General features: G+C 41.3%; 4 protein-coding genes and 1 pseudogene across 6 annotated transcripts; all 5 read right to left on the reverse strand.

The window, feature by feature from the left end:
* Nucleotides 1-37,159: 37,159 nt before the first annotated feature.
* On the reverse strand, nucleotides 37,160-59,521 carry znf219 (zinc finger protein 219). The gene is made up of 5 exons (XM_085265526.1): nucleotides 59,299-59,521; nucleotides 49,403-49,487; nucleotides 46,849-49,171; nucleotides 46,541-46,687; nucleotides 37,160-43,577 (listed from the first exon to the last, which is right to left on the reverse strand). The coding sequence occupies exons 2-5, from the start codon at nucleotides 49,406-49,408 to the stop codon at nucleotides 42,403-42,405; spliced, it is 3,651 nt and encodes a 1,216-aa protein (XP_085121652.1). The 5' UTR covers nucleotides 49,409-49,487; nucleotides 59,299-59,521; the 3' UTR covers nucleotides 37,160-42,402.
* Nucleotides 59,522-68,253: 8,732 nt separating this feature from the next.
* On the reverse strand, nucleotides 68,254-117,527 carry arhgef40 (Rho guanine nucleotide exchange factor (GEF) 40). Of its 2 annotated transcripts, none has more exons than XM_085265543.1 (27): nucleotides 117,256-117,527; nucleotides 105,208-105,297; nucleotides 102,846-102,953; nucleotides 99,705-99,990; nucleotides 98,269-99,409; nucleotides 97,822-98,060; nucleotides 97,556-97,729; nucleotides 96,098-96,212; nucleotides 95,375-95,468; nucleotides 95,172-95,258; nucleotides 94,018-94,134; nucleotides 92,314-92,412; nucleotides 92,034-92,185; nucleotides 90,555-90,693; nucleotides 90,280-90,399; nucleotides 87,894-88,085; nucleotides 87,245-87,766; nucleotides 86,737-87,119; nucleotides 86,099-86,348; nucleotides 85,788-85,877; nucleotides 83,336-83,542; nucleotides 80,164-80,343; nucleotides 79,499-79,679; nucleotides 77,494-77,604; nucleotides 74,582-74,691; nucleotides 72,054-72,097; nucleotides 68,254-71,876 (listed from the first exon to the last, which is right to left on the reverse strand). In XM_085265543.1, exons 1-26 carry the CDS (start codon nucleotides 117,256-117,258, stop codon nucleotides 72,071-72,073), a joined length of 5,217 nt encoding a protein of 1,738 aa, XP_085121669.1. In that variant the 5' UTR covers nucleotides 117,259-117,527; the 3' UTR covers nucleotides 68,254-71,876; nucleotides 72,054-72,070. The 2 variants fall into 2 exon arrangements, with proteins under 2 accessions (XP_085121669.1, XP_085121661.1); XM_085265535.1 differs by lacking the exon at nucleotides 117,256-117,527 and adding an exon at nucleotides 105,422-105,880.
* Nucleotides 117,528-118,987: 1,460 nt separating this feature from the next.
* LOC146579852 (E3 SUMO-protein ligase KIAA1586-like) lies at nucleotides 118,988-120,609 on the reverse strand (annotated as a pseudogene).
* Nucleotides 120,610-127,428: 6,819 nt separating this feature from the next.
* Nucleotides 127,429-135,531, reverse strand: LOC146579853 (uncharacterized). Of its 2 annotated transcripts, XM_085265564.1 has the most exons (11): nucleotides 135,407-135,531; nucleotides 135,219-135,260; nucleotides 132,853-134,582; nucleotides 132,612-132,748; nucleotides 132,124-132,418; nucleotides 129,752-129,903; nucleotides 129,370-129,664; nucleotides 129,106-129,251; nucleotides 128,639-128,894; nucleotides 127,835-128,013; nucleotides 127,429-127,755 (listed from the first exon to the last, which is right to left on the reverse strand). In XM_085265564.1, the coding sequence occupies exons 3-11, from the start codon at nucleotides 133,164-133,166 to the stop codon at nucleotides 127,694-127,696; spliced, it is 1,836 nt and encodes a 611-aa protein (XP_085121690.1). In that variant the 5' UTR covers nucleotides 133,167-134,582; nucleotides 135,219-135,260; nucleotides 135,407-135,531; the 3' UTR covers nucleotides 127,429-127,693. The 2 variants fall into 2 exon arrangements, with proteins under 2 accessions (XP_085121690.1, XP_085121681.1); XM_085265555.1 differs by lacking the exons at nucleotides 135,219-135,260; nucleotides 135,407-135,531 and having other exon boundaries at nucleotides 132,853-134,945.
* Nucleotides 135,532-138,491: 2,960 nt separating this feature from the next.
* LOC146579854 (uncharacterized) lies at nucleotides 138,492-143,592 on the reverse strand. Its single transcript, XM_085268011.1, has 9 exons — nucleotides 143,267-143,592; nucleotides 143,028-143,164; nucleotides 141,836-142,130; nucleotides 141,484-141,635; nucleotides 141,099-141,396; nucleotides 140,802-140,947; nucleotides 140,270-140,525; nucleotides 138,659-138,837; nucleotides 138,492-138,580 (listed from the first exon to the last, which is right to left on the reverse strand). The coding sequence occupies exons 1-9, from the start codon at nucleotides 143,590-143,592 to the stop codon at nucleotides 138,492-138,494; spliced, it is 1,878 nt and encodes a 625-aa protein (XP_085124137.1).
* Between the last annotated feature and the right edge of the window lie 587 nt (nucleotides 143,593-144,179).

Genomic DNA, 144,179 nt, shown 5'->3' on the forward strand with positions numbered 1-144,179 from the left:
ATGCCTCCCTGAAAGGACAGTGGTCACCGATTGGCCACGCTGTGAAGGGTAAGCCAAAGCCTCGGTGCCACGTTGTGAGCGTACAATCATCTGAAAGACGAACTTAAAACCTACTTCTCGTGTTTTCGTCATAGTTGGGGACAAACTGCCTGTTGAAAGCATGCTTTTTGGAGCTTGCTCATTACAGTGAGTTATATTAATCATTTCGGGTGCTTTCACTGTTGCTTTACGCAACTACAGATAACATAAAGAAGGGATCTACACGAAGAGATTATCTAAATATGTGTTTTTTGATCTTGAAAGTATGGCTTTGATGTCGTTTCTAGGCTGTAAAGCTGAGCCCAAATATCTGCACCAATTACTTCCCTCTATTCAGCACATTATAGTCTTGTCAAGCATAAGAAGTGGATATAGATAAACATATGCAAGCAGGGGGGAATATTGAGTTAGCAAGCATGGATTTAGGGAGACACTGTACAGACGATGCGATGTGAATGATATTTACAAAAGCTTTGGCCGCTGTTTGCCAAGCTCTTGTCTGCCGTGACGTCAGAAAGGGTTTTTAAGGAGAACGTGGGGACTTCTCTTAAGCCAAACTATATGCAGCTTTGCTCCATTCGCGATCACAGCAGTGAAACAAGCTTTTTATTCCACGCATCTTCCCTCATTCACAGCGAGCAAGCTGTGCTCGCCGAGCCCCGCATTCGGTTGCCTTCGGGGAAAGTGAAATGAGGTCAGGCTAACAAAGCAAAGCGAAAAACACAGCATTGGCAAAGAAAGAAATAAAGAAAGAGAGAAAAACCAGTGTCTTTACATATGCTATGCGTGCAAGGAGGAGGTAAATATCTAGCCAAACACTGGTTTGGAACACGGGTAATAAAACAAAAATATGACATTTGATATGAGTGACAAATCTGACCTGAAGCATCCTGTTGAGGCATGTAGCCACACTTTGAGCAACGCGCTGAAGTCAACATAGCAGCATCAGTCATGTGATAACTGTAGTAAGCAAAGTCCATCCACACGAATGGCTTAATAACAGTTTAATAATAGTTTAATAAAGAGCAGGTTAGTGAATTAGTAAAGGTTCTGGCGTTTGTGATATCGCAAAGAAGGAAAAAAGAAAGGTGTGATCCCTGCCTGATTGTAGGAGAAAGTCATACATAGAAAGAATGGAATTGCATTGAAGATTTGACAACATGCAAACTCATGACCGACCACAGAGAACTGCAACTTCGATGGCTTTATCACCTTTACCTGTTAAGCTGAATTTGTATCAAACTGCTTTTTCTCCCCCATGAAACTTTTACGAGTCGAGGCATTTGGGCTCCTGCGCGTAAAAGAACAGATGTTGCTCGAGGCCAAAAGACGCGTGACCGTTAACTCCAAGGAGGATCAAACCTGCAACCGGTCACGTGTCACCTCTGTCTCACAGCCTCAAATCCACAGGGATTTTCTCAAGTCACATTTCACATTGAAATGACCACTTTACTCTTACTTTCTTGAATCGTGTCTGTTGCCAAGCAACATTAATGCTCTTTAGTTTCTGACAGGTAGCTATTTACAGCCTCCAGACTCTGTTTCCAGTTACATCTGGCCCCTGAACAGCTCCTACAGTGACAATTCAGACAGCTTACCTTTTTATCTTATATGTACACATAAGCATGCGTCACAAGGTTATTCTGACTTATTCTTATGTTAGTCTTCTGCATATGTGACTGTAAGGAAAGTTACATGTGTGTTACCATTATGCGTATAGAATTCATATGTATTGCCTTCCTCAGAATTAAAGGAAAAGCTTACTGAGAGCAGCTGGAGCTGAATGTTTTAACTTTGCTTTTAACAGCGAGCCGTGAGAAAGAAAAAGAGAACAACTATCTGATTTCATGTTAAGTTGTCAAAATCGGCTACTTTAACAAGATGGCTCTTAATTGGCATCGGTAGTATTTGCGTTTTAAAAATGTTCATCATAAACACTTCATGCACAAAGTCACAGTCTGATTTCATTTTTATTTCATTTTCTCCTTAGCTTTAAGACTAGGCTATGACGGTGTAAACGGCCTCCAACTATAGATATCCACTCTTTATTATTGCAGCACAATTTCATGACTGATTCTGCAGACACTTGTGTTTCATAGTATCCACGGCTTTCACCTCATTGGGAGAATTTTGGATCCGCACTGCAGTGAATCTGGATTTTACAGTGTAGTCTATAAATTTCCAATGCAGTCATTTCAGTGGAAACTGGTTATTTTAAACAGCCTCTTTTTCCATTGAGTTGTTGGGACATTTTTAGAGGGTAAAATGCATGAAATTATTTAACAGGAACAGCAGAGTATAAGCACTAATTGCATGTAACAGCAATTCAGCAGACTGATTAGGCGGATGCTTTTCTGTACTTTCTCCTTCCCATTGGAAAGATTACAAATTTTCCAAGGATGGTGTTCTCAAAGTAAGCGGAGCTATCAAATGAATGGTTTCCATCCATCATGTGATGGTAACAGATCATTTAGTGGGCAGTTAAGAGTCTTGTAAAAAAAAGTTTTAAATTCCCTCAATTATTCACTATTTGTCTGAAGCCATCACTCACATAGTAACAAGATTACACAGAAAATAGAGAGCTTTTACAGCGCTCAGAGGATATACTGGACAGCAATATTTTCGGACAACATCTGCCACTCAAATTCTTTCCTAAAGCTGGGTAATATCTCACAGGTACACATAAAGGAGGATGAATCCCAGTGCTGTCCACTAAGCTCGGCTGTGCTGTATTTTTAACTGGGTAATCCCATCAGGTGAAGCGCAAATGCATTTACACTGGATATGCCCAAACAGATTTAAAAGAACAGTATTATGTGAAAGCAATGTTGATGCTTCATGTGTCTATTCAGCATGCCTGCCAAATCAAATCCACCTAAATCCGCATTACTACATGTATGTCAGGTAATTATTTGAAAACCGTGTCCAATCCAGTTAGGGGAGAAAAGGGGGTTTGATATCAAAGTCAGGTGATGACATCAACATATTTCCTTTACGCTGCTGGGGGTGGTGGGCAGAAAAGGAAAACGGCGAGGCCGTGATAGAGAAGAGTGTTCGCGCAGCAGCTTGTGCCGGTTGCACTGCTCAATGTGCTCGAAATAGAAAAGAGGTTACATTCCAATAATAATTCTAGTAATTAGTGGAGATTATTATTATAGCGATGGAGAGAAAGTCTGGCTTTAGAAGCAGTTCAGTGTGCTACATACATTGAAGAGGAAAGGGGAGGGTACATGGATGTGTGTGTGTGTGTGTGTGCATTGACCCATTATATATATAAATATGTGTGTCACATCATAAACTGTACATGTATGCTGAAGGAATGATACAATTGCACAGTGTGCTTATATAATCGCCATAACTGTGTTTTTTTCTGTTTTTTTCTCTCTCTTGTTTGGCGTCTTTCTTTCCATCTCTGCACAGTAGCTGCAGTGCGTCTGATCTAAAGGTGAGAGGGCTCAGGTTCACGGCTGGCATCCGTTTCGAATCATTATCAAGAGTTTATTTAAGGATGCAAAGGTTTAGGTTACTAAGGGACACTCAGTAACCCAACACTTAGCATGGTTGAAAGGCGGAGACAAACTCCTTAAATGCTGTGAATGTGACAGCAACACGATGCTTGTTATATAGATGAGCGAACGTCTTTCAAGACAAGTGACACGAGACCTGGTTTCTGACCTGCTGGCGTTCAGAAAATTCTTGGCTGTTCAAAGACACTAAATCTGTGGTGATGACAACAACAATTTATACTTTTTACTACTTTAAATATTAAATATTAAATTACTTTTTAATACTTTAAATCAATATAGTCACTTGTTACAACATTTGCAGAGATTTGAACTGTATCTAGTCTTTCTCGGTGGATGGAGTGTGATCATTTTAAAGCGCTAGCATATAATGTGGTGGTCAGTACTTAAGTTTTACATTTAACTTAATCAAAATGTCCTCAAAAACGTTATTTTTAGCCTTTACGTATTTTCTTTATGCCTCAGCTTTAAATCTTTACATGTAAAACTGCCTAGCAAAAAGAACAACAATTATTTAAACATTTAGGAGTTTATCTAGGCCTATGTAGTGCATAGATTAAATATTTAGCAAGCTTTTAAAGAAGTGAACTACTTTAAAAGTGAGCCTTTAAGGGTGAACTCTATGTGACACTAACGTTCCTTTGTCTAAAACTTTTTAAAAATCTACAAATTTCAAAATACTGTTGGTTTTAGCTAGCTAGCTAGGGTCACAAGTTTTAGCTAACACATCAAAAGAAAACATCTTACAACTAAAATGTGAGAAAAAGTCTGACCATAGACCTTTATTTAAATTAAAGCAGTGACAATTAGCCTTTTTTCTCTTTGCTTTTAGTCCTTGGATTCAATAAACGAGGAACAAATAGTGACATTAGCCACAAGCTTAATTTCAAGCGATATGATTTCTTTTTTTAATGAGCATGTATGAATATTTGAAATCATTTCCACCGGTGGTGCAGTGCTCGATGACATTTCACCGCATCATATTTCACTTGGAGACTGCCAAAAGCTGAAATTGTAGTCACCTAAACATTCATGAGCATGAATGTCACTCATTAGCGGTGATGCGTGTGAGGGGTATTAGCGACTCGTATTATCAAGCGGTGTGCCAGCTCTCCATCACATATTGATCTCGCCTGCAGCAGACTGCCTCCAACTGAGCGAGTTAGTGGCCTTGTTTCCATGACCACCACCTCAGTCACCTTTGAGATCAGACTTGCTATTCAATATCTGGGCTACACAAGAGGCGATCCAGAGGTGATTTTACACCTGAGCCAGTTACTCGGTGTTATTTTCATCCTCTCTGAGAGAGACGCAGCGAAAGGAATAAAAGCCTTGTGACGGCAAAGGAGGTGGAAAGAAAAGAACCTGGAAACTAGAGAGTGTGCTTCCCTTCTGTTTGTGCATTCCTGTCTCGCCAGTGTTGAAGGATGTGTGCTTATTCTGTCAGTCAGCAGTCAGTTTGCCTGTTTGTGTCTCTGTGTGCTGGGCTGCAGGAGGAGCAGGGTAAAGAGCCTGGGGGGGAGTTTGCATGTTTGGGAGCATCGAGGGACAAACAGGTGGCATGTAGGGACATCTGCAAAGGTTAATGTGGTGACGGGAGGTTACAGTATTTCGTCATGCTAGATTATAAATTCCAAACCCCACCCCGCTTTTTCCCCCTTTCCCTTTCTTTCCCCTCTCAAAGCCGGCCAATCTATCATGCAAAAAGGTATTTAATGACACTTTGCATAATAAGACAATAAATCCAGAACGATTTCAACCCCTGCTCGAACCCCCCATCCAACCGCCCACCCGCTCTCAATCATTGACTGTAATTTTGTATATCTGTGGAAAGATTTTTTTTGTTGTTTGTTTTTTTTTCTTCTTTCTTTCGTTCTTTTCTATTATAATCATTCAGTCACTCTACTTCTTTTTCTTCTGGAAGCGCCTGAACTGGTTCTGGATGGCAAGCGCTGCCTTCTCTGTCTCCGGTGCCTCCAGGTCAATGTCGATCTCCTCCTCCTGCTCCTGAGGCTTCGCTGCTGATGCCTTCTCTGGAGAGGGTTAGAAATCAGAGGGGAGGAGTTAATAATAAGCAGAAAGACTGGTGAGCAACTACCTGTTTATTACAAAGATTTTCTTAGCCGCGCTTGGATTGTACAGTAAGTGGAGAAATTAAAGGCTATAGAGGAGATAAAGGGAGTGATTTCAGAGAAGTAAAGTGCCTATTATCACACAATGCTCCAAAACCTTCTATCACAGAAGAGAAAAGCGACAACAAAGACTGAAAATGTGCTCTATAAACTGCACTGCACGTTGGCCTGATCTGCAGCGAGTGGATGAACAAACAGCACATCCAGCAGCGAGGCCTAGTGGAGTAGAAAATCTCCTAAAATACAGTGTTTATTAAAAACCTAGGAACATGATGTGAAACCAATGATGTTGCTGTTATTTTTCTGACACAAAGAACAGCTCATTCCCCATTTAAAAAGACCGTAGCATACAAAATGTCCAGTCAACTATTAAATGACTTTGTCGACAGAGGCTGATTGGTACACTATGAGACTGAGCTGTCCTCATCTTTGCAGCGCTTTAGGACTGAATGGTTTTCAGTGAAATTAAATAGTTGTTATTCATGTGAGGGAAAAATTCTCTCGCAGTCAACAAATCCAGGAAATGCCACCTGGAAGTTAATTGCTTGTCAATGAAATGACAGTAATCTGGGGAAATTTAAAACCAGAAGCTGCAGCCAGATAAAAAAAAAGTTTCAAATGTTGAACACCTTTCTCTGTGTTAGTTGTTTGTCTTTTTGGTTTTAATTTAAAGATGAACTTTTTCATCTATCTTATTTTACTGTCCATCCTTTGGGAATGTCTGTTCAGCATGCCCAGGTTGCTTTTCCCTTACATGGATTCATATCCTGTAATACTGGCAAACAGGGGTCACACAAAGCTGGTTAGCAACTTGATAAGTTAACCCAGGGTTTCCTCAGCGCATTAACATGACAGGGATGGCAGCAGTTGACTAATCACAATATGGATACACGCACTGGCAAGAGAGCAACTGATTTTATAGATGAAGCTAAAACTATACTGTGGATAAAATTTTGAAGAGGTTAAATATACAAAACAGGCTAAAAGCAACACAGCTGCTGTATACATGGCAACAGGTTGTATGAGGGAAAAGCTGTGTACAGTTGTTCAGTGTGTGCACTTTAATCATTTTGTTTAGTCAAACTGTGTGGCCAAAATACCAACTGTAGGTTAACAGACTTATTAATATCACAGCTGTATCATTAAGGCAAAGGAGAATGAATGTTTTATATCAAGTAGTTTATTAAATTAATGTTTAAAGACAGTAGGATTTGATGGTTTGGAAAAAAAAAGAAAAAAAAAAGCAGAAATACAAAAATCAAATTCAAATGTGGGCTAATTCGATATAAAGTCCAGATAGGTGTCCTGTTTTAGGATCTTGTAATAAAACATATATAACCATATTACTATTGATGCTGCCAGGATCACTATTAAAAACCTCGTTCTGTTCAACTCTCCTACAATCTGTCAACAGAGGTTAGAGAGGTCTTCTAGGAATGGACCTGATTGGTCAGTAGGCGATGATTTCATATGCATCGATCTCTAATTTGGACTGAACAAGTTATCATAGATGATCTACACCAGTAAGAAGAAAACCACCGTTGTTGTAGAGAGAACACAGGGTTACCCTGAAGCTACCTGGATAAGTCCTGCTTTGCAGCACAGACTCTGAAGCGGTGCATCTTTGATGTTACAAGTAAAACTAAAGGCTGAAGGAATACGAAACAGGAATTGAGCTAATCCAGGTAACATCATAGTTAGCTTAGGACTCTTAGTATTACGAAGGCAGCCCACCTCTTACTGTACTTGAGCTTGCGGGTCTTATGTCAGATTTGTATGTAGACAAACACTAATTCGGTTTTTATTTTTATTCTCTGCTTGCTGCCGCAGTGTTAAAACACTAATGTGGCTGCAGCTGAAGGAATTCAAAACTAAAACGATGTTACGCACATCTAAAAATGTATTTGAATAAATAGTAATCCATCAGATTGTGCCATATCTTAATAACAGACTACTGGGAACTCCAGGCCTCAAGGGATAGTGACCTGCAGGTTTTAGATATCCTCCTGGGTCAACACACCTGAATCAAATGATTAGTTCATTAGCACAACTTCAAGACAGGTTGAGGAGGTAATTAAGCCATTTAAATCAGTTGTATTGGATCAAGGACACATCTAAAACCTGCAGGACACCAGACCTTGAGGCCTGGAGTTCCTCCACCCATGACTTACACTGTCAGCATTTTTGCCAGCTTGCCGTTTTGGCTTCAAATGTGCAAAAGTGTATAGCATGGGGTCCCCAATCCCAGTCCACGAGGGCCGGTGTCCCTGCAGGTTTTAGATCTCACCCTGCGTCAATCACATGATTAGTTCATTACCAGGCCTCTGGAGAACTTCAAGACATGTTGAGAAGCTAATTTATCCATTTAAATCAGCTGTGTTGGATCAAGGACACATCTAAAACCTGCAGGGACACCGGCCCTCGTGGACTGGGATTGGGGACCCCTGGCGTATAGCTAGCTAGACTGATAAACCCTGGACTAACTTACTCAAATAGATAACCACATTTGTGTGACCGGTTAGCCCAGTTGTTAATGTTCGGGTGAATAAAGCCAGATAACAGAAAGATATGGGGTATATTGAGCTTGTTTCCTGGTACACAGCCCTGGGAAAGGACTGTCTGACACAAACCTAAGCAGTAGAAGCACTTCAAACACAGTCTACACTTAAACTGATTATAGTAAAGAAAAACAGAATTGTTTATTAAAAGCTGTGAGAGATGAAGTCACGTCACTCTAAACTGCCCCGATCTTAACCAGCCACTCGTGAATTTTACTACTTGCTATGTTCAATTTCAATTCAATCCAGCTTTATTTATATAGCACCAAATTACAACAACAGTTGCCTCAAGGCGTTTTATACTGTGACGTAACCACCCTACAATAAAGAAAAGCCCAACAATCCCCTATGACCCCCTGTGAGCAACAATTTGGTGACAGTGGGAAGGAAAAACTCCCTTTTAACAGGAAGAAGCCTGCAGCAGACCAGGTTCAAGGAGGAACAGCCATCTGCTGTGAGTGAGGAGTGAGGAGAGGGAGATGGGATGAAAGACACACTCTGGAACAGAGCCAGAGATGTTGCCAATAGGAAAAGGGCTAAAATGTGCCCATGCTGTCCTTGTGCTGCTAACTTCACACTGAAACTGTCGACACAATCAGCTGCAAAATGTAAATCAGCCAAATCCAGTTTGAATGTAGGCCATGTTTGAAGTGCTTCCACTGCTTCGTGTTCTGTCAGGAAGCCCTTCCTGACCTTTCTCTGAAGCCTTTCTGTTGGTCTCATCGAAGCCACCAGACTCCTGACAACAGCTGTCATTTTACGTCACAGAGCGCGCCACCCACTGGTTTACCGTCGCCCGCTTCGGTTAGTTTTTACGGTGCGACTTTGGGGTGTGAACACATTAGTCGATGCAAGCTAATACACCAACATCGCACAGCTTCAGGACAGCAACCACACTGTTCTGCGAGGTAAAATTAGCGTTTCTCTCAGTGGTGTCTGGTGGCTTCAAGCAGCTCCAGCAACATTTCAGAACGGGCTGTCTGACATCAAGAGAAGCAGTTAAAAGAAAAAGTATTACAACATATCCATCATTTGACCAAAAATAGAGATCATGCCACTTTCATTGTGTACAGAGACATAATGATGCAACAAAAGGAAGAAAAAAAACTGAACTGGGTTAGACTCCACTGTGCAGCGTGACTACAGACTTTATATAAGCTTATACCTTCTCCCGCTGCACCTCTGTGTGTGTCTGATTAAGTATGAATCAGAGCGCTATGAGTAGCCCTGGGGCATCTACATCATCTGTACATTCCCGCCATACTGTATATCTGTGTTAGCTACAAGATACTACAGTCATTACAGCTGGGCAACCTTGCCTCAGGGCTAGAATGGAAAACCCTTATGTGAGATTAAATTTAGGTGCATTCAAAAAGAGAGAATGCAGAGAGATTAGAATGGCAGGGAAATATGAGAGAGTAGCACAGTGAAAAATGAAAAATGGAGACAAGACAGGAGACATGGAAAAATGGAAACTCTAAGTCGCTGGTTTTGATATTATGGAATATTTTATAGGATAGAAGAGAAAGACTCGGGGACATGATGGAAGGAACAGAAGCTGATCACAGGTTTTGTTGGTGCAAACGTGATCGATTGTGCATTTCCCAGTGCTGGAATTAGTTATTGATGAGCAACATTGGACAAAAGTTAAGCTGCAGCCAACTTTTTTTTTCTTGCTTGACGCACTGCTGATCGGGTGGCTGTAGCTCAGGTGGCAGAGCAGGTCAGCCACTAATCAGAAGGTCGGTGGTTCGATCCCAGGCTGCACCCTGGCTGCATGCCAAATATCCTTGAACAGCAAAAATCTGCTGATGCATATGAATCTGAAGTCACTGCGTTTGACTCTAAGGTCCCGAGAAACCTTGTGTCCAACCAAATCCATATAGCATTATTTTAAGGAACCTCTGTTTTGACCAGAGTATGTCCTTTATCTCACACACTCCAATATATATCATTACTCATATGATGAACAAGCATTAAGCGTCCTTAATGATTCTTAATGATCAGGTCTCATCAGCACCATATTATCCCAGTTCCTTAGGCTTACTTGGGGGTTCTTTAAGAAATGAGAAACAATGGAAGGTGGAGGCCTGCAGATCAGGCTCTTCTCCTGTGGCACCAGCTCCCAGTGTGGATTCAGGAGACCCTCTTTACTTTTAAGATCAGGCTTAAAGTTTTCTTTCATTTATAAGGCTTACAGTTAGAGTTAAACCAAGTGACCTTGAAGTATCTCTTAGTTATGCCACTGGAGGTCAGCGCTGCTGGAAAATATCTCCAGTCTCATCCTTTTTCTTTTCACTCCCCACTGATTATTGACATGCTTGCTTTGCGTCTTCTTTATGGTTTGTGCTTATTTCTGTTCTTCTTCTTTCTCTTATCTTTCTTCTCACACATCCGACTGGTGGCAGCAGATGGCCGCCCCTCCCTGAGTCTGAAATGAGGGTTTCTTCCTGTTAAAGTCACAAGTTCTCGAACTGCCGCAGTGTTTTTTTCTTTCTGTTTTAAACTCTTTACCACATAAAGTGCCCTTGGTTACCTTTTGTTTGGATTTTGCACAGATAAAAGTGAACTGAATATGATGAATGCAATGCATACAATAACATGCAAATGCTGGAGAGCAGGGGCGTAATTTCCAGGGGGGTTAGGGGGGTTATGACCCTCCCCAATAATCAGACCCAATCAATATGACCCCTCCAATAAAATTATGACTTATCTGCATAAATAGGCTGTTGATTTTCTTTACTTGTTTCAGGTATTACCAGCAATATAGCTGCATGTTTAATCATCTGGGAGTTTACCCAGATTTATTTAGACAGAGATCTTGACCCCCCCCCCCCCCCCCTCCCAATGTTCAGCACAAAGTTACGCTGATGCTGAAGAGCAAAAAAATACATCCTGAATTTTATATAAAGGAAAACATTTTAAACCAAACAAAACTAAGACCTACCTTTGTTGTCAGCTGCAGTTGTCTGACTGCTGTTAGCAGAGTTGGTGGATGCCAGCTGTAGAGGAAAGAGAGCACTTTAAGCATTTTGTACTATAACTGCATGCATTACATGTGTATTTTAAAGAAGTAAAACACAAGCTAAACCACGGGACAGTCGAGCAACTGATTTTAGGTTCGATTTTAAGTGTTTTGAGTAATAAAGGAATCTTCGGTCGGTATTTTATTCAAATAAAAATAAAATTTTGCCAAACTGCACAGTGTGATAATCGTATATTTGTTGCTCAGGAGCAGTTCCTGGCAGACTGAGATGAGAAGCAGAAGATGGCACGAAGTCTTCTCTGCGCTCTTTATATGACTAAAGGCTTCAAAATGACACATTCACTGTGCAGAGAGAGCAGAAAAGACGAAGCTGAATGAGCGCGTGCATGTGCGGGGCTCTTCAGCAGCTTGTCACATGGCACGTTGGCCTCGTTTGGGCGCTCAGCAAAAGCAGCGCGAGGCAGATGCATCTCATTCTGTTTTGTTTCGCTAAAATCCAGTTTGTTTTGCAGCCGTCTGCCTCGCTTCCCTCTCCTTCTTGTTTCCACTATTTGGGTATTTTTGCTTCTTTGCTGAGCTGTGGTGCTGTATGGTTTTTGTTTTTCTTATCAAGCACATGACCCCAGTTATTTAACTGTCACACTTTTTTCTTTCTTCTACACTTCCCTTTTTCCCCTTGTTAAGACATTAGTCGTCACACGTCTCTGACATACTTCTCTTTCTGGTCTTTCTTCTTGCATCTCGCCTTTTTTTTCAGTCACTTGCATGTCCTTAAAGCCATCAGGAAATAGCGAGTCGGGGAAAGTGACAGAGGAGGAGATGGCCAGAGAGAAAGGGGGGAGAGATTTAGACAGATTTTGAGATTATGCAATGCTGTTTCTGACAGAGAACAAAAAAAAAAATTAAGTCCATGCCTGTGCCTGAGTTTGAGTGCGTATGTGTCTGTTGCTGCTTAACTCTGTCCTTATTGCACTTTATGATCCATGTAACAAATGGCCCGTGCATAACCCAATATTCAGCAGAGCGTGAATGAGTTGGTGAAGCGGGGCATGTCACTCCGGCCCCGCCAATAACTCAGTCTCCTGCCTTGTCTTCAAGCACGCATGAGTGTATGCGTGTGCTGTGTGTTGATTTGTGTGGGAGTTCTTCTGTGACCGTACAGTGTGCAGGCATGACGCGTAAAAAGCCGTCAACAGCCAACCCAGGGTCAACGCCAGACTCTGAGGAAAGCTGTGCAAAATGTCCAGACACTGCGGGTGTATACAGTATGTGCCTGGTGACTTTGGGGAGAGAGAAGCAAAGGAATGAGAGATATAGAGGAGTTAAGAAAAGGAAAAAAGAGCGAGAGGGTAAGGCAAAAGAAGAGCGACAAAGCATTGGAGGGAAGAAATTCAAATGACAGGCAAGGAGGCAGCAGTAGAGACGGGGATGTTACAGACCAAAAAAACAAATGCATGAAAAGAGTGAATGTGTCTGGGAATATAATCACTTTTATACCAAAGGTTTTTCAATTTTCAAGGTATAAAAGCTGAAATCCCATAGCAAATGGAGTAGTATGTCTTAATTACAGCACTTGGCAAATTTATTAGACCGCCACCCAATGTAAGATTTATGCCAAAATTGCCCTAAGTTCACATTATTGGTAAATTATCAAAATAATTTTTATGTTTCTGTAATGGTTAATCCAGCAGTATACAATAGCTCTCAATAAAAATTATATTTTTATTGCTAAAAGATATTTATTGTTGTTATCAATGCATTTCAAAATTCACTGCTTTACAAAAAAGCCTGAAAAAATAGTAAAGCACTTTTTTTTATTACAGTTATTTATGTCCATTTCTGAACAGAAAAAAAAAATGTTTTCATGCTTGAATGTTACACTTGATTAATTTCTCACTTCTCAAAGAAGTTCAGTGTGCCGACTTAAATCTGAGCGTTAAACGTCAATTCAATTCAATTTATTAAAAAGAAATCTGGATACATTTTTAATATATTAGCATTCTTTATATTTGTATTACATGTGTCTAATACATGTATTAAACACTGTATAACCACAGTGACTTTACTGTAACAGTATTACTTCCTCCAGCAGGAAGTAGGCAAGGTAGTGCAAGCAACTGTTATAACACAGTTATTAAATTCGAGTGAACCCAGTTCACAACAGTGTGTAATAGATAGAACTGAAGTGTTCTGTGCAGAGTAGTACTCAAGTAAAGAACAACGTCATCAGAATATCTCAACACGGCCATTTTATTTTTCAGCTGTTAATCATTAATCAGCTCTCTCTTTCTTTACAGACATTTATGAAACAATAGGTAGTTCTAAAGAGGTCACTGAAATTGAGTGTGTTACTATAATTGTGGCTGTCGCAACTATGTCACTAGAATTGATACTTAGAGTACCATTCTATATCAAAATGTTGAAAACACAACAGTAGCTTTATTTGGGTTTTGTAGGTACTTTAGGAAGTGTATGTACCAAGGCATCAATTTCTCCAAACCTGAAGGGGGCAGCATACAGCTACAAGCATTCTAATCTAGAAGAAGAAGGAATCCAATAAGCACAGGAAAAACTACAAATCGCACATGAAAAATTACACATGCAACTAGTACAGCTATTGCGATAGCTCTGCTCCAACTCATTGATCAGAAAAGGAGTCGACTAGAGAATATAATACAGTGGTTCTTTGTTTATCGTGGGTGATATGTTCCAAAAATGACCCGCGATAGGTGAAATCCGCGAAGAAGCCAACTTTATTTTTTACAATTATTATAGATAAAACCCCTCAGTGCACAGTTTATACACTTTTCTCAGACAGGTGTGAACATTTTCACACTCTTCTCTCTTGTTTAAACACTGTCAAAGTTCAAACCTTCGTAGAAAAATACGTCCAGTATAATGGAATGAAACCGAAGGCACCCGTGGTTGCCTTAGACGGTGCAAAACGTTTCATCGACATTGTTGTGTTTGTTGAGGAGAAAACATACAGTGCAGCACTTCAGAGTCACACTGCTAGCGATCGAAGATTTATGTAAATTTGACAACCTGAACGCATTCTGTACTGGACAGGAGACACGGCACGAGATTGATTGACAATGGTCTACAGCCAATCAGGATGCAGAACACAATGTGCTGTAAAAAAAACAAAACAAACAAAGAAACAAAAAAAGCATGTAGAATTGCACACAAAAAAATCAGCAAAACAATAGTGAGGGACCACTGTATAGAAATAGGGAATAGAAATGTCCAAAGAGAGGAAATACCTCTAATTTACCAAAGCAGCTAAAAGCTATATGCTAATGTGATGTAAGCGTAACAATAGTAACCATCCTAACATTTCACTCTGCGTCTTATCAACAAAATATAATGGTAATTTTCAATACATGATTTGCCACCATAGCTGTGCTTTAAATGTAGGATGATCAGTTTGTTTCGGTATCGAATTTGGTATCAAGAATCATGTAAGTCTATTGGTACTAACTACTAAATTTCTGGTATGTTGATATCCCTAATTGTTGCAGATGACTTTCTAAAATTGCCTCCCTCCTAAATATTCCACAATGCAAATGGTAATATTCTGAAGCGGATGCATTTAGGATGCATCACAGTAACTCAGCCACAAAGTGTCAGACAACGTAAAGTTACAGAGCGGGGCTTCAGAGTGCATAAAAGTCACCAATGCTCTACGAGTGTACACTGATTATTTCCAGCAGTGCAGCCTTTTTCATTTTGTAAGACAACTACGGAAAATAAGATAACCCGATTCTGTCTGGAGTTTACATGTGAAATCCTTTATTTCTGCTGTGCTTACTGTCAGTTACAAGCCACTGATGTTTCATATCATTGAGATCAGAACTGAGTGTCCACAGGGGCAGCTCTGACTCAGGAGGTAGAGTGGTTTGTCCAGTCTGTGTGCCAAAGTGTATACGCAGGCGAGGCATTGAACGACAAATTGCCCCCACTGCATTCATCCCTGTTTGTGTGTGTGCATGATTGAAAATAAGCACTTAAAAGCATAAAGCAGTGTACATGTGAAAAGAAGACACTTCTAGTTAAAAAGGTGCTCAGTGTAATAGAACACTATAAATAAAACACTGTTGCATTTCTTTATAATCCAGCAAAACAAACATTATTATTGTCAGTGAGTTTCAAAATAAAATGAAAATTGTCTGAGTTTTATAATAAAAGACTATCTCTGTTCATTCCTACATTCATATTATAGCTGCTAATATATACTGTTTGTGGGGGTAAAGTGGCTTTTTTTCAATGAAGATGAGTATGAGTATTTTTGTGCTACCTTTGCAATGTCTAAAAGCAAAGAGGTATTCTGTAGAGTACAACCAAAACAGTTTGAGAGAGCACTCTAGCCAGTCAGAAGCTGTGATGTTGGAGCCACTAATGAAAACAACTTATTTATAACTATATAAACCACATATAAAGCTATTCAATTTCAATAACATAAATCCACCGATCAGACATACCATTGTGACCACCTGCCTAATATTGTATTGAGCCCCCTTTTGCTGCCAAAACAGCCATCACCCATAGAAACATGGACTCTACTAGATCTTTAAGATGTGCCTCTGCTGTGGTACCTGCCACCAAGATGTTACCAACAGATCCTTACGAGGTGGGACCTCCATGTATTGGTTTGTCCAGTATGTCCCACAGGTGCTTGTTTGGATCGAGATCTGAAGAATTTGGACACCTCAAGCTCGTTACATTCCTCAAACCATTCTTGAACCACTGTTGCGGCTTGCTTTCTTCCTGTAGTGTTCTTCAGGTAACCAATGCATATGCACCCAGCAATGATGCAAAAGAAAGCATGATTCATCCATCTTTCATGGCTCCGTGGTCCAGTTCTGATGCTCATATTTTTGGGGCTTCCAGCAACGGGTCAGTACGGGCACCCTGACTGGTCTGCAACTATGCAGCTCCATATGCAACAAACTATGATGCACTGTATTCTGACAGCTTTCTATCAGAACCAACATTGACGATTTTCAGCAATCTGAGTTACAGTAGATCGGACAACATGGGCCAGCCTTCGGTCCCACTTGCATCAGTGAGCCTTGCCTGCCCATTACCCTGTTGCTGGTTCACCACTGTTCCTTCCTTAGATCCCTTTGGATCAGTACTGACGACTGCAGACTGGGAACAGTCCACAAGACCTGCACTTTTGGCTCTGACCGAGTCGTCCAGCAATTTGACCCTTGTTAAACTCACTCAAATCCTTCTGCTTGCCCATTTTTCCTGCTTCTAACGCTTCAACTGTGAGGACAAAATGTTCGCTTGCTCCCTAATATATCCCACCCTCTAACAGGTGCAATGATGAAGAGATAATCAGTGTAATTTACGTCACCTGTCAGTGATCATAATGGCAAGTCTGATTGGTCTAAACTGTGGTCCAAAACACTGGCATAAGATGTCTTCTTCAACTTATTTTGCTCCATTTTACAGGGAGAAAAAAGCCCATTTAAAGCCGTACACTGTACAGCATTGCTGCAATAGTGGTGAAACATCAGCAATAAACTACAAAACCTGAAAAACAAAAGTGAAACAAAAAGAAAAGAACAAGGCGGTGAAACAAAAAAAAAAGGCGATGGGGAAACATAAAAAGGCGAAATGAGGGAGAGACTGCAGAGATATGAGTGTTTCTGCAGCAAGAGGGTGAAACACTGCAGAGAGAGGGGAAGGCTGTATGTTCAGCATTAACACACATTGCACAGTGAAGTGCAGGAGCTTTTAGCGAGGGCGGCACTGAAACAGGCTTTTACTCAGAAAGAATCCCCTCCTAACGGTGTGTTTGATAAGCTGAGCGAGAGAAAGCGAGAAAGACTGAATCTGGCCTTGAAAATATGACTATGAAAACCAAAAGTCAAAGGTTTGAAAGAGGAAGCAGGGAAAAAAGCAAAAGATAAAATGACAAAGTGTGGGTGACAAATGAAAAGAATAGCGTGAATAAATGTGTGGAGGAAGGGTCACTAAATGGCTTGAACATTTTTCAACCGATTGAGCCAGTGCAGTCATGGCTTTTTTTTCCTGTGAATGTCTGGCAGGATGTGGCAAGCTATTTGAATGAAGAAATTAAAATGGTTGAAACTTGATTAGAGTGAGAGCATGATGGACCTGTTACGATAACAAGAGTACATCTTTATTATCTCATTTGGATCGCCTCAAATTTCCATCCTTTTCTTTCAGACACGTGATTGTCCGAGGTATTCAGGCTTCTAACTGCAGCTAAATGGGATGGAGGAACTCATAAGTGACAGAGTCAGAGAAATTCAAGTACAAGAAGAGAGAGAAAATTACACGAGGGAACACTGTGGTAACACTTAAACTGAGAACGTGAGACATAAAGATATAATTTGACAGATCTTAACTGTGAGTTGAATTTAATCTGACCTAAGGGACTTCTTTATGAACTTGTTAGCTGGTAAAAAAGATACATTTTGGCACAACAAATCACTTATTCTATTAATAACAAGAGTAGCTGAGTGATAAGTAGTTACCAAATTGTATCAGAGTAGGTTTTTAGTGATCCAGGCCACAGTAATATAAAATGCTTGAGTCAACGGCACGTGGGCCTCTTTTAAGTTCTTGAAGGTTCAGGTTCTGTTTCATCTTCAGAACTGAAGAAGCTGTCTACGTGAGTGGTAAAACATCTTCGAGAACCTAAAAGAGCTCAAGCTGTCTTTGACTGAAGCACTTTAGACGTGTTACCAAAAAACTGAAAAGTGCTTAGACAGCAAAAGAGCATGAAAATGTTTGCCAACTAAAAATGGCCCTAAAACAGACCGCAGTGAGTTGCAGTCATAAGCCACAAACCAGAGGTTGTTGCAGTTAAGTTGGCACTTGTTACCATGTGTTTTTCTTTCTTTTCAAAGCCTCAGCTTGTACTCATTAATACGCAGTCTCAAGTGTACGCAATGAAAGGATGCGTACCTTCTGTGGCCTTGAGAATCGAGGAATTTCCAGGACCATGATGTAAATCAAAAGCTTACAAATCTCGTGGATGATGAAAGATATAATTAACTACAAATACTTGGCCCCTTCTCTTGGCCTCTGGTTCTTGAATTAAGCTTTGAATAGACAGTGAAAGATTTTCTTTGGAAGCACACTGAAACGTACAGTCACTTGCTACTTTATTAGTTACTGGGTTTGACTGTATTTTTGTTTCAGAACTGCTTTAATTTTTCATAGCGTAGATTCAACAAGGTGCCGGAAACATCGATTTTGATCTGCACTGATGTGACAGCATCACATAGATGCTGCAGATTTATCAGCTGCACATTGACGATTTAAATTTTGTGACATCATGTTTTGTCCTCTTGGTAGCAGTCAATAGAAGATGTGATCATAAAGAGAGAGGTTGTGGTGTTTAAGGGATGATAATTTGGTGCTAAGGAGCTCAAAGTGTGGCAACAAGATATCCGCCACACCACCACAACAAGAGTAGCAAAGTGAAAGATTGATACAATTCAGGATGGCTCTATGCTTTCATGTTCTTTTTACGCCAAATTCTGACCCTCCATCTAAATATTGCAGCAGAAATTGAGACTTTTCAGACCAGGCAACATTTTTCCAGTCCTCTATTCTAAACCCATGCAAATTCTAGCCATAGGTTCCTGTTCATAGCTGACAGCAGTGGCAGCTGGTGTGGTCTTCTGCTTCAAGGTTGTCTCTTAACAACTCTTCTGCATACCTGGATTGTAATTAGTGTTTACTTAAATGACTGTTGCCTTCCTATTTGCTTGAAGCAGTGTAATCACTCACCTCCAACTTCCGGAATCAACCAGACATTCTCACCCATAGATCTGCTGCTTATTAGATATTTTCTTTGTTGCACCAAAAACCATGCCACTTAAATAGTGTTTTTTCCCAATTTTGATGCTTGGCTTGAACTTTGGAAGCTTTTTTTGACTATGTCTGAGCTTCTGAGCTTCATTTGGCTGCTCCCTTTTTTGCAAGGGCTTGCCACAGCAGATAAACTGACATATTTGGCACAGATTTTGATGCTGGATGACCTTCCTGATGCAGCCAGGGCTCTTTGGCCACTCCACTGTAGAGCCCCCTCATCTTTAACATGCCTTCGTGTCACTGCACTGTTGCTTCAGTGTGACTGACTGATTAGATATTTGGATTAATGAGCAGTCAGACAAGTGTACCTTATAAAATAGGCATGAGTGCTAGTATGTTTTCCATTAAGAGCTTCCCTTGCAAAGATGCTGGATCATTTCTTGGAAATAAAAGTTGAAAAGCGTTGAATAAGAAGCTTGCTGAAAATTTTGGTGGAGTTCTAGTAGTTAATGTGAGGGAAAAGGTAGAGAAAGGGTAACTAAAGGGAAAGTTGTTAATTCGTGTCACATACTTGCTGGGAAATCCCTGCTGAAAATGGCATGTGAGAAACACTTTCCCCCTGCACTTCCTCTATTAGTTTTGAAGGGCACTTAACCCCCTTTTGCTCCAGTGAAGCTTCTCTGTGACAACAGATTAGTGTTACTGAGCAGAGCAGCTTCCTGTAGGAAAGTAAGTGAATTAATATGAAGAAAAGCAACTTTTTTTTTCATTTTTTGGCTTCTGTTTCAGCACTTTCCTCTACACCATCAAGCTTCTGTTCCTAAGAGTGTCACAAATGAACTTTCTGAATGGGCTGAAACCAAATTAAAAGCAACCTTCCGACCTCGATACCCTCAGATAGTAACTCTCATGTCATCTGCTCGTCCCTTTATCCCACCCTTCTCCTCCTTCTTCTTCTCTTGTCCTTGTCTCCTACTCTCTCTAGATCACAAAAGAGTCGCTGGCTTTAATTCCCCCTTGAGATATGTCCTTATCACCCCCTCCACTTTCTGCTTTTAGTCAGGGATTTCCCTCTTTTACATGTAGTAGTTAGCGTTGTGATTCATGAGCGCCGAGCCTCGGAGAACAGCCTGAGAGACAGAGAGGAAGGGAAAAGAGGGAGGGAGGGTAAGGATGGAAGACAGAGACAGATTGCAGCATTTAACAGGCTGCCCTGGGGAGCCACTGAAGGTGATAGAGAGAGAGAAAGACACATATGGAAGGAGAGGGACGCAAGAGAAAGGGAGAAAGAGACACGCACTGTAGCAGGAGGGAGGCTAGAAAAAAACTTGAAAATAACGGGCTCCATGACAACAATTGGAACATACAGTGTCTATTCAGAAAGGATTCGGCCGGCCTAAACAGTGCAGATGGATGCACAGACTCATACTGTACACACATATACAGAAGCAAGACACACACACACATTCACATTCACATACCCTCCTCTCCCAGATCTCTTCCTCTCACACAGTGCGATGCACTTCATTTACGGCACAGTTTTCCTTTGGGGAATACACCTCTCCAAGCTGTTTTCCTCACACTCCTGTCACATTTCTTTATCCGTTCCCAGCTGGTCCTTCTCTACCCTCTCCTGTTCTCAAAGACTAGTCTTCGTGGAATAAACACGATAAATATTAAATTACTTATATAAGGTCCTCGAGAGCTGCCTGCAATTGTCAGAGATGATAATAATCAAAAGCAGCCCACTGTTCCCATCTTCGTTCCAAGTGTTGTTTAATTTTGGGGGGGAGATTTGGGGCTTTGTGATTGCCTGTGTGTGTACATAGGATTTAGGGTTGTATCTAACAGTTACTTTTGATTGTTCACCCAATTAGCTGATTAATCATTTGTTCCATACAGGACTAGGTATCCAAGTCGGCAATGGTTAAGCTTGTTTTGGTCAGTGAACAGTCCTGTATTCAAAGCTGTTCTGCTGCTTTCATTAGAAGAAAAAAAAATAAGAGAAGCTGGAGCCAATTAATTCTGGACATTCTGAGAAATTTATTATCAAATGATGTGTTGGTTCATTTTGTGTTGATAGATTAATAAACTAAAACCTTTGTAGACCAAATGTTTTTTTGTTGGCAGCACTGAACAAAAAAAAAAATCCACGATGAGATTTCATTGCCGCCTTCAAAGTGATCCGAGGAGGAAGTCGGCTCCTGCAATGAGACCTTACTCCCAGGGAAAAATCCTGGGAGAGTTGGGTCTGAGTCATGAGTGAAGTCAGGATTATTTATTCTTAGCCCATATAAACAACAACTATATGCCTGTGCTTGTACGGTCAGAGGGATGCTTATTTCAAGTTCTGGCAATTTTGTTCTTTTCCCCCTTTGTTCTCATAGACTGTATGGCAAAGATGGACAGAGCTTTCGGGTCTAAAAAGTCAAGGCCATTAGACCTGTGTTCTTTCTAATGGGCAGCAGGGGGAGACTTCTGTGGTTACAGATTTAAGGGGAAACAGGCCTAGTTTTATATTTTGTACATGGCCGAGGGTTTGCTTGGGTTCCAGTGAAATACATTTTATCATCGGACAGTGACTGCGAGGATCTGTGTGTACATCCACGTGCCTGACTGTGTTTTGTGACTGCGCTGACTCATCCGCAGAGAATTTACATTACAATGCACCAACTATCCATGTGCCCAGGGAGCGGACTTTGAAGAAGCATAACAGGAATAACCACTCGGCCGTCTAGTCTCCAGCTGGATCCGCAGTATAATCCAGGCTTTTTTCTCGGACCTCATTAAACACATTCCTGTCGAGAATATGATCTCAAGTATTAGTTTTAAGTAATGCTTAATATAACACAATATTTTGCAAATTATTTTTCATGTAAATAAAAAAAGTGTCATTTCCTAGCAAACAATAATGAAACAAGCCCAGGCATGTTTGGATGTTTGAGAGTAGCTGTCTGCTGTTCTTGCTGTGATGAGCTCCTTCAATTGCCTCCAACAAAGCACAGTACTTTGTAAAATATGCAGGAAACTGAAGGTGGAAACAAACTTGTTTCACCACTTGACATATAGTAGAACCAGGCTACGATGAAAGAGATGCTAGTAAAAACGAATAAAGGACTCAACCGAGTATTTCCGGAACATTCGATAGCTGCACTAGCTGACAGAAGAGCAAAATGATGGATGGAAATTACTGATGTTAACATGGTGGTTAAGAAGCTCGACCTAAGATACGAAGTATTATTATTTCAAATTTCCTTTAAATATCATGATAGAATTTTGGGGGTATATCAGTCACCACTGCTTCCCAGTTGATCAGCTCTTTAACAAATCACAACTGTGTTCACTGCCTTCATACTCGGGCTTCCTCCCACAGCCCAAAGACTTGCTTGTTATGCTATCTGGCGATTCCAGATCATCCATATACAGTGGGGCAAAAAAGTATTTAGTCAGCCACCGATTGTGCAAGTTCCCCCACTTAAAATGATGACAGAGGTCAGTAATTTGCACCAGAGGTACACTTCAACTGTGAGAGACAGAATGTGAAAAAAAAATCCATGAATCCACATGGTAGGATTTGTAAAGAATTTATTCGTAAATTAGGGTGTTGGTTCATACTTCAGTTTTTGACTGTTTTATTTTGTTTCTATGGATAAGATTAGTTTTGCGTTTTATAGTATTTTAGTTCACAACTTGTCTACTATGTATAGTAGTGTCTGTAGTAATTGCCTTGCCTGTGTTTCTGCCTGTGCTTGACTTTGGCATTCAGGCCATATTATTTCAGAAATTAAGCAGTATATCAGCTTCTTAGGCTCTTCTGTTCAATTGAGTCAGAAATTTGGGTGTCAGTTTAATTTTGCTTGAGCATCACTCCAAACAACTACTTGAACTGTTTTTATCATCTAAGGCAGGAGTGGGGAACTCCAGGTCTCATGGGCCGGTGTCCTGCAGGTTTTAAATGTGTCCTTGATCCAACACAGCTGACTTAAATGGCTACATTACCTTCTCAACATGTCTTGAAGTTCTCCAGAGGCCTGGTAATGAACTAGTCATTTGATTTAGGTGTGTTGACACGAGGTGACATCTAACACGTATAGGACACTACCCCTTGAGGCCTGCAGTTCCACACCCCTGATCTAAGGAATATTTCTAAACTCAGATTATTATCATCTCAAGTTTAGACGAAGGCTAAACTTGAGATGATCATTCATGGTTTCATCTCTTCCTGTTTGGATTACTGTAACAGTCTATTTACTTGTTTCAACAAATCAGCTTTGGATCGCCTTCAGACTATACAGAATTCTTGAGCAACACTTTTACCTGGCACTAACAGGGGATCGCACATTACTCGAGTTTTGGCTTTTCTTCATTGTTGCCAGTAAATGTTTGGTTTCACATTCAAAATTTACTTTTTACTTTTAGGGGCCTACATGGTCAAGCTCCCCAGTTTATCTCTGACCTGTTGAAACTACATGATTCCTTTGGTCTTCAGGTCAGGGGTCACTGCTGGCCCCATGTACTGTTTAGGACGTGGTACCAAGGCCGCTGTCTTTAAGTCATACGTTGACTTTTAAAAAGCAGCTGAGGGCAATTTTATACAGACAAGCATTTAATTAATTTGTTGTTTTATATATGTTATTTTATTGTTTTACATTGTTATGGTATGTTATATTTTTATTTTTTATTTTATTGTGTTTTATTTACTTAAATTGAGAGCTAGATTTCTGTTGTGTCTATTTTTGGTTTGAATTCCTGTGTTTTTCCATCCTTTGTTTGCTCCTCCATGGTTGTTTTTACCCTGTTCCCTGTTAATTAGTCCTCTGAGTACATCTACCCCAAGGCTGTTTAGCTAAAACTCTATATATCGTTGAGCTTGACATTAGCACTCGGCAAAGAATCACAACTACCAATCTAGGCTTACCAACATCCAACCAATGTTATTGAATCCAATAAATCCAAAAGATTAATCCAGTAAACAAACACGGCTCCCACCAATACCAATCAACAGCACTGAGCAATTATCATCACACATAAAATGATGAGAAAATCAGATTCAACTCTGACTTTAAGTCGACTCAAGACGGCCATTTGATTAAACGATCCAATATTTCTTTAGACAGTAGCGAGGATTTTAATTGCTGGGAGGAATACCTTCATGATGAACAAAAGGCTCCGCTCTTGCTCTAACGAAACACCAGCAGGACAATAAAGAGGTTATGAAGTGGCTCAGCCTCGTGCTGGAGAACATATTGGTTCTATGTCGACATAATCATAAAATTAAAACATTGTTGGAAAACCAGCTGAAAGGATAAATGAGCCCCATAAAAGTGGTAACTAGTCCAGGAGGGATGCAATAATTATGCGTCAAAATACTGGATTCATTACTACTCGGTCCAGAGGGAGGGTGCATCATCGGTAAGAGGCGACATTGTTAGTGACTTTTATTTCTTAATTGTGCCAAGAAAAAAAAGAAATAAAAGCGAAGCTGCATTTAAGCTGGGGCTTTCTTTGTCCAACTATCCATCTTTCGTTTTCCTGCCTCTTTTTTTTTTCTTTCCCTCTCCTCTTACATAACACATGCCATTTGGTGGGCTGTTTTTATCCATCTTATAGTTCTCCCATATGCTTACTTTAGCCTGGGTGAACTCATGCTCTCGCCTCCCTCTTTTTATCTCCTCTTCTGTCCTCTCCTGCACTCTACCCTTCAATTTTTACGCCCACCCGTTTGTTGTCTCCATCTCCTCTACCCTGTTGCCCCCTCAGTGTACTCCTCCTCCTCGTCCTCTCTCCATCCCTTCGCTGAGAACACTCGTCTAATGACCCGTGTTTTGGCCGGCTGGCCAGATGTGCGTTGGTGCTGAGTGTGTGATACTGTGCGAGCTCAACATCTGCTCAAAGCTGCTCTTACTGTACATTAAGTGGACGAAGCTGCTCATATCCCCAGATGCTTCAGCCTGTTCAAACCACTGCTTATAATTGCTGATCTTAATGGACTCTGATGGGCTTCAGGTTCTAATGAACTTTAGGCTCTAATACAATTACAGCTGGAGCTGAGCTTGGAGCTGTAACTGACTCTGACTTACAAATAGAACAGAGGTTTAATGGGTGCAACGATCACAAGATTAGGTTCTTATTGTGGATGTACTGTTTATTAAATGTACAGGCCAGACATCATCAAGCTTAAGAGCTTAACCTGTCTGGAGTACATGTGCTTATAGTATGTATATGTAATCCGTCTGACCTGAGAGTAAACACTGTGCATCCAAGTAAACATAAACACGATTGTCAGGCTAATAAATAGTAATGCAACGTAAGCAATAAGAACATTTTAGACTTTTGGTGCATAAAACCACTTAAATGTATTCAACCCTTTCTGTTGACTTTGTGACCACTTTTATTTTTAAAACCAGAGCCCAATCCTCCATCCATTAAATACTGCAGCTCAGCCACCCTCGGCCTCTGTTCTCGAGTCATAACAATCTCATGCTGTAACACATTGTACCTGCCCACTAAAAATAGCACAATGCCAGTTAATGGCTTTATATAAGTCAGTGGGTGGGGGTCTGTGCGGTGAGCGAGAGATTCAGAAATAGTTGGGATTCCTGGAGGCAGATGGGGATAGCAAGTGTGTGAGAGGACATACTTGTATCCTCTCACATCCTGGTAACAATGAACCAGAGAAAAACAACACTGTGAAGATTAAGGTATGTATCTTTTACTGATACATAGTTTTATCTGGCTTTTTAAAATGAGTTGAAATATTGAATAATAAACATTTTTGTGCTTATAACTAAAGCTAATAATATTAATGAAAAAAGCAAATATCTTTAACAATCTGACAAAAGGTATGGAGACTATCTGTAGAGTGACTTCTACAAGAGAATAACCAATAATCCTGGACTGTTGGACAATATAAAATCTTGTATAGTAAAAGATTTATAGCATTAGCTGTCGGTATATTTCTAGAGGGAAAGTTGTTAGGGCTTATCCCCTGAGAACCATGAGTGTATGTATAAAACTGCACAGCAATCAATCCTCAAGTTGTCGACATATTTCAGTCTGCACTAAGGAGGTGAACTTATAAACCTTTAACCATTAAGTTTGTTTCAAATCCTTTAAATAACAAACAGAGCAGCGAAATCAGAACCATTACCATTATGGGCCTATCATGGCGACACCACAGGGAAACAGTGATGTCACCACAGTGCAGTAACCATTTACACCAGCACTGAGGGCGCAGGTACCCACTGCAGTATTCTCATAAATAATAGGTGTCGTCACTCAGGCAAAACCTCTGCATCCGCAGTGCTGGTACATACAAGAGGAGGAGAAGTTGAACCTCCTCCAGACAGCTCATCTTTCGAAATGGTTGCAGTTCTCCCTTTGTATTATTTGAGAATCTCTGAACATCTGCACTGCTGCAAAACTGAAGTGGCAGTATAAACTGACACTATTGTGCAGATGTGTCTTCAACCCAACCCATGGCCCCCCGTGAGAGGTTACAGAAAGTGACAGGTGTGGTGTGCACCCGGCCAAAATGACAGCAAAGCAAAACTCGAGCCAGCAGCTGTGACATCAGTGTTGGTGCAAGCTGCTGTTTGCAGGACAACCACTTAAATGTCCACCCTTACAGGTGGACATTTAAGTGCTCCATAACATTACAGTACAGTAAAATGCCATCAAAAAACACCGGATCATCCAGATTTGTTTAACAGATCATCACTGTGCTAGCAACTGATTTAGATGTTACTAGTTGAGTACATATCACCAACAGGAGATCTCTAAGCATGTGGTTCTGGCTCGGTTTGAGCAAATAATAAAAGCAGTTAGAAGGAAAACTACGGAAATTGTTTATCTCTACATATAAATAAGTGCATACACTCTAAAAGAGTGCATTGTAGCCCCACTGAGTACTGTTAGTTTCTACACCTAACACTACACAAACACTCAAACTCATGTCACAGCTGAGAAGCAGAATAGGTTAAGCTTTAATTTGAATTTGATTTCTCCAGCCTCCAAATATGGATTTTTATTGTTTATTGTTGCTTTTCATTTGAAAACATATGGCTTGTTGCTTCTATTTTACAATAAGGGCTTTCCACGAGGCTGGTAGCACTCTAAATGGGTGGTAGTGGAACCTTTCTAGGATCTCTGTGCACAGTAACTCTGCACTGTACCTCCGCCCTGATGGTGACAGTTTATATTCCCGAAGAGAGGCCGTGATATATCACTGAAGAAGGTCGACCCTTTCACCGCCACTCAAGTTTCAAATACAGCAGTGGCATATCATAATCGTAGTAAACTCCAAATCAAATGATGGTATCCCCGGGCGTGTTCTCAGAGCGTGTTCTGGGGAGCTTGCAGGAGTGCTGACAGACATATTCAACCTGTCCTTGGCCCACGCCGTGGTACCGGCCTGCTTCAAATCCACCTCCATCGTCCCGATACCCAAAAACTCCAACCCATCTTGCCTCAATGACTACCGCCCAGTAGCACTCACCCCCATCATCACTAAGTGCTTAGAGCAGCTGGTCCTAGCACACTTCAAATCCTGTCTCCCCCCCACCCTGGACCCCCACCAATTCGCATACCGCCGGAACAGGAGCACAGAGGATGCAGTCTCCATCGCACTGCACTCTGTCCTCTCACACCTGGACAACAACAACACCTACGCCAGAATGCTGTTTATAGACTTCAGTTCAGGGTTCAATACAATCCACCCCTCACAACTCATCAGGGAACTGACAGACCTGGGCATCAGTTCCCTCATCTGCAAATGGTTACTGGACTTCCTGACCAACCGCCCCCAACATGTCCGGCTGGATAACCGCTGTTCATCTACAATCACAATGAACACCGGTGTACCACAAGGCTGTGTGATGAGCCCTTTCCTCTACTCCCTCTTCACCCACGACTGCAGACCTGCTGATGGTTCCAACACCATCATTAAGTTTGCAGATGACTGGCCTCATCAGTGACAACGATGAGGCCGCCTAGAGGGAGGAGGTGGATCGTCTGGCTGAGTGGTGCGACACAAACAACCTGCTGCTTAACACCGAGAAGACCAAGGAGCTCATCGTGGACTACAGGAGGAATGCTGACCCACATCCACCCATCCACATTAAGGGGACGGCTGTGGAGCGTGTGAGCGGCTTCAAGTTCCTGGGAGTCCACATCTCTGAGGATCTCACCTGAACGACCAACTGCTCCAAGCTGGTCAAGAAGGCTCACCAGTGCCTCTTCTTCTTGAGGACTCTGAGGAAGAACCACCTGTCCTCAGACATCCTGGTGAACTTCTATCGTTGCACCATCGAGAGCATCCTGACCAACTGTATAACAGTCTGGTACGGGAACTGCTCTGCCTCGGACCGGAAGGCGTTGCAGAGGGTCGTGAAAACTGCCCAGCGCATCGCCGGAGCACCACTTCCTGCCATAAAAGACATCTACAGGAAGTGGTGTCTGAAAAGGGCTGGGAAAATCATCAGAGACCCCAGTCACCCATCACATGGACTCTTCACCCTCCTGCCCTCTGGGAGGCACTACAGGAGCCTCCAGACTAAGACCACCAGGTACCGGAACAGCTTCTTCCCCACAGCTGTCAGACTCCTGAACTCTGCCTCCTGACAACTAACCCACGTTAACACACGGACTGAACATACACACACCCACAATGGACAACTGTACCCTCAAACACACAATAATAACATGGACTGAACCACCACTCACAACCACTAGCACTTTATATAGCCTCTGTAGAAATTATCCACATATCTCACTTATCATAACTGCACTACTGTATAGCTCTGTAATAATCATTCTGTACATACGATAATTTTTAACCCTACAACTGTTTACAACTTGCATAGTTCCTATTTCTGTATAACTGTATATCTCAGATTTCTGTAAAGTTATTTATTTCATATTCTGTATAGTTTTTCATATTTGTATCCTGTTCATAGCCTGTACATAGCTTGTACTCACTACAGCCTGTACATACTTATAGTTATAGAATATTCACAACATACTTCATACCGTGTACATTATAACATACCATAATAGACCCATTTCTGTAATATACTCACATATCTATATTATTGCTAATATATATTGTAATATATCTATATCACTAAAGCACTTCTGGATGGATGCAAACTGCATTGCGTTGCCCTGTACCTGTGCATGTGCAATGACAATAAAGTTGAATTCTATTCTATTCTATTCTATCACGCCAGACATACTGACAGTCTTACTGCTTTTTTATTTTTTTTTCAAACTACAAACATTAGAACAATACCTTAAACACATCTGCGTGGCTAAAAACACCTTTGGCTTCCCAGTTTTTTAAAAAGTGTGAGAGTTTACGGCTTTTCTCTTGCAAGACACATCCTTCACCTCTGTAGACAAGGGCTCAAGACAGTTCACGAAAGGTAGATATTCCACACTATTCAACTATCCACGCATTCAAAGTAATTTGCCATTGAGCGTACGTATTTGCATTTCATCATTTGAGCCCGAGTCCCAGGAGAAATGGAGAAAGATGATTGGACAAGAAGAAGAAGAAAAAAAGATGGCTAAAAAGAAGGTACAACAGCCCAGAGACAGATGGCACATTTTTAGGTTTCCTTTAATAGAAGGACACATCTCTTACTGGTCCCTTCTCTCAGCCTGCGCTTGTCTCTGCTCAACTCTCAACAGTGTCTCCTTTGAAAAAAAAACAGAGTACATTTCTTAAGCCATACACACTGATGGGGCTTAGTGCTGCACTCCCTGTCAGAGAGGAGGGAAGGAGGCAGTGGAAAGCCTCTAAAAGCTCAGCAGAAATGTATTTATAGACAAAAATAAAAGGATTATACCTCCATGAAGGAGTAGGGGAAAGCCAGTGATTTCCAAACATGCCAGATGCAGCACAATCTGAGTTGAGGCGGGAGGGGGTGGTGGTGGTGGGGGGGGGGGGGGGGGGGGCAGGAAGAAGTGGAAGTGAGGAAAAGGGACTGACAGATGGAGAGAGACACACTGACAAAGAGAAACAAAGATTGGCGCTTTCTCAGATTTACTTGACTAGCTTGAGATTGGCCTTGGAGCCGCATCAGACCCCGATAATTATCCCCTGCCAGCTTGCTAGGAAGAGGGTGGCTTTTAGGGAGGGGAGGCGAGGGAGGGTGAGTGGGTGTGCTGCGTGCTCAAGTGTTAATTATCAGCATAATGAGAAAGCTATACCTTCCTCTTGCGAGCGTGCGCGCATGCTCTGCTGAGCCCCTTTGGATTACGGGATTTTGTTTTCAAAGTATTAAAAAATAAAAATCTTGTTTTCTCCTCTTAATGCCGACCTGGTTTCAAGAGGGAGCGAGGATAAAAGGGAAAAGCCAGCAAACAGCTGTCAAAACTGGAAACGGAGCCAAACACGAATTGCGTAATGTCCCCGAACTCGTTCCAATGGCCGCGTTTCCCATTCATATTCCCGCAAAATTTAAAACTGTCTGCCCCTCTTCACCCCCCCCACCCCCATTTCCCGCCTCTCTCCCCCGCCGCTTCTTCTCATTCTGACTCCTTCAGCGCCTCCTGCTGTGCAGATGTTGGCTCCCGGATGTGTGCGCGCAAGTGTTAATACCCTGCCTGAGTCCTCTTGCTGTTGCTAAGGAGAATACGGCGAAGCCTTTAACGAGGGGAGGAAAAGGCGAAGAGAGAGGGGGAGATGAATAGAAGCTCATAAAAAAAGAGACAGAGAGAAAGGGAAAGAGGAGGAAATGAGGCAGCGGGCGACAGGATTTCAGCTGCAGGAGACAGTTTGTCAAAGCAGTGAGAAGGTGCGCTACGATAGCTCATCAGCATTACTTCAGTGAGGCTGAGCGTAGCTCACACACATCAGGCTGAACTCGCTGTAGAGTTAGCACACACGCCCTCATCTTCTTCCGCTACATTTAAAAAAAGGGGAAGTGCACATTAAGATAACGTATGTTCTTGTAGTCATTAACCAGTTGTTAAATGTGTGTTATGCATGTGTTCCTTACTCACACTTTTTTGTTATCAAGCTCAGTGTTTTGACGCTCAAACGTCAGAGAGGAAGTTTAAAGCTGAAATTTTAAAAATTCAATTTAAAAACAGAAAAGAGAGAGAGCAAGAGAGAGAGAAATGCCTTTTTACACCCCACTTAGCGCCTCATCCTCTGGGATTGCGCCATGACTGCAGCCTAATGCACAGGATCACGGGTTCAACTTGTATCAGTCCAAATGGGGTTAGAGGTGGGACGGCCGCCAGAGGTTATAGGCCGGTTACAAATCTGTGTCGGCTCATTTCAGGCAGCTGCATTCATGTAGTGTGAGAAATGTAACATTTAAGGCCAAACGTGCTTCTGAGATGTCAGTTTTAACTTGAAGGACTAGAATATAAGCAGGAAAGTGAGCGGGTATCGGCTATAGTCGAGCATCAGCCTCTTAAATTAAAAACAAAAAGAGGAAGTGCTAAAAACTCAATTGCCACAGAGCCCTGTGTTCAAGAGAATCAAGGATCAAGGAAATCACGAAAATCAAGGAAAGCAGAGGCTTTGTCCATTGTGGAGTTCACCAGGAATGGGAGAAGCAAGACAAGTGATCAAAGCTCAAAAGTATGCACAGTACAAACAGTGGTTACAGTGGACACTTGCCACTGTTTCAGTTCAGCTCTTTGTATGTTAGAACTTTGCTCGTCACTGCGGCTTGGCTAGCTGACGGACTGCCTCCATCTGATGCTCTCTGCAGGTAGACGGACAGTCCGTACCTCCCTACAGTCTGCCAACGAAAAACATGGAGCACCTTAAGCTGAGTCCACACTGGAAGCGATTCGCTTATCGCACATCGCTTTGATTAGTCTCTGGGTGGCTAAATAACTCCAGTGTATTTACTATCAGCAGTGTCCTGCACTCTTATTGGTAATCACTTCAGTGACTCACCTGGAAGTTAAGTTCTCGCCCACTGCAGTTACTTCACCTTTAGTCACTGAAGCTCGCTGACTTTCTCTCTGGTTTCCACATCACTGTGAACTGCTTCCAGTGTGGACACTTTACACTCGCTAATTCCAGTTACTAAAACTGGAACCTTCACCTGCTTCTGTAGCAATGTTGGCTTTGGGACTATTTTAATACGTTTTATGGAAAACAATGCGGTTTGTGGTGCTATGAATATATTAGTACCATCTTTTGGGATGGTATTAGCGGACCATCCAACAAATAGCAACAGGTATGTGGGTCTGTTATGAATGCATCTTGTTAATTAGCTAGTCAGCGTTAGCTGATAGCTTAGCATTCAACCTTTTTGTCAAAACATGTTCACTTGTTGTTAAAGACAACAACAGATATAATAATTTCAACTCTTTAAAATAGGAAGTCTTTATACCCAGTCTGACGTCAAGCACCATTTTTATGCCCATCTTTTATATACAGTCTATTGTTGTAATGCAACTCTGTACATCTGTAATAAGACTATTAACTATATCAATAAAAGTTATTGTTTTTTGTTTTTCTTACATTTTCTCTTGATTGGGATCATGACTGAAGCCCAGGTTCATTATCAGCTCAGGCCTTTTAGGCACTGTCTGTCTGTGCAGACAGATGGAAAAAAAGTGCATTTTTTCCATCAGCAGATGCACTTTTTAAAATCTAAATGGCTTCACAAAGGCAAACCTCCAGTTCTTCTTTCCTTTTTTCCCCATTTATGACGCCACTAGCTTCAGCCCACAACTTTGCACACATGCAGGAGACAGGCTTCGGAAATCTAGTGATTTGCAGAGGTAACCGGCAGATGCTCTGTCCTTCACTGTGTGTGTTTACATTTCAAATCCCCCCATGTGCAGCAGTGGCATCATCTGCTACGTATCAAAAGACAGTGACACGTCCCATCTGCCCCGGGCTGAAGAGTGAAATACATTACACATACAGAAGGAACAGTCCCACTGGACCATTGCTCCACTTCTGTGACAGAAGAGAGGAAATAATCGCTCCACAGGGAGGCTATTTTTATCTACGCTTGAAGTGATCGATTCAGCGACAAATCTCAGCACCTCCTGACATGACACTCCACTGTACAAGCTGGTAAGTTACGTAACATGGCTATCTTTTAATCTGCCTGATTATCATTTCCATTCCACCGCCTATGGAAAGGGAAGTCACGATGACTCCACCTCAGATGAATATCTTAGATCATTTAAAAAAAAAAAAAAAAAAAAAAAAAAGATGAATATCTTAGAGATTATGCACAAGTAATTAATATGAGGTCTAAGGAGGGTGACTGTTCAAGACCCCTACAAGAGTAATACATCATTCCTTTCTACTTCTAAGTCAACTTGCAGCTTAAAGCTTTAAGGATTATTTCCCAGAAATAATGAAGAACTGACACGCGAGCTGCAAGTAGAACCCGCTCCGACCATGAAAAACCACTGGGAGAGTGATGCATTTCAGTAATAAAGCTGGTGAGCTTATACCTACAGACAAAGTATGCATACTTTTAATGCTTCCATGGATTCTCCCCCAACACCACCACACACATTTCCACACCAGAAAACCACTTCATTACACAAAGGAGAAAAAGCAGCTTGAGAATGAATCACTGAGTGGTTCTGCAGTAAATATGGAACTTTATGTACTGCATGAATCCTTAAGATAAAGCCTGAAAGCCCTAGCTTTGGAAAGAACTGTACTGCAGAGCGGTTCATTTCACTCGCTAAATGAGAAATGATTCACATGCTGGAATTTCATCATTTGGATGTTATGAAATCCCTCCCTCCCTGCCTTCCACAAGCCCCGACATCCCGGTTTTGGGAAAACCCTTCTGCTCCATCACCATGTCCATAGTGCCCACTGGCGATGTGAGCTGGTGCCACTGCTGCTGCTCTCATTGCAGCACTTCTGTCAGTCTCGGGATCAAAGCCAAGCAGGAGCAAAAAGCGCTGCGCTAAGACACGTTGTTCCGATTCTTAACCGCACCTCGCCGTAGCGGGATTTGGTGAGGGGTGGGGGGGTCTGGACAAACGACAAAAATACCAGCAGTTTGATCTGATCGGATGTGATGCACCCGTGCGTGCTCGCGGGGACGAGAGATAACACGGTTAATTCCACACAGGTGCAGATGCGGACACGCGTGGAGGAAATTACGGCTCAGCACGGAGGTAGAATGCGCGGACTGCAGCGCGTAATAAAACCAAGTCCAGGAACTGCACTTGTAGACCGTGCGCCGCTAAAAACAGAAGAAAGTGATCGAGTCCCAAACACCGAGCACGAGCTGTAGTTTGTAACATACTCACCTCACTCATGTTGGGAAGATGCGCGGAGGGAGTTCTGCAACTGAAGAAGAAGAAGTGGACTTGGGTCTTTCTTGCTCTCCGTGCTCAGTCCTTCAGCCAGAAGCGCGCGAGAGAGTGCTGCAGTGTGTGCTTCACAGACTCTGGGAAAAAATAAAAAATTAAAAGATGAAAGAGTGATGGAGGGGAGGGGGTGGTGGGCTGAGTGGACTGTGGAGGCTCCGAGACCGAGTGAAGCAGGTAGGCTGACAGAGTGAGGAGATGCTCAGCTCTCCGGTGCAGATGATGGGAGGAAGCTTTAGTGACAGCAACGCTGCGGTTTATGGGCAACAGGAGCGCTCTCTCTCTCTCCCTCCCTCTCTCTCTTTCTGTCTCGCCCACTCAGTCTCAACCAGTCACCAGGGAGCACACTATTGCCCTGGTACAGACATGTAGGCTAATAGGCAGGTAATAAGAAGTATAACCCTGGAGCATTTAGATACGCCTTTTACATAAGCGTGGTAATTGATGTGTTATAGTTATGATTTTTTTTTCAGCTTTGAAATGACCATGAGCTGAAAACACGTGTAGCCTGCAAACACACGAATATACTGCAGTGACATCCTGTTCTAAACTTTTTATGTGGGGTGGGGGAGGCTTCACAATACAAGGATGCTATTTTCCACATCCCACTCAGAATAAATATCCGATTTCCTGTCCAGAGTTTCAAAATAAACCACGTTTGCAAAAGCAGAAAGTGTAAATTGTGTTTTTGCAGCATACTGCAAATATTGGTATCGATCTGAGACCAAGTTAAATGCAGGAGCATTATTGCTGATACCAATGCCAATACTATTCACTTATAAAGGCCGTGTATACATGATAGAGCAGTCTGTCATTCATTTATAGATGAATCATCATGCATTTGCAATTCTGAACACATTTTAATGACCAGTGAATCACTGTGATGTTTAATTTCCCACAATAATTAATTCTGACAACAACACACACCTTTAAGCTCTTGGTGTGTTTTGAAACTGTGGGTTTTTTCCCTGTCTCTTAACCACTTTGGGTCAACTTCTGTTGTTTAAATGTGCTATCTATAGCCTATAGGCTAACACAATTCAGTGGGCTACACACTGAGAGAACAGAAACAAAGTATCAATCCAATACCAGTACCTTTTGTGTCAATACCATTGGTATTTCTGTCGATCTGCCTGGGGGTGGGTGGCGGGGGTTCTATTTAAACAATCTTAAACTTACAGTTGTATGTGTTTAAATGTTAATTTGATGTAATGTCATGTCTGATCATGGTCACTTAACTTTAAAAAGGGTGTTTAGAATTTCTGAATCTATTTTAAGAGCTACCTATTTTTTTTCTAAGGCTTGGAAGTAAGCAGACATAACTGGTTAGTGTCAGGGATAAGGGAAGAGGAAACACAGAAGGACAGAAAACAGATTCCCTTCTGCTCAACCCTGCCAAGTGTCTCCACTTGATGGTGCTGTTGTCATTATGTATCTCATTTGATCCTAGCCTGCACCTGGCCTGGGGATTTCATAGCTGCTGTAAATAATAGAACCCTTTCCATGTTCAAATAATACTATTAGGACACATTAGGTACTCAAAGACATTGACATAACTGCAGTGGTCGTTGTTGTCCACATCCTCCTTCTGGAGGAAAATGTCAGCACCAGTTATGACCCACATGTGCAGTTCAAATGTGGGCCACACACTCATCCTTGACTGACAGCACTGACTCACGGTGACTGCGGCTGTGTACACTCAGCCACAGGTCAACCCTTTTTGGCCCAGATGTCAGGGGTGCCTTGACATTTGGGTCGCATGCAACCCACGCAACATTTAGAGTGCTGTAAGTAGGCCTTAAATGCCAAATGGAGCCCAAATTAGAGGCTAACATGAAATCAAGGAAATCACGCAGCACAAGCACAGATGACAGAATATGCATGATGCAAAAAAATCTACCATAAATGCCAAAAACATCACAGTTTTGTAAAAGCTTCTTTCTGCCACTGGAAAAAATGTAAGAAAACAAAACAAAACAAAAAACCCCAACATAAATCAAAATGTCGACTTGGTAAGTCAAACTTATGAGAAAATAACCTGAAATTTCGAGTTAAGAAGTAAATATTTTGAGATCATAATCCAGATTTTTTTTATTTATAGATGGCAAAAAATGTTTTGTTTTTTTCAATAAGGGAAAAAACTTCCATAAAGATAAGCTTAATGAATAAAAAAAAAAAAACCAAAAACGAACAGATCCTATATGTTCAGATTACTTTGTATTGCTGTCCTTTTGTGAATATACAGTAACATTTCTCATTTCCCAGCAGGACATGCCAGTACAGCGCTAACTGTGCAGCTTACAGGTTAAATAAATTTAAATCTTCTTAGTCGGGAAATAGGGAAAATTCAGTCTTAGCTGCCCTTGCTACTCAGTTTAAACAGGCAGAATTTGATTAGGAACCACTGCTGTAAAACACAAATGAAATCATAATTAATGGATATACATTTACAGATCTCTAATATTAGATTTGCTAAGTTATCAGTCTTTAAAGCAAACATCTCTGTGACCTGTAAGCAGAAATGAATATCAAGACTGAGGGAAGCCTGTTTAAATCCCCTCAATATCGGCCAGGAGGCCACAGGAGGGCTCCCTTTGCAACAAGCTCAAGCTTTCTGTATTTCACCCACTTCAACCAGATGCAGCATCTCAACATCTCAAATTCTGAAGTCACAAACACGTTCTTATAGAATGCAGATAAACATGCAAAATAAAGCTGTCTCACTGAGCGTTTTCACACTTTAAAGAACAACTGCATCCTAAATGAACAGGTATAAAAAAGAGAGAGACAGGATTTGTTTTGTGTTTATTTATTTCTAATGTGTTTTATTTTTATTTATTTTTTTTATCTGTCCACAAAGTTATATTAGTCACTACTATGTTAGGTCAGTTTTCCCTCACTGCAATGGCAGTAAACTACACAAGAGCCCAAACCCAGCGTGGTCCCCTCACCTCACAAAAGATTTGTCATATTACAAAAAAAAAGAACAATACCCTTTGAAATGACAAATGTATCCTTTCTGGAGAATTTTCTGATTTACAATCAGGATATAAGGTGCCGTTTTCACATCTATTTGTAAATTACAAGCGAGCAAATTGAAAATTGTGCAAAAAATTCGCTGATTTTTTAACAATTGTTTGGCAAAAAAATTAACTGAAGTCAGACAAACACAAGCAATCTTCTTGGAAACATTTGAATACTTTGTTAAATTGTCAGCTGATTTTGTCTCTATTTCTAATTGTGAATTATTCTAAAAATTGGGAATGCACCTTAAAAATCTGACAATACTCTTAATAGCTATTACAAAATTACAGTTTACAACTATTTAATTAAAAACAGAATTTGTAGTTGCTGCTGATACACAAAACATGATGTAATCTTATTTCTTCAGGGCAATAATCAACTTTGAGAACATTTTTTAAGCAACTAATGAATAAATACCAGACAAGGGTAAATACCACAAGAAAAGAGGGCAGACTCTACTCGGTAACAAGCAGTTTGAACTTAACAGTAAAGTTTAACCGTAACAATATAGACGAGCTAGCTAACACAGGATGTCATACACTCTTTTTGCTTCAATAATCTTTTGGCAAATAAACTGTTACATATTAAACATGTCAATCTGCTCTGATGTCTTAGTATCTCAAGACAAAGGTAGGCCTGTTTGTAGTCTCCTATTTGGCTAAATGTACTTTTAAATTTAGACTAAACAAGTTTAATAGAAGGAAAACCTGTAGCTACCATTAGCATTGCTAGCATGAGTAGTTTTCTTTCCTTGTGTTTACTATGTGTGGTTGTTCAGCACTCTGACAGTGATTATATAAATGACAGAGGACATATACAACCATATTTTTTATTTTCTAGATCAAAACACTGCCCAACAAGATGCCATTGTTGGTTTAAAATATCAAGGCATTACCCAGGGTCAGTTAGTGGATAACGTCTTCCTCAATGCATTAATTATAACTGATTTCACTGAACAGCAGTACTATTTTTTACACAAACTAGGCACATATCTAATGACACAATAGCAGCTTAGCTTTTAGAAGTCTTTTTTTCTCTTTTACACCATATATAGCTTATTTATGTTTTGCAGTCATGTCATTGCTAATAACATGATGGCTAACATGATGTTAACTTGTGTGCTATTTCGGATGTGTGACACTGCAGGGTGACTAAGGCCCCAGACACACAGGTCTAGAGATGAGGCTGTGATCATCTGCCAACCACCAGTTGCTAGCAAAAAATGTTTATTCACTGACTAGTTGGTGAAAGCCTTTATTCCTAGAAAACTGCTAGTCGCCCACGGTTTACAAGGAACATGTTGACTTATCTGCACACACTTGCCAGCTACTCTCAGAGCAGTAGTAAAACTTTTGCCTTCAAAGCAAAAGCCACATCGTTTAAAATTACTTGGCTTTTACTTTGAAGGTGAACATTCTCTGTTTGTGTTGCAATTTTTTTCAAGGTTTAATGCCACTGAGGAAGCAGTTTGCGAGTGTTTGCAAATAATTCACCAACTTGTGTAGAAACTACAGGCAACCACAACAGTTTGTTAGTGGCCAAAGCAAGAACAACAAAATCTTCCTTATACCACTCTCTTTGAGACCACTTTCAACTCGCAACCTCCAGCAACCACTTGCCAAACAGTCTGGGAACAGTAGCTACCAGTGGTTGTATCACGTCCTATATGCAGACAACTTTCATGCAATGTGTGTATGACGCCATGTAAAAAACTGCTACACCTCAATGAAACAGTAGGAAGGTGTTCAAAGTATGAAAAAATAGAAATTGCTAAACATGTTAGGTACACCAATTGTGCATCCTTGGAATGTAATTGTGCATTCATCAGTTTTCAGGTAAGCACATCCTGGTTTCCCTGTTTTCAAGTCACTACAAAGCCGTGCGTGTGTTTGTCTTACTCCTACTAAACTACACCTTCAAAAGAGTAAAATGATTAGCTTAGGTACAAAGATGATTTTTGTTTCTTTGCAATCAATTTGGAAATAATGAGGCCTTGGCTTCATTTTTACATTCAAATCTTTTGTTTCTTTTGAAAACATGCCACAGCTCTGGGACTTTTTGTCATTAGACTTTTATGATGATTGGCAGTCCATTTTATTCCCATCTGCCAGCGGGAGGAGTTGGAGGGACCATTGCTCGGGTTTGTGCTCTCCTTAAAAAAACACAACATCTCTAATGCTATCTGTACAACATTCAACAACACATTTCTCTTGATTTTTTTTTAACCATAATGCTAAAACAATAATACTTATCATTATAAGAGCATTTTTCCATCTCAACGGCATTGAACAAACACCACACAAACTGAAATAAAAATCTAATAAAGGCCTCAATACCAGATAGTACACGTCACCTTCAAGTGGTGCTAGAGATAGACTGTTTACAGATGAGAGCAGGACATGGAGGGAGAGCAAGCATGACGAGGGGAAAAAGAGAGAGTAAAAGGAAAACGGTGAATTATTTTGTTTCCTCTAGTGTATTTGATTTAGTGTCACATCAGACATGTTTTGGCACCTCATGAGATTAAACACAACGTATATGTGTCTTAGACTTGGGCTTTGGTTTACCAAGGGTTAGTATTATGACCCGAAGTTCTCTAACCCTACTTCTACAACAATTTTTACTTGTCTAAGGGTAGGTAGTTCATTCTTTTAAGAGTCTAGCCATGCTAGAACATAAGGCCTAGTGACCTTGTTTAAGGCCCAATGGGCCTGAAAAAATGGCAAATAATAAAAACAAAAACACAAGAATAGAGGGATCAGGAGGTGAACACAGGAGAAGGTGATCAAGAGAATGGGCTGATGTGTTGAAGGGGAATAGGAAAGAGGAAAGAGAGTGTGTCGATATAGGCTAAGTGCTTTTGGTGAGTTTTACAAAATATACCAGGAAGTGCTTGAAACAGAAGGCACGGTGGCATTGACAGTAGTTGTTAAAGGAGACACCACTAAGGGACTTTCACTACAAAACTCATAAGGTGCTCTAAAAAGGGAACTTAATCACATTAATGCACATTAAAGAGTGGTCACAATCATAAATTACCCCATCAATTTGAGTCTTAGCAGATAAATAGAGGCTGTTAACCAGTGTAAGAGAATATTAATGCCTCACATTCATAAATATACCTTCAAACTAGGATAAAGAAATGATTACTGGATGTTTCCACATAAAAAACAAAATGCACTTCATTTTTTTCCTAACCACCAGTTCAGTGGTCGAATATCTGATACACTGACAACCTAGCTGACTGATTTTGCTAATCGATGGGGTAAATCTACTGAAACCACACATTTACACACTTAAAAATGACAACCGAAAGTGACAACTGCCATTGAAAAAACGTTTGGTCTATTGATAAAGTCAAAATGAAAACAACTACTTTGGGAACTCAAAAAAAAACTTGCACAGTGCTCTGTATAGACATTCCAACTAGTCTTAGCTCACAAACATTATAATCAATATCACCTATATTGATAACCTTTTTCTGTAAGCATCTTGAAAGGAAAATAAACAAAAGTCTGCTTTTTTTTTTTTTCATCTTTACAAAAGCTACACATATTCTACTGGGATGCCTATGCGTTTGTTAGTGTTTTAATAATTACTCCTACCATTGTCTTTTCTTTTCTTATTAAAACAAAAAAAAGAAGAAGAAGAGAGGGAAACTACTCATCTAAAACACACCGTAACCCAAGAGTACAGTTTGTTTCTTAGATTTAGTCTTGTCTGGCAGCTAGACTGCTTTCTTTGTCGTTCTCTACCTTGTAAAAAGTTAAAATTTTCCTTTTTTTTGACACAGTCGTAGTCTCTTCAAAACAATGTGTCAGTTGATTGTATTCAGGAGCTCAAGCGTCGCCCCTTCAGCCCTCACACAGACTCTCGCTCTGTGTTCAGTTGGTGCCTTTGCATCCCCAACCAACAACCGCTACCATTGTAAACACTGAATGTTGAACTCTGACCTCCTTTTTAAGCGCTCAGCTTTTGACCTTTCCTCACATTATATGACATACTTTTTTTTGTTCTTTTCAAGCTGAGCCACAAACAGCTACAGTCTGTGTCAAGGACATTACACTATGATGTAGCATTTCTTTTACAACTGAACTATTCACAACACCCTAGAACCACTTTTAACAAATATATTGTACTTAAATCGTTTAAACTGTATATTCAGATAAAATGAACGATCTATCAGAGCCTCGATGGGCAAGGATACCAGAGACTCTCTCGACGACATACATGAACAGGCACTAACTGAAAACAAATGAACAAAAATATTACAAACTTTCTGTTTTTCTTTAGCACAGTCATCAAGAAACACTTTTCTGACAAACAAGGCAGTGATACATACTTGAAGGAAAGCACATGGCCTGTAACGGTTGCCTCATGCCTTAAATTAATAAAGAATAGCTTAGCCGAGGTTTGCAGCTTGAAACTTTTAGACTAAACTTTCCTCCATGTCTGTTTGTTGTAGTTTGAGGAGGAACCTGAAGCTGTTCAGTGGTCAGTCCGTCAGGAGAGCATCTAGTCGCAGCTGGCTCCAGCATGGTCAGTGTTGTAGTCTGGGATTTACCAGTCCATTATAAGTGTGGGATAAACGCACGACTCTAGAATGATGCAGGACTTTGCCCTAGATCTTTCGATTATCAAATTGGAGATCATCGTAAAAATCACCCATCTTTCGGTGAAGTCTGAAAAACAAATAGAAAATGTGGCCGACAAAATCCTGAAAAGATGCGTCCATGCGCTTTCTTTTTACAGGAATTTTACCGTATTTTGTGGTGGACCACAAAGCCAAGGAGACAAATAATGACAGAGGAAATACCATAGCTTTGGCTCTCCTCTTTGTCAAGACTCCTCAGGACTGCCCAGAAATGAAGGTATGACAGGGCAAAACCATAAACAACTTCTCTCTATGTAATACTTTCTGCCCTTTCTTCAATTCTTTGTCAAAATTTGTTGGAAAACAATAAACCCAACATTCCAATTTAAGCGGTGTCATTGAAAACATTTTAATCTCCTCAGACTCTATCCTCCTCCCCTCCAACGTGGTTAGAGCTCAGGGCTGGTGAAAGAGCGAGGGACATCCTCAGGTCTTGGTCTTGTGAATCCTCCAGACTGCTATTCTCCAAATTCTCTTCAAATTCTTCATCTTGTTCATCTCTCTCTTCATCAATTTTGCCCTTGAGTTCAGGAACATCTGTTACATTCTTTGACACTGAGGACATGGAGTTTGGGTGTTCAAGAGCATTACCCAGATGTTCTGCTGTGTGCTCAGAGAGACCATTAAGAGTTTGGGACTGAGTTAAGGACCATTCTCCCATGGAGGCCTGGGACTCGGCCTCACTTACGTGCCTCCATATTGTCAGAGGGTCGAGGTCAGAGGGATCCATCCTTGGCCTTGTGGTCTTTGAGGTTCCATCATCATCCAAGATCACTGAAGAGCTTCTTTTGCGCCTGGACTTACTGGTGTGGTTGACCTGGAGATGCATGGCCATCAGCTCTGCTGATGATGTTCGAAAAGGACAAAACAAACACTCGCTCAGTTTGACCCCTGTTGAACTATCCTCTACGGCATCCTCACCACCTTCCCTTACACTCATACCTCCATCCTCCTCCATCCCTCCAAGACCAGGAGAAGTGCGACGGGACAGATCCAGTGGTTCAAAACCACCCTCCTGAGTTGATGGCACGGGTACTTCCTTGTCACTTGATGCTTGAACCATTCGGCTTGTAGTAAGGGGCTTACGTCGTGACACCTTAGGTGCCTTTGGTGGAGGAGACTCCCTGATCCAGCTTCCTTCCATTCCACCTTGGTAAAGAGCGCCCATTACTCCAGACAGGTACCTGTACTGGGTCTCTAGGTCAACATCCCTTAGAGCTGCTAAGGCCTTTCGATGCTCCCGCTGGTCTGGAAGTCCCAGGAGCCAGGACTGCTGGCTGGGTCGAGAGGCGGGGTTGTCTGTTGGAGCCCGGTTGACCGGGCAGTGGTTGGGTTGAGATCGGCGCTGCTTGACCAATCCAGAGGTTCCAGAGGTCAGACTGTTGATAGTGGAGGTGAGACCAGAGGAGGAGGAATTTGAGGCAGCTGATAAGGCATTGCGTTGCTCCCTGTGGTGCCGCTGGAGATGGTACTTCAGAGAGCCAGATTGAGTACCCGCATAGTCACAGTGGGGGCATTTGTAGGGTCTCTCACCTAGAGAAAACACAATGAAGAAAGTTTATTTCTAGAACAGTAAAAATAAAGCTAGAAAAATATTTTAAAAAACAGTGGGACTCATTAGATGCTCCAAAATGAATGCCCCAAAATGGGTGTTCACTGGGTAAGAAGGAAAAAAAATATTCTGGTGATTTTAAGTATTTTTATATTACAGTTAGTGAAATACCTTTGTGTTAGTATTAATGATATCATATACCAGCTATTTTATGGCATACACAATGTTGATTTCACATACAGGATGTTTTTTTTTTTTCTTCAGTAGAAACCTGATGGTACTCACCTTTGACCCTGAAAAACAGTTGCCTCTTATACACACATATACAGTCATGCAAAAAAGAAAGCTTTCACAGGTCCTTGAAGCCACATGATAAACTATAAATACTCTTGAGACTTCCATTGGAATTAAATACTTAAGTAGTACCCAGGTGCTGCTAATCAAATATGCTTGATTAAATGATCATCAGCAAGTCTGAGCATTTCTATGAAAGCAGAATTTTTAGAAGTTTTCTGGTCTGGCAGGTTCAGGAGTGTGTTAATAAAAGGACACAATCTTCCCAGGAGTGGACGTCTCTGCAAAGTCCCCCCAATTCGACACTGTCCAACAAACCGCAAAGGACCTAAGAGCTGCATCTCTGACTCTACAGGCCTTAGTTAGCATGTTAAATATTAAAGTTCATGACAGTACAATTACAAAAAGATTGAACAAATATGGCTTATTTGGAAGAGTTACCAGGAGCAAGCCTCTTATTGCTAAGAAACACAAGCATACAAACTGTTGAGCACAGTTGTGAAACAGTGATCATTTGGGCTTGTTTTGCAATCACAGAACCTGGGCGCCTTACAGTCATTGTGTCGACCATTAACTCCTCTGTATACCAAAGTAATCTAGAGTCAAATGTGAGACCATCTGTTTAATAGTCAAAGCTTGTTTCAAACTGGGCCATGCAACATGAGAAAGATCCCAAGCACAGCAGCAAATCTACAACAGAATTGCTGAAAATAAAAATTCAAGGTGCTGCAGTGGCCTAATCAAAGTAAAGATCTCAACCTGACTGAAATGTTGTGGTGGGACCTTAAAAGAGCGGTTCATAAGCCAATAAACGAATCATGTTTTTTCACAGGAAAGCCAGTTTTGCAAATAAAACAAGGTCAGATTGATTTTTTCCAATATCAATATATACTTGTACTTTTTTTTATGGCAGCTAAAATTAAATTTCCCTGCAAATAATTCTTATTTTTTTAATCAGTTTTACTCCCATTTACTGAGGACTATCTCATGGGTACACTCTGTGTGAAATGCAGACCTGAGGACAAATTTCAGCAGTCTAAATCGTTTCATGTGTAAAAGATACACAAAAAATGCAATCATTTTTAAAATAGGTTAAAAGTACTTTCACTATGCCACAGCACTTATTGCAAAATCGTAACATTGCAAATAAGTATGGCAAGCAAGTATTTTGCAAAATTGCAGCAAGTATAAGCTGCTCAAAGGTCATTTGAGCAGTTCTGAGTAGGAGGTGCAGTTACATGTTTTAAAGAAAGATGGCAGTATTCCATTACTCATTAAAAATTACACAGCTGGGAAAGATAAAGGGGATGATGTTGAACATTAACATCAGGAAACGTTAAACATATGAAAAACGTAAATGATCTTATTCCCAAGAGTCAAAAAAGAAAAAACTGGTCACATAGGAGGAACGCAGGCGCACGTACAGATGCAGGGACAACTTGATTGTGTTGGTGAAACAAACACTAAAGACGGGATAAAACTCTCGATGGGAAACGAGATTCTGAAGAGAGCATTATCATAATTTGATGCATTTGCTTTAATTACTGACCATGTGATAATCACTTGATGGAACAGAGGCAGTAGTGTATGAGAAAATGAGCAGTGCATGATTGGGAAAAATATAAACGCATTGAGATAAGTCCTTTCAGCTATAAAATGAGTAATGATAATGGCAACTCTTAAAAAGACTTCACACTGTGCATTTTTTGGCTGCTGTCTTTATGGGAGGTTCTCCAGTTAGTAGTGATAGGTGGCATCGCAAAAAATGAGAGATGGGTTTTAATTTTGATCAAATACATCACCTGAAGGCAAATAATGAAAAGTGACGATGACTCATGCTGATAAAGGCTTATGAATATGGAACATTAATTAATAGTATGAGTGTGAGTGGTGTTTGAGATTCTAACTTTCATTAAAGTCCAACTAGTTGGTTGTCAGAAATCCTGTACTCAGTTTTTCCTCTTTTTTTTCTTTTTGTCCTAAAAAAGTTTATTAAAATGTTTTTTCTCTTTACAGTATTTAAGATGGATGTTAAAGATTTTTGTTACAGATTCTTGTTTCAAAGACAGCGAATTCTCTGCAATTTTTCATGCATTTAATATGTGCATTATTTAAGATAAGATAAGAAGATTTAGTATTTTTACGTAATTGACAAGAAATAAATGTGTCTATAAAAATAAATAGGTTATTAAAAAAAAAACATCAAACCACACCAGTTTCATTTAGCTAAATTTTGCATTATACAAATCGAAATAGAGACATGAGGATTACTGTTTAATTAGTGGAGAAGACATGAAAAGGTTTTCTTTTGTACCGTTTACTGGTAGCGATGTTAGAGGCCAGTAAGAGAAGTGAGCAATTTCCCTTTTTAATCCCTGGAGTGGCTTGATTTTTTCCCCCCAGAAACTACTGTTAATATACGCTCAACCAAGGCACTTAAGCTGGAGTTGCTCCGGTGGAGCAGCTCAGTTGCCTGCAGTAGAGGGCTATGATTAGTGCTGGCCAGGCCTCTGGGGTAAAATCTTTTAAAAAAAGAAAAAGAAAAAAACTGTAGTTCTAGAAAAGCAACGATGCTCAATGCAACCTTTCCAGGGATTTATAAAGGTTAAAAAAGTAAACATGGTTTGTTAAACTCACAGCAGTATCTCACCTGTGTGAACTCTGAGGTGCACTTTGAGATGGTGTGAAGAGCGAAAGGCTTTGCCACAGTAGGGGCAGTCTTTTATCCCTCTGCCACGCACTCGCTCCCTGGTGGGAACTGAAGGTATGGAGGAGACTGTCGTCAGCCCATTTTCTCCTGCAAGTAGGGAAGAAGGGAAAAAAGTGGAAAATGTAAAGATAGCAGCTAAGATTCTAATGACAATAGAAAGTTGAAAGTTGAAGTTGAAAAACAATGTATTCTTATATGATAGCAAACAAACACAAACCAAAGAACTAGAAAAAACACTCATGTCACACCTTTGAAGCTTGAGATGACAGAGTGAAACCCTGCAGCCCCTCCAGCTTGTTGTGATCCACCACCCATCAATTTTGATTCCTGTCTCAGTTCTGCCATTTGTTGGGATCCACCGCTGTGTAGCTGGGATTCTTGTCTCACTTCACTGCTGCCTCCTCTTCCCAGCCCCACTCCTCTATGATGACTGCTCCCTTCCTCTTCGCTGCCACCTCCTTTCTGGGGCCTCTGAGTGTGAACTCGAGCATGAACTACCACCTGCTGTAGACTGCGGAACAGCTTTCCACAATCTGGGCATTCCCATGGCCCTCCTGGTCCTCCGGTCTCTTCTCTAGGATCCAGGCCTCCAAGGTAGGCTCTGACTTGGTCGACCTCTGTAATCACTGAACTCCGCCCCGGGCCTCGTTGCCCTTGCTGCTGGCCTCGCTGATGAGGCCTTTGTTGCTGAGCTACCGCCAAGCTGCGAGCCACCAGCTGCCACCAAGTTGCCTGATCTCCTCCTTCTGAAACTGTTGCTGGAGTTTCCCCGGTTCCCCCTGCTCTAGTCGTTCCCCCTCCTCTTCCCGAGTCTGCTCCCCCTGCAGTACCACTGCCACCACCGTTTCCCATCTCTGCTACTTGAGCCACTGCTTGAAGTCTCTCCATGCAGCTAGCCCCACTGCCATCACTAGGCAAACCGAGATAGCCCAGGATGGCTGACTTACTCAAACCCATCCCAATTCTGCCTCCAGTTTCTCTCTCTGGTCTTCCCTGACCTCCTCTGGCACCACCTCCTCGCTGAGTCAGAAGGAGACTGGAGTAGAGGGCGTTGAGGGAGCTTTTAGACTGCTGCTCAGCACTTCCTGGTCCCCCAGGGTTTCCCAGTCCAGCCTTGAGGCCAAGTTTGTTGAGATGAACTTTCATGTGATTTTTTAGGAACCAAGGCTCCTTGAAGCCACGGCCACATACCTGACACTTATGGTCCAATGAGTCCTTGTGCTTTCGCATGTGTCCCTTCAGAAACCATGACTGCGTAAATCGCTGTCCACAAGTGTCACAGCGAAATGCTGGCAGTGGAGAGGACCCGCCCACTGCAGCAACTGATGTCAGCTGTGGGTTGCTCGGGGTTGGGGCTGGCGTGTGGGTTGGCGTGGGTACTGGGGTGTCGGGGGTTGCGATGATGGGCCTCGAACTGTAAGCTGGTGGAAGAGCAGGTACATCGGGAGAAGGGTGGCACTCCTGTAAGTGGGACGCCAGGCTTTCTTCTTGGCTGGCAGAATAGGGACAAAGAGTGCATTTGTATGGATTGTGGAGAATGCGTACATGCCGCGCCAACTCTGAAGCTGTTCGGAATTTTCCTTTGCAGGCATGGCAGCGAAATGTAGGCGTGATGGAAGCAGATACGCCCTCCCCGGTGGCTGAAGAATAGGGAGAGGTCACGGACACAGGGTCCTCTGTCAGCGGAGGGGTCAAGGGTGTGCTGTCATCCAGTAAAAAACTGGGGTTCTGGTCTGTCTGTAGTCCATCATCAAGACCTTTGACCTCACCATTGACTTCATCGTCTTCTGTGAGATGCTGGATGAGAGCCCCAGGCAGTAAACGCTGGTTTGGGTGACTTCTGTGATTCGGAATTAGGTCTTTGTGGTTCTGCTGGATTTTGAGGTGCTGCTTTAGTGGAGCTGAAGGGAGCCCAGTCCTATACAGAGCTGAAGCTCGCCGGTCTCTGTCCAGACTGTGAGCTCGTGCATGAAGAGACAAAATACTTTGGAATCTGAATCTCTTTCCACATACATGACAGGGATACCTGAGTGCAGGCCCCGAGGAGGCCCCTCCAACTCCAGGTGTGGCCCTGGTAACAGTATCCTTCTGGAACAGCTGGAGGTCTAGTTCATCACTACAGTTCCCACTCTGTCCTGAAGACAGGGCCAGCTCCAGGGCACCACACCCGAGTAATGGTGCTGATGGTGTATCTGGCGGAGAGGAGTCCAAACAGGGGCTGCATCCAGCTTCTTGTCCCCCTCCTCCTGGGAACAAAGCCACTGCCGGCGTTGGGGATGGAGGTACTCCATCCAGCCCTTCCTCATCATCTTCTTCATCAACATCATGGTGATTGCTGTTATTACCCTCGTGGAGGGGGAACGGAGAGAGGGGGAAATAAGGCGCAGTGTCCGGGCTCTGGGGGGAAGGTTCGGAGCTGTGAATGGGCAAGACAACAGGGCTATCGGGGAGAGAGAGCTGAGTGTGAGGAGAGGAGGTCTGGGGGCTGTGGTCTAGAGACGGCAGCGTTGGGGGCGACTGGGTCTGCTCACAAGAAAGAGACAACACACACTCCGGTGGAGAATCCATCCTCTATCAGAAAAAACACAAAGAGAGGGAGAGAGACAGATAATGAGCGGCAACCAGCGACTTAAGAAGGAGTTAAAAGTTAAAAACCTCAAGAAAAGGTTAAATTTGCATGTTGTGCATAATTAGCTTTTATAGCACAACCTTGGCCAGATTTTAAAAACTGCACAAACTTCGAGGGTATGAGTCTTTATATGTTGATGCATGCGCATATAAGAAAATAGAAAAAAGTCCTACCAGCATTGTGTGTGATGTTATGCCATTCTTTAGTGTCTCTGCTGAGGGGGGACACAGTCCTGTGGCAGTCTCCTCTTGTAATTGTCTGAGGACAAAAACAAGCATAGAAAGCTCAGAAAATTATTTGCAACCAAAAATCTAACAATTACTGCACTTGAAGTTGTTCCCACCCTTTTTTTTAAAAGCATGTTAAGACAATTATCTAACTAAAGACTTTAGGTAAATTAGGAATAATAGTATCAGTGTAATGCTTTTGAAATATCCAGCGATGAACTGCAGGTAGCAGAGTTTAGCCGAACAGGATTAAAAGCTATTTACACTAAGACCCTTTGAACAGATTTCACCCTAAATTCTGATTGCAAAGCACCAAATGCACACTCAACAATACATTTTAATGCACGTGCATGTTTACTACGAAGAAAATCTGTATTTGATCGTCACTTGCTCCTCAGCCTGCGTTGGTGTGCGCATTGAATGTGTAACAGGTGTGCACCTGTTCTGCCTCCTGCATGTGTTCAGCGTACATGCTGGCATACTGTTAGCACATATGGGATGATTATCTGAAGTGTGAACGTGCATTGGTGTGTGTGTGTGTTTAGGAGTTAAGGGCACCACCACAGGACACGGACTGTCCCAAACAGGATGGGCGCGCAATGTTTTGACTTCCCCACACACCCTTCCTGAACAGTCATACAGTAGCAGCTTTTTTTGCTTAAATCAGGCCCGGACGCACTCACACTCACAAACAAACACACACACTCACATATGGTATGCATGCACCTAGCCAGAACAATAAATCTGCTGTTTGGGTGTGGTGGCATTCACCCATACATTGCTTAGTCATGCTTAATTGTTGAAGTCATTTATATATGTGAGCTTATTCTGCTGCTGCCGCCGCTGCTGCTGTTGTCTCGACTGTACTGCGACTGTCACCCCAGATAACAGAGTCAGCTGAAACGTGAAGTGTGATACTGCGCATTGAACACGCACAAGCATTTTGGCAGGGCACGCTCACACGCCCAAATATTTTGAGAGCGCAGCACTTCGCCTCACTTCCACCGAATTTGTGTGCGCCGTGGCTGGTTTTTGTCCATCATTTTTGCAGGAGTTGAGCACCCACAACACAACAAAAAGGTCATAAATCACTGTGGCAAAAACAATGGAACATCTGTGCTCGCAGGTGTGTCACCCACATTTTTGTTCACATGGCGGTATGGTCACATATGTGTTTATATGGATTTGAGTATTTGTGTGTGTGTGTGTGTGTGAGTGTGTGTGAGAGTTACTGAGGCTTGATGACAAAGAGATTCTCATGTAGCCAGTTGACATTTTAGCTCAGCTATGACTCACAGGGATATCACACCATATCAATCACATAAACACACACACTTACACACACACACTCTCTTACACAGACACAGACAGTCCTTTCTTAATCCACCATTATTGTTCTTTCTCTCACCATATTCCTCTCCCTTCTGTCTTTCTTTCTCTCCCTGATTCATACTTCTTCCCATCCCCCTCTCATTCTCTCGTTCCCTCCCTCCCTCCCTCCCTCCGTCTATTATTCACTAATTTTCTTTCATTCTCTCCCTCTCCCCTCTCTCTCTCTCCTCTCTTTTTTCTCTCCTGCAGTGTTGCCAGTTGGCAGAGTGCCAAGGAATGCTGATATCAGCTGGTAGATTGGGCCCTGCCAACATGGCGAAGAGCAAAGAAAAAAAAATGAGAAAGGAGGCAGACAGAGAGAAAGAAAGAGGGAGACACAGACAAATAGACAGAGCAGTTACAAACTGGGCAGCATTAAAAAAAAAGAAACAGTCTCAGAAGCCATGTGAACGAAAATGATTTAATTTGATTGGCAACATGGTGTTGAGGGTAAAAGCAAAGAAACCAAAAAAAGAGAAAGCGACATGCTAGAACAGAGAATAGCAGAGAAATCAGAGTAGTGATAGTGGCAGGCTGGGGCATAACATGAAGAGAGAGCAACATTTAAAAACCATTTTGAAAGTCAACACAGAAATACACATGCAGACAGAGACCGGGGGGGGGGGGGGGGGGGGGTGCAGAAAGGGAGAAGGAATAAAAAGCAGGAAAAAGAGGGAGAGAGAGCGGCTATCTAAATGTATCTGCTGCAGTATTAAGTCTGATGGCATTATCATATGAATATCACCATCACAATGCATTGTTCCACCGTGACGGTGGCTGTCGCCAACCACCGGCCCTGTCATGCCAATAAAGAAAATTTGGATAGATTGAGAGAGGGAGATAAGGTGCAGCAGAGGATGCATGGGAAAAGGGGGCTGGGGGTGACTCGGGGAGAGGGTGGAGTGGGGAAGAAATCATGCTGGAATCAGGTGGGGGAGAAACACATAAAAAGCAGGTGTAAATTAAGCAAGAAGCGCACCGAAGACGACATTCTCACATCATCCACAAATGCTGCTCATTCCCAGTGTGTCCAAACACACACACACACGGCGAGCTATAAAATGGATTGGGGTAGGTACTCAAAGCAAGGGTGAGAGCAGCGTACAAAAATGTAACACCTACGTGTGTGTGTGGTGGGTGTTTTTAGTTTTGTGAGGGGAGGGGTAATAATCTGATTTTAAATGTGCGTCATGGCAATGAATATTTAATATTAGGTAATGTGATCCACGTAGGAGATTCACAATGATATTACAGACCAGCAAGTGGCCCACTTGCAAACCAGAAAATGGGGTCTCACCCAATCTTAAATCTTCACTCTTATCAAAATACAAGAGAAAGTGATGGATTTTCTTGAAACTTTCATTCAAACCACATGAACAACACGGGTTGTTGGCTATACACAATAATACATACTCATTTTAAACTGAGCTTAATACTGCAGCCCACCTGCAGTACCTTTGCAGCCCAACAGGGGGCCCTGGCCCATACTTTGGGAATCAGTGCTATAGACTTTACAAAACAACTTTCTGGTTTGCTTTAGATAAACACAAAAACTGTATATAAACAATGGTCTGGAGCCATGAGTGTAGCATAATTTTTGCCTTTTACACTAGCACCTCAACTAGACTACTCAACGAGGTTTTGGTCGTTTTCTATTACCACCTCAATGTGGGCGGGGTCGTTATAGCAAGGCAGCCCAAAAGTCCAGTGACGCTGTTTGCCTGCAATCCAAAGACAACACAACAATGGAGGTCGAGGCGATGGTACACCTGCTTCACGCACTTTGGCTTTTTGTCAGACTCAGGGTAAAAGAAAGAGCCAAGTAGGTGTGAGGCCATTGCCCAGCAGCCGTTGCCGGGTTTGAGTCTTGCGAAAGAGTTGCTCTCATGACTCCCTCAGTGACCTCATTTGTGGGCCAATCAGTGGCATGCGATCTTCTGACATCACTTTTTCAACTTGACTCAGGTCACTTGGAAAACAGTCAGAGTAAACGCTAATAAACTGCAGAGTACCCATAGCTACCACCTAATGAAAAAACCCTAAAAACCAAGTTGAGTTTAGCTGAGCAGGTACTAGTGGAAAAGAGGCTTAATAGCCACTGTAGACATACATGCTAGCAGCTTGTCAATCACAGGATAGCCACACATTTAATCAGGCCCTGATTTATCGCCTAAATGTGATCACAATTTACAAAATAGACATCATGACATCATCATTAAAAAGCGAACCGCTGAGACCCTAAATTGCTCAGGAAAGCGTTTGCTGAGATCACAAATGGAGTGAAACACAGGGTTTCTGAGCAACCTGGTTTCCTGTCGCAGCCACGGCCTGCGGGCCGTTACAAAGACTCCACGTAAAACGCACTTAAGCATTTGTTCCACTTCTCAGGCCCGGAGCTATAGTTGACTGCTGATATGCAACACATAATGGATTTTCCCATCCCTTCGATACAAACTGGATTTTCCTGCACTTTCACTGGCTTTTCCTGTTTTTTCCCTTTCTTTTTTCCCCTGATCCTGAAATTTGCAGTGCATGAGCAGGAGTGTAATGACATAGTAATTCGCAAGATGACACCAGCTTTAAAGCGTCCCAAAGTTGACATTCCAGCAATTGAAATGCAGCTTTGTGGGTCCTGAATTGCCTTGACTGGAAATGAGGTTTTTTTTAATCATCAGGGTCACTATGTTTTGTTTTTTTTAAACTGCACTGTTTAAATACTGATAACTACTCCTTGACTCAGATCACAAGGAGTGCATAACGATATGGCTGAATCATACGTTACATACCTGGTAAATACTAGCTGAGGGAAATTTGCACAATATGTTCAGACAAGTTTTTTGTTTTTTTTCTTTTAGCTGGGGGTGGGGATCGGGGGTGTCACTGTGTAAATATCCACCGAAGTGGCAGAGTTTTATTGTGAAGGCAGTCAGTGCAGGTTTGCACATGCACATGAGAGATACATGTTGTAATTGTAAATATATATCAGGGTGTGAACACCTTTCACCTAGTGTTCATAATGGTAACCGTGTGTGTGGGATAGAAGTGTTATACAGCTTCATAATAAATAGTGTTAATGTATCATAGGTTGTATATAAGAAGGGTTTGTGTATTGTGATTTGTAGCCTCATGAAGCTAAACAGTACTTTGAATGCCTCGTCACAGTTTGTGTAATTAAGCCTGACTTACAATGATCCCTTCATTCATTTCCTATCAGTCTGTGGAGGTAAATGTCAAAAGATTTAGAATAAATCTGAGTGTATGCTCTGCTCTCCTTGACCCCTTGTGACCCCTTGGGGATCTCGCTCTCAGTTTGGGAACCAGTGATCTATAGCAACAGCGACCTTTGTGTTGTTTGAAAATTAAGTCCTCCTCCACGTACCTAAAAATAGACATCTTCAAGGTCTCAGGCACCGGCCTTAAGGCATAAAGTAAGGACTGTGCTCGTAGTCTGTGTGTATTTCTGTGAATCCCTACAAGTGCATCTTTCTTCCCGCTGCATTACTTGCACTCTCGTGTGATGAAGCCAGCGCGAGGTGAGGTGTCCTTTGGGGATAAGTGGGTGTATGAGAGACTGACCACAAGGAAGGGGGGAAAAAAACAAAGTGTGTGAAAAAGAGAAGATGAGAGCGAGAGGAAGTGAGGGGAGCCCGCTCCCTGTGCGGTACAGTATAATTTGGCCCTGTGGTTTTTATCGCGTGGTCACGTGGCGAACTTCCCCACAGCCGGTATTCATTTCCTTTACTTCACCTTTCCCTGAACCACCACTACCACCTCCTCCCTCCCCACCGCCGGCTTCGCTTCAACTTTGCCTGCCTCGCACTCTCGCTCTTCCCTCATCTTCAGCTTCAACAATGATAAGGGTGAACATCTCCCGCGCAGTCTCCGCCACCGACCGTTAAAGATGAGTGTTGCAGATTGCTTATACGGGGAAAAATGCTACTTCATGTGTATCGTTTTGATCGCAGAACGCAAGTGAAACGGCGATCTAATGGCTCGCATCTGTTACGCCGTTGACCTTATTCGAAAGGTACTTTAGCGGAGTTGAAGAAAAAGTTACATTAAAAGGAAGCGTCCCAACTTTTACCGTCTTTCATCTGCGCAAAGTCCAGCTTGAGCCAGCATTTCCTGCCTCACTGATGTGTTTTATGTTCCACTTCTCACAACCTTACTCCTTTTTGCTTCTTCCTGTCTAACCTCTCCTCCTCTAATGCACCATCCCCTCTCGAGCTCCTGCTTCTCCTCTTTTTGAATGAATTACTCCTCTAGCGAGAGAACACGAGCTGATGCTCGAACTTGGAGGCAACGTTGCAGTGCCAGACCTGAGCGGGCGAATCCCGAACACCGGAAAGCATCTCGGCAGAGAAAAAAAAAGAGTCTCACTCCAACTCATACAGGCCGCGCCGTTCCTAAAACCAGTGAGTGGAGGGGGAAGGGGGGTGCTGAATGACTCGTCTGACTCGGGATTACGAGACTGATGCTTTAAAAGAAGAATTGGTTGGAGCATGTGTGTGGTTGTACGCATTCTTCCTAAAAGGCTTATGTGTGCACACCGAGGATCAGTTGCTAGGTTGGAGACAATCCTGCAGGTGAAACAAACATCCACCTGATCAATTTTCTCCCTACTGTCTGGGAAAAGGTTCAGAAACCTTTCTTCCATGAATGACGCCCCTTCCACTTTAGTGTCCTTAAGCAACACACTACTTTCGACCCCCTCAGGGATGCTCACCACTCACTGTGACCTCCCTGGGGTATTTATGTATATATATCAGATACCTAAAACAGCTTTAGTGTGGGGGGGAAAAGGGTAAGTGTATAATAGTAATGGCTTCATTCTTTCTTCACCCTGGGGAAATTTGCAGAGCATGTGTTCTCTTTCTTAGGAACATCTTGTTTGAAACACACTCTGTTGCACTATATTTTATAAAGACACATATAAATGGGAGGTGCCAGTACTTAAATCAACACATCCTGGTGTAATTCTGGGTGACTGATTGCACTCAAGGGCTCCCTGACTCTATGTATAGGCTGGAATGTAACATTTTATTTCTATTTTTTTTGCAGGGGATTTGAGCTGAAGAGTGAGGATGCACTCCAACAATGACTTTATGTCTTCTTCCCCACAGTCGCCGAGTACTTGCTCACTGGGGACTGTGGGGTTCTCTCTCTATTGCACAGTCTTCAGGTTACAGTATAAAGTGCTTTGATGCGGTGTCCAGAATGTTTTCAGACTAAATTGAGGCCAAAATAGTTCACACTTTCAGTTTTTCATCTGGGAAGGCATCTGTTGTGCTGATCTCAGCAGGTCAAATGAAATGCAACCAAAAAACACAAAAAGAGTTGTATTGTAACTTTAAAAAAGATTTGAGGGAGAAATTCAAATACTGCTTGCTTTCATAACATCGCACACCTTGCTGAAAAGCGCAGTCACGGGACTGCCACTAATGGAAAGTTGGAAAAATGTTTTGCTTATCAAATTGTCGTGTTTGATTTTTTTGTTTTTTATTCAGACCGTCTACCTGTACGTCTCTGCTGCAAACGCTGATTTCAGAGCTGGTCTTCCAAACTAAATGCGAGCGACAAAAAGTGGCAGACTATTTAAGTAAGACCCTAATGCTCTAAATACACTCTAATCCCGAGCAGCCTAGCAGAACTCTCAACAGTCTCAAAATGTCACAATGCAGTAGATTCTCCCTAACTGAGGGCAAGCAGGTGCCTCTCCCGCAGCGCACTAATGACCCAATTATATCAATCAGAAGCCTTGATTGGTGCTACACTCCTTTCCCTTTTACTCTCTCTCCCTCTGTCTCATTCTCCCCTCACATACAATCTCTTTCCCAAGAGCCACCTGGATGGGGTGGATGTGCCCCTTCAAGTACAGTACAGTATGTACAAAGATGGGAAGTAGGCGGCATTGAGGGTGACAGAGGAGGTGGAGGAGGAGGTGGATACTATTTGAACACAACAAGCAGACAGAGGTTTGAATGAAGCAAAAACCATTAGAGCCTTTTTAACATGGGGCCAGTGTTTTATATTCATTAGTACAGCTGGTTGCAGATGAGTATCTGCCAAGGGTTTGACATGAAATCAACGCCTTATATCTAATGGCAAACAACCTGTAGAGAGGCAGGGGAGGCTTTTTTTTACTAACAGAATAATAATAAAAAAAAAACAATGCTTGCGTTATTAGTTTTTGATCAAGCCCGGATAAGGAAAAGTAGCGTCTTGTTGCCAAAAGTCACTCTTGCAGGCGATGATCCAAAGAAAAACAGGGATTTGGAGTGAAGTCATTTCTTTTCTAATTGTCTCAGCTTTCTTTTCTTTTTTTCTTTTTCGCAGAGGGATTATGAAAGTTAATGTGCATAAACCCGTCTTGAAAAATGCCAAACCCTCCAAAAACATGCCTCATTTTAGGACACGCAAGCAATGTCAACCTACTTCCACTGTGCACAGGCTCTCAAGAGTGTGACATTTTGGGTAGATATGAAAAAAAAAAATAGGGCATTTCAGGATCCCTAAACATATTCCATTGGATATAGAAGAAGGCGACGGGAGTGTCTTTGGTCAACCCAGATGACACGTCTGCGCCTTATCTCAAGAGGAATTTCCTCCTCGCCCCTGTGATGTGCGTCAATAACGTGCAACCATTTTCAGTACGCTCCTTTCCCCCCTCTCTCTTCTCTCTCGCGGCCATCTCAATTAGAGGCACATTAATGAAATAAATAACCATCAACAAACAATGCACTAATAAACACCCCCTCACACACACTAAAAATCAAATTAACCCTGCCCGCAGATGGTGTCCGCGCACAATCCCGCTTCCAAATAGAAACAAGAACAACAACCAAAAGAAAAAATGCGATTAAAAATCATGAACACGGGGGATGCAGGGTAGTCGGAGAAGTCGGAGGGTGGCGTGTGTGTGTCATGTCAGCCTATCTATCGCTCTCTCTCCCCTGCTCCATTTTGTTCCTAAATTTTCTATACAAAAGATTAAGGGAGGGGAAAAAGACGAGTGAGCGAGCAAGGAGAGGACGGGAGGGGGGAAAAGTGCCATCATGGATTTCATCTTGAATCCCTCTCTGCCAATCTACCACCGACATCAGTGCCCCCCTCACCCCCCTCAAAAAAAAAGAGCCATCGTGTCCAAAAACGCACATTTTTGGACGAAAACCGGTAACTTATCTTTACTGAACACAATCTGGCAACACGCGTTTTGCACGCACACGGCCCCAACATTGCATGTATTGCCACACTTGCTATGCTACTTTCTGAGCGCTGAGGTAACGTTAGGACAACTAAACGGGTTGTAGTAAACATTGTAGTAAAAGGTGGCCGAAAGTATAAGGTTTATAAAGCACCGTTAAACAGTCTTTTCTCTTTTTTTGCGCGTATCCCACACGAAAAGTGGCGGTGCTTATCTCGGAAACAACGCACAACACAATGCCTAATGTGTGTCCAACAAAAGAATTAGTCAAGCTAATCGCATCTACCTACAAATTACGCTTTGTAAATCAACTTGCTAACATGCAAAAATCCACTTTTACGCTTGGACAATATGTCCGCGGCTTATCGAAATTCTCCGTTACGCACAGAGAACTTGGCTCTTCTTTAAAAAAAAAATACACATATATAATAAATAATAAAAATATAACCTACTTAAAAAAGAAGAAGAAGAAGACGCCGTTCTTTTTCAGAGAGGTTAAAGAAGAGCTGCCAAATTACCAAACTGCTCGCGCGGATAAAAACAAAAATTAAGAGCTAGCTTGCACAACTACTTAGCTGAAGTTGTGTCCAATTTTTAAACAAAAATAAACCTCCGAGTGACTTTTCGTGCACTTGCGAGCATTTTTAAGTCGCATTTCATCTCGTGCTGACTGTTCGAGTCGACTTGGTTTAACTGTTACACCGAGTATTTCCTCAGTTATGAGGGAAAACAGTGCATTTCTCAGCTTTTTTTCTTTTCTTTTTTTTTTTGTCATGTCACGGCTTAGAAGCGGAGCTCCGACTGCTACATGCTTGTCGACCACGCGCGCACATACACCGGCTTACATACATGACACACACGTAAAGTGGTCCGGAGCGCGCGGTTACATGTATACATACATACATACATACATGCATGCCTCGTGCCAATCACTCACATGCGAGCACGCGCACACACACACACAGCCAAAGCTGCCAATGAAATAAATAAATAAATAAATGTGAAAAAGCGGAGTGAAATAAAACACATCAACAACTATGTTGGCCATTATCCCGCGTGTTGCCCGTGACAGAAGAAGAAGAAGAAGAGAGAAAAAAGAGGCAACAACAGTCGCAGTAAATTAAACAATTTTGGAAATGTTTCGTCGCCGGTGTTTCGTGCCAGCACGCATAAAAGTGCATATATGTAAACATAGTGGTAAATAAAATGTAAGAAGATAAATGAAGATATAGGATATATGTTGAAAGTAAAGACTCAGTGTACTTACGGGAGAGGCGGCGAGGAGATTAATGACACGACACGTCATGATTACGTTTCACTTGAATTAAATACATTACGAGTTGGGAAAAAAATGGAAATCAGGGTTGTATACAAGCATACGCCGTTTCCCCCTCCCTCCGTTTGGTCACCCTCTTCTCTCTCTCTCTCTCTCTCACACACACACACACACACACTATCTCTCTCCTCCTCCTTCTCCTCCTCCTCCATCTCCCTTTTCTTTTCCTTCTCCCCTTCTCTCCTTTCTTCTTGCATTTTTGCCCATTTATTACACAGGAGTGAGTGAATGGGGGGGAGTGGTGGGGGGAGCATAGGAGAAGTGGGAGGGAGAGTGATGTAGGTTGGAAATGTTAATTATAATCTCAGCACGGGCACCATTTTACAACGCTGTCATCTCTTCACATTTGTATCCTAAATATGGCATCTGGGGTGGCGGGTAGCTGACAGTTAAGAGACATTTTTTTGGGGTGGCAGGAGAAGAAGGAGAAGAAGAAGAAAGTTTCACACCAACAGAAGTGAGATAAAAGTGATGACAGAGGCAAGAGGCAGCTAAAATGTTGTGGTGAGCCACCCCGGAAGCACATGGCCGCTATGAGGATGGGAAGAAACAAAGTGCACAAATTTCGATGTGTTGAGGAAGAGGAGGGGTTCCCAACATGAGGCTGGGTGACCAATAGGAGTCGCCCAGGGGTTTTCCAAAAGGTCCCAAACGAAAGTGTAGAGGTAAAGAGAAAGTGATGATAAAAGTACAGAATGAGTTTTAAAAAACTAAAAATGTTTCTGTCGAAACTGAACTTGAGGTCAGGCAGAGTTTAATTTCTAGAAAATGTAACAACAACATCAAAGGAAAAATAACAAGTCTGAGTCATTCTTTCTCTGTCTTTGAATGTTCTCCACATCTCCTAGCCAATGCACACTACTGTGTATTGCTGTACCCACTCTAATAGCTAAGCCGCAGCAGGTGCACCATGTCCACACCATGTACCAGCATCAATAGAGTTTGCATGAATAAGTCTCTGGAACACCCCATTTGTTTTGTCATAGACAGAAAGGAGTTTAGGAGTTTCTAATCATAGATCGCCTCTCCACCAAGTCACGCCAACTCCAGGCACGGTTTACATACACACATCAAAAGCACTGATGGCATGATAATTTGGGACCTTTAATGATTTATTTGAATTCTTTCCACTGTGAAATACGTGAACACATTTGAGTTCATTTCAGATTTTTTGGGATCTAATCAAGATAGGCTCAAATAAATGTCTGTTAGCAATATACACCTTTTGGCATGAGTCTAGCTCAGCGGTCCCCAACCTCCGTGAGTCGTTTGGTACCGGGCCGCGAGAGTTGAGGCTCAGGTGTGAAATGTATGGTTTTCAGGGTTTTTATCGGTTTTCAGCGTTATTTTGTTATCGTTTTTATTGTTAACTCGGTTTTCCTTGGTCTTTTCACGTGTGTTATGAATAAATCTTCTTTTTTTCGGTACAGGTACTAGTTTTATTTTGTTGTATTTATCCGCGACACCTTAAAGGCCGGTCCGTGAAAATATTGTTGGGCATAAACCGGTCCGTGGTGCAAAAAAGGTTGGGGACCGCTGGTCTAGCTGACTTCTTTCATGGCAGAAATGGTAGATTTTAAAATGGTTTGTTTCCTGGGACGGACCCAGTCTTTAGGTTTTAGTCCACACATTTTCAGCAGGGTTGACATCTAAGCTTTGGGAAGGCCATTCCAGAAGCTTTAATGTGTATTTGCACACGATATCCAAGTTTCAGACATCTAGCTGTTGATTCGAGGTGAATTTGAATAATTTGAAGGTAGTCCTCCTTCTTCATCATTCCATGCAATGTACCAGAACAACTGGCAGCAAAACATCCCCCAAGCATGATGCCGCCACCACCATGCTTGGCAGCTGGTACAGCGTTTATAAGTTTTACAGTCTCACCTCTACTCCTCCATCCTTTCGTCATTGTAGCCAGTTAATGCAGTCTTTGTCTCGTTTGATCATAAAATGTTTCTCCAGAAGGCCAATTTAAGTTGAGTTTGAAGCTGTTGATTTTGGAGCAGGTGCTTCTTTCTTGGTCAGCACCCCGCTCCTTGGGTCTTCTTCTACACCTTGGCAACATGGTCACACATCAGAATAACTTGTACTTACAAACAGTCATTTGAACTGATAATCTTGGAATCTGCAGTTGTTAAGAAATGGCTCAAAGAGAGCTTCCAGACTCATGTAAATCTACAGTTCTTCTACCTAGATCTTCACTGGATTCCTTCGACTTTCCCATTATTCTAAGTATTGGTCAGTGCAAAGAATGCTATCAAACAAATCTGTTTTATCCTGCAAGGAGAAACTACCAGTTGAAGTAAATCATGATCACTAACAAGAAGTTAACATCCCTTGGCCTAGTCAGGTTAAAAGAGATTCTAGAGCATTCAGAACCCCTTAGTAAAAGATTTCAGTGAGTTTTGAGACTTTTGACCCTGTGTATATTACAGAAAATCCCAAATTAATACAAACTTGTGTACTCAGTTCTTTAGATTAAAGATATGTCCTGTATAATAATTCCCGGTGTTGTTGTCTGTGAGGTCTTAAGGGAACAGTGACATTGACACTGAGCTTATGGTAGCTACATTAGCAACAAGAGCATTTTGTGTGATTTTGACCTTGACTTTCATATCCGCCATCACACAAAATTTAAACACGATATCCTGAAAACAGTGGATTCCAGACTACTGACAAGCAAAAGCCTTTTTCATTAGTACCTAGTCAAATCAACTTGCCACAGTTTTGAGGGTTTTCCATTAGGCCATAGTACTCCGTACCAGGTACTAAAATAGTACCTGCTCGACCGTGGTTCCAAGTGATCCAAGCAGGTAGTAAAAAATGACGTCGTCAGACTCCATGCCACCGATTGCCTGGTCAGTGGCGTCACTCGATGAGCCATGCGAGCGCCCCATTCACGAAAATCAAAACTGTCATTTTTGAAACTAGACAACAAGGGAAATGGCTATAAAAATCAACCCCCTGGTCCCAGAGTCAACGAAAAGCCACAGACCAAGCAGCAGACATGCCTTCACTTTGACATTCACCTTTGTCACACGCTTGGCCGTGTTGCTATGACGATGACCAAGCACATTAGGTGGTACTCTATTGTAATGGAAAACCAGTCGATCCGAGTCGAGTTGTGGTGAATCGATCTTAGTAGGTACTAATGGAAAAGGGGCTAAACAGAACCGATTACATACTAGAATAAATAACTCAAGACAAAGAAGTGGTTAAACACAACAAAAGAAACTCACACAGATTTATTTAATTAGGTTTTTTATTTACTTCAGCCTACAACACTGACCTTTATGACTTTGTAGGAGTGTAGGGTCACCACTGGAGACACAGAAAGCTGTTTTGTGAGCTCTTTAAAGCTCAATTTCTATCATTTAATCATTAGTTATTATTAATCTCTGGCTCTCTTCCACAGCGTGTCTTTGTCCTGTTTTTGACCCCTCATCCCCAACCGGTTGCAGCAGATGGCTGCTCCACCCAGAGGCTGCTTCTGCCTGAGGTTTCTTCCTGTTAAAAGGAAGTTTTTCCTTCACACTGTCGCCAAAACGCTTGCTCAGTCATGTGGTTGCTGTAGTTTTCTCTGTATAATAGAATCTGGAGGCAACCGTTGCTGTGATTTGGTGCTATATAAATAAAATAGACTTGAATATCAAAAAGGTAATTGTTTGGATCCCTTTGAAACATTTAAAGAACGAGCACAACTATGCACAGCTTTTCATTTTGTCCAACAGAATCAAGGCTGATGATCTCTTGATGTACGCTGATACAGAGCAAGCGGGTTTTATTCAAGCTTCATTTAAACCCACAGTCCTCAAAGTGCAGCAGGCCAGCGGTGGCCTCTGTTAACAATTCATGCAGCCCCCTAACAACTCCAAAAGAATGCCCTTCTGTACATTTCATTCATCCGGTGCTGCTACATTATGTCACACTGCAAAGTAGTTGCACTGACTGTGACCAAAGGAGCTTTCTCTTTAGGTTTTAACTTTTCTCTGTCTTAAACCTACTTAACATTATCAAATAAAGCTGGGTTACTAAGCAGAAAAAATACAAACACTGAATATTTGCACACGTTTAAAAACCCCTGATTTAAAGCATGGTGCTGCCATTCCACTGAGACTGAAATAGTAAGTGCTGCTAGCTGGCACACAACCTCCAAAATAAGCCAGAAAGACAGGCATTTTTGGCATTCTGTTCCCTTATAAAGTTAGGTTGTACACATACAGCAGCTACACCTTCACAACCTACAACCAACCACCACGAACAACCACATGAATTTAAACCCTTGAGACTGTTTATTCATAACTTTGAAACCCTTGTGTTTCAGTCTTTGAATATAAAGAAACAGCAGTTAAAGATGATTTACAGCTCATCATCTGCTGAACAAAGCACGTCTCCTACTTCACAGGACGACATATGCAGTGTATCTTTACTGGAGGTTTCCGGTCTAAACATCACAGCACTGTAAGCTGCATTCGGTTTCCATTCTTGTGATGTCACCAAATCCTGTTTGTGTTGAACTGAACTGAAGCAAAGAGAAACTTTTTCCCCTTCAGCAGATAAATGTGTCATACTGTGCACAAAGCTCGACATCATTCCACACAGTCAAACATCAAAGGGAAGCAACAAAAAAGCAAGACATCATTTGGAATCGAGGGGACTTTAAAAGTAAGACCGCTTCTTTGTTTCTTGGTGGGTTTATCACAAATGGCCGGTTTTAAATTAGTTGCAGTCTCTGGAATCTATGCTTATATATATATATATATATATATATATATATATATATATATATATATATATATATATATATATATATATATATATATATTCATTACACTTTCAGCCACTGTATGCCATCAGTTTTAGAGCTATATCAACTTGCACTGAAAGTAAGATCCTATTATTGCTTGGCTGGAAATAAGAAGTTATTTGACAGGTCTTGATTTAGCTCAAATATTTTCAGGAGATCTTTGCCCTCAGCTTTATCTGCTCCGGCTGGGTCTGCATTTTAAGCTCCCAAATGCTGAGTTAAACACAGACTTTGTTTTTTTGTTTTCTTTCTGCAGTGTGCTCTCATGTTCACTTGCAAGCTGCACCGTGGCTTAGAGAGTGAACAGTTAAAGGGCAAATGACAACAACAACAACAAATAAGCCAGTCAAATCTACAGTATGTGGGCCAGGGTGCATGCGGAGTGACAAAGCCCACGCGCCTCATCCGCGAGCTCTCAAAGAGAGTTCCAGAGTGAAATTCAAAATATATGACATTAACAAAAAAGCCACTTTGGGAAGTATTTCTCTTTACATTTCAGGTGCGTTCATATTCTTTCTTTTCAGCAAACAAGAGCTGTAGTATAAAAAGCGTTTAGGCGTAACCTCTGTTCCTACTTTTCCGCATGACGTGCAGAAGAAATCACAAGTGTGAATGTTTCTCAGCTCCAGTCCTTGGTTTTAACATTTTAAACGTGTTGTGCTCTGAAGGTAAATGTTGGCTGGGAAATTCAAATGTCTTTGCTGACGCAGAACATATCTCCTGGATCAGCCATTGTAAGCCCGCTATTGTGTATCTGAGAGTGACTGACTAAAGTCTGTGGCATATGTGCCGTGCATGCCTGCCTCAGTGTGTGCACATAGTAAATCACTTTGTGTATACGAGCGTGTGCATGAGCATGTTTTGCACGTCAGCAGGTTATATATGTGTATACAAGTGCATATAAGCTCCGTCTGCTGATGTCCCCACAACTGTACTCCGTGCATTTTGGCCTTGCGCGTGCATGTATGCGTGTGTGTGTATGAGTGTGTGCTCGTCTCCCCCTTTTTTCTCTGTTTGTGTTTGTGTGTGTGTATGCACACTACATATGTGTATGTGTTTGCGGCTGCCACAATGGCATCATCACCCGCCCCTGACGCTTTGATTGTTTTCTCCGCCGCAGCAGAAATACACCAATTAATATGCAGAGAGTGAGTGAGACAGAGATGCACACACACACACACACACACACACATACAAAAACAAAACAAAACCAAAAAAAAGAGAAACAGCCGTAGGGAGGGAGATGAGGAGGGAGGTGCAATGGAAAGAAGAGTGAGGAGGGGAGGTGGGGGGTGGGCAGAAGAGATGGCACAGAGAAGGAGAGAGAGGTAAAGAATAGGGGAGATGAAATGAAAGATGAGGAAAGTATATGTGTGTGTGTGAGCGAGAGAGGGAAAGGGAGAGAAACAGAGAGCAAAAGGGGGAGAGAGATGGAGCGAGATAAGGTGGCGAGGGTGGAGGGGATGATGGGGAGGGGGCGCATAGATGGTGGGGATGAAATCTGATAGATGTTTGAGTAAAAACAAGAGAAGGAGAGAAAGAGAAAAGAGTGAGGGATGGGGCTGAGGTGATGGAGGAGGAGGGGATCAATATGTACATATTCAGTGAGATATGTTGGCAAATCAATTGAAAGGAGGGGAGGAGGAATTGATCTGGGGGCTGGTGGAGGAGGAGGAGGTAGAGGTGGGAGAAGGGTGGCGGGGGGGGGGGGGGGGGGTCACAAGGAGGAAGGGAGGGAGGGAGAGAAGGAGGTGATGGAGGAGGAGTGCAGAGGTGGAGTGATATGTGGCTACGGCTGCTGTCCTTTTTGTCGCAGTGTCAGGGTATTGATACTGTAATACACCCCCCCACTTCACCCCAACACACACACACACCATCTCACCCCCCATCACAATGCTGCCGTGACAACGTCTGTCGCGGCGACGCCTACTGGCACAATGCAGCCACAATACTGAGGGCACTGAAGCATCTCTCACACACACACACACTCAGAGAGAGAGCAGAGCAGGCCACAGAGAAAGAGAAAAAAAGGAGGGAGGGAATAAAAAGAAAAAAAGGGGGGAGGGAGGGGTGAGATATAAGGAGGGAGAGGAGGAGATTAAGAGGGAGGAAGATGGATGGATAAAAAAGGAGAGAGAAAAGGATGGAGATGGAGAGGAAAAGGGGGTGGGGGTGTGGATTGATGGAGAGACAGGAGCGAAGGGAGGGACGGAAGGAATGAAGGAGGGAGGTGGAGGAGAGATATGGTGGGATAATATTACATGTGTAAAATGCCGGAGGGTGTGTGCCCATAGAAACATGTTTAATGGCTTTTATGATTGCGGGGAAGGTTGTGTGAGGTGTGTGTTTTTTTGGCAGAGTGATGTATGCGGCGTACGGGTGCGAACAACAAAGTGTTTTGTGACAAATGTGTGACGATGCCCACGTGTTTGCATGGACAGTGCACTGCGTACCTGTGTCTAGACGGCGTGGGTAAACACAACGCACAAAAGCCCGCACACGCATATGCGGTTGTTGTTTTAGGATTTTAGGGCAATTTGTATCAATTTTAGACCTCTTGCATCCTAAGTGCCTAAATGTTTCAGCAACAGTTGAAAAAAGAAAAGAAAAAAGAAGCGTAATCTGTGAGACCAACTGGAAACATTTTCCAAAAAAACGGCACATTTGTCCTCTTTAGTTGGCACGAATGCAACATGTTGTTGACTGTCGTGACATGTTTTGCCCATTTTGGACATGGTTTTCTGAAGAAGTGAGGGTGAGAAAGGTTGAATTTCATGAGAAAATCCTAACAATAACAAAACCAAAACTGGCCGTTACACCTGAAATCATTTGTCAGGTTTTAAAGTTTCCTCCTCTGTGCTTGAAATCACTGGTGTCGAACTTCTACTCAGAGCAGAAAAATCAAAAGAAATAATTTATTTTTTAAAGAAAGAAAAAAAACTGACTGCTTTGACCTCCCTTTGCCAAAATGTCTGCGCTGGCATATTACTGTATCTGCCCCCCCCCCTCAACATGCACTCTCATTTACAAAAGAAACGCTTGGCTGGCTGCCTATAAGTCAGTTTATCCGCGTGAGATGACCAACGTCCTTTTTTTCCCCTTTTCCCCCCCTAACACTATCTCATACAGTGTGTGTGTGTGTATGATCTATAGTCCCCCCACCCTTCTCCTACTTCCATCACCCTCTCCCCTCCTCCCTCCCTCACCCTAACCCTTCTTAATATGATGTAAAAAGCTAATCGCATGCAAATGTCTGTTGTCCCGGTAACCGGGCCTGAAAAATCCCTTTGATGTTTCCCCCGACTCATTCTCTTCACGTTCTCTTTGTTCGCCACAGTCTCGCTGCTTTGTCAACATCCCCCCTTTTACCCCGCTCACTCTCTCTCCTTCATCCTTCCTGCAGCTCTCTCGGCCCTCGCTCTTGGTTCTCTACATTAGGAAAGAAAGAAGAAGAAGAAGGAGGAGGAGGAAAAAAGTTCTAACTCTACTTTGTGTCTCCCTCTTTCTATAAGCCCCCCTTTTCTATTCTTCCACTTCTTTTTTTCCCTCCCCCTGCCTGGTTACCCCCCCCACCCACCCGCTCTCGTGCTCCTGCTCTCCCCTTGACTGTGCCTCTCTGTCTGTCTGCCCCTTCGCCCTCGCTCATTTCCCATCATTCCCACCTACTGTCTCCTGTCCTTCTCTTCTGTCGATCCCTTTCTCTCGCTCTCTCAGTTCTGCCCCTTCCTGTCCCCCCCTCCTGCTCCTCCTTCTTCTTTACCCAGCCTTTATCTCTCATTCCTCTCTCTGTGTCCCTCACATGCACAGATGGACACACACTCATGCTCTCAAAGTGCACTCCCCTCCTTTCGAGAATTTGATCCCTGGAACTATTTGATATGGCGCTGCACTGTAGTTATCTAATCATTCGGGGTTTGTGAGGCAGCAGCACAGCTGGCTTCCACAGGAGACCCCGGCACTCATTACTGCAAGATTTTTTGGTTTTTTTTGGAGGGGGGTTACAAGGTTACAGGCCTCATTTTGAGGTTTACACCCTGCTGCAAAAGGTTCAAGCGCAACAAACCACCCACCCACCCAGCTCTTCAGATCCCCCTCTGTTGAGGCTGGGAACTTTAATTCAGTTTTATTTAAAAAAAAAAAAAAATCAAGTACGTACAACATGCATGTCAAACAATCCACATTGCTTCCAAAAAATGTAAACATCAGGCAAAGTGTTTCATACAAAAAAATAAAAAATAAAGAGAGAAGTTTCTATACATTAATACTGCCTTACAAAGTGCCATACAAAAGTGAGAGATTCTGCATATGACAATTTATGCTGCAGTAGGAATGAAAGATGGTGTTCATTACATTGCTTCCAATATAATGCAATGTACCAAACAGCTAAAGGCTATGAAGTTTACAGACTTCTCCGAGCCAACAAATTACATATTGATTCAGAAACGGCTCAATAGCCATTTGCAATTTGTGAATTTGGATGCAGATATGAAACGTGCTGCTGCTGCTGTCTGCAGACATGAGCTTGACCTCCTGTTGCTGCCGGCATTCGCTACCTGCCGGTCTCATATTGTACCTTAAGCATGGTATTGTCTGATACACATGCTACTCAATCAAAGCGGCGAGTGCATGTTTATTGGTTTTACTGCCTGAATGCTTGCCGTCATGAAATATGAATAACACAGTGAAATGCTGAAACCTTTCGGGGCCGTGTCATGAGATAAAATGGTATGTTTTGTGTATCTTGTGCATCTTTTTGCACATTTCCTTATAATTCATTTCAACTTCAGAGAATGAGGACATAACTTTTTGTGTATGGGCCCACCAACAACAAGTCTCCACAGAGTAGTACAGGAAGTGCAAGCTTGTCTAATCTTTGTCTTCTGTTAGTGTTGAGGTTTGATATCTCAAAGAAAAATGTGACATTCTAGAGAAAAAACAACAACTGTTTTGTTCATGGTATAAGTTAGATAAGAAAATTGACTTGAATCTCAATATTAAATATTAGGGATTTATGCAACTAGTCGACTAGACATAGCTGCCCTTTGACACTAACCTGATAGCTGAATCCTTCTGTGTCCAACTTTTAGGAAGCAAATGATCAATGTAAAATCACATTAAGATTTGATCCACTCTCGGTGACATCACAGAGGCCCGAGTAGTCAAAACTGTCTCAAACAGTGTTTATTGGCAGTCTGAAGCCTAAACCTTTGTGCCATGCATGTACTGTGACCCCATTATTTGGCCACTGGTATTTGAACGCCTGCCTGGAAAAAACAAGGCTACTGTTGCTAGCACCGCTTGGATTAGCTAAACTCTGCAAACTTATCTGACGTTGTGTGCGTTTGCAATATTATATACAGCGCACATTTCAGCAACATTTAAGACATGGTTTGATTAACGAGGAACATGATTAAGTATTTATTGTATCTCCTAAGATGTAAATGAAATATTTGTTTGGCTAATGTTTAGCATGAAACTTTAAAGTAAAGAGTTTTAAATTATTTCTGAGGTTTTCTGTCTTTTATGCTAGTCGACTAGTTTCTATTTTCTTTCATTTAAAGAACTTGTAAAGTAGTTGCCTGGAAGATTCCTACTGAATACAAACTAGCAGTAGGTTAGCGGACATTAGCCTAAGCCTGCTGACAAAACTATGCTAGCTACTTTGTTTCCAATCTTTATGCTAAAGTAATCACCTGACAGTCATTATCAGTAAGTGTTATAAGACAAAATCAAATAAAGCAATATTTTTTTTTATCATATTTTAACAGCATTAGCAAGAAAAAACACCATGTCTTCTTTAAAACTTCCACATTCCCCCTCAGAAGTATATGAAAACCATGATTTTGGAACTATGACTTCCAGATTTAAGAATTCTTTAGAAAAATGCATGAACGTATATTTAAAAAAAAAAAAAAAAAAAAAAAAGCTTTAGCTGCACTGTCAGCATTTTAGGTATCTGTATTGAGTCTAGCTTTCCTTCCATTTCTCATTTCTGTATACAGACAACATACCTTTAAAATTCAGGATAACGAAATCAGGGTCATACCATGTTCCCAGAGTCCTTTGTTCCCCAGCTTATAATAGGATCCCAAATTCGCTTAATATGATGTGGGTCTAACCCAAACACAACAGGAGGATTGATGTGCGTTAAAAGAGTATAGAATTGCCAAACATAGGACCCTGGGAACATAAATACAGTTCTGAGGAATCCCATGTCAACCAATCTGAACTAGACTTTCCAAACTGTAATTTTCTACCGGGGGGGGGGAGAAACATGAAAATAATAGTTTTGGGATATTTTAGGAAAATGTCTTCCTTTAAGCAAGAAGCTAAGAGATTAGATTTAATTAATTCTCTGAAAAGAATTAGATGTAGTTCATGTCTTCTAGCCACAAGAATAAAAGCAGTAAAACCACAAATTAGCACAACAAACAGACCCACCTTTCTCCATTTTATGGAGACAGCATTCCAATGAGGAATGCCCGTACTAAATGTACAGAAATCATCATTGCACAGTCACCCATTTTATACCTTTGGCATATAGAATATGGCATTTTACACAGCAATGTTCTTCAGTACTCCGAAGAACATTTTTAAGGCACCAATATGTTGCTGATGTAAGTTACACTTTAAAGAAGACTAAATACCATTTTGCCTTTAAATTGTGGCCACTGTTAATAAAGAAAAACAACACGTTAGCTTAAATGAAACACTCTAACACAATGTATAACAGTCTGATATGATGCTGTAAATCCTTCCTGGTCTTCATCAAGGCAAAGCTCACAGCATGCGTTTCAAATGTAACCTTGCCTGTCGTTGATGTGGTCACTGTACCAGGCTCGAAACTGGTCACAGTGAGTGTGCGGGCATGAGAATGTGAACAGTGCTCCACTGTCTTGTAACAATAAGAGTGACTGCATGTGTTGAGGGACATTGTGTGTTGTGTGTGTGAATGTGAGCGTGTGTATATGCTCACACCACCCTTGCTTAATTTACATAGATGCAATCGCACCTAGGCTATGCCACGCATTTTTACACAGGTAGGGAAAACGAAAAAAAGCGTACAGTACTCCATTCTGCGTTATGAAAATGATAAAGAACATAACACATTCTAAATCTGCAATCCAACGGTGGATTTACGCCCTGCATATTACTTCCCGTTTATTATCAGATGCTGGAGCATGTGATGCGTACAGTCAGCCAGCCGAGGCAGTCAGTGGTTCAGACCAAGTGGTTTGGCCTAGTGGGGAGTCGTGGGGCAGACAATGGCCGCACTGTGTGGCTGAAGTGCCTTTGGTGTCAATGACTCTGCCAGCAACTGAGACTGGCAGATCCAAAATGGCGGAGCGCAGAGAGTCCCGCTGGTGCTTGTCATGATTTAAACAGGACAGTTTTGATCCTTTTTGGATGCAGATTTTCTTTGGTGGGGGGTCATATCAGAGCTGGGAGGTTTTAAAAGTGGAGAAAAGCAGTGCTGTGCTGCGCCGCTTAATCTGCTGGCACTTTATTTATTTTAAAGAGACGGACGGGGAAAGGGGAAGGAGAGAAAGCATGTGGGAGAAGTTCAAAAGGGTGATGGGGGGGGGAGCTCTCTCTCTCTCATTTTGTCTTCTTCCTCTTCAAAGTCCAGTTTGGCTCGCCCAGAGGTGGAACTGAGATGTTTAAAAACTTCAAAAAAAAAAAAAAATCTGAGGTCCAGTTTCTGGTTGAAGCGACAGAAAGAGAAGAAAATATTAATAGTGACACATGCAGAAATCCCCAGAATAAAGAATGACTAAAATAAATGCGATCAGCGTGGGAATGCAGCGACATGAGCAGCGCATGTAAAGTGGCAGAGTGCAGAAAAAAAAGAAACGTGTGATAAACAGAGTAAACTTACGCTTATTGAGATGACAGTCACACAGCTGTAGAGGGAGACTGGCTCTGAGGAGGAAGAAACAGTCGCATTTTTACATTCGGCGCTTAAGTGTGCGTACACACCAAAAATGTGCGTGCACCCGTGCGCAAGCGGCAAATCCTCCCTCTGTTGTCGAATATGTGCATATCGCTGTCTGCGTGTTTGCCCTATCTGTTTGGGCTGCGTGTGTCCGTCTGTCTGTCAATCTGTTCCCAGCGCTGTCTGTTTGCTAATCTGTCATATTCTGTTTGCTAGATAAGGAGATTGTGAGAATGTGTGTGTGTTTGTGTGTGTGCACACTGAGCAAATTCATTTAAACTCTACCATGGCGATGGCAGGCAGGTATTGCTGTTTGCTTACAGCCAGATTCATGCAGTGTTTTCACTTTACAAACATACAGAAATGCTTTGACTGGTTTAAAGGATGCCTTTTTAACACAGATCAGCTCAGTGTGAATGAATGACTTTCTTCACCATATCACCACTATGCTACATACAAATGATTCAAAGTACATAGTGCTGTGCAAAAGTCTTGAACCATGAAATAAGTGCGATGATTTACTGAAACGTGTAATCGTGCATGGAAATGCAGCATGTAAGGGTTTATGGAATCTAATGAGCTTGAAAGCCAAAATTTGGTACGACCACCTTTAGTCTTTAGCACAGTCTGAGCACTCTTAGGCAGCTTTCTTGTCGTTTCTTTAGGAATAGTTTCAGGAATAGTTCTGCAGACATTCAAAGGTTTTATTCAGATGTTGGCTGTGTTTCGTTTCATTCTCGGTCAGTCTTTAATCCCACACTGCTTCTGTAATGTTGAGGTCTGGGCTCTGTCATGGCTGGTAGAAAAATACACAGTGATGCACTATCGAGGTATTGGAAGTGTGTTTGGGATCACTGTCATGCTGAAAAGTGAAGCTGTTGCCAGTCAGATGTTGTTCAGATGACATTGCATGGCAGATCAAAATCTGATGGAATTATAAACACAGGAAAGTACCATCTATTTTGTCACCACTCGCTGGAATGTGGCCTCAAGCCACGATCGAGCGTCCCCCTCATACATTTACACAAGAACTGGACTGGAAATCAGTCCAGTTCTTGTGTAATTTGACATTTCTGTGAGGCTTCATTGAGCCCATCTCTCAGGTGCTGTGTCAGGTCTTTAGTGCACATGACTCTCAAATAACTTTACTATTCATCTATTATAGATAGTTTATAGGTCTTTTTGTCTTTCATCCTCGACTTGTCCAGTTACTTCAAATTTCTAAGCACATGCTGCACAAAAACAAGCTGAGATATGTCAGGGTTTCAGCTAATAGCTCTGTGGGAATCACCTTGTTGGTGCAAAGATTCTATATCCCTGGCATTTTTCATAGATTCGACTAAAGAAATTGGAATTTTTGTTTGTAACAGGCCACCAGTAAAAGGTCCCAAAAGATTTAAAATTGGCTCATTGCTTATTTATCGGTTATGTGTAGACACAAAACTGATTAGGTGCCTTTTTTTTTTTTTTAAACGCTCGAATAAGTTATAGGTCAGTGTCCGGCTTCAAGATCACTTCAAAAGTTACAAGATAAGCGAGAAAATGGGAAGTAAAGTAAAGAGATGAAAGGTGGCTTAAGATTGTTGCAAAATCAATGTTTGTAGACTAATGTTTTAAAGCACTTAGAAAACATAAAAAAAAAACAAAAGCAGGTGTCACAAGCAAAGAGTAGTTTAGTGACCTGTCAATCACAAGAAGCCATACTCTGGTTTATCATCTTATAATCTAGAACTAATTTAGATAGTGAACATCATGGTTTATTAAATAAGACGGGAAACTAGCCATTCAGGCCACAAACCCATCAGAATAATGTTGACATAAGGTCATAAAACAAATGACAAGATGGGTCATTTTCTCATGTTCTTCCACAGTCAGAGTTATTTCAGCTACCAGGAGTCGTCCATGCTTACCATTAGAAAGAAGGCAAATCTGCTGGCTATGTTCATCTTTTAAATACAGTCTCTTCTTCTATAGTGTCCTTTAAACACACCTCTTTGCTCTTCGCTAAATAATTTTAAAAAATGCTTAGAAATAAAAATGTTTGCTCTGGAGTAATTTGTATGTCTTCAGCCGGCAGTAGCCCACAGATTAAAGGAAATAAGGCAAAGAGAAACAGAACTCTGTGGGCGTTCATGGCTAACATCTTGATACTAATGACGAAGTCATGTTTGTAGGAGTTTAGAAGGGTTGCCTACAACCATATTTAGCTCTGCAAACTAAAGCCTGGGCTTTTAAAAAGGGACTTTTTCAGCAAAGCTCCCCTTCCTAAAAGGCTCTAGAAAACCTAAGAAGATCAAAAAAGACACTTTCGTTTCCAGCGAGCAGAAAAGCACATTTCTCACTTCAAGTCTATATTAAAACACTGGTGTAGTGTTGAGTAATTACAGGATATAAAAATAGCTTTTATTCACCTCGGCGATCACATGTTATCTTTTGGGCTTGTTACACGTGTATACTTTTTTTTAGCCCACCTGTGAGCAGCTTGTTGATCCAGAGCTTCTCCTGGGGTCCCTCCCAGACGCTGGAGATCCCCCCTCCTTCTGACTCCCGACAGAAGAAGTGTCTGAACAGCTACTGTGGACTGAAGGGGACAGGCAGAGAGAGTGGGGCTGTGTGACAGAGGTCTGTGCCAGACACAGTTAAAACAATCACATTTAATAATAACGCCTTCCTGCGTTTTGAGTAAAATGCACATGCATGGAACAGCTGCGTTTTTAACCTTGTGCACGTTCGCGGTTTAACGGCGCTCGTGTTATAACACTTTCCTGAAAGGAAAAAAGAGATGGAGCGCACGAACGCCAGAAACAAAGAGAGAGGAGTCAGAGTGAGATGGCATTTTTCCCATCCTGTTCAATGAATTTCTAACGCTGTGTTCTGTCCCACAGGACAATTCATGCATTGAAATTCTGAACTGCTGCACTCAATGAGACACCTGGTGAGCAGTATGTGCATTACACTGGGCCATGAATGAGAAATCACTTTGGCTCTGAGACAACAACGGCTGATGGAGGCTGAATGATGGCCCTGGAATCTAAAGGACTGTACTTTAGATTAGGTACTGTGATTTTATTTATTTTTTATTGTTTTATGGAACTATGTGCCTACACCCTTTTTGAAAAATGCAGTTTGACATGTGATACAATTACTAGTATCAGATTGCGTTGTTCATTCAGCAGCATGCTGTGAACCTGTTACTAACCACCCCATATGTATCCATTGTCTCTAAGGCTTTGTCCTCCATGCACTCGGGAGTCTCTAAATTTCTCTTACTGCTTAAACACTGAACAGCTTTTTTACAGACCGATTAAAATCCACTGGAGTTCTTCCTCTGCTTGTGTTCTACCTCTCCGGCAAGTTTTCTGAAATTAAACCAGGTAACTTTTACACAGTCTTGCAGACCAATAAACACTCAATGTGGAGAGAGTTCATATTGGCCCTACAAGCAGGAAGATGGCACGCTGTCATAAAGGGATGGACATGGACAGCGACAATACTCAGGTGGGCTGTGGAGTATTAATGATGCTCAGTTGGTACCAAGAGGCTCAAAGTGTGGCGACAAATCATGCTCCACAGCGTTGAACCGTTGACATGCTTTCATGTTGTTTAAGCCAAACTCTGACCCTACCATCTGAATACAGAAATGGAGACTCGGACAGCAGGCAACATTTTTATAGTCTTCTGTTGTACAGACAGGAGTGGCACCTGGTGTGGTCTTCTACTGTTGTAGCCCATCTGCTTCAAGGTTTGATGTGTTTTGCATTCACAGATGCTCTTCTGCCTCTATTGTAATGAGTGTTTGTTTGTTTTTTGAGTTACTGCTGCCTTCCTATCAGCTCAAAGGAGTCTGGCCATTCTTCTCTGACCTTTGACATCAACAAAGAACTTTCACCCAGAGAACTGCTGCTCAATGTATATTCTCTCTTTTTTGGACCATTTTCTGTGAACCCTAGAGATGACTGTGTGGGAAAATCAGCAGTTTCTAAAACACTCAGAGCAGCCTGTGCGGCACCAACAACCATGCTATGTTCACAGTCACCTTTCTTTCTCATTCTCATGCTCATTTTGACCTTCAGCAGGTTGTCTTGACCACGTCTACTCGCCTAAATTGAGCTGCTACCATCTGATCAGCCGATTCGATATTTATGTGTAACTAAACAGTGTAGTACTTAATGAAATGTTCAGTGAGTATATATGATAATATCACAGTATTGCTGAAAACTGGATGTATTATTGTAGTGCTGATTAATTCGCAGGTAGTTTTAACTTGTTCTCAAAGTGGGATAGGATTACAAGGGGGCTCCTTTGGAAATAGTTCTTCCCTGTAAAGGATCCCTTCAATTAACAAAACAATATGCAGTTGTAGAAAAAGTACAATGACAAAATGTTTTTTATTAAATTCTTTACTTTTTAACACTCTAAGTGGAACTTTTACCTGAAGGAAAAACTGAATCTGGGACTTATATTATTATTTATAACTTGTTGTTTTGTTACTAGGCCTCAGCCGCACAATGACTTGAAATCCAGATCATTAAAGGATAATGTTGGAATTTTGCCCAGCTCAGTTAGTGATCAGGACAAATTGGCTACATGAACCTAGCCTAGCAGTTTCAATAACGCACCCATGCGAGCGCCAGGCTGCACATTTTGTTTATGGAAGTGAGACAGTTTGTGTCACTGCTTTGAAAACAGTTTAAGGCAGACACACAGTAGCGAGGGCTGTGATGGGATTTGATCATGGCACAAGTAAAACGTGTTTCCACAGTTGAGCTTTTTGACTGCGCCGTATATTCTCCGCAGGCATGTCACAGCTCTTCAAAATTTCTCAGTGTGAGACAAATATCAAAAATTCATAGAGAAGCCCAGGGGTGCACGATTGAAAAGAAAAAAGAAAAAAAGAAAAAGAAAGAAAGAAAATAAGAACAAAATAAAACGTGTACCATATTATTACCTTGTCACATGGGGAGATACACCCAGGACCCGTTTTCTTTCCTATCTGTAATCTCAGGGCCACATCACTTGCAGCTCGGAGAGCAAATTCGAACAATCCAGTAATCCAATCTGGTCACATAAAACTGGGCGAATTCCCGAGGACACAGGTTGTACTGAAAAATGGTTTCAGCTTCCTTTATCTGCGAGCCGAGATGTGGAACAGCGCGCCTCAAACTAAGGAGTGCACCTAACTCAAACATAACGTCCTCCGCCAGATCACATGCTCACTTTTTAACGCTCGAGATAAGCTTAGTTTCCACAACAACGATTTAACACAGCCGGGAAATCAAAACATGAGATCATATTACATTATCATTCCCAATTCTACATGCACCTTTTTTTGTTAAGTCCAAGGCGCCTCAACATCTACAGGTTTGTTCCTTTTTAAACTTACTTCTGTCGCTGAGACTGTAGATGGAGTCCAACTCTGAGCCTGGAGTTCCTGTTGCATCCAACAGAAGCCTACTGGAAACTCCCATGCACAGTGACTCCTTCAAACACAACTCTGTGAGAGCAAAGGCACAAAAATAACTTCATGTTTACCTCATATATTGCAAGCTCGTAGAATATTACCAGTTTTATTTTATTATTAGCTCAGAATATTGTGTTTGTTAGAACAATGCCATCTGAACAGAAGGTAACCACGCCTAAAAACGTGCCGAGCAACTTATTCAGCGTGATACTGCAATCTAAGCCGATGGCAGGAAGCAATGCTGAGGCGCAAGGCTTCATGGATAAAGGAAGGTAGAACGCCTTCATTCACGGCCAACACTTCCTTGTTTTTTGGAAAAATCAAAACAACAAACTGGGCCAGAGGGGATATTTTTACATGATTTCTACTTAAACATCCGCCACCAGATAGCTTATACACATAACAAAGGTGATGACTCAGTCTGAAGGACTTTAACCAAGTGTCCAGAAAATGAAAGGAGATTGGAACAGTGTTATAGTCTGCTTATGATCTGACAACTTGGCACAATGTCCTGTTTAAGGATCCAAATCAATACAGGAGACCTAGAGATCAACAGTGCCGTTTGTCTTCAGAGCAGCAAACTATGTTTGAAGTTGGACAAAGATAACCAGAGTAAATGAAAAATGCAAGTTTTAATAATGATTTCGTTGATTAAGGAGAAAAAAGTTATCCAAACCTGTACGGCTATAAGTAAGTGCCCTCTAAACCTAATAACTGGTTGCTCCACCCTTGGTATCAAGAACTGCATTCAAGTCTTGGTGAACTGGCAGCGAGACTTTCACATCACTGTGGAGGAGCTTTGGCACCTCTTCTTTGCAGGATTGTTGTAATACAGATACATTGGAGGACTTTTGAGCATTAACGGGCAGTTTGAGATGCTTTGACATGACCTTAATCACTCCAAAAAAATTACTTGAGCTTAGATGGTCACACGTTCTTGTTCAGGATTTTCTGGTAGAGAGCAGAATTCATGGTTCCATCAGTTACAACAAGTCGTCCTGAAGCAGCAAAGCAGCCCCGACCATCACACTACCACCACCATGTCTGAGTGCTGGTATGATGGGATTTTTAGGAATTGCTGTGTTAGTTTTTTGCAAATGTAACGGGACTCAAGCCTTGAAAAAGTTCAAATTCTGTCTCATCAGAATATTTTCCCAACAGTTTTGGGAATCATCAAAATGTTTTCTGTGTTCTTCTTGGTCTGCTGTGGTTTTCTCCTTGAACTCTCCCATGGACGCCATTTTCATCCAGTCTCTTTCTTATTGTCGAATCAAGAACTCTGACCTTATCTGAGGCAAGTGAAGCCTGTAGTTCTTTAATGTTCTTCTGGGGTTGTTTGTGACCTCCTGGATGAGTTTTTGATGTGATGTTGGAGTTACTTTGCTATACCATTTGTGAATAATGGCTCATATCGTGGTTCATAGAGTTCCAAAACCTTAAAAATGCTTTGTACCAGTTTCCAGACGGACATAATCAATGACTTTGTTTATCAGCCGTATCTTTTCGATCAGGACATGACGTGTTGCTTTTTGAGACCTTTTAGCCTGCTTCACTTCTATTGAAGTCATTTCTCGATTCATCAGGCCTGGCTGTGGTTTTTGAAACTGAACTCAGCTTTCTAAGACTTAACAAAGGAGGGCAATTATTTTTGCACAACAGGGCCAAGATGGATTTTGACAGCTTTTGCCTCCCTTAAGAAATAAAATCATCATTCAAAAAATACATATTACATCTACTCAGCTTATCTTTGTTGATTATTAAAAACTGTTTGATGATCTGAAACGGTGCAAAACAGCAAACAAAAAAAATGAAAATTAGGAAAAAGGAAAATGTTTTCAGTTTTTGTAACAGCACTGTTAAAATATACATTGCTCCTAAGCTGCTGAAGGAATACTAAGCTGTTGCTTATCGAGTTAAAGGTCTTTACCTGTATTGTTGATGGCATGTGTCCACAGCAGATGGGCTATGTCGTGAGTCCAGGCCTCTCGGTCTTCCCTGTCGCGCGCTTGCAGGGTGATGCAGTCTCTGGTCCTCGGGGCCTGTCGGACCCACACCTCGAACTTCACTCCCTCCTCGCCGACGCTCTGAGTCAGGCCCATCTCATTCGTCTGCATGGAGAAGTGTTAAAATCACACACAAACTCTATGACAGGAAGTCTGCTTCTGACACAATCCCACTGCTGGAAATGCTTCATGTGGTTTAGGTGAGGGGAAAGGCAGGACACATGACTGGGAATTCACCAGAGATTTGCCTGCTCTATTTTCACACGAGCACATCTGGACGTCACATTGCCTTTGTGCAAGGAATACGAGAGGTAAAAGGTTTCATGCCCCATCGGTATGCACTGGTCATCTGTGCTTGCACATCTCTATCAGGTGATGTTGTGATTCAAAAGAAAAATACAGAGTTAAAAAGAGTTTATAGAGGAAAGAGGGGGGGAGATAAAGCAGCGCCCAAAAAAACTTTAGAAACCTCAAATTTAGTTTGCTTTCAACAGAATCTAGACAGAAAGCAGATTTTACAGATAAGACAAAGTGCTGGAGATGGTGTGAAGGAGAAGTGTGTGTGTGTGTGTGTGAGAGAGCTGTTCACCTTGATGCTGTGTTTGTAACTGTAGGCGGTGCGTCCCGGGCTGGGATTCTTGTGTTTAGTGAAGATTACGACGTGTTGATAAAGGAAAACGTTCCTCACGCCCGCCCGCTTCCTCCGAGTTCCCCCGCTCACCGTCAGCTCACCCTGCCGCACCAGCTCGCCGCGCTCCGTCACAGGGATCTGAAAACACACACACGTTAGGACACACTTATATTGGCCTTAGGCCCAGGACCAACCCTCAGCAAAAGATACCATCTTCATTTCAATCTTAAGAGGAAATTCAGGCCTGAGCTTTAAAATCCTGTCTCTTTGCCAGGTTCCAATCTTGATTGAATTGGTTCATTAATTATCTTGAAAACAGAAATAAAAATAAATAAGCATCATTATATCTGAGAATCCATAAAACGCTAACAAAGCGAAATATTCTCACTTTTACAGATTCAATTTTTTCCCCCACTCGCTCAGAGGAGAAAAACTCTGTTGATTCTGCTCATCTGTAGAACAAAAACTAGGAGTTAAAAATTAAATGGTCGTCGTATTATAAAGTCTCAAATCCTCCCTCCTGCACCTACTCTAATTTTCTGTTTGGAGTTGCGAGACACTTTGACTACAAAGACTGAAAAGCTTTATTCTCTATTCAACTGCGAAGGACAAAGGAGCATTATTATTACAGTGCCTTGCATGGTGACATATTCTTCACATGGATGCTTCGTTCTGCTGGATCTTTGCTCTAATTGGCCAGCTGAATCACATCTTTTGTAATAATAAAAAAAAAAGAAAAAAAAAGTGACTTTTTTGTTCATGTCAATTACAGGGTTGCGACTTTGAGATGCTGTTGGAAGTCAAAGGCACACAGACACTCATAATAGGCGAAAAAGAAATTACATAATTGTCAATGCTAGATATGCAAAAGCACAAAAGAGCAACAAACAAGGCAAATGCAAACGAAACAAAAGCGTGCGGACAATGAATTTAAAAAGGTCTGGAATTTTACAAGCGGCCACTGACATACAGTAGATTCTTATTTTTAAACCTCTAGAAATGAGTGGGTCATGATATAAGTGATGCTTCACACACTTTATGAACACCCACATCTACACCCACCCAAACACACACACAGCTGTACTTAAAATCATTTTTACTTGGAGAGGTGTTGCAGCGCAATTTTGAAGTAGCTCAGCGCAAGTGTTTGTGCTGCTGTAATCTTTCCCCTCGTTCAGAATGCAGAGAGATGAGAGGTGTGTGTGTCAAACATTTGTCACGACTACCACTGAATATTACAGCTGTGTCAGAGTACAGTGGTGTAGGGCGCAGGGATGTTAGTGTTTTTGGACTTTTGATAAGTCTTTCGGTTTTTGTTTATTCCCAGTGGGAGAACACAGTCTTTCCTCCCACTTGCCACGTCCTTGTTGCAGCTCTCAGGACTAGGAAATAAGAAAGATTCAGCTTCATAATTCAGGTTAAACTCAGTCTGGATTGAGATCAGATGATGACAACTGATCTCAGTGGAAAACCACATCAGCTGATAAGCTTCTAGGTTTACTAGACCCCGACTCACAAAGGATTTTTAAGACAGATAATGTTGCCAATATCCGATGACTCAAAAATCTGATATTCTGATACATCGGCTAATATTTTTTTCTTTCATATTTCTAAACTTAAACAGATTTCCCTGACATGTGTTATTTGTAGCTCAATATTTAATATTAAAACTCTGTTTTTAGTTCTCCAAACTTGTTGCCAACAGGAAACATGCAGAGTGCCCCCTGGTGGACACACTATGAAACATCAGCCCTCAGAAAAAGATTGAGTGTTTTTCCCGTCTCTTTCTTACTTTTTTAAAAATTTGAAATCTTATTTGTCTTTATAATGCCGATACTGATACATTTAAAAATAGCTACCATCGCACTGAAGAAAAACGTCCGACTCTGCTCACATCAGCAGCTTGTTGTGTTTTTGGTGTTTCAAACATGTGCTCCTAACGGGAAAGTTGCACAGTGCCATCTAGTGGACAAACTATGCAAAATCAATACTCCTAAAAGCATGTACCCTCTATATTGGTAAATGGCTAATATAAAAAAAAAATGATCAGGCAAAAAAAAACAAAACACAAAAAACAATGAGGCGGTTCTGCTCGAATCAGCTACTTGTTTCTTTTTTGGTATTCCCAAAAGCTCCAGATCGGCTTCTGGGTGGAGCAGATGGCTGCCCCTCTCTGATCCTGCTTCTGCCAGAGGTTTCTTCCTGAGAAAAAGGAGTTTTTCCTTCTTACTGTTGCCAAGTGCTTGTTCTTTACCTTAGAACATCTTCTGGCAACTGTTATATAAATAAAATTGAATTGAACAGATGGAAAAACTGCAACACAAACACTCATAACACATTTGTAGGCTCTTTCTCCGATTTCTTCTTCACTTTTTAAAATGTCATTTATCAACCATTGCAGACCAATATCAATGTATTAGCAAATAAATATCATCGGCTTGAAGGAAAAAGTGGTCAGGCCCCTAACACTGACAAATCTCATACATAATGCAATGTTTGATTTGCTTTAGCCTGCCTGGAGTTGCAGCTGCCTCTGCAAGCTGCAGCCCACCTCTACCCCAATTCCTCCTCCTCATGCTGTGTTTGACTTCATCAGTGTCATGTCTGTTGTTACTGATGCCCGCTCCGCTCTGTACCAGATATGCTGCTGCTGCTCCCACACCTTATGATCTCTGCATATCCAGATGGAAGATCTCCATTTAGCCAAAGTAATGCTGACGGATTCAGTCATAGTATGCGAGTTTAGATGCTCACACATTCACGCACATTGTCCTGATTCTTTCTATAAATAGACGCCGCAGACTGTAGTTCACAATAAATGGGCTTTTCCTTTTATGAGCAACACCTCTTAACATCTTGTAGTAGTAAGAAAATGCAAATGAGCTTCTATTTATGTGCCTCCATGAATTCTTTAATGTGTTCTTCTTGAAACATGGCTAATGTAAGCCGTGTTTCTAGTGTTTGTGTGGAAAATAAACACCAATACATTTATTTGATTTATTTGGGGGTAAAAGAGAAATAAGTCACTTCCACTGGCCTGACCTCAACAAGATTTTAGTTTCTTTCTCTCTAAGAAAAGAAAGTGGGACTTGACAGTTGCAGAGACATAAACTGGGACAAGCATTCTCACCGGGCATCCGACGATGAGGTCACTGGCCCTGAGGTCCTCGCCGTGCCGCTGGGCGTGTCTCAGGATGGAGAGGGCGGAGTCTGAGGCGGGGTTTATGCCTCCCAGCTCCTCCAGCGCCTCGCAGTACTGCTCCAGCCTCTGAATGGGAGCCTGCAGACAGTGAGGGAAGGCCAGAGGGGAGACGGGGGAGGCTTGGGGAAGTTTTGACTGAAACAGGGGAGGGAAGGACAAATAAAAAGGTAACGTTAGCAAGTCTGCTGGTGTTCCCCCATCATGTTCAGCTGGGCTGTGTTCACTGTATTTTATTACACACTTCACTATAAGTTGTGTTCACCTTAAAACACAGTCAGAAGCTTCGCCCATGGATGTCACATGTCCTACCTTGTGCCCTCTGCCGGGACCCCCACCTCCTCCAACCAGAGCATTTTCGGAACTCATCTAAAGCAACCGATTCCTGTTATGTCCTATATCTTAGAAAGGGCAGCTTCAGACAATGTCCTGACCTAAATGGCCCGAAAGGTGTCTGCGTTTTTTTACTTTGACTTTACTTAGTGGAAAATCAGTGACATTTTTTTGTTTTCTGACACTGAACAAGTTTTCTTTTTTAGAACATGTGAATTTTCCCACCCAAAAATAAGGACAACAACAGTGATTTTTGGTCTTTGTCAAAACAGATGATATAAAGAGACAGTAAAAGAGGCCAGCTCGTGTCTTACACCTCTAATTCTAACAGATACGCCTATAAACCGGAACGTCAATGACACAGCAGCTCATCCGGCTTGTGGCCCATCACACTTCACAAGATTCACCTGAGAAAAAAAATCGTCAAAGGTGACATTGAGCTCAAGCACATTTTCGGCGAAGACCCATTAGGTGATCGTTGTGTCCACTGTGTGATTAAATTGTGAGCGATGCTGCAGGATGAGCGGTGATTCTTGTGAACCGTGGATGTAAGCACACTTTTAGCTCATCGCCCTTCAGCCCAATAAGCTTAATAATATATAAATCACATGCAACTAGTGAAGATTTGCCAGTTCGCTGGTCTAGAGATGGCAATTGATATGATTTTAGTGATCTCTCTATGATTATTAAACATCCAGTTCTTTATTGATTTCCTCATTGATTCCTAATTCTGATTTTTGGTTGAAAAAAAATAAAAGCTTACACAAGTTTTCAGCACCACTGCAACTATTTTATCATCTCCAAGTCTAAACAGCGCATAGAAAAGTATTTGATAACCTTTTCTCTAACAGGCAGCTGACAGAAAAACATAATAAATCTGAGCTGCTGAGCTTGGAGGCATGAGGCTCTGATGGATTGGACAAGTTGTAACCAGTTCTCAGCAGGAATCACTTTTTGATTTGGATCCCTTATAAAGACACGCGCCCTCGCATCTCGCTGCTTTAAAGAAAACGCTCAGGGTCTAAATAAAAAAGTGTATGGGCTCTCCTTTGGTCCACGCTCAGCCTGCCCACCACATGCCATGAAGTCTTTGCTACCATCAGCTCTCAAACATGCTACATCAGGCTGAGCCGCTCCTCTGAGATAGTTACAGTCGCAGTTAACACAACTCTCTGTGGATGATTGTGACATCATTTGGCATGTTTTGGCAAACGGTTCTTTTTTTTTTTAGACACGTGTAATCAAGGTAACTATGGCTTTGCTCAGCAAGTATGAAAGTTCCAACTCGTAGCTGCTGCTTTAATGTTTCTTCCATTTTCTTTTCATCCGCTGATCCCAGTAACCCTGAAGAAGCAGCTACGCAGCAGTAACAATCATCAGCACCATCATCATTCAAAATGAACACCAGTTTAATGTCCCCTGCCATCATGATAGCCATATCCCTGTTATCAAGCTGCTTTACAGCTGCTGCTGCTGCTCAGTGTGGCCTGAGCACGTGCTGCCTCCTGGTGGCGACTCGTTAGAAATGCTGGGTTTGAGCGTCGCCTCAGAGGTTTTGAGCTCTTTGATCTGTCTGTATATAGCCCTCATAATAATCTCACGATGCTGTCGATGTATTAGTTTTTGTTAATTGTAGCTCGGGAGCTCCAATGACTTTCTCTGTAATCCGCCTTTAATTGGCTTTTCTAGTGTGCATTAAACTTGTAATTAACTTTACTGTATACAGCTCGTTCATAATTGCCGCCACCAACAAATAAAGCAGCTTTAATTGGCTTGAGCCTGTGATGTGTTCAAAAAAAAAAAAAAAAAAAAGACTCATAGCAACGCTCTTACATTGTGTAACCAGTTTTCTAAAAAAAGAAAATAACCAAATAAAAAAAAAAGAAAAAAAAAAGGGTTTATTGTTAAGAGACACTTTTATCGCTTTGAAATCATGTTTACTGAGATGAACTGGTTGAATAAGAGTTAAGACCGCAACTCTCTCAGTAAAATCTCTGCAGGAACAAGACTGGATTTTACTTCTTTTTTTAAGAGGCACGATGAATCCTACCTTGAAAAAGTCGGCTGCTTGTGTGACCAGTGGAGAATCCAGGTCTGGTTTGGTCCTGATGTACTGGGAATACTGCAGAAACTGGTCCCGCTGTGTGGTGACAGGCGAGAAAGTTGTTTTTAATTGATTTTAATCAGATTAATTACACAGAGAGGGATTTAATGGATATTTTGAAGCAAATTATGCTGACTTCTAACTAATCTGTGACATTTTCTATATGCAAACATATAAAACAACCCCTCAGAGGTTTATGTAAAACTGAAGAGCAGTGCATGCAGTCATACAGCTTCACTTGGCATTTTGCAGCTTACAAATTTACTGAAGCAGTCCTGTTGCAACAGGCTTTGCACAAGAGCGCCCTCCATGGCTGGGAGTAGGTCCTGCGAGTGAAAGGTGGTGAGGCTGGCCCAGTTGGGAAACAGCGAGTCTGCCTTCCCCCTGATGGAAGCTGGGGTGTCTGAGAGCTCCAGTAAGGGCAGGTACGTCTCTTCTACCCCCTTTAGCACAGTCACGTACTGCCTCTCTGAACTTAGCATCCTACACCAGAGCAGGTACAGCTTACTGTGGTGGAGATGGCAAAGGGTGGGGAGGGGAGGAAAGAAACAGTGCATGAATACACTTAAAGGAGAAACAAACATGGAAGCAAGTGGACAAGTGGGAGGTAAGGGGAAGCGAGAGCGAAGATAGCAACGGATTGAGATCAAAGACTCAGTAATGAAAAAATTATCTAAGATTGCATCCTGACTGATAAAATCAATGCGAAAGAGCCTTCAGTTGTACTTAAATTATCCCTAAAACTATGCATCGCTTTTTCTTTCATCTCAGCCTGTTCCATTCTTGCTGCGACTTATTATGTCTATCTCTGACTGATTTTCTTACGAGGAAAGTGGAGTACATGGAAAAAGGACAAAAAAAAAAAAAAAAAAAAGCAAAGAAAGCCAACACACACCTCTGTGCGGTTGAACCGGCCCTATCCGTCCCCGTCTCCCTGTCTGTCCTCCCCAGCAGTACATGCTGGCGCGGTGACCCCGTGTGATCCACCACCTCCTTGCTGCTGACCTCCACTCCTCGGATCAACACTCCTCCGCCACTACTACCACCACCACCACCGCTCCATCCTGGAATAGCTGCAGCCATGCTAGTAGTAATGACTGGGTCGGCCAAAGCCCGTCGTCCCAGCCAGGACATGGGGGAGTTACGGCTCGCCCCAGCCACCGGCGACTCAGCGGGTTTGGGGGTGGCTGTACCTCGACGGGGGGCCAGGAGAGCCTGGAGGTCAAAGCTTGGGTGACGCTTCCGAGGTGGCTTGAAGGGAAGTGGAGCCTCTGTGGGCTGTAAGGGAATTGAACTGGTCATTGGTGTGACTGTGACACACTTCAGTTACAACAGTACAGTCCTGTAACACACCTCAGATCATAGAACAGAAAACATTACCATAAAATAGAAATCAAACTCACGCTCTTCTTTGTAGGATTCAGAAGGTTCGATAGAAACTTCCCTCCCCCGGCCCCACCTCCTCCCGCACCACTTCCTCCTGCCGTTCCCTCTTTCTTATTCCCTTTCTCCTCTCCTATCTTCAGTGTGGAGCAGGTCTGCGGTCTGAACAGTGATGCCAGGGATCCCCAGGACTGCAATCCGCCTTCCCCTCCGCCAGCTCCCAGCCCCCAGGAGTCACCCTCTCCCTCGGGGCCCATCAGGTCCCAGAGGCTGCTGGCAGAGGGAGTTTTGGTTTTCCCCTGTCCCTGATTTTGCGTCCGGTCAGACTGGAGGAATCGGGGCTTGACCTGTGCTACTGTTCGCTGGTATCGCTCAACTGTCTGAGTCCAGAGATCCAGCAGTGCCCCGCCACCCAGCTCTATTGCTAAAGAGCGTGCGTCCTGGAAACGGGACGGGGGTATTGGAGGGAGGGAGGCGAGAGGGCAGGTGGAAGAAGAGGAAGAGGAGGAGGTGGAGGAGACTGCATCGCACCACTGGGTGGCCTGCACAAGAGACAGGAAAGTCAGGGAAGTCATTAGGACTTCCGCTCGGCATTAAAACACTTTGGAACCATGACTGTATGTTTATAACTTCCTGTGTGTGTGCTGCAGAGGTCTTCCTGTGCCGTACCTCGGTCAGAGTGGACAACAACCTCTGTGTGTTGTCCAGAGTGGTCCAGCAGTCAGACAGACAGTGGGACATGTCCCTGAGCTTCTCCCTGACCGGAGGGAGTCGGATCTGGACGTCGCTCAGGCCTGCCCAGTCCAGTTCACACCAGCCCTCCAAATCACTGAGCAGTGACAGAGTCTCACTGTGTAGCTCCTGAAAAATGCAGGAAAATGGGCTGTCAAGAAGTATTTACTGTAGAAGACTGACAGGACACACTTGGGAAATCGTGGATGGAAAAATATTGACTGCATCTCTTGGGAATATGCTGGGAAAACTTTTCATTAGCTCGTCTCCATGAGAATGACACAAATATGCCACTGAAAGGCACAGTGGGCTTAAAGCACATCTATTCACAGTTTATCGTTTCAGTTATTGACTTCTCAAACCCTACAGTGGGTGATTCACAGTAACACATGTGTCTTAAGTACGACTAATAAGATTTCTTATCCCAGAGTTGACGTGACAGAAGGGATTTTTTTTGTGGGCGATGTTAAGATGCTTACATGTACTGTAGAAACAAAGTGAAAGCAAAAGCTCTGAGGGCGGACGCTTTAACTGTATGTGAATATTCTCCATGTTGTTATCATGATGTGTGCTTACTTACCAAAAGTCATTTACATGCAGATAAAACTGGACACTCCCTTTGTACTTGAAGAAGGTCAGTCGGACCAAAACACTGTGATGTAATAAGTGTATTAGCGGTACATGAGACGGTGTGTGGCAGTCATATTTCACCGTTTTGTGAATATCATGAATGAAATCTAAATGACCTTTAGAAGACCAATTAAATCAAAGTCTATATGAGTCACAGCTGCCAACACATAAGTACTGTCAAGAGATCAGGGCTAGACATCGCTGTAAGCATTAGAGAAAAGAGACAGCCTGTTACCAAAACCATTTTAAAGCCACAATGTTTGCAGGAACTCTGTGTTTACAACTCCTTTGATTTTACACCTGATCTCCATCCATTCTCTACTGTTTATCTTTTTCAGGGTCGCGGGTGGGCTAGAGCCTATCCCAGCTGTCTTAAGCTCTGTCCACACTAGCAAGGATAAATTTGAAAACGCTCCACGTCCACACTAGCGTTTTCAGTCGTTTTCACAGAGTTGCGTGTCAAAAACGGACGAAAACGCTTACGTTCCAGTACTGCGCATGCGTGAAGCGCAAGACAATTCCACCTGCCTCATTTCTGTCTGCCGTTTCTTTACTTTCCGGCTCTCTGAAATGTCGCAGCAAAATGTTGAGGAAAAGCACCGAGTTTTTAAATGGACTAACAATGAGGTGGAGTTGTTGCTGTGAGTAACACAAAAGTACAAAGTTGCAAAAGCGAGTGAGAATTAAAGAATTTGAAGAAAAGCTATCTGAAGCGTGTACAGACTGATATTCATCTTTAATAGGGCTGTCAAAATTGAGCGCAAACAAAACAACTGCTGTATAATGCCCTCCGCTATCTTAGTTTAATTGGTCACATGACTGCATCACATGACTAAAATGTGTCATCGTTTTAGAAAGTCTCCGTTTTTGTTGTCTACACTGCGACACGAAAGAGCATTTCCAAAACGCTGCGTTTTCCTTGAGCAAAAACGGCGTCTCAGTGTGGACTGGAGGCCAACATGGAGAGAACACGGTGCTTTTTCAAATGAAAACCTATGGGCGATTTAGAGTTTCCAATTAACCTATCCACACTAACTTACTAACACTAATATAAACTTGTATTTATATGTAATTTCAAAGAATTTCATTCAGATCACACACACAGAGTCAATCCTTCTGAGTCTCAGTCATCGCCATCAGTGACTGACGCTGTTATGCAAATGAATGAATTACTCAGCCACAGCAACAGTGTTGCTACTGTAAGATGATGTGAAAGAGGGAAATTTTCTAATCTACGTTGCATAGTTGTTTTTTATTTAGCGTCAACCCTTTAACGCCTAGTGTTTTACATTTGATACACACAGTTTTGGTGAGTTTTAGAGACTTCTACAGCATCCATGTGATCTCCCCCCCCCCACCGAAAAATGTTATTAGTAAATTACAAAGCGGATTTTTAATCAATAAATCGCCAAAAATGCCAGATGTGGTAAATACGATGCAATTAAGACTCATATATGCAATTTCATATTTTTGTTTTTTAGCTGTCAGAAGATTCAAAAAACACTTCATCCTTTATCCCCCCCCCCCCCCCCCCCCCCCGCCCCAAAAAAAAAAAAAATTGGCAATTATTTAATCAGGAATTTAAAGGGTTAAGACTGGCTCCATAACACTGAGCCCAGTGAACCTGCATATTTTAACATGACATGTGAAAATGTTTTCACACAAAAAGCACATTCATCTTTGCATTACTCACATTGGCCGTTTCTTTGAACGTCTTGAACCTCTGCTGTTTGAGCGAGAGTCTGCTGAGGGAGAGAGGAGGATCCTTGTAGTCCTCCAGCTGCGACTGAACCTGCTCAATCTCTTTATCGCACTGTGGATTAAAGGCGGAGGTTTGGGTGAGTGGAGGACATGAGGCGCTCTGTTACGCATAAGATGTGGAAAAACTGAAGATGATGAAGCAAAAAAGAAATACGCAGATTACAGAGTGTAGGTTATTTTAAAGTAAAGCAAATCTTCCTCAGATACCTTTTCCAGTTTGTCCACCAACCCCGCCAGACGCCCCAACGCCTCCAGGTCACGACCTCTTTGGTTGGACACTCGGACAAGCCGATGGAGTGCATCGTCCACGCTGTCATAAAGTTTAGAAGTTACGGCAAGAGCAGCTCTGAGAGGAGAAGAAAGAAATTTTGGTTTTCATTTAAATTCTTCAAAATCATGCTGACAGAAATGATCTAATTATAAAAAAACGTCTCATGTACAGCACAGAAAAAACCCATCTTGTATTATTGCACAGCTTAAGCCAAAACTCATTACACAGTAAGAACAGAAGAGCTACAACAGTCTTCAGATCATCTCTAAGCTGCAGTCATGCACAAACAAGCTGCATCGCTCTGTCCTTTATTTGATGTGTTTTCTTCTCCAGCTGGTTTTCATTTTATGGCCAAAAACAAACAACTCTGTTTTTGTCAGGAAGATTATTTTTAACCTAAAGCTCATCCTGACAAAAATAACCCTTCAATCAAAATTGTAAAAAGCATGGGAAAGGAAAAGAGAAGAAGATTTAAAATATAGTCTTCAAGTCCTGTGCTTAATGTATATTAAAGCATCTTTTCAGAATCATAACATTGTGGGTTGTTAGGTTGTATTAAAAAATAACTCAGGAATGCATAAAATGCCCACAGTACAGCTACTGGATGTTAGAAGGAAATAGCTTTCAGTTCATTGTTGGTAAAGTGTGGCAATAGGCTCCAAGCACAACTTTGGGGTGGCACGACACTCGGGTGGAAGGTCACCAGCTACTTTGTTACATATGTGTGCTCAGCTACCCATTAAAACGATAATTTAATCAGCCAATCACATGGCAGGAACCCAACGAAGTTCAAACTTAGGAAAAAGGCTGATTTTAGTGAACATGGCATGGTTGTTAATGCCAGACGGACTGGTCTGAGAGTGTCAGAAACTAATGATATACTGGGATTTCCCCCACACAAACAGCTCTAAGATTTTATAGAGAATTAAACTCTGCAAGAAAACGTCTTGTTGATGTCAGAGGTCAGTGGAAAGTAGCCAGACTACTAATGAGCTGATAGGAAGGCGGAAGGCTTGGGTGTTTGTCCTGTCAGCAAAGAATAGGAAAATGAGGCTTCAGTTTATATGCAAATCCAATAGTTTCTGTAAGATGACAAGGCATTGAACTAACACTGCTGGCAGAGCTCAGAGAAGGTGTGGCCAATCAATGGTGGAGCCAAATCATGTTCAGCATGATGGTGCTAACACTGACAGATGGCTAAAAATCACTATAAAATCGTGGTTTAGCGTGTTAGCATATGCTGATTAGCACTAAATAACCGGGAGTGTTCGTTTTCCAGGGTTTTTGGCCCCAATATTTTCATTGGATTTTGTTACTTGATTTAAAAAAAAAAAAAAAAAGAAAGAAAAAAGTATAATCCATAAAATAAAAATTCAGTAGTCCTACAAATACTGGATGAATTAGGTGTCTGGTACCTGCAGTCTGGTGACTTTTGTGCCAGTCCAGATGCTCTATTTGTCAATCCAGCAAGCCAGGCCCCGCCCTTCTGCTGCAGCTCAGTTAACCGTTGGTCGGCCAGGACGCTGGCCATGAGCTGCCTGTGTTTGTCAATGCTCAGAGGAACAGCCTGAAAAAGATAAGCATGTGTATTGTACCTTTTGTGTGTGTTTTTATAGAGACTGGTAAGTTACTAAAACACAAATATATCTGAGCGCACACAACGAGTAGAATGAGCATCATGTTAAAGTTATGGACCTTTATGTTGTCTGGCATTGGCTCAGCGTCCATAGACTGCAGTGCTTCTCCAAGCAGTGAGAGGGCGCTCTCACAGCGCTCTGTCAGACTCTCCAGACTCTAAACAGGACAAAAAGAAGTAGAAATCCACACAAACACATGAAATCTCTCTTTCATTCCACCTTTTTTGTAATCCACAGGAGAGGTCAGAAAAAGTCCAGAGGATAGGAAAATGTTTTCAACTGTTTAGATAAAGCAACATAAACTGTGGGGGGAAAGCCATTAAGGGTCCTTGAGATTCTTACGGGCTGTGTTTTTTCTTCACCTAGTTCATCATGCCTGTCTGGAATAATCGACCACCAGCAGACGACCACTCTTTCCCAGCCAACATCCTTTTATTTCGCCTCCCTCCCTCCTAGATGTTCTTTCTCCCACAATACTCCCTCAACTGTCAGAGGTCATATTTTACACTGGAGGTACCCAAAACTCGAAACAAGTTACGAGCTACAAGAACTCCGGACTTTGAGTGGGTTACTTGAGCTTGTTCATTCCAAGCTGTCTGTAAGAAGTTTAAAAATAATAACAATAAAAATACACTAAGGACTTTTTGCTTTAGAAAATTCCTCAGCTACATACAAAAATGGCATTTCCTGTGAATTAACAGAAACTTTCCGTTTTATAATTACAGAACAAAACCTCAAACAGTCGTGCCGACACATTTTTTTCATTTACTAAGGCAGCATGTTTTAATAATGTGAAAAAAAAACGAGACATGCTATCGAAATTTCATTATTTCCTGACAGAAAGGGTTAGGGTTAGGTCAGTGGTCCGACAGCTTAAGATCAAAGTGAGCTGTATGTGAAAAATGACTTTGACATCCCTGATGTACACACGCTGATGCACACGGGAGTAAAAATAGGACAGCAACCCTCTTGTGACTAGAGAAAATCTGTGGCTGCCCAGTGATAGCTTAAATGTTTTGGATTATAAGTCATTGTGGCAACTAACTAGTCTCCAGGAGGCTGAGCATACAACACCCACAATCTCTGGGCGACAGCTTTTGATTACAAGGAGATGGCATGGGTCACATATAGGAGGAAACATGTCTCCAAACAACCACTATCAGATGGATCGGTGAAGGTTTTGCAATCAAGGTGCAAGTTTTCTGTGACGTGTCTCTTTGCAAAATGGATTTGGTTAGCTGTATTCTGGTTATATTCCTGTTTAAAAGAAAGGTTTTCCAGCTCTTATGTCAAGTAGCTGTTAAATTGCCACTCTGCAGCAACTACATCATGATTTGTGGAGGAATTTATGAATTTCTGTTTCAGATCTCTGAGTTTCTGGATAGACTCTGAATACAAGCCGTTAGTGTGAATTTCTGTTCATCGAGATGGCGACAGGTTTGAAATTTTCACTGATTCATGAGTTAATGACCGTATTATCACAAACAAATTGCATTCAATTGCCATTTTGACCTGATTCAATCACAAACTAATAGCAGACTCTAATTGTTTTTATTGCTGCCCTGATACACCAAAGTCACTTTGAAGACTGCAGCTGACTGATTAATGTTCCTGTTTACACTGAAGTCTGAACTTCGTCATACCTCCACTCTGTGGATGAACCACTGAAAACACAAATGCTATAGTGGAGAATCAAATGTGAAAAGTTCAAGGATGCTTTTTCATGTTTGCATAATCGAACAGACAAAACAGAGCTCCTCACCAGTCTGAAGGCCAGCCAGTCCGCGTGGCAGTGGATAAAGTCCCCGTCTACTTCTTTGGGCAGCTGTTGTTTGTCTACATACTGCTGAAGGACACTCGTTCCTCGCACTGTGTGGACCTGCACAGGAGAGGAGAAACAGTAAGGGGCAGAGGAAGTGACTTTCTTATTGTATGTTTGAGAAGAATAAAAGCTTTTAAGGAAATTAGACCAAAAAAGAAATAAATTAAATCACACTGAAGCCTGGAACATATAAACTCTTATCTGAATGTGTTAGTGTTGGCAATGTTTACTGAGTACACACCAAGTGAAAAGCTCCAAGAGTTTAAAAACATCAACAAACCTGCTGTGCCAATCATAAGTTTTCAAAAATCACCTGTTTAAACCATATTATCAGGGCATGTGGCCACTTTGAGTGAGAGAATAATGCTGACCTCTTTGTTATTTGCGATTCTATTAAATGGCAATTATGGCTAGAGGTTCTGAGAATGGGAGAGAATAAAAAAAAACTAACTTGTATTATGATTTATTTTTTACTTTCTGAGCAGGTACACAACTGGTTACTGAAATTCAACATGGTGCTGACGTTGTAATTTAACTACAGCGTTCACATCTTCTTGGAAGTGTTTGTCGTCGACATCCAAAGTTTGAACACTGCCTGCTTGAAACACAAACCACGTGGCATGACCGATCCTCCCGTGCCTGTGCGCAAGAAAGATTTCTGCTGATCGGTGCAAAGCAATATGCTGAATTAGCGGTAAAACCGAGTTATCTGAAAGCAGTAGATGTTCCAAACGTATGGAAATTGGGTTTAATAGATTCAAGCTCAATGTGAATGTGCACTCCAGCTTAAGCACTTCTGACACTGATCGCATTGCAACAAGGAACAGGGACAATTTATGGAACGTTATTTCCTCTCGCGCAATTTGCATTTCCTATATGAACACTTTTTCCTGTTGACATTATAATAGGCAATAGAATTACAGGAACTTGCTTTCTGCTAATGTTTTCTCGTGCTATTTATCACTGAGCTTTTGACATGCTTTCATAACTTCACATTTATTCATTTTACAGATCTGCAAGTAAAAGAAGTATAACCGACTTAACCATGAGGAGCTTAGTAATACAGTCTAAACATGTGATGTGCATGAGGTCACCTCTGCTCCTTCCAGGGAATGAGAAGGGGACTCCTGCTGCTCTTCCACCAACACCAGAAGGGATCCAAGACCACCGGGGACCGACCCCTGGCACGAACACAAAAACACATGTGCTCGAGCTACTATCACATCTGCAGCCTAATTAAAGCGTGCATGCAAACATTTAGCACTTCCAGTTAACCAGCGTCCTTGTGCTGTCTCACCTGGAACAATTTAAGAGCAGAGAACAAGAGAGCGGAGGGTGGGGCGCGCCTGCTGTCCATTAACACTGTTAAACCCTTTTCTTTGGCTGCAGGCCTGTTGAGGGTGGATGAAGAGAGAGATGTTAAAAATAAGTGTTTAGCTTTAAACCAGTGTAATAGCCATTTTTATTTAGGTATTTTCACCAAACGATGAAGTTGAAACAAACATTTGTTCTTAAACAAGAGTTTTTTGGTCATTTGCATAGAATCACATCATTTCTACCCAAAGCCGTTGAGAAGCTTTGGTTCTGACTTGCCACAAGTAGTAGCAGTTATTGTGCCAGGTAAACTGGCAAGCTCAGATGTGTTTGTGAAGCTGACATTGAGTCAGTTTGTTATGTTTGTCCTCCGTTTTCTGGCACACTCTGTGTTTCCCTCACACCACCTTATGTTGTAATTGGAAAAGTCAAGAAGCGAGTCGAGTCGAACATAATTATGAGGCGCTTTTCGTTAAACAGGCTCGGTCTCGGTGGTATAACAGGAAACAAACCACACAAGCCTAAATATAAAAATGTGAACAAAAAAAGCCAGTTAAAGATTTTTAAACATACATTCAGAGAATCGGGGGAATCAGAGAGCCGAAGGCTACATTTATTGGCAATATCCCCCTGTATTTAAAAGCCATAAATCTCTGGTGACAACGGACGACTAAAATAAACAATCAAAGGAGGAACACGCACTTACCGCGTGATTGTGTGGTAACAGGCCAAGACGCGGGCCATCTCCTCCCCAGAGAAACCCACTTCTGATGCGTCGGCCTCTGTGAAAACCAGAACACGCCCCAGCCTGTCCACTGTACCTGTGGTCAATATGCATCAGGTTAAGCATCGAGTGGGGAAGCCAAGAGGACAAACTAATTCACCGAGGCTACAAGCATACAAATCCATTTGGTTTTTCTCTGTGCTGTAAGCTTGTTGGTGTTATTGATATCTACTAAAGACACTATCTCTACTTTTAAGATTAGACCTCAAACTTTCCTTTTTGCTAAAGCATATAGTTAGGGCTGGATCAGGTGACCCTGAATCCTCCCTTAGTTATGCTGCAATAGGTATAGTAGGTATATGTTGGGGGATTCCCATGATCCATTGAGTATTTCTTTTTCACCTTTCTCACTCACTATGTGTTAAAAGACCTCTCTGCACTGAATCATACTTGTTATTAATCTCTGTCTCTCTTCCACAGCATGTCTTTATCCTGTCTTCCTTCTCTCACCCCAACCGGTCGCAGCAGATGGCCCCGCCCCTCCCTGAGCCTGGTTCTGCCGGAGGTTTCTTCCTGTTAAAAGGGAGTTTTTACCTCCCACTGTCACCAAAGTGCTTGCTCAATCACATGATTGTTGGCTTTTTCTCTGTATCTATTATTGTACGATCTACTGTACAATATAAAGCGCCTTGATGCAACTGTTGTCGTGATTTGGCGCTGTATAAATAAAACTGAATTGAATTGAATTACTTAGGATCACCATGATGTGAACTTTGGAAATAAAGCAGGTTTTGTTTCAGTACCATAAAAAAATAAAATATTTCTTTTGATACTTGGTAAAGATACAAGCCAGCTATGCAGACTAGAAAGGCAACAAAAAAGAAAAAAGTTACTACTTTACAAAAGTAATTAGAAAGGCTTCACTGAAGCAATTTCACAAATAACACCCAGATAATGTGGGAAAACCCAGGAAGGACATGGTCCAAAGCTGACTTTTCTGATAAGTGTAAAAGTAGATTTTTAGCTCAGGAATCATCTGATTACTGGAAATACTTCTGGTTTTGGGGGCTGCCTGGGTGGAGTGTACAGACAGCTAACAGCAGACCATTTACTGGGAATACACCAGCCTGCAGTGTTCTCACATTGGCACTAATCAGTGCCATTGGACATAAATATTCTAACAGACATGCATCAAAACTGTCAAATAGTCCTTTTTGTTTTTCCCCAAAACTTAGAGTTGATGTTGTGGTAATCACCAATGATGACTTAGACATCTGTGTGTTAAAGGCTGTTGGTTATATGTTCTTGCTTAAATTGCCATTTGCATTTATATATGCAGCTCTGTCAAATAAGCCCTAGAAATGTCCAGTGCACATATCTAAACAGGACCTTGTTAAAATGTTCTAAGCTGATTATGCAGAAGGCCCTAAAGAAGCTTGCCTGTCAACTTGAGCTTCCCTGACTGGAGAAGGTCTGCGTCCAGTTCCCTCAGCAGGGCGGGCTCTTTTGAAGCATCACCATTCTGTTTGTCAGGTGACGCAGCCTCCTCATTAGAGTGGTTAAAAAAAGATGTGCCCGACTGTCCGTTACACACAGGCAGAGATGATTCAGCTTCTGTGAAGGGACAGAAAAATATACAAAACAGTCTGAGGACAGTTAAGCACACATGACCAAATGTTCGTGCACAAACACGGTTTTCTTCAGACCTGCGCTGCTTTTTACTGTGTTGTCTGTCGCCTCGCTATCTGCAGCAGAAGCACCTTCAGTTTGGTCAGCCTGCTCTGCTTCCTCTGTTTGGCTCTCCTTGGCAGTCGGCAGTTTTGTTGAAGCAGTGCAGGTGGCTGGGCTTGGTTGAGGAGTTTTAACCTGCATTTTCAAGGCCTTCTCCTTTACACGACCCCCAGATTTAGCTTTCCCTTTGGCCCCCTTTCCCTTCCTTTTCCTCCTAAACACAAAGCAGAGGAAAATCTTAATGAGGCACACCATAAAATTAATAGCTGCACTTACAGGCATGTGTCACGGTCATGCCACATTGCGTTTTTGAGGCCTTTCTGTGTCCATAAGGTTGCAGCTAAGTGTTATCAAGTTGTGTTTTAATAAAGAAGTGTCAAAAAAGAACACAAATAAGATGAAAGAGTACGATATTTCAGTACCTTGGTGCTCTGAATCCTGCCGTTTTAACCTCTTTTCCTCTGGGGCATACTCTGTCCTCCACTTTTCCTTCATCCTTTTCATCCATGGATTTTTGGTTTGACAAACTCTTCTTTTTAGACCCAGTGTTTGTAATTTCACCACTTTTTGAAACAGCAGCGAATGGTCTCTGTGGTGCATCTGATGTTGGGGTATTAGCCTCACTGTCTCCGCTCAGTGGTTTATCAGCATCCTCAAAAACAGAGTCCGAATGTGATCCGTGATCAGAGTGGCCCTCTACAACGTGTCCATCTTTGTGGTTTGTTGACTCATGGATTTCACCTGTGTCCAAGCTGTTGTTGCTCTTGGATTCTTTACTTTTGTGGTCATCTTTACATAGCTGTGTGTGACCATTGCTATCTCTCTCCTTGCCCACTCCAGGTCTCCTTTCCTTGAATGGGCCATCAAAACAAAGGCGGCGGCTTTCCAGGCCTTCAGAGTCTCTGTTTGTTTTATCTCCTTCATCAGAGTCATGGACTGAGGAGGAGTAAGACCGCCTCCCTCGGCCAGGCTCGGCAACTCCTGGCACAGGCAGTGGCGGTAATGCTTCACCCTTGGCAGCCACAGCGTCTCCTTTGATGCCAAGAATAGCCCGAAAGCTTCCTGACCTTTCCGTTCGCCCATATCCCCATGCTTTTCCTCTGCGAACCTTGATAGCCTTTCCTCTCCTGCAAAGAGGTAGAGTCTTGGTCTTACAGATTCCATGCATCTCTTGGTACCGCTGCCTTGGATCGACTCCTCCATCAGGACCCCCCCTGGGTTCCAAAAGCTCGACATAATCCCCATCGAGCTGAGGTTGTCTCGATGTCCGCCCAAGGCCGTCTTCACTGCGCCTTCGTCGAGGAAGCACACAGTCAGAGTCCAAGCCATCCGGTTGCAAATCCTCATCTTCTTCTTCATCCCAGGACCAGGAGTCTAATTCCCCAGAGGATGAGCCACCCCAGCCTCCGAGGCTGCTACCCCCCTCGCTAGGCAGACGGTTGGACATTAGGCCCAACTCTTCAGAGGGGTCGTGGATAAATTTTGGGTAGACTACCTCCTTCCATGGAAGTCTAACCACACCATCGCATGTACTGACCAGACAGGTGTCAAGTCCTCCTCCAACTTTGTAAAGAAGAGAAAGGAATGCATTTATGAAGAAAAAGTACAGGGTAATTTAAAAAATAAGAAAACACCAACATCAGCTTGACTTGACTAAAATGAGCTTTGTTACATTTCTTTAGCTCTGCTGTTACGTTCTCCCCATCTGCCATCATCACCCTTATATACATAGCCCCCGTCTTTCTGTCCTTCCACCTGGTAAAAAATATGATTCTTCAAGCAACCCACCTGTATTACCCAATCTTCAGTTCCCCAATGATCTTTTCTAACGGTCAGATAAGAGGAATCTGTTCCTTACCTTCTCTCTTGTGACCTCGCTCTTTGTTGATGATGTGAAGCCACTCAGTGGTGAACACAAGGGGATGCTGTGACTCGGGCACCAAGATTTCCTGAACAGTCCGTCCCCCAGGAGCCAGGCATTTTAGTGCCAGCCTTGGGCAACGTGTAGAGAAGGGAACCACCTGTAGGTAGAAGTCATTACTGCGCAGAAGCCTCCAGTCCAAAGTGGAAAGTTGGACAACCACTTTTTCGCCCAGGCAGAGAGGCCAGCCAGAGTGAAGGAACAAGCAACCCAGGTACTGAGACTGACACAAGAAAACAAAGAGAGAGTGTTAAATGTACGAACAGAAAATTAAACCTTCATTCAGATAATGTTAGATTTTGCTGAACAAGTCATCTTTCTGAACCCCTTCCGACTGTGTGATGCACTGACCTCCTTTTAGAACCATTAGAGTCCCCTCAGTGTGCACAATTGTGCTTTCCCATTCACCCACACCCACACTGGTGTCCGCCTGCATGGTTGTATCTGGCTTAGTTATTTAAATGAGCAGAAATTCTAGAACTGATACCACACGAGTCAACGGTTTTCACAAGCTGAACTGGCCAAAAGCCAGTGCCACATACAAATGTCAGACATGACGTGTGTCCTAAGTGTAAAACTGCTTAGTTAGCAGAGAGTCAATGAGTCAGACAGAAACTTGCAGATGACCAGCTCCTCGCAACAGGCAGCCACTACTAAAACAGTTGGAAAACACATCAGGTGGCTCTGTAAGAACGACAGAATCAATTTCAATCAGTCCTAAATACAGAAAACCCTCCAGTGAATAGTAAAAGAATTTAACTGCAAATTCTGTGATTTCGGGCACAGCAGTGTGGGCCTCTTGTGGGACCCTCTGCACGATTAATCAACTGATCTATTTAGGTAATACACCTTAATTCAAGCACTATTCCCACCTTAATCAGTGGTGTGTCCAATCTATATCCCCTTTCTTAAAGCCTTGAAGCCTAAAACTCATCCAGAGCCTCTCTCTGCTGTTCCCAGTCACGTCTAATCGACTGACACAGGGCTGCTCGCTCCTCTCTCTGTGCCCTCCAGACTCACGAGACGTGATCAAATTAAATTCCTTCCTCAGCCTCTCCTCCATCTCCCCTTATTCTACCTCTGTCCTTTATTCAATTTCTTCCTCTTAAGCCTCCCTTCTGTCTCATTTCGTGCCTGTTCTGTCACTGTGGCAAGCTTTGGGGAAGCAAGTATCTGATATCTGTCAGGGTGAATATTAGCATTAAAAAGCATGTGCAGCTTTTCCTCTCTTAAAAAGTTTGCCTATTTCGAGCCAGTCCACAATCTGTAACTCTCTGTGTCCTCTGGCCCACCCCCTCCTTCTCCCTCAATATGCCCCAGTGTTTGCTCCTTCTTCCCCACCTCCCATTACTCAAAAATTCCTCAATCAGTCTGCTATTGCCTGCTAAACTCCAGCATCGTCTCTGTTTTCGCACAGGCACAGTGAATGGGAGTCATGTTCATTCTCTCCTTCGACTCCCACCGCTTCTCTGTTACTCACTCTTTCTCTCGCAGCAAGTAACACACTCACATATGGAAGGCATTATTGTCATGACTCACAGTCTAACTCCCATCCCAGGCAGCTCCACTCAGCGACAATGAAAACATAGTTTGCTCACAAACGCTGTACGGGGGTGTGTATATGTGTGTGTATAAGTCTAGGAAAACTGTGGAGGGAAATATGAGAACGTTCTTAGCTACCAATCTTGCACTAAACACTGCGACTTGTTTACCTTTGCGTGTCTCAGAAAGTTCAATATAAAGAATGCTGTTCAATTAAACATCAGGGATTCGAGTTAAATAGACATCGCGCCTTATTTCTTTGTCTCGGTTTGGCTAAGTGTGGCAGAAACAGCAAGAGAGTGACACAAAGTGGAAGTTGCATGTTTGCACAAGGTTTGGACAGTGTATCCTGTATCATATTATTTATATGCGTTTGTGTTTATGTATGTGGGATCCTAAAGACATCACAACATAAACTATTTATTTACACAAGACTGCACTGCATGTCATTCACTCCTGGAGCTTCCGAGGCAGGAAAACCACCTCATTTGTTTGCGAATCTCAAATGTCACCAGAGACTTTCACAAATTTTACCGAGCAGCTAAAGTTTAGGGGCAGACTCGAGCCTCCATAACGTAGTGAACAACTGGTATTGGGTTACGTGTATCAAACTCTACATGTTTTAAGTTCTGGAGTCTTCCTGTCACCAGAGACAGAGACACTACAGGACCCCCGGCATAAAACTTGGACTTGACTGTTGAGAATACAACCCCAGTTTATATTGGAAATCACAGACTTTTAAGCCAGAATCTGTAGAAACCCCAAATAATAAAAAACAATCAGACAGGTTTTCCACTGTTCTGAAATGATTTAGTGAGAAATGTTAAAGACTAGACTGAGGCTTAATTTGTGCTGCATTCTGCCAACAAGATCAATACCAGCAGTTCTTTGTCTCCATCAAACTGCAAATAAATTTAGTCTTATTGGTTCCTTTAGTCGTTTGCTGTCTTTTAAAGTACTTTTTAATAACTTGTCTGTCAATTTTAAATGAATGTTAAAATTGACTTAGCTTAATTTGACCTTTATAACTTGGACTTTACTAAACTTCATGTTGAAATGAAATCAAGACAGTAAGCATCTCCTCATGCATCTGTGGCTAAAACTTCCACGGATGCCACACAGTTACAGTGCTGATAACAGAAGAGATCAAATAATTTGGTTTCTTATCATGGGTATGCTACATAATTGTAAATAGAAGTTATTGACTTACATTTATTTATCTGCACTTTAGAACTTCTGTTTAAGAGATTTGGCGATGTCGCATCTTTTACTCACCTAACAGGTTTGGGTTTATTCTGCATAGCTGAATTTGACAAGGCATTGCTCAGATTATGAACTACGGCTTGACTGCCTTAAATTGTCAGTTCCAATAAGTAAGTTACCTGAGAAATGACCCAAGGACCATTTTAAAGGAATCAAGAAGCTAGCTGGTAAATTTCTCAGACTATACTTCTTGTGTGTGATGGCTGATTCTGTTTCTAAGTATTCAGCTTTGTGTGTGTTCCATTCAAACAGTGTTTGCAGTTTAGAACTCACACAGGCATGCTGCTGGAGTTTGTGCAGGAGGTGCTTTGCAGGTACGAAGTAGTCCAGGAGATAGCGAAGACTGTCGTGTTGATAGGTCGACTCCAGGACTGAGAAGACCTGGACAATGGATGCAAGACTCGTTAAAAACACTTTGGAGTGAATAGAAAATTAAGCTATTCTCTGAATATCAGATTCTTAGGCACTAAACAGCATTTACTTTAGCAACATTTTTTTTGTGTGCGTGTGTGTATTTTTTGTCTATCAGTGGATTTGTAGAGGGTTTAATTTCCCCTTGAGTGGAAGAATTTGCTCAACCCAGACAGCATATGATCAGTAGTTAAAGCAAGCAAATCACCAAGGCTGTTTAATTTGATCCCTCTTGTTGTATCAAACAGCTTTTTCCATGGCAAGAAAGAAAACTGATTGGAAGCTATGTGACAACTTGGAAAAAAAAAACAATTACAAAGTAAGTAGAGTAACTCTCAATGGTTCAAGCCGTTGCTAAAAAATCTGTTTGTATCCAGAATTTTAAGGAAACAAAGCACCGAAAGCTAAATTAATGCTAGATATAGTTAGGGGTGCTATAATCTAAGAATATTTGGTTATAACTGACTAGATTTGCTTGTGTTATCGAAAAGTCAAGGTGTTCTTGTTGTAGGGTTTCAAATAGGGTTTCTGGTAGAGCAAAGATATGGATAACATGTGCTTAATGGCAATACTGGAGTAGCAGCATTGAATAAATCACAAGCTTGTGTTTTCAGTTAAGATCAGGTTTAAGGTTTAACTTCGCACTTGGTTAGGTTTGGAAACTGCAAACCTCGTTGGATAGTTAGTTAAGATTTTTTTGTTAGATTTAGGCATCAAAGTCTCTTCTGTAAGACTTGAACACCAAAGACTATTTGGTTAGGTTTAGGTACTAAATACTTCTTGGTTAGACTTCTTGGATAGATTTAGGAACTAAAACCTTCTCTGTGAAGTTTAGGTAACAAAGACTACTTGGTCCAATTTGAAAAAAGAAAAAAAGAAATATCTAAGCTGGTTACTAAAAATACTAAAAACTAAAAATTTGAAAACTAGATGGAAAGTCTGTGCTATCCATACAAACCCAACTGCAAAAACAACTCAAAATTTGGCAAATTTCATTTTATTCCTAGAATATATAAAAACATTTTAAATGTTTAAAATGAGCAAAACATATTAGCTCATTTTGAATTCGATTACAGCAACACGTCTCAAAAAAGCTGGGACACCGCCATGTGTACCACAATGTAAACCGAGCTGCTGGAATCGTGGGAGAGGAACATTGTCCTATACTTGTCTACTGGAGGATTCTAGCTGCTCAACAATCCTCGGGTTTCTTTGTTGTGTTTTTCATTTCATGATGCTCCAAATGTTTTCAGTTGGTGAAACGTCTGGACTGCAGGCAAGGCTCTTCAGTACCCTTGTACTACAATGGCACACTATCTTTATAGATGCAGTTTGCTGCGCTATGCAAGGCCATTCCTGAAAAAGAAGTAGTCCGGATAGGAGCATGTGTTGTTCTGAAACCTGTACACAAAGGCTTTTTTCCCCGCTAATACTGACTATAGACATTTCTGTGCATTTACAGAAGCTGTCTGTTTTGTAATTACATGACAGTACAGGCAATGGCCTACACATTTTACACTGTTATTTCCTACAATTTAAGAAACAGATGTCTTTCATTTACTACAACAGCATGTGGACAGAGATAAACTATTGAAACTGCACTTCTTTTACTTGTATTAAGAAGAAGAATATGTAGTTAAACCCGATTAAACTTCTTTTGCTGGCAAAAGGGAACGCGTTTGACATCCCTGCCATAGAAGACGGCAGCCTTTCTGGATCATGTTCACATATGGCTTCTTCTTTTGATAAAAGCGCTTTAACGTACATTTGCAGACGGTGATTTCCATGACAGGCCAGAAGATGACAGCCATTCAATATGGATTTTTTATATTCTGACTCTCTAAAAGGCTCTTTTTATATCCAATCGTGTGACTGACCAGTAGGTAATCAACCTAATTAGTTGTAAATGTTCTGCCAGCTGTTTCTTTTCAGAACCAATTACTTTTACTTTTTGTTGACCCTGTCTCTGTGACCCTTTTTGAGGTGCTGCTGCAATCAAATTCAAAATGATGTCATATTTTCATGAAATAGTAAAATTTCTGTGTTCTACTGTGAATAAAATAAAGCTTTAGGAGGTCATAGCATTCTGTTTTTATTTACGTTTTACACAGCCAACATTTTCAGAATTGGGTTTGTACATCACACTGTCTTTGTCTACACAACCCTTGTATATTTCCCTGAAGACGTGCACTGGGATGAAGTTGTGCGCACTAGTGAAATCTACCTGGGAGAGGAGGGGTGGGGCTGTGCTCTCAAAAGGAGGATAAAGCGATGAGAGCGCCCCCTGCACGCAGTCCTCCATTGCCTCTGAACCCTGCGAGAGATAAAGAAAGGGTTAAAAAAGGGGTTTAATTCATCACCGGACACTGAATCAACTGTAATATCCGTTTGTGTTGAACAGCCGGCTCGTGTCTGTTTTTGCTGACGCCCACACGTACACATAAATATACACACATGGTCGGCTCTGAGCTTCCTGCTGTACGGCCTCCAGAGTGTCAAGCATTTCCTCCGAGGCCCAGTAAATGTAGAAACCCCCCAAAACAAAGGTGACTTCACTTCAGTGTGTTAACTCCCTAATACATAGCTGCACACACACACACATCATAGCACCGGGCAGGTCAGTGAGTTGGAGCATGGAGCACATAACACACTTGGTGTTTATTTTTGTTGGCATGGTAACCTGTAAACCGCCCCCCTCTCCAACTTCTCTTTTTCGCTCTCTACTTTAACATTTCCTCACTGATCCTCCAGCAGCTTCTCTTTCTATTTTATTTAATTTTTTACATCATCTCTATTTTTTTAACCCAACTTTCTTTCTTTCACCTCCCGCCGATTCTCTGAATGTCATCTGACAACAATTACATTGAGATTCTCTGCAACAGCCTGCATAGCGTGTTGAATATCTGCAAAAACCAAAGCAATAGACAGAAAGCAATAAGTTAAAAAAAAGGCTGAGGAGGGGAGAACAGAGTGTGTGGAAAAAAGTGGAGAACGAGAGAGAGAGCCAGGAATGAATGAGCTGGTGGTGTTGTGGGGGCTTTTATGGAAGAAGACCTAGGTTGAACTGTATTTCAGTATTATTTTTTGGGCTTGTTTTTGTGTGCAGAGGAGAGCTGAGGTTTAGCCACAAAGGAGGACAGAATGAGTCGTACAAGAAGGATACCATTTGAAATGTACCTCTTACACAACTTTTTGACTGAAATGCTCTCACAAAATGAAGCAATCAGTTTAAGAAAGATTAAAATATAAAGTCATATCTTATTTGCAACTGTTTTTGATCCAGATCTTGGGAAAAATAGTTGTGCTATTAACTAAAAGCAACAAGGAAAAGAAATGGTGTGGAAAGCGATTACTGTATCCTGCTTTTCAAATGCTGAAAATGAAAAACAAAGTGCATGTGAGATGGTCACAACAAGTCAACAGTATAACTGGGTGGAGTGCTGTTCTGCTGAGGTTATTCAGGGCTGCTCTGGACAGATGTTCGGTTCTGTTTCCTAACTAGTCTTTTGGCTAGAAAGATCATTTCAGTCTGTTTAGTTGAACCCCTGTACAGAGTGGGTGAAAAACTCGACTCTGAAAACCAGAGAGAAGTCAGACACAGACTGCATACGAACATGGCTGTAGTCACCGCGATGTCATGCATGTTGGTGTTTTGAAACTGGATATGACAATCGAGGGGTACACGTGACTGTTAAAATTAGGAATGCTGCAAGTTTATATAATAGCGTGTGGTACTTTGGGCTGCTCCTACTCCATTTCCCTGGGGGTCGCCACAGCGGATGGATAGCATGTTTGACTTGGCACAGATTTTGCACCAGATGCCCTTCCTGACACAATCTTCCCATTTATCTGGGCTTGGGACCAGCACTAGGAGTACACCAACTCGTGACTCCCTCAGTTTGTGTCTCCTAATGGTCTCAAACCAAGGAACAAATGTTAACCACTACACCACGGAGCCCTGTCAGCTGGGAGGTACACCCATCCTCAATTGTACAATTGAACAATATAATGTTCACTTTATAAAATGAACATTTATTGCTGTAAAAAGACTTAGAATTGGCACAGAAGCCCCCCCACCGTAGGGTCTTCACCTATGGACCGGTCTTTAAGATGTCGCGGATAAATACAACAAAATAAAATGATACGACCAAGACAAAAACTGTGGCATTTGGTAAATATAATGATCAACGTGAATTCTCTGTGAAATTGTGTAACTTTATTAGCAGCGCCCTCCTGAAATGCGCCAACAACACTGAGAGTAACATCCTCCTCTCTGCCCCTTAATGCTCTCTGGTCGCTATAGTAATGCATAAATATTTCTTTTAAAATAACACACAACTACAACACGGGAAAAGACACAGGGAAACAGAGTTAACGATAAAAGAAAAAAGAAACCCTGAAAACCATAAATTTTACACCCGAGCCTCAACTCTCGTGGTCCGGTACCAAACGATGGATTGGTACCGGGCCGTTGCTTGGCGGTTGGGGGCCGCTGATATAAAGCACCTTGAGGTGACTGCAGTTGTGATTCTGCACAATTTAAGTAAAAAGGAGTTAAAAATGGGGGGAAAAAGTAAAAAGTGCTGTTTTGCTGTAGATGTATTTATAGTGAAACCTCTTTATGCAACCAGAGGCCAGTAGAAAAAAGAAAAGCAGGTTTAAGGCACAGCTGTGCTGGCTTTACTTTTTCAAAACACAGCTTAGATTTCCATGGGCAGAGCGCTCAGAGGACATGTTTGTTCACTGGTTTTCTTTGAATGAAGCCACTAAATCACCAACAGACTGTCATTTTATTATTTAGTTTCCAGAAAAGAAAATCTTAGTAGACTCAAGTGATATTTTCAGTCTTATTTGACTCAAAAAATGGAAAAGTGTCAGGTTATTAGAATTTCAAACTTTTTAGGCAAGTTAATGCAAGTCAAATAGTCTGTTTTATTACCTTAAACAACACTGAAGAATACACTGAATATTGGGTGTAATTAAATGCATTTAGACATGTAGACAAGGTTCGGGATGGCCTGCTTAAGCTCAAACCAAATGTAAGAATAGTGGCTTTAAATGTGGTCTGAGTATTTCAGAAACTGGACAATTTTCCCACACAACCATGTCTCTGGTTTACAGAGAATGATTTGAAAAAAGAGAAAATATCCAGTGTGCAGCAGTTCTCTGGTTGAAGAATACCTTATTAATGCCAGAGGTCAGAGGGGAATAGCCTGGCAGATAGGAATGCAACAGTAACTCAAATAACTATTTGTTTCAACAAAGTATGCGGAAGAGCATCTCTGAACACAGTAACAGAAGACCACGCCGGGTGCCATTTCTATCAGCAAAGAACAAGAAACTGAAGCTACAGATCACACAAGCTCACCAAAAATGGTCTGACGAGGCTACACATGCTACTTCAACATTCAGGTGGTAGGCACAGTGGTGTATAATAGTGTGTGGCACATTTTGGGCCACTTTGAAACAACATTTAAAAGTAGTGCTGTCATCGTTAAAATGATGTTAACGCCATAACCGTATTAACGTGGCAAATCTCCGAGTTACCGCAGATCACCACACTAACATGTTGACGCCATGCAGCCGCACGCACGGGGTGATCTGCGGTAACTCGGAGATTTGCCACGTTAATACGGTTATGGCGTAAACATCCTTTTAACGGGATTAATGATGACAGCACTATTTAAAAGCCACATCGTGCATCGCCGTTCATGACCTCAGTGGACCCATCTTCTGACGGCTGCTTCCAGCAGAATTACACAGCGTGTCACAAACCTCAAATCTTCTCGAACAGGTTTCTTGAGCTTGTTGATGTGACCACTTTACCTGCACTTTTTCAATGTTAAAATAAATAAATTATAAAAAAATAATTTATTAATTGCAAAAAACACAGTACGACCAATTGTGTGCAGGATTTGTGCTGCCAAAACTGTCTTTGTATAACACAGGGTGTGTATTCGTTTATTCACGATGGTCAACTGTGGACTGTACTATTTTACAGAGCATGCTATAGTAGGTGTAACAGTAGTAAAAAAAAATAAAGGCTCAGACAGCCTTCTGGCTCACTGACAGAACATATTGAGTCTAGTAAAAGCACAGCAGGTGGTTCTGAGGATTGCAAGGCAACCCAGCAGTAACTTCCTCTTAACTGAAGCCCTTTTCAAACATCCCCACTAGACAATTCAACAAAACACTAAATTAAAGCAAAAACTAAAAGATGTCAGCTGAAAATCTTGAATGTTTTAATTCTTTTTTGTGTGCTTCCTGTAAGACACAAACATTTCAGTATCATTAGACTCACTGTAAATATTAGCCAGTAAGTGTGCTTAGTCTTTTCTTTGCAAAGCTTTTGTGCTTTGAAGACTCTAAAAGACGCAAATAGGAACAACTTAGCTATTTCAGTCCATCTGGTGCAATAGTGGCCTTTGGGGGACTTCTGCCAGATGAATCATTCACAGTGTGCATGCACCACTCATACTCTTTATTTAAATGTTGCTAAAAAAAAAAGACATATGAGCATCATATTACCTATTTGGGCATTAACTGATATTTAGTGGACAACGTGAATTCACTAGCTGACTTTGTGGCCGACTAGCTAGCCTACAATAATATTTAGTTTGAATGTGCCATGTGCAATTGTATACCACCAGCAACTTTTTTATTTATTTATTTATTTTTTTAAACAGGCTTGAATCTCTTTGTGTTCACAGGCCTGTGCAGACAGCCTTCAACAGGATATACCACTGTTAACATCCACAGAATGGAATTTCTGTCTGGAAGCACAATTATTAAAAATGCACAGTGGAAATGATGTCTAACAGAGGCAGGAAAAGAGCAGCGCTGCTTTTCCACTAAACTGAAAAAGTCCTCGTTAAAAAAAAAAATCAATACTGCTTATTTTCCAGTAGAATCACTGAAATGATGAGTGTTTCTGGGTAAAAGGTGAACACTCTTCTTTTTAACTTTAACTCTTTTGGTACACACAAAGCAAAGCAACAAGGATACATTCGGTAAATCTGATTTGTTGCTGGAATCCAAGACAGTAGAAGACATTCATGTTAAACCTGCTGCCTCTGCTTTGAGGGACTTTAGCTATAATCCAATTACTCTTCAATTGGACAGACACTGACCTTGAAATACAGGTCTTATTTTATAAAATGCTACGTTTTCAACAAATGCAGTCAACTTGCTGATAACTGTGCCCATGGCAAGTTATTACCAAACAAAGGAAACCAAAAATTGATGGAAAACAGAAAATGAAAATAGCTTTCATTTCAGAAGAGCATGAATGGTCGTGCATATATTCGAACATGTACTGTATGTGCAGAAGGATTTTTGTGAGTCAGTTTTTTGAGGCTATATCGAATAATGACTGCACTGTAAAGCCTGATGAATGCTATATATCCACCAATACTTGTGTTCATAAAGCACTACACTCACCAGCCATTTGGTACATGTTGCCAGTAGTGGGTTGGATCGTTTCCGCCTTCCTCTGAAGCCACATCTTTGTGGCAAACATTCCCCAGAGTATCCCAGAAAATATCCCCCACACTATTACCCCATGACATTGTGTGAATTTTAGAATTAGTTTCCTTTTTGTAGCTAATTTAAGTGATAACTAATGCGGTCTACTGCTGCTGTTCAGAGATGCTCTTCTGCATGCTGCATTTTTAACAAGCGGGTATTTGAGTTACTGTTGCTTTTCTATCAGCCTGGCTATTCTCCACTGACCTCTGGCATCAACAAGTCCATTTCACCCAAAGAACTGCCCTCAGTGGATATTTTCTCTTTTTGGACCATCCTGTGTAAACCCCAGAGAGGGTTGTGTGGAAATCTGCAGTTTCTGAAATACTCAGACCAAGTCACTTTCAAAGTCATTTAAACCACCTTTCTTCGTCATTCTGATACTTGGATTGTCTGATACTTGGATTCAGTAGATTGTCATGCTCATGTCTCCAAAATGCTGCCATTTGATTGGCTGATCCAAGTTAACGAGCAGTTGAACAGCTGTACCTAATAAAGTGGCTGTGGAAATAGGAAATAGGAAATATGTAAGAGTACTAAAAAAAACTGAGGTTTGATAAATTACGAATGGCAATGTAGCGTATGCAGATGGGGGAAAAAGCACTACAAAAATGGTCGTGACCAGTCAGTGAATTTCTCTTTTTTTGTCAAAAACCAGCTTGTTTTGTGTTATTTCAAAATGCTTTCACTTGATGAACAGCAACCAGAAACACAAATACCCCGTCTTCTAACTACAACTTACAAAATGATGGGTGACATATTGCTCACTTTGTTTTGGTATTTTAGAGTCTGACATGGTTGAGTCATCTATAAAATCGTGTGCTTTTTCAAGGCAGGACAGTCTGTTTAGTGTGCATCTGTATCCTCATGTTTGTACGGTAAAAAGTGGACACTGTGCGAAATTGGGGTCTGTCATTCTTGAGTCAGACTTCCTGTCTTTCTCTCCCGTACGGCAACTTGTCTTCCACCGATGACTGGCAAAGAGAGAACAATGGAGATATGCAGGAAGGGGTGTAGAAAAACGAGTGAGAACTCAAAAAAATAAGCCTGAGAGAGAAAAATAAGAGCCTGAGAAGTGGTTTCGGAGCTTATGACTGAGCGAGTTGAGAAACAGACTGAAAGAGAGACATTGAGAAGACCAGACAGATTTGCAGTGAGTGGGGGTTCAGACAGAAAGTGAGGGAAAAAAAGAGAACAAAAAAAGGAGGCTGACCAGTGGGAGAGATCGATGGCAAACAAGAGCAGCAGCAACCATGATAGAAACCAGATGTACATGAAGGACAGAGAAAGAGAGGAAGACGATAGAACAGGGAGGGGGCTTCGGTGAATGGAGGAGAGATAGAAAGTGACATGATTAGGAAGAAAACAGGAGAAAGATGCTGACAGGGAAAGAATGAGGAAAAAGAAAAAGTGAAGCGAAGCCAGCAAGGGAAAAAAGGCAGACAGACAAAAGGAGGATGAAGGGGGAAAGGGGGGCCCAACATTGATTTGCTTTCTTAAATAAGCCTGTACAGCCAGATCTGATCTGACCTACTGTAGGTCAATCGGCTTCCAGGGATTTCTTATGGTTTGTTCTAGACTATTTAAGTGCTGAAGGAGTGTGGGCTGTTCTGAATTCATTAACTGCAACATAAAAAAATCACAAATATAAATGATTAGAATGGGAGTTTCATACATTTTTTAAAAATCATTAGACTTCCAGGAATGTAGAGAATCCCAGAGTTAACAGCTTATGAGCATAGTAATACTCCTGTGGAAAAAACCCTGCTTTTCATGCCTCTCCTCATTTTTGTATATGTTTGAGAAGTCTGCGCAGATGTCTGCTGAGCGAGGGGCAGGGGTTAGCACAAAGTTTGTTGAACTATGACTCTAGCCATCTCTGCAGGCACATGGGGTCACAGCTGACCAGTCTTTGAACTGAAAGATGGACAGAAAACTAACTGGCTGTCTTTTGTTTCTGAATTAACAAATTATATTTCACAAATTAGCCAACATTTCAGGGATATACGCATGTATCAGTCAAACAAATGTCCATCCATTTTCTGCTGCTTATCTGGGTTCGAGCCACTGGGCAGCAGTATGAGCAGATAAGCCCAGACTTCCATCACTCTAGCCATCTCTTCTAGGTCATCCAGGCAGACACCCAGTCCTTCCAAAACCCGTCGAGACACATTTTCCAGTGAGTCCTGGGTCTGCCCCAGGACCTGCCCTGGTAGGAATCGCTGGAATACCTTACCTAGGAGGCATACAGGTGTCCTGATCAGATGCCTGAAGGAAGGAAATTTTGAAGGAAACTAATTTCCGCTTGTATCTGTGATCCCATTCTGTCAGTCACTATCCAGAGCCTGTGACTTTAGGTGACAGTAGGAACAAAGCCTGGCTGGTAAACTTTCATGCTCAGCTCTTTCTTCACCAGGGTCTCCCATGACAAAGTGGAGGGGCCAGACAAGAAAGACTCAGACAACCCTATCACTTCACTATATCTCTAATAACTAAGAGATCTTAATGATCTAATCAATTACAGATCTAATAAACTAGAGATCTAGCGAACCCTTGCGGGGCAGGGTTACTGGGCCCTCACCCTGTGGTAGAGCATCAGGGGAGAGTATTTGGTGGCTTCGCTTTATCCGTAAGAAGCAACATTGATCCATCCCTCTGTGCACCCACCATCCACTGGAGGGCTGTAGGGGTTCGGCTCTTTGGGGATTGGCCTAATTTGTGAATGATTGTAGGCTCTGCCATTTGAACTACAGCCACCCAAAAGCAAATGCATTGATATCAACAATGACTATCATCATTTAAAAATCACATGCTAAATGATTCATAGCTGCATGGACTGTGAATTTTCTCGAGCATAGTCATTTACTCTGAACAAGTTCAGCACTGTTGTTAAGGTGGAAGCAGCACAGCAGTGCCAGCAGAGTGGGAGTGGTAAATACTATGTTGTCTAATGGTGAATGCTCTACACATAAGGGATCAGAATAATGCCACCTTGAAATGAAACCGAAATGGGGGGTTTTTCGGTTTCATTTTGTCACACAGTGGAAATTTGTATTTATCTTGTATATTGTTTTTATTCTGATTTTTAGTGTTTATTTATGAGTGTTTTATTTGCATGGTTTTTAGTGTTTTATGTGACATGGTTTTTATCCACTGTGGACTGGCTGCACATGGGACAAATTAGCTGATAGGGACCACCTGCTGAGGCAGGGGTGTGTCCAGAGGTGGCCTATCAGGACCATTGTTCTGGCCCCTATTTGTTATGTTGCAGGACACCGACGCAAGGGGAGCTGTGGCGGTGGTCGCATCATGGATTCGGGTGCAGAACGCAAGCCGGGCTGGGAAGTGATGGGCCAGCGGAAGGACAAGAAGATGGGTGGCTCTTTCTTGTCTGCTGAAGACAGGGCTGGCGTGGACTCTGCTCTAAAGGAGGAATTCCTGGCCTGCTGATGGACCCATACTGAACATGTGGCCTAATTATAGCAGGGGGGTTTTAGTGAATGTAGAAAATGGTAGTTTTATGGGTTTTAGAATTGTTTTTAGTAGAGAGCAAACATTTTATTATGTACATTTTAAGGGTGTTTTTATTTGTGCTCCCTGGCCTAGTAATAAACTGTTTCTGATCAGACCTGCTCCCTCTCTGTGCCCGTGGTATCTGACTCGCTTGCTCCCCCTTGTATTTTAAAGAATCTTTCTTTTTAGCGTGACATTCTGGCGCGACCGCTTTAGTGTCCGCAGCGCGTTACAATTTCAAGGTGGCATCATTCTGATCCCATATACACAAGGGTCCTTTTTTACCCAGTGCAACAGAATGGCAGCTCACCAGCTTAACTGCCCCTCCACTGATGTACAAACAGTGCTTTGTTATCATTTATTAACACTTAGTATAAGAGTGAAAATGAAAGGATGTCAAATGATTTGGCAACTACTTTGTTTTAAATTCAGACTAAGAGCAAAATTAGATTAAAAAATGTGACACAAACTCTTATTAAGTTAAAAATAGCTAGCTAGATATTATAGTAACAGCAATTTTCTGTTATTGGGAAAGTCTATAAATATATCGGCACTATTCTAATCCTTGGTAAACTGTGATGTCAGCCATGAACACTTTGGGGGATAATAAATGTTCAAAAAAAGAAACCTGTTAACATAAACACCCGTTTACCTCTTTTTTTTTTTCTTTCCACGTCCACATCAAAAATGCAAATCTGAGTTTCATTAGCAGCTAAACACCATTTGGTTACCACCTAGTTAACATTTTGTCTGCCATTTGGTGCAGAAAGCATGCAGTGGGTTTTATTGGAGCATTCTGGTGTGGCTCTGGGTCCAAAAACAGAAACAGTGAGCTGGACGTTTCTAAAATGCTCACTACAAGAAAACTGCAGACTTTTTAAGCCTTCTGCTCTATGTTCTTTGGTCTAATATTAATACATATTTAAGCAAAAGACCACAATTTTTATCATTTATATTATCGCGGAAAAAGCTAGATTGGTGATTATGAAGTTGGATAAAATGTCCAATAAAAATGGCCCAAACAGCAAGCTGCTGAGCTGAAAAGTAGCCATCCTCGGTCTGTATGCACTCTACGTGTCAGAAACTCTGAACAATCACAGGAAACTTTGTTTGCTGTGATTGACAACATGATTCTGTCCTGTCTGGCTCTTTCTAGTGCAGTTATCTCCACTGAACTGGCACTGCAAGCATGTTTAAACAAACACAGAAAATGGTTTGCTATAGCTTTCATAATACTGTACATATTTTTCTTTTTTTCCTTTTTTTTGATGGATTGCCTTGCCAAACTCAAGGACTGGTACATCCCATTAGTTTCAAAATCAGAGATTTCTGGGCAGAGGGAATGGAATTTTCACAAGGGAGCCCTGCTGTATGTGTTTGAGTGTGTGTCACTTTGTGTTTGCTGATTTATGTTAGCGCCTATGTACATGTGTTTGTTAGCAGCCTTGTTTGCCCCTGAATGGGAATGCACCCTCATTGTCCACCTTGTTAGGTATTCAACTGTTGGTCAGCGTAAATATTTTTAATCAGCCAAGCAAATGGTAGAAACTGACTTTGACAAGATGGAGTTTTAAAGTTTAGACTGAGCATCAGAATTGGGGAGAAAGGTGATTTAAGTATTTGAATGTTGATGTCAGACAGGCTGGTCAGAGTATTTTAGAAACTGCTGATGTACTGTTATTTTCCCACACAGCCTCTACAGAGAACAGTCTGAAAAAGAGAAAATATCCAGTCAGTTCTCTGGGTGAAAATGTTTATGTCAGAAGTCAGATGAAAATGGCCAGAATTCTTCAAACTGTAACAGTAACTCAAATAACTACTCATTACAACCACAGTATGCAGAAGAGCATCTCTTCAGCAGCAGAAGATTACGCCAGAAGCTACACCATGTCGAAAAGCTCAAAGCATCTCAAACTGGTTTCATGAACATGAAAGTAAGTTCACTGTACTCAAATGGACTCCAGTCAGACACACACAGTCAGACAGATCGCAATCCAGTAGAGCATCTTTGCGATGTGGTGGAATGGCAGCCACATCATGGAAGTGCAGCCAGCAAATCTGCAGCAACCATGTGATGCCGTCATGTCAACACGGACCAAACTCTGTAAGGACTGTTTCCAGCAACTTGTTGCACCAATTTAGAATTAAGGCAATTCTGGAAGCAAAAACGGCTCCAACCCAGTGCTACAAAGATGCAGCTGATAGAGTATCCAGTGAGTGTCCATGCGCAATCACGTTTTTGGTGGGCTGTTTGTTACATAAACTCTTATGAGCACAGTACTGTGGGAAAAGTTTGATTTCTCTCCACGTAACGCTTTACTGTGACTCTGTGTTTTCGTGTGTACATCTGTTACTGTTTTCCATTCTAAACTGTCCCAACTGGGGATCGAGGAGAACAAAACTGCACAGCACATGTTCGTCCTTCCCCCAGGTCCATGCCATCCCTTGTTCCTCCTTTCTCTGCTCCCTCCCCCTTTTCCCCTCTCTCCAGCTTTTTCTCCCAGGTCCAGTGTGGAAAATGCAGCATCACTGAAACCACCACCGCTGCTCTCCAAGTCTCCTAAAAAAAAAAAAAAGTAACCCTACCCTTCTCTTTTATTCTCTTCCTTCCCTGCACAGCTCTCCCTTTTTTTTCTGCTCTCTCTCTTCCTCTCCCTGCCAAACTGCTCCACCCAACTCGCAGAAGTTGAAATACAGTCACAGACTTTCTTTGTTAACTTGGTATCCTCTTGATTTAACTTCTCATCAGACACATTTGCATGTGTTTGCCATCTCCCAGTCTGTCTGCCTCTGTATGTCACTGATCAGACCATAAGTGGGAGGAGATGGTTAGTCAAACTCCCAAGAGATGCAACAGAGGACTCTTTTCACTTTAGAGGCAGTCCCTTACTCCCTCCGCAAGTCGGCCACAAAAATCACCAACGTCACACATTTTAAATCGTATCATTATGATTTAGAGCCATTGGGATCTAAGCTGAGCGTTGTAACTGCTGACTAAACATCTTCTCAAATCAAGAGCAAGCCTTTGTCAGAGATGAATGAGGGCTCCTTCTTCTTGTTCAGTTTAAAATGCACATGTGTGATCATCTATGCACTAGTCATGCATTCAAGAAGTAAAACAAGATCATTTATATCCATGGGCATAAAAGTTACACAAAAACATTGTGACAATGACGACTGGTCAATACCAGTAAAGATTTCTACACAAAAACAAAAAACAAAACAGGGGACTTACCATGACTTCAGTCAGGAATTCCTACGTAGTCTTCGGGTCCTTTCCTGAATTCATTTCCTCTGCGCATTCTCCGCAAAACTTTCTCTTTGTCTCAGTTACAATAATCAAGCTGCAACTCCTTTACTTTATAGGTTCGTGTCCCCTTCAAAGCTCGCCTTCTGTAAGATTTCGGCACTTGAGGAGCAGCTCTCCTCCCCTCTCTTTCCCTTCCACTTCCACACTGTCTCGCTGTATTTCCCAGCCTGGGAATGTCCGAGCTGCACTGCTTCCCCCACCCCTCCTCTCTCCTACCCGGCAGTCCCATGCACCCCACACCTCCCTCTCCTCTTCCTCCTCTCACCTAACAAGAGAACTACAGTCCCTCTCTCTCCTCTCAAACTTTCCATTTCCCCCAGTGGTAACTTAAATGAATGCACAATGAAAAACCGTTACCCCACCCAGCCACCAGCCACTAGAAACCTCTGATGTTTTATTGTGAGCTTCTATTCTAAGGGCAGATAAGCTAAGTGAGTCTGTGTGCAATCAAATGTAATCTCATGGAAAAGTGTGGGCTTCTCATCGAAAACACTCAGATATTAAATGGAAGCGTACGCACATGTTCAGTGCATCACTGAGGGGAGAAATCCCACCCAGCTGCCCTCCCCTTGACACATAAGCAAATGCCAGTGCAATTTGATAAGTGAGTCAACAAATAATGAAAATTCCCAGGTAGCACACTGGCAGCTGAACCAGTGGGCTCAGTTTAGGGCCCATCCTATGTACAGTTCAAACTTTTAGGGGGGCTCAGCTCCCAGTCAATGTAGGTGTTTCACATTTGCAAACCTCAATTCATTTGGATAAACTTTACAATGCTACCTTCAGAAGCAAACTAATTTGTCAGATGGCCTATTGCAATGTCCAAGAATAATTCAGAGTGAATAATCAGGGATTTCAATACAATCCACCCGTTTTAAGGTGGAGCCTTTAATTATCAAACCCGAGGCAAAGGCTCAGAAGTTAAAGAAGTATTTGTGGAAAAGTGGATACGATGAGAAACATGCACAACATTATTTCAGTCTCTTAACCACAAACCCCATGATATACAACAGCATTATTCAAGTACTGACACTGGAAAATCTCCCTGCCACTTCACAGACTTGCACACGAAGTAAAGTGGCAATAGAGTTGTTTTTAAATGAATAAAAAACCCTCCGTCTATGCACACTCAGCACAGAGCATCATGTAGCACATTTTCACGAGTGGAGAATACATTTGTAGCTCCTCTTCCTCTGTCTCTTCCTCACATCCCCCGTGAGCAGTGCTTTAAGTGGCCCAAAAGAGGTGCCGGTACTCTATTCTTTTTCCGCCTCCCCTGAGGTAACAACAACTATATTGAATGGGTTTTATATACAACAGTCAACAGACAACCTTATACAAAATAATAAATCATTTTATTAGTTTGTGGATTTGCTTCAGCTAGAAAGAGCTACTGAACATAAATAAAATGTGCAAAAAGGTATTGAAATTTTTTTTTTAACAAAATGTACACAAAATAAATTATAAACTAATTTGTATTTTGCTCTCTCTCTTGAGTCCCTGCTGGTATCAGCAGCAGCACTTGTAAAGTGTACCTGCAGAGCTTGGTAGTTCTCCCATACTGCTTTCACTGTTCTCTCACTTGAAGCAACCCAACGCACTGATAAAACACGGCCTATCACAAGGAGACGTTGTCCAACATTGTGAGCACTCTCGGTTAACTCCCTTTGGTTTTTTGGTGATGCGAGAGGGAGTAAAGCTGATCTAAGAATATTTTAAAGTGGTTGATTCCTCCTACCTCCTTCAAAACATCACAAACTGCCAGTTCCAGTCTGTGATTGGAACAATGCCAGACAAACAGGTAAGGGAATTTGGAACAAAGCTGCGCAGCAACTCCTGCTTTCCTCCCAAGCATCACTGAGGCTCCATCACAAGCAAATGCCAACAAATGTTCCTGTAGGTAGTGAGGGTCAAAGCCATTATTATGAAGACATCCTAACAGTGCTTCAGTGATGTCCTTTGCTGTGGTCCCCTGCAGCTCAATCAGTTCAAAAAATATTGTGTCTGGATTTTCACTGGAAATAGCTGACCGCAGGCACACGACAAGCACAGACTTTCCACTTATTGTAGTGGATTCATCAGTGAGCACACACAATTTTCTTTCATTCATCACTATGTCATTGACTACCTTCTTTTTCATTTCAGCTGCAATGTGATCCAGTATATTTGCACATGAGTTATTAGAGTGCAGAACTCTGCCCATCTTGACACCATTTAAGACTTGCAACTGGACATCTATTGGCATGTCTGTAAAGGGACGCCCATGCTTGCCAATCTTATAAGCTGTTCTAAACACATTGAAGTTGAAGCGTAGTCAGCCTTTCTCATATCTTCAATGTGTTTTTGCATTGTATTTTGTGTTGCCTTCTCTTTTATTTCAACTGCTTTCTTGTGATAAATTGAGTCTCTGTGCTCTTTTATTTTCTTTCATAGTGAGTTTTGTTGTGCAGCCTTGTCCCTTCCAAAAGACGAGATTAAGCACCCACTCCACTCTTGCGACACTCTCTGCCCTTGCTGCATGTCCACGCGAGCACAAACTTGACTACACACACTACAACCCAACTTTTGATTTCTGCTGATCAGCCACTTGTAATTTGTGGAGAAATACCGGACTTGTGCTTGGGACCAACATTCTGGCCACTCATGCTCGCTAACGCGGCTGTTGTCATCGGTAGAAATGGTGTCATTCTCGTCCTCGTCGTCGCAAAAAGTGCCGTCGTCCGCGGCTGCGGCACTAGTGCAGCTTTCATTAGCTTGCGTCTGACCTGCAGCGATATCATTCTGGCTTGGTGGGGTGTCAGCCAGCGAGTCCTCTGATTCTGACCTTGTTCTTTTACTACTCAGAGTCTGAAGCCAGGAGAGCATATTAAGTGTTCATTGTTTTTGTATTTTAACCGAGCAGCTGTTTGCGCGTTTTACACACCCTCTCCGGACCACGTTGAGTTGTTGACATGACAACGGCAAAAGCGACGCATGCGCTTTTCACTTGTAAAACACATTGGTGTATGGGTAATGTAGTCTCTGCTCTCGGTGGGACGAATTAGGAAGCGTGCTTGTGAAGGGCGCTCTGAAAAGCGGCAGCGCAGCCAAACGATTATAACAGATGTGCAAATGAGAGTACCGGTACGCTAAAAGCACGTTCTGGGCGCATGGAGAGGTGGCGGTACTCTCAAGAGCTATATTTAGAAGTGGCGGTACTGAGTACCGGTGCGTACCGGCCCACTTAAAGCACTGCCCGTGAGGCCTTGTTTGTTGTTGGTACTTCTGTTCAGCTAACATGTCGTTAATTTCAGACACTTTGCAGCATCTATTTTTTAGTCTTTATTCTTTTCTCTCAGCTTTCTACCTCCAGCTTTTCACTACTTCCACCTAACTTTTTCTACAAGCTGAGAAGGTGTGGGAGGAACCGGTTTGCATTAAGAGATTTGATTGGGCAATCCAGTGTCAGTAATGAAAATGAACCAATAGGCTGTTGTACAGCCGGTGCACATTGGCCCACAGGGAAAGGCCCTGTATGGCAGATAAGCAGCCCTGCTGTAGACCAAACATTACCCACGTGGGCCCAGCCTACAGTACTTTGATAACCGAATAAGAGTTTAATTCAAATCATGCTGCATCTAAATTTAAAGTTCTCCCTAATACGAATCTCTCTATATAAACTTCTTGACTCAGAGTCATCCAGAACAAATAATGCTGGATATATAAACCACTATAGACCTGCCGGTGATTAATTAAGCCTATAAATCATAATGGGGGTTATTTTTCCCCCGAAGTTTATTCACTTTGAGGATGAGCAGAATGAGCTAAATTAAAAGTCAGCTTTGTTTAAGGTTTGGATCACATTTTAGCTTTGAGATGACTCACAGTTTCTCATATGTTTTTACTGGATCTTTTCACTGAAAAAAGCACCGCACTGGTGGTTTTACTGTGCTTAATTTAACCGTAAGGGTTTGTGTTATGGATCGAGGAGGAACGATCTCAACCACTGCATCAGCGCCCCCCTGTGTTGTGTGTATGATATTGCAATTATGGAAAACCAGACAACGATGAGGAGCAAAGCGACACTGTACTGCCAAAGTATTCTCTCATGTGCCTTCACATGCACATGAACTTGAGTGACATCCCATTTTTAATCCATATTGTTTAATGTGAACATTTAATATTTGCAGCTAAAACAGCACCAACTCTTCTGGAGAGGCTTTCCACCAGGTTACAAGTGTGTTTATGGGAATTTTAGATCATTCGAGCACGTTTGTGAGGTCAGACATGGATGTCGGGATGAAAAGTCCTGGCTGTGCTCTGACTAATCCCAAAGTTTGTTTCTTTTTTTCTTTTTTTAAGGCTTTCAAGTGTTCCACACCAAACTCACTCATCCATGTCTTTATGGACCGTTTCTTGCCCACTGCTGTGCAGTCATGTTGGAACAGCAGGGAGCCATCCTCAAACTGTTCTCACAAAGTTGGCTGGATGAAATTGTCCAAAATTGTCTTGGGATGCTGAATCATTAAGAGTTCCTTTCAAACTAAAGGGCCGAGCCCAACTCCTTAAAAACAACCCCAAACGTTGGTGACCTCTGTGTTCTATGCCTCAGCAACTGCTGACTCCGCTCTGTGATTTTACGTGTCCTACCACTTCATGGCTGAGTTGCTGTTGTTCCCAGTTGCTTCCTCATTGTTATAATACCAATAACAGCTGACTGTGGAATAATTAGTAGCAAGAAAATTTCACATCTGAGCTTCTAAGAGCGATGCCGTTCTTTCACAGACGTTTGTAGAAACAGTCTGCATTTTGTACACCTGTGACCATTAAAGCAATTGGAACACCTGAATTCAATAATTTAGTAATTCTTCAAACTAAAACTAAACTGAAATCTAAAACTTGATGTGAAAAAACTTGTTAGCTTATGAAAATAAATATAAATGAAACTAGACATTAAAAAGAGAAAAGAAAAACTAACTGGACTAGAAAACTAAAATAAAAACAGTGAGGAGATATTTTTAGTCTTTTTAATAACACACGTAATTGTGTTATGTGTGCAGGCCAGAAAGACTTTAATGATCTAGAGATGAAATAATATTAATACTAATTATAATACTAATAACGATAATGATAATGATAACAATAGTAGCAATAATATAATGCACTACAAATTAGAGGAGTGTCATTTCAAAGGAGTGACTGAGCTTACACCTGGCAGAGACACCAGGCAAGCAGGACAGGCAGAACCAGTTCAGGCCATTTTCAAACGTTGGGTGTGTTCGTCGTCACTCAGTTTATGTTACACACTTGTCAACACATATTACTCACCTGTTCCTTTTAAGCTACATGGCTGTGCCACACCTAAAGTAATGCTAGATACAATTGAAAGAATTTGACCTTTTGATTTGCGTTTACATTTCTTTCTATGTGCAACTGTTTCAAAGCATGCCTTTTAGAACTGGATCATATAAAACAACAACAGCAGAAATATTTAGACCATGACATTTTGCCTTATTCTGCCTCTGTGCATCACTACAAAAACATTTCAGAACAGACAGTTGGGATGTAACTGACCTGCACGCTTTCAGTTCAAATTCAACAAAAATCCTGATTTAACTGTTTGGGAATCACAGCCAGATTCCATTTGGTGCAGAAACATCCTACAGAACCTTCCACGGAATAATTTACATCATTACAGCAATGAAAGGCATCAAATTAAAACCTTGTTTAGTCTTAAAAACATGCATTTCAGTATACACAATACACACAATAATTCATTGAAAACCACTCGCTTCCTCTTAGGGATCCTAGGACGGAGCAAAATATATAAACACAATGCTTATCATAGCCTATGAAGTTTAACCTGTTGTACTCAAGGAGTTATTTATCATCTATGGGATGAGTTGTGTTTGCAACTTAAAGCATGTATTAACTTTGTCATTACACTAACTTACACTAACTTTGTCATTGGTAGATGTATATTTTTTAGCTAAGAGGACAAAAAAATCTATTTATTCATGAAGGACATAGCAGTACACAGAAAATCCTGGTTTTCCCCCAGGATATAAATGCAGCACGAGTTTGTGGATGTGTGGTTTGAAAGTCTCAAACGTCGCTCATACCACAGTGAAGAAAAAACCACCAGCACAGTGCAATTTAAGCATTTAACATAAGATAGCCTTTTATTTCACTATTTACAAAGACTTTATAATGTAGAACTCAGTTCGTCATAGGGTGAAGAGGAGACAAGCAGAGGGCCGAGGTGGCATCCGGCTGGAGGTTAAGATCCGATCCAATCCCCGCACAACAACTTCTTTAAACAAGTCAATAAGCCCTCTTCACCTGTCTCAAGAGCCAACACACACACACACACACACACACACACACACACACACACACACACACACACACACACGCACACATGCACGCACGCACCAAATGTGCACCAGGAATTAACTGTAATTAACCACATTTTTAAAAAAGCTAAGCCAATAGCCACACCCACGTCTGGTTACTGTCATATCTGCTGAATCAGGACTTTATTTAGAGTCTGTCTGACAAAGTGAAGCAGGCTAAAGTAGAACATCATGACACAATCTAAAGAAACAGGTGAAAAACAAAGTTATTGACAGCTATCAGTCTCAAAACGGTTACAAAACCTTTCTCAAATTGTGGGACTGTTTAAACCACAGTGAGCGCTTTTATCCACAAACAAAGAAAACCTGGAACAGTGGTGAAGCTTCCCAGGAATGACCGAACTACCAAATGAGTCATCCAGGAGGTCACAAAAGACCCCAGAACCACATCTAAAAAATTGCAGGCCTCACTTGCCTCGGTTTAGGTCAAAGTTCATGATTCAACAATAAGAACGAGACTCGACAAAAATGCTGTCTATAGGAGAGCTCAGGGACAAAACCACAGCTGAGCCAGAAAAACACAAAGGCTCGTCTCACATTTGACAAAAAACATCTTAATGAAGCGCTTGGATTTTGGATAAAGTTCTGTGGACTGATGAGACATGGAATGATTGCTCTTGTCAGATTACCTAGCCCGAATACTACAGAAACTGCTGATCTACTGATTTTCCACAGAAAAATCTCAAAGGTTTACAGAGAATAGTCGGAAAAAGATCAAATATCCAGTGAACATCAGTTCTTTAATGAGAATGCCTGGTTGATGTGCTACTTTGAGCTGACAGGAAGGCAACAGGAACTCAAATAACCATTTTTTTGGGTTTGGTTTTATAACAAATGTATGCAGAAGAGCATCTCTGAACCACTAACATGTCAAAACTTTGAAGCAGATTGACTACAGCAGCAGAAGACCGCAGTGAGCGCTGCTCCTGTCAGCTATGAGAAAACCATTACTTACAATGACGTCAGTCAGGAATTCCTACAAAATCTTCCTCTCCTTTCCTGGATTTGCTGCCTCTACACAATCTCCACAAAACTTTCTCGACCTACATCTAATCAAGCTGCAAATCCTTTATTTATTTAGTAAGATTTCAGCGCTCCTCTCTTCCACACTCTCCTGCTGGATTTCTTAGCCTGGAAACGTCTGAGCTGAACATTTTCCCTCCTCTGCCCAGCAGCCCCCCCCCCTTCTCACCTAACAAAAACACCAGAGTCCCCTCACAAACTTTCCCCCAAGTGCTGTGAGGTTCTTTAACCTCAGTGGCAGATGCACTAACAGAAAATTGTTGTGAATACTCCCTTAAATATTAACTGCAGCAATGCCTGCACATGTTCGGTGCACTACAGACATGATTCATGTCGTATGCCATGTAACAGACCTGTAGGAGAAAAATAAGATAATGATTTATAAGCCTATAAATCATGCTAACATTAATTAAAGAGTTTTACTGTAACGTTTTGTAAGTATATTCAGTCAGAATGGGGTAAATCAAAAGTCAGCCTTGCCTAAAGTTTTGGATCACTTTTTAGTTTTGAGATGACTCACAGTTTCTTATATTTTTTATTGGTTCATTTCACTGAAAATAGCACCGCAATAGTGGCTTTGCAGCTGCTAAATTTAACTTTAAGTTTTGATGTTTAAAACCGAGTGAGGAGAAACGCTTTGATCTGAAACACTACAACAGCGCCCCCCATGTGCTTGCAATTATTATAATACAAAGGATGGAAGGCAGACGATGCCAAGGAGCGGGGTTACTAAAACTAGCTGTGAACCCTCCCCCCAGACACAGACACAAAAAACCCCAAACTTAAAAACATTAAAAACATCTCTGGCTGCATCAGCGCCAGAGATGCTGGCAGGATCAGCACAGGGCTGGATCATCACTGGCCAGAATCTATCCTCCCATAGACTCTTCTATGGGACTCTTCTGCCATATTATTGCTCTATATAAACAGTTTAGACATTAAATAAGAATTAATTTAACAGCAGAAATAAAACAATGCACAGTTTGATACACAAGTATAGTTTCAAACGAGTGACTCAGCCTGCACCAGACACAGACACGAGACAAGAAGGACAAGTTAGACCAGGTGAATCATTACTCAACTTTACACTGATTCAACCTGTCCTAATTTTTTGGGTGTATCTGTCCTTACTTGGTTTATATTAGAACTTGTCAACGTGCTTCAGTTAACACATTACTCAGATATGGGAGTTGCACGCTCCCTGAAACTACAGGATTGTACCACACCTAAAGAAATGTAACAGAAACACGTGCCCTGTTGATCTACAATCACAATGTTCCCTTTGTGTAATTGTGTCCTTTTAGAACTGGGTCATTTCATTCCCAAGTCAACGCGTCACACAAGAACCAGTCATCAGGAAACAGATCAATCATCCAGGGTACCACAGCTCATTGCTGTTTCTCTGCAGAATGGATATTTTGCTTTTAAACATCGATATGTCCCATAATGCTGTTCTCACAGTTGGCTGCAGAAAAAAATATTGTGCTGGGAAAAAACAAGGTTGCAGGTTTAGATTGTGAAAAACTGCTTTACTTAGAATTTAAATATGCTTTCCAACCCTGAAAATTTAACGTGTCTTGCTCCTGTTCATATAAAATTCTGACGCTCAAACAGGCAAGAAAATACTTTGATTTAAAAAAACAAAAAACAAAGCTTTGGCTTGCCCCTTTTCACTTTGAGGCTTGTAACGCTGAACATATTCACAGTACAAAGACAAAACTTCCCATGACTTCATTTAAAGCACTAAAACTGTTATAGAAAATATTCTAATGTGAGCAAGTGGAAGTCACTGATTTATTTACCCAGATGTTCCCTTAATGAGTATGAATATGAGTATTAAACCAAGCACTCACAAGAGAAAGCGTGTGTCCTACATGTGTGCTATTTTAATATTTTAGCATATTAAGAGTCTCAATATTTTTTCCTCAAGGTCAATTTTAAAATACGCAAACGTGTCTGTTGGTTTAATGAGAATTTTATTGCTTTGATGAATTTGTACATCAGTTCTGAATTGTTGAAGCGTGATCTGCATTTCATTGCTTTGGTCTTGACATAATACAGAACAAAGTTTAGCTTCCAACACATTTGTGTCCATAAATGCTTACACAATGAGACAATTCCTGTAAGTCTGCCTCTGAATTTAAATCAGACAATCAAGATGTACCAGAGTTGATGTCTGTCAGCTCACATTCAGGGGTTCTAACAGAAGTACTGCATTAACAGCTTTAGTCATGTTTTTAAAGTCAAATTCCCTTTCGTGCACACATTTCTTATGGAGCCTCAGCAAAGGATAGATTAAGAAATAAAGTTTCTAATTAAATCTATCTTTAAAATATACATTTCAGCATACATGACGATATTCACCTTTACTGTGAACGTGTGGCAATCGCGGTGCTGTCGAAGTAAACTCTTTGGACACTGTCCTGAGCACGTAAAGGGTTATGAGTTACAGTTAAATTAAGGCAATGCCCAGTAAATGCACGCACGCAACATTGTGGTGTGGCTGGGGAGAGGGAGGTCTGGGCTTCTCTGCTTAGGCTGCTGCCTCCGCGACCCGGCCCCGGATAAAGCGGATGAAGATGGATGGATGGATGTTTTAATCCAAACTTTATTACCACATTTCATCATTACAGTCTTTGCCATAACTTTAGAGACATTATTATAGTCATTTATTGCTTTATATAATGCAGAGGAACAACCTCACGTGTTTTGTAGAAATACAATTGCTATGATTGCTATGAGCATTACTACAAACTAGACAGGAAAGATTTTAAAGACAAATCATTTATTCATGACTGTAACTTATGAAAAAGAAAACGTAATGTTTTATGCGATTACTGAATTTTTCTAAGAATGGTTTAAAGGAGTGTAAAACAAATTCAAATGAAAACTATTTCTAACAAAAAAAATCATGCATCACAGTTTATACAGTGTCATCGATTTTCCTATGGACTTGTTGGATCCTTGGTGCTGGAGAAATAAACTCTCTGCACGCCATCGTCAGCACCTGAAAGAACATGAGGAAAAGTTCAACTAAAGCAATGCACAATAAAAGCACACAAGCCTTAACGTGGTGTAAGTAAAACCTGATTGGCAGATGAAGTTGAGGCTCTCCTCACAGGGCTGGTCTTGCCACAGGAGGTGCTCTGTGCTAGTCATGCCCCCACAGGTGCTGGAGTAACAGTCTGGAACAAAATCCTGTGGCCAATTCAAGAAATTCATGGACTGTCCAGACATCCAGAACCACTCGTCTCCTCTGAGGGATCTGTTGGACAGAACAGATGAACAGATCTGAACAGATTTACATTTATCTCTTTATGGAGCATATGGGCGTTTAAAAGCTGCTTGTTGAATTTCACATAAGCTGGATGATCCATATTTATCTTCTTGATGTTGTGTAGGCCTAAAAGAACAATGACAATCATTAAAAAAACAGAAAAAAACCTTGGTACAGCAGGTTTGTTGTGTTTACAGTGAAAGCTGTTTGCAAAGTGGCCTATTATTGCAGCAATGGCAGAAATGCAAATGAGAAAATGGAAGGACGCGCAATGCAAAGATCTGCATCTGCATAATTTGATTTGCAAAGTTTGCAAATTGTCACAGACATCATGCATCATAAGAGTACAGGGTAGTGCATCTGGCCTCTTAGTATTGTGCAGGAACCTTGAACATCACAAACGTTATTCATTAATTATGAAAAAAAAAAACACAACAAAATTGGTAGTTTTTGTGCAATTATACAGCACTTTTCCATTTGTTTGTTATTTTGTTTGTTTTAGAAGACATTTGCATCTTATCGCATCCAAACATACTTATGTTGTAGACCATCAGGACCAATTTGGGGGAACTGAATAGTTTGCGGACTACTGCAATAACTACTGTATCAGTACCTGCGCAGTCCCATCCAGATGTGGTCTGTGAGGGAGAAAGGAACGAGGCCCAGCAGCTGCTCCAACTCGCTTTGCTCCTGTTGGCTGTGAAGGCTGAGCAGGTCCCAGTAATAACGTCTACAGTACATCAGAGCATCAGACCAGCAGAGCCTCTCTCCCACCACCGTCACGTTCCTGCCACCAAGCTGCAGGCTCACAGGTGGAGGAGGGGTGGGAGGAGGTGGAGGAGTTGGTAAAGGAGTGACAGCTTCTGGAACTACAGGGAAGTACTTTGCTTTAGGATTCTGTTTGTTTAAGCCAGTTTGGTTGTTATTGTTTTCCTTTCATTTTAACATGTTCCATTCAAATATTCTGTAGTTTAATGGTAAATACAAGAAAAACAAATCAAAACAGTATAAATCTTACAATAATAATTTAAGCACACAAAACCACAACAATTTCTAAAAAATAGCACAACAAGACCCTACCAGAGAGAGAAGCAAACACTTCCACTTCACACAGGGTTGCGTAAGTCCTTTTTCCTGGTATGATCACAATGATGTAGCGACCTTCCATTTCATTACACTGGAATGTGTATGTTGGTGTACCCGCTAATGATGTGATCATGCCACAACTGATGGATGTAGAGAAAATTTTAAAAAGTTTCAGTGTAACTCTTTTAAATATAATGTTCAGTTTTTTAATAAGGAAAAAATGTTTATGGAGCATATTTATCAGAAATCAGATCTCACCTGGGGTTCATGTTACCATTTTGATCCAGCGAGTTCCCGATCAGGATCTGTGCCCCAAGAATCCTTTCAGGACAACAGTCCTGTCTGTTGATGATGGTGACAGCACTGACTTTATAGACAGCCAACAAGTCTACTCTCCACCAGGGACCCAGTTCAAAATGATTGTGTGTACAGCATCCTGAGTTTGAGTTTCCATTTTTGCACCCATCGACACCCTTTGAGGGCCCATACACTGGCCCATAAGTTGATGACTGTACTGTTTGTTTGTTCAAGGCCACGTTTGGAAGCGGTTCCACTAAATTGTTGAAAAGAAGAAACAAGTATGAATCAGTATCAGGCAGATGTGTTTCAGTAGATCAGATCCAGTCGCTTAAAGCTCTACCTGCTGGGGCAGCATACACCTCCACTTCACACAGGGTGAGAGTCTTCTTCTGTCCAGGAAGAAACACGTTCACAAAGCGACCCTCCATGCTGCCTCCATCACACCGGTATGTGTAGGTTTTACCCGCTTTGATATGTGAGATGGAAGCACACCTGACAGCAGAAATTGTGTTATACCTCTCTGACCTGTCTTCCCCCTGTGCAATGTATGTACGGTCGGAAGGGTAAGATGGCGCTGGCAAAAGGTCGGCAGCCTTAACCCAATTTCCTTCGGGGTCAACCTTCAGTATCAACATTGACAAGCAGAGAGAGGAATGTGTTGCGAGACTTGTGTGCAGTTTACGCTGTAAAGGTGGGCGTGTTACCTGCTTGTCTATGGAGCAGTGATGAAAATGATATTAGATAAGTGTCACAGTGTGTTAATACAGGTGGCTACGGACCTTGATCAACCTTCCACCATGAGCACAGCAGCCGGAGCAAATTGATAGATAAACATAATGGGAACCACACCCAGCAACAATCAGCAGCTGTGAAATGTACAGCAGCAAGGACGGAAATGAAGGTTTTAAGAGCACATAAAATTGTGTTGAAATTTGGGGCCAACTGACTTGTGGAGGTTGGGAAAGTGTCTGGAACATCGCAACAAACAAAAACACGCACAGAGGGTTTGCTGGATCTGCAGCTCCACTGAACACACATAGAATTAACCCGCCTACTAATGCACACATGCAATGAAAATCAGCTTACACTCATTAACACGTGAATTTCAGCAAGGTTAACTTAAAAAAAAGAAAGACTGGTATGTCCAACCAGTGATGAAACAATACATTTAGATAAGATAGTCAAATTGTGAGATGGTTTCTGCTTATTGAACAACACAAATGACCTACTGAAGGAAGGAAATTCTCTTTTGTGAGTTTAAACGCGATCTTAAGAATTTAAATATGTACATGTACATGTGAGTTAATTATATCATTAAGGGGGGGCTGACACAGGGCCTGGCAAACGTGCTCATGAGAGTTGGAACTCAGTCTTCTGAAGGTCATAAGCTTTGTTTGGCGTGACTGATATATTGTGGGAAATGACTTAGAGTGCAGAGGGGTCATTGCAAACATGCTTACACACCTAGGTTATGTTTAGAATAAGTCTGTGGGTCATAAAGTAACGAACATGTTATACTAAACCAACTTTGAAACACTAGATTCTAGTGAAAAATGAAATGAAAAAATAATGTTCTTCTAGTGACTAGAAGAACATTATTTTTCTTGCATCTAAATTTCCCAAACACAGCAGTTATCCCACATATGGTCCACCTATTAAAGGGGGACAGAGGGTTGAGAGAGAGAAAAGAAGCATGACAACTAAGAGAACTGACACCTAGTGGGTAACAAGAGAGTGTGTGTGTGTGTGTAATGTTTGGAGAGATGTGCTGCACTTTCATTCCCAACAATATAGCCCCAGATGGTTCTGTAACTAGAGCCCTAGAGCATCTTGTCCACGGACACAACGACCAGGACAGAGAGCGCGGGGATCGAACCGGCGACATTCTGGTTACAGATGCGCTTCCCAACCCCAGCGCCACGGTCGCCCCGCATGTGACCTGTGTTTAAGAAGAGCTCAAAGGGGGAATTGTGAGATTATTACACTGTCTTATGTTACATTATACCTCTGATTTAAGCTTATGAAATCATTCTATAGTTTTAGGTTGCATTATACTCCTGAGTTAGAAGGTGAAATTATTGTATTGATTAGACTGATTTGTATTACATTAGACTGCTGATTTACTGTGAATGAATTACACTGTTCTATGGTACTTCATACTGCTGATTTATAAAGAAAATACTGTTTGCGGAGAATCATGGCCTTGCTTTTCTGATTGTAGGAAGAGCAAAACATACTGCACAGGAAGCCAAGGTCGTAACTTAGGCTCACTGAGAGAGAAAGAATTTGGATGCTTAGTTTGGAAGGGGGGCCGAAGCTGTAAGAATGTGAGAAATGGTCAGACACTTTGAGATTTTGCCGGACACCCTCCAGTGCACATCTCCTGTTCGGACGTTTGAAATGCTCAAAGTGTTGTATGGAATAAAGAGAATTGTGCTGATTAAAGTAATTGTTGATTGAGCATTTATGCATTGAGTGTTATTCTTCCTTCAGCCCAAAGATCAAAGAGTTGGGATATTTAACAGGGCAGTATTATGTTAATGTTGTGGAGTTCCAGTTCAGGAGGAAGTAACATGAAGTCCTGAACTAGTCCTGTGGTGGATAATATATAAATATTGCAATCTCTGAAATATTGCTGTTGAAATTATTTTAAGATGAAACAAACAAAGAAAAAATCACAATGAACATTGACTGGTATGAAGTCATCATTACCTGGGATTATTGTTTCCATTGTTCTCCAGTGAGTTTCCTATTCTGATCTCAGCTCCATCCAGTCTTTCAGCACAGCAGTCTCCTCTGTTGGTGACTTTTACAGCAGTGATTGTAAAGCTTCGCTGCAGGTCCACCCTCCACCAGGGGTTGGTCTCGTCTTCAGCCGTGTGGCTACAGAACCCATTGCTATAGAACGAGTTCCGTCTGCCATCGATGGCTTTGGACGCAGTGGCAACAGAGAGTGTAGATGACTGGGTAGCTTCTCCTTTGAGTGCCACATTGGGTAATGGGTATCCTTGAAGGAAAACCAAGAAAACAATAATTTCTTTTGGTTGGCCTGTCACAATCTCTATTGACATAAATTTAAAAAAAAAGAATCATAATAATATTTTTAGAAATTAAAAACACCCTGACATGAAAGCTTTCATTGTCCTTTGACTCAGTAAATTACAGTCTTATGTATCAACATAATAATTAAAGGTGTTTACCGTAGTACACTTCAACCTCACAGAGACTCAGGACCTTTGCACTTCCTGGTAGAAACACAGTGACGTAGCGTCCCTTCACAGAGTTACATGGAAAATAAAACGCTTGTCCGCTGGGAATGTGAGAGATGACAGCACACCTGTATATAACAGATTCAAAAAGAAAAAGTATAAAAATTAAAAATAAATAAGTCCCACTGATATAATGATAACTGACTTATGGGTATATATCGCATTCTTTCACCTGTTACTTTCAGGGTCACTGATTTTTGTTGAATTTCCGATCCAGATTTCAGCACCATCCAGCCTGTTTCCCAATTCATCTCTATTAGTTATCATTACAGTCCCAATTGTATACACATTTACCAGGTCTACTCTCCACCAGGGATCAGATTGTTCACTGGTAAGTGTGCAAGACCCTCTTTGATAGCTTGCATCTCTGTTTCCATCAACTGCCTTACCACCAGTACCCACAGTGCCACTGGTTGAAGATTGGACAGCTGTTTTTTTCAGTGCCAGGTTGTAAAGAAGTTGACCTAAATATTTTAAAAAATGCATTATTAATCAAAACAGCTAGTACTGAGCAGAACCAAACCTTTGAATATATGTTGCAACTCTTCACTGATTGCTCACCTTGAATGTTTAGAGTCAAACATAATATACAGTGCTCTGAAAGGCATTTGTCCCCTTCTTGATTTCTTTTTTTCTGTATACTTAACACAGTTACATGTTTCATGTCATCAAACAAATTTGAATAATAGACAAAATAACGAGTAAATACAAAAAAAAAAGTTTATTTAGGTAAGAGTTCATTTATAAGAGAAAAAAACTATCCAATCTGCCAAATGGAGACAACTTGGAAAAGTCGGGAACCTTCCCGGGATTTTCAACCAAAATCACTGCAAGAGTGCATTGATGACTCAACCAGAGGTCACACAAGAACCCAGAACAGCATCCAAAGAACTACAAGATTCACTTGCTTCAGTTAATGTCAGAGTTCATGATACAAAAATAAGAAAGAGATTAAGTAAAAATGTCATCCATAAGAGAGATCCAAGGAAAAAGACACTGCTGACCAAAATCCCCCCTCACAAAACATGTTGATGATCCCCAAGACACAGCCCATTGTTTGCCAGCGATGCCAGTTTAAGTCATTATGCAAATGTAGTGTTTTTAAGGTTGAGGAAACCTGCAGTCAACTGAGACTGAAGAAGTCACTTGAATGAGTGACAAAACATTTCTTCCACTGAAAACACTACATCCAGATTTGAAGGATTTGATTTAAGCATTGATTCTGTTCTATACCATAAAATCCTGAAGAAAAAACAAATCAAAACTAAACAAAACAAAAAAAAAAAACCCAAACCAAATAACAGTCCTGGAGTGGCCTAATCAAAGGTCAAACTTTTAATCACATTGAGATGCTTTGGCATAACCTGCACTTCGGTGAAAGATCAATTGTTTGCTGAACATGACACTTCCATGCTCAAAAATCCTCCAATGTAGCTTAATTAACACAATTCTGCTGAGAAGATTGGGCCAACATTACTCCACAGTGATGTCAAAGACTTATTGCCAGTTATCACTAATGCTTGAGTGCAGTTTGTCCTGCCAAAAAGTGGCACGACCAGTTATCAGGTTCAGGAGATTAATTAATAATAATGCATACTTTATTGATCCCCGTGGGGAAATTACTTGTTTTTCCTCTACATTTGACCCGTTCATTCAGTGAAGCAGTGGGCAGCCACTAAGCAGGCGCCCGGGGAGCAGTGTGTGGGGACGGTACCTTGCTCAGGTGTACTTCAGGGTGGCCGTTCAGTGAATTCAAACCCCCGACCTTCCGATCATGGGGCGACCAGTCTACCTACTGAGCTATCCCTGCCCCACAAGAAACGTTGCCATGAGCAGGATTAGAACCTGGCCCTCCTGGTCTCAAGGCGGCTACTTACTAATTTCTTACTGTAAGGGAGTGAGCTGGTTAGACAGGAGGAAACAGAGGTTAAATGAACATAACTTAACTTAAGCAGATTTTGCAACTTAGCATAGCTCCAAACTAACTTCTACCTCCTTTTGGGAAAAAAAAAATCTAAAGTAGCACACTACAAATAAAAATAATGTATTTCAAGAATCTCAGTTACCAACTTCACAGTTGTTTGAATGCTCAGTTACATAGTTTTGGATAGCATTTTTCCCTTTATGAATTAAATCAATTAAAATTGCAATTTGTACTTATTGTGGCTATCTTTGTCTAATAATATAATTAGTTTGAGGATTTGAAAAATGCAAGTGTGACAAATGTGCAAAAAAAAAAAAATGAAAGAAGAGTCAAACACTTTTTCACACACACATCTATCTATCTATCTATCTATCTATCTATCTATCTCTATATATATATATATATATATACACTGTGCAGCTTATTGATCTCGGCTATCACCTGCACTAAGGCTGTTTCAGTTTAGTTTGAAGATAATTTGCTTCAATATCGGCTGTGATTTTTCTTTATTTGACTTTTTTACATTTTCTTTGTTCCATCACCATCATGTGCTATTCTGCACAAGATTGCACTTTGTGGACCAGAATATGTTTGTTCGTAGAAGAAAAGTTTACCTGCCAGTGTTCCAGATGTTAATGTTAACATGATGGAAATGCCTGTTAACATACAGACATTTAAAAGATTTTTTTTTTTAAAAAGGAGTTATTTTTTTCAATGATCTCACTGATGTGTACATTAAATTCCATCATCTTCATTTTAACTTTATTTTTTCTTAAAGAAAGTTTAAGATACTTTAACTTACCAATGAAGCTCCAACTATGAGTCCCACTCATGGCTTAAGAAAGTATCCAAGTCAAATGTATTATGGCATTAATAAAATGCAGTAATTGGCAGGTAGACTGACTTACTGTCTCTGTAGTTTTCTTCTAAGCACTACCAATCTCATACTATTCTCCCCTGTTTGTTTTGATATCCAAGAATATGCAAATTTTTAGTCAGTAATGTTTGCATGAATGACAACACACCCAAACTCATATCTGGATCTTCAGACCAAACCTTTCCAATGCATGTTTCTACAATTTAATGTTTAAATATTCTATTTTATTTTTTTACATTTTTCACTTGCCGTATTACACATTTTTATTCATTTCACTGATCATTACTTTCAAAGGCACATGCTTACCTCAAAGTCTATCAGCCAGATTCACACACAACTATATGTGCCGTTTTATTGTAAACTTTATTACTTTGATGAAGATGATGGCACTTGCATTTCTCAAGTGTAATATTTAATTTCAATGCTAATGTCTCTGACACAAACAGAGATACCTGTGCAGTTACAGTTTTCCACAGCATCGTTTACATCAGGGGTGTGAAATAAAAGCCCTGGGGCCAGCATTGACCCGACAGAGACTCCAATCTGGTCTGCTGAATGGTTTTGGAAAATGTGCATGGCATGCATTTATGGATTTCTTATAGGTGTACAACTTTTCCTGCTGATAAAAAGCTCCCCAAAAACTATTTATACTACACCAAAGTAGATAGGTATTAGATAAACAGTTAAATGAGATAAAAAAACATTTTTAATGTGTACAACAGAAATTCGAGTAAAAAAAATGAAAGTTTTCATCAGTCAAATAAAAATATAAGGTTTTATAAGTACATGACATCTGGGCAGTGAGCTACCAGAGATTTATCTGTAGTTTTACACACTTTTCATGTAGAAAAACTGAAATGTGCTGTTGAAATTGCACTTTTACAATATTTGCATACATGTGTTTAACATGATATAAGCCCAGCCAGATCAGCAGATGATGTTTAGGTTCACCCCACAATGGGCAACATCCAATTTAAGAATTTAAAATAAAACATCAAAACAGATTTAAACGGAATGAAAATGTTGCCATTGATGTAGTACTGGCACCACCTGTTGATACTGAGTTTCATATATGCTACATGGTTAATAATTAGCTTTAAAATAATAATATGTATTACTATTTTTTTAATAATTTGTTTAGAAAAACACTGAAAAGACATCTTTCTAACTCTGAATGAAATTTCTTTCACGTTCATCTTTGTGGATTAAATGATGTAGATAAAATACCTGCCCCGCTAATGTCACAGCAAGTTTGTGTTTTCTGTCAAAACTAAAAAACAAACACGCCTGTCTGGAGAAGGCAGCAATGCAAATGAGAGAACACAACAACACCTGACTTAAGATCTGCATCTTCTGAGAATATTTGCTAAATTCAAATCATTAAGAAGCATCTGACCTCTCAGTATTTTGCATCTGTTCAAAATTACATCAAAAGCAGTTTGCCTTTTACACTGACTTTAAATTAATAATATTTGGAAAATAATATTTGTTAAACTTTTTTTTTAGTTCATGTAGTGAAATGGGTTCATATAAAAATGTTTTTGTTTTTATTAAATATTTTGCAAGATTTCACAGTTTAGCCCCGGAGTCACCTCAGTATACATAAGGAAAACTTTTTGCATCACGTCTAGTCATGCCTGTCTGGAAACGCTAGCAATGCAAATGAAAGAAAAAACAAGGACACAGCCTGTGACTTAAAGGCTATATCTTTGGAGAAATTTTCATTTGCAAAATTCAAATCGTCATTCAAATTGTGAATGAAATGAGAGCAGAGAAAGGCCTCTTAGTATTTTGAAAAGCAAGAATGGCGTCATATATGAAGTGGTGCATATATAGTACATGAGAACACAAACTTTATTTCAGCCTAAATTTTAATTCTAATGAATATGTTTGGCTTGAAACACGATCATAGGAAAAGAAGGAGGCTTTAAAAAACAACAACAAGATAACAAAACAGGAAAATTAGTATGGAAGAGTCTATAGTGGGATTCAGCAGGTGAGGGAATCTTAAAATCAGTTGTAGTGGCTCAGCATGCGGAAAAGTATCATAACTCATAATCATTTCTATTATGAGTTCCAGTAGATTTTTTTTATTGTACAGGCTGTGATCAGGTGACCTGTGCTGTGCTCTGAGGTTTAATGCTCTTTGTTGATTTACAAAACTGGATTCAACAAGATGCAACCCGAATCTTGGCTAATATCCATCCTGTATACTCACAGTACATTTATACTAGACTGTTTAAAGCTGATGCAAAGCTGGAATTCAGTTAATTCAGTGAGTCAGAATAATCATACTGATTATTCTGCTTTATTTTAAATTGTATCTTAAATTGTTACTTTGCGACTGATTTTGGTACATTTTAAATTGTTGCAGGACTGAATATGAAAATGCCACCAAATCCCTGGAAATCTTTCTGACAATCTTTCTAATTAATTTGTTTAGAGACAAAACTTATTTATACTGTCAGACAGCAGGTCTGCAATGATTTTTTTTAATATAGTGTCAGAGAGAATTTAGTAATTACAGACATGTGTGTTGTATGCTATATTGTCCACAAATGAAAAATAACATTTTCGCACTTTGCTGTGCGTGTAGTGTGAAGTGCTTAAGAACTTGTGTTCTTCTGCACAAATAAAAACCAAACTGTTTGATATTGTTATATTTTATAATATACGACTGTCTTTGTTTATTAATCCAAACTTTATTACCACATTTCATCATTACAGTCTTTGCCATAACTTTAGAGGCACTATTATAGGCACTTATTGCTTTATATAATGCAGAGGAACAACCTCACGTGTTTTGTAGAAATACAATTGCTATGATTGCTATGAGCATTACTACAAACTAGACAGGAAATTATTTAAAGATAAATCATTTATTCATGACTGTAACTTATGAAAAAGATAAACGTAATGTTTTATGCAATTACTGAATTTTTCTAAGAATGGTTTAAAGGAGTGTAAAACATATTCAGATAGAAACTATTTCTAACAAAATAACTATGCATCACAGTTTATACTGTGTCATCTCCTTTATGGACTTGTTGGATCCTTGAGTGCTGGAGAAATAAACTCTCTGCACGCCATCGTCAGCACCTGAAAGAACATGAGGAAAAGTTCAATAAGGGAATACACAATAAAAGCACACAAGCCTTAATGTGGTGTAAGTAAAACCTGATTGGCAGATGAAGTTGAGGCTCTCCTCACAGGGCTGGTCCTGCCAGAGGAAGTGGTCTGTGCTGGCCACACCTCCACAGGTGCTGGAGTAGCTGTCAGGAACAAAATCTTGTGGCCAATTTAAGAAATTCATGGAATATCCAGACATCCAGAACCACTCATCTGCTCTGAGGGATCTGTTGTAGAGAAAGTATAACGAACAGATGTAAACTGATTGGAAAATGCAGCTATTGACATTTCACATAAACTATATGATTGATATTTATCTTCAAAATAACAAAATATGTTAAATATACTGGAAAAAATTTCACTGGAAAACAATTTGAATTTTATCATTTTAAGCATAATTTTGCTTAAGTGAATAGAAAATCCAAATGTAAGTTTGACACAGCAATGCAAATAAGAAAACACAACAACACAAAGCATCTAACTTAAAGATCTGTGTTGGGTCTGCGTTTCTGTGTGACTACCTGTTAATGAAATTCAGATTAACAAAGCACAGTAGGTGATCACTGGGAAGATGCAAATATGCCTGGAATGAGTTCAGAAAATTCCAATTTTCGTTCTTTTTTCTTTTGAAACAAGCATTAAACAAGAAGGGTCATCTCCATCAACCTGTATATGGCGTAACCCCTCTAATCGTCTCACCATACACAAGCACAGGTAAGGTCATAAATGCAGGAAGTAAATATCCTCGCTAAATAAGAGAACAGAACCCTCACATAGGATGTGCCTTCAGTTACACTGTAGCCCCCCTCACCATTCAACAGGCTGGGGAAGACAACAGAAACAAAGGAATGTCTTTGATGATTCAGTTTGAACTGAGACTTACAAATTTAAGTACACAATGACAACATTTAAGATAAGATGAGAATCTTTATTAGTACCACATCTGAAAAATTTGTTTTGTCACAACAGTGCAAAGTTATATAGCAAAAATTAAAGAACACAGGAAAACAATAAGAATAATACACTGTACACAACTGTACAGAATAGAATAGAATAAAAAAATACTATATATAGAATGGAATAAAATAAAATAAAATGTACAATAGGATAAAAATTTAATACATATACAACTGAGTAAAAATACAACTTTGGCAGAATATTTAACATTTTGACTCTAACAATCTGCCTCTTCTGAGAATATTTCCTCAGAAGAGGCGGGGCATCTGACCTCTTAGTATGTTGCAGCAGTTTAAATTTACATAATATGCCTTCTTTATTAACTGTGAAAAATGTATTCCCTATGACACACAATTGGATAAATAATCAGAAAACAAGTAAATATTTTCTTGACTGGGTTTTTTTGTTTTTGGGGTCATTGTGTTGTCAGAAGTTATTTCTTCTTTGAACCATTGGTAGTTATTTTCATTCACTTTGTACATTGTTTGCATTTCTTTCTGGCTTTTCCTGTTGTGTCTTTCTCCATTTATTTGGTTGTTTCTTCTGTTTCTTTGTTCTCATTTGATATTTATGTATAGTTCTTTAACAGATTTTTCCATTTCACTTGTGATTGGAGAGAAGCACCATCTCATTTATGTTATGTCCTGCTCATTATTTAATCTGTGATGTACATCAGCTAAATGTATCTATAGCTATCAGTACCTGCGCAGTCCCATCCAGATGTGGTCTGTGAGGGAGAAAGGAACGAGGCCCAGCAGCTGCTCCAACTCGCTTTGCTCCTGTTGGCTGTGAAGGCTGAGCAGGTCCCAGTAATAACGTCTACAGTACATCAGAGCATCAGACCAGCAGAGCCTCTCTCCCACCACCGTCACGTTCCTGCCACCAAGCTGCAGGCTCACAGGTGGAGGAGGGGTGGGAGGAGGTGGAGGAGTTGGTAAAGGAGTGACAGCTTCTGGAACTACAGGGAAGTACTTTGCTTTAGGATTCTGTTTGTTTAAGCCAGTTTGGTTGTTATTGTTTTCTTTTCATTTTAACATGTTCCATTGAAATATTCTGCAGTTTAACTGGACACTGAAAGCTAAAAGTTCAGCAAAGTGCATAATGTTCATTTGGTCCTATGAACAATGGTAAATACAAGAAAAAGAAAAAAACAACAACAGTAAAAATCTTACAATAATAATTTAAGCACACAAAACCACAACAATTTCTAAAAAATAGCACAACAAGACCCTACCAGATAGAGAAGCAAACACTTCCACTTCACACAGGGTTGCGTAAGTCCTTTTTCCTGGTATGATCACAGTGACGTAGCGACCTTCCATTTCATTACACTGGAATGTGTATGTTGGTGTACCATCTAATGATGTGATCATGCCACAACTGATGGATGTAGAGAAACAACAAAGAAAATGATAGATTAGAACTTAAAACTATGTTCAGACATTAGATTTTCTTTGTTTTAAAAAAACAAAAAAATATTGAATTTAATGTTGAAGGAGAAAAGTTACATTTATCAGAAATCAGATCACACCTGGGGTTTTGGTTACCATTTTGATCCAGCGAGTTCCCGATCAGGATCTGTGCCCCAAGAATCCTTTCAGGACAACATTCCTGTCTGTTGATGATGGTGACAGCACTGACTTTATAGACAGCCAGTAAGTCTACTCTCCACCAGGGACCCAGCTGTTCTACAGTAGAAGAACAGCATCTTATGTTGAAGTTTCCATTCCTGCACCCATCGACACCCTTTGAGGGCCCAAACACTGGCCCATACCAAGTTGATGACTGTACTGTTTGTTTGTTTAAGGCCACGTTTGGAAGCGGTTCCACTAAATTGTGGAAAAGAAGAAACAAGTATGAATCAGTATCAGGCAGATGTGTTTCAGTAGATCAGATCCAGTCACTTAAAGCTCTACCTGCTGGGGCAGCATACACCTCCACTTCACACAGGGTGAGAGTCTTCTTCTGTCCAGGAAGAAACACATTCACAAAGCGACCCTCCATGCTGCCTCCATCACACCGGTATGTGTAGGTTTTACCCGCGTTGATATGTGAGATGGAAGCACACCTGACAGCAGAGAGTGTGGGGGCAGCATTATGTTAGTATTATGGACTTCATGTTAAGGAGAAGGTAACATCAAGTAATTAACTAGTCCTGTGGTCGATAATATGTATATTCTAATTGCTGAAACATTGCTGTTCAAGTTATTCTAAAGTAAAACAAACAAAGAAAAAGATCACAATGAACGTTGACTGATATAAAATTACCTGGGATTATTGTTTCCATTGTTCTCCAGTGAGTTTCCTATTCTGATCTCAGCTCCATCCAGTCTTTCAGCACAGCAGTCTCCTCTGTTGGTGACTTTTACAGCAGTGATTGTAAAGCTTCGCTGCAGGTCCACCCTCCACCAGGGGTTGGTCTCGTCTTCAGCCGTGTGGCTACAGAACCCATTGCTATAGAACGAGTTCCGTCTGCCATCGATGGCTTTGGACGCAGTGGCAACAGAGAGTGTAGATGACTGGGTAGCTTCTCCTTTGAGTGCCACATTGGGTAATGGGTATCCTTGAAGGAAAACCAAGAAAACAATAATTTATGTTGTTTGGGCTCTGACAACTCTTATTGATTTATATAATAAAAACACAAAGAATAATTGCATGTCACAGTCCTGGGTCAATTTGACCCAGCGTTCTTAGGTTTCTTGTGTTTTTCTACTTTTTTAGTTCATGATTTATTCCATGGTTCCTAGGTTGTTTATTTTATTTTACTGGATTCTGCCTTGTGTCTCTGCCCTCTGTCTCCCCATGTGTCTGTGTTATATTGTTGTGTGAGTTCTCGTGCCGTGGTTTGTGTTTCATTCTGTTATGTTTTCCATGTTTACCCAGCTTGTCATGTTTGCACTCTTCCTTGTGTTTCTCAGTGTTCCCTCCAGTCTGCATCTCTGTATATTTCCTGTTTTACTCTGAAGGTCTGTGTCTCATGTTAGTCTATTCTGTTTTGCTTCCTTGTCTCGTTGTGCCCAATCAGTTCCACCGGGCTTGCCACCTGTTCCTTGTTCCCTCATGTTCCTGTCTGTGTATTTATATTGTGTGTCATCTCGTCCTTGTTGTTGGTTCGTCTGTGTTTCTTCCCTGCCTCATTCTGTGTCATCTTCCCGCGTCTCCCTGCATCCCGGTTTCAGTTCAGTGTTTTGTTTGTTTCTCCCAGTATAAATTTCTTTGCTTCTGTTTCTCGCCTGCTAAGTTTTTGTTTGTTTCACTTACCAGTTTAATAAAGCTCACCTGCATCTGAAGCTGCCTGCATCTTGCATCCTAACTTTCAACCTCCACTCATCTGCCATGGCAGACGTGACATTGTAATGTTGTTAGAAATTAAAAACACCCTGACATGAAAGCTGTCATTTGTTCTTTGACTCAGTAAATTGCAGTTTTATGTATCTGCATCAGAATTGAAAGTATTTACCGTAATACACTTCAACCTCACAGAGACTTAGGACCTTTGCACTTCCTGGTAAAAACACAGTGACGTAGCGTCCCTTCACAGAGTTACATGGAAAATAAAACGCTTGTCCGCTGGGAATGTGGGAGATGACAGCACACCTGTGTATGAAACATTCAAAAAGAAAAAGTAAAGAATAAATATAAATAAGTCCTATTGATATGATAAATAATGACTTACGGTTATAAATCAAGCTCTTTCACCTGATGCTTTCAGGGTCACTGATTGTTATTGAATTTCCGATCCAGATTTCGGCACCATCCAGCCCATTTTCCAATTCCTGTCTATTGGTTATCATTACAGTCCCAATTGTATACACATTTACCAGGTCTACTCTCCACCAGGGATCAGATTCTACATTGGTAAGTGTGCAAGACCCACTTTGATAGTTTGCATCTCTGTTTCCATCAACTGCCTTACCAGCAATACCCACAGTGCCACTGGTTGAAGATTGGACAGCTTTTTGTTTCAGTGCCACATTGTAAAGGAGTTGACCTAAGTGATTAAAAAAAAATATTAATGAAAACATAGAGGGCTATTTTTACATTTTTGCTCGGAATAAGCAATATACATATAAATATACAGATAAATCAAGGTCCAGTGTCAAATTAGTAGTTATTATATTTGTATTTGCCTGAACTGAGACGGATTCATTTTATTAAGAATGAAACTTTGCTCAATTATTGGCTGTGCTTTCTAAATAAAAATCTTTATTTTTTTAATTTTTGCAAACTTGTGATAGTTTGCACTTAACAAATGTGGACGAGAATGTTTTGATTGCAGAAGAAAAATTTACCTGCCAGTGTTCCAGATGTTAATGTTAACATGATGGAAATGCCTGTTAACATACCGACATTTGAAAGATATTTAAAAAAAAGGAGTTATTTTTTTGAATGATCTCACTGATGTGTACATTAAATTCCATCATCTTCATTTTAACTTTATTTTTTCTTAAACAATGTTTAAGATACTTTAACTTACCAATGAAGCTCCAACTATGAGTCCCACTCATGGCTTAAGAAAGTATCCAAGTCAAATGTATTGTGGCATTAATAAAACGCAGTAATTGGCAGGTAGACTGACTTACTGTCTCTGTAGTTTTCTTCTAATCACTAC

This window comes from Mchenga conophoros, linkage group LG3 (assembly GCF_057382185.1).
Source record: "Mchenga conophoros isolate Kocher_MC1m ecotype Shallow Benthic linkage group LG3, M_conophoros_male_GT1.1, whole genome shotgun sequence".
In the NCBI taxonomy this organism is placed as follows: Eukaryota; Metazoa; Chordata; class Actinopteri; order Cichliformes; family Cichlidae; genus Mchenga; species Mchenga conophoros.

Bases quoted from the DNA above. Each gene is read 5' to 3' on its own strand.
- LOC146579853 (XM_085265564.1), bottom strand. From the start codon at position 133,166: ATGCATTTTTTAAAATATTTAGGTCAACTTCTTTACAACCTGGCACTG. The intron at 129,904-132,123 runs GTAATGATGACT...TTCTGCTGTCAG, and splicing joins AATGGAAACAATAATCCCAG to GTGTGCTTCCATCTCACATA. The intron at 129,665-129,751 runs GTAGAGCTTTAA...TCAACAATTTAG, and splicing joins GGTGTATGCTGCCCCAGCAG to TGGAACCGCTTCCAAACGTG.
- arhgef40 (XM_085265535.1), bottom strand. The intron at 87,767-87,893 runs GTACGGCACAGG...TCTCTTGTGCAG, and splicing joins TGTTGTCCACTCTGACCGAG to GCCACCCAGTGGTGCGATGC. The intron at 74,692-77,493 runs GTAAGTTTAAAA...TGTCCCCTTCAG, and splicing joins CTACAGTCTCAGCGACAGAA to TCCACAGTAGCTGTTCAGAC.
- LOC146579854 (XM_085268011.1), bottom strand. From the start codon at position 143,592: ATGTTTTCATTAATATTTTTTTTTAATCACTTAGGTCAACTCCTTTAC. The intron at 140,948-141,098 runs GTGTGATCTGAT...TACATCCATCAG, and splicing joins AATGGTAACCAAAACCCCAG to TTGTGGCATGATCACATCAT. The intron at 138,838-140,269 runs GTACTGATAGCT...TCTCTACAACAG, and splicing joins ATCTGGATGGGACTGCGCAG to ATCCCTCAGAGCAGATGAGT.
- znf219 (XM_085265526.1), bottom strand. The intron at 46,688-46,848 runs GTGTGACATGAG...CCCTACTTGCAG, and splicing joins TGTCATCTCAAGCTTCAAAG to GAGAAAATGGGCTGACGACA. The intron at 43,578-46,540 runs GTGAGATACTGC...TGTTTTCTCTAG, and splicing joins GCACCTCAGAGTTCACACAG to GTGAGAGACCCTACAAATGC.